This window comes from Tubulanus polymorphus, chromosome 3 (genome assembly GCF_964204645.1).
Source record: "Tubulanus polymorphus chromosome 3, tnTubPoly1.2, whole genome shotgun sequence".
In the NCBI taxonomy this organism is placed as follows: domain Eukaryota; kingdom Metazoa; phylum Nemertea; class Palaeonemertea; order Tubulaniformes; family Tubulanidae; genus Tubulanus; species Tubulanus polymorphus.
In genome coordinates, this window is record NC_134027.1 from 24,250,122 (window position 1) to 24,377,658 (window position 127,537).

At 38.5% G+C, this 127,537-nt stretch overlaps 12 protein-coding genes and 2 long non-coding RNA genes across 18 annotated transcripts; 7 read left to right on the forward strand and 7 right to left on the reverse strand.

The window, feature by feature from the left end:
• The first annotated feature begins 406 nt into the window (after positions 1–406).
• LOC141902223 (kremen protein 1-like) lies at positions 407–1,477 on the forward strand. The gene is made up of 4 exons (XM_074789864.1): positions 407–483; positions 586–638; positions 714–848; positions 1,287–1,477. The coding sequence occupies exons 2-4, from the start codon at positions 587–589 to the stop codon at positions 1,475–1,477; spliced, it is 378 nt and encodes a 125-aa protein (XP_074645965.1). The 5' UTR covers positions 407–483; position 586.
• A 12,838-nt stretch (positions 1,478–14,315) lies between these two features.
• Positions 14,316–17,606, forward strand: LOC141902668 (uncharacterized). The gene is made up of 4 exons (XM_074790497.1): positions 14,316–14,505; positions 15,105–15,312; positions 15,554–16,581; positions 16,893–17,606. The coding sequence occupies exons 1-4, from the start codon at positions 14,461–14,463 to the stop codon at positions 17,172–17,174; spliced, it is 1,563 nt and encodes a 520-aa protein (XP_074646598.1). The 5' UTR covers positions 14,316–14,460; the 3' UTR covers positions 17,175–17,606.
• A 194-nt stretch (positions 17,607–17,800) lies between these two features.
• On the forward strand, positions 17,801–26,067 carry LOC141902669 (uncharacterized). Its single transcript, XM_074790498.1, has 6 exons — positions 17,801–17,865; positions 18,780–18,987; positions 19,155–20,182; positions 24,655–24,716; positions 24,841–24,966; positions 25,963–26,067. Exons 1-4 carry the CDS (start codon positions 17,827–17,829, stop codon positions 24,712–24,714), a joined length of 1,335 nt encoding a protein of 444 aa, XP_074646599.1. The 5' UTR covers positions 17,801–17,826; the 3' UTR covers positions 24,715–24,716; positions 24,841–24,966; positions 25,963–26,067.
• A 4,865-nt stretch (positions 26,068–30,932) lies between these two features.
• On the reverse strand, positions 30,933–34,586 carry LOC141902412 (protein NATD1-like). The gene is made up of 3 exons (XM_074790122.1): positions 34,401–34,586; positions 32,547–32,659; positions 30,933–32,401 (listed from the first exon to the last, which is right to left on the reverse strand). Exons 1-3 carry the CDS (start codon positions 34,573–34,575, stop codon positions 32,273–32,275), a joined length of 417 nt encoding a protein of 138 aa, XP_074646223.1. The 5' UTR covers positions 34,576–34,586; the 3' UTR covers positions 30,933–32,272.
• Positions 34,587–34,663: 77 nt separating this feature from the next.
• LOC141902799 (urocanate hydratase-like) lies at positions 34,664–61,446 on the forward strand. The gene is made up of 18 exons (XM_074790693.1): positions 34,664–34,830; positions 35,844–35,974; positions 36,513–36,666; positions 37,268–37,396; positions 37,714–37,775; positions 38,034–38,100; positions 38,503–38,646; positions 39,218–39,369; positions 39,464–39,572; positions 39,666–39,736; positions 40,140–40,237; positions 40,658–40,763; positions 41,114–41,202; positions 41,324–41,394; positions 57,653–57,851; positions 58,359–58,489; positions 58,577–58,627; positions 59,124–61,446. Exons 1-18 carry the CDS (start codon positions 34,684–34,686, stop codon positions 59,268–59,270), a joined length of 2,058 nt encoding a protein of 685 aa, XP_074646794.1. The 5' UTR covers positions 34,664–34,683; the 3' UTR covers positions 59,271–61,446.
• LOC141902800 (uncharacterized) lies at positions 42,696–53,863 on the reverse strand. Its single transcript, XM_074790694.1, has 6 exons — positions 52,849–53,863; positions 51,769–51,875; positions 49,116–49,818; positions 46,475–46,783; positions 45,957–46,103; positions 42,696–43,962 (listed from the first exon to the last, which is right to left on the reverse strand). The coding sequence occupies exons 1-6, from the start codon at positions 52,858–52,860 to the stop codon at positions 43,603–43,605; spliced, it is 1,638 nt and encodes a 545-aa protein (XP_074646795.1). The 5' UTR covers positions 52,861–53,863; the 3' UTR covers positions 42,696–43,602.
• Positions 61,447–61,549: 103 nt separating the features above from the next.
• Positions 61,550–65,636, reverse strand: LOC141902801 (mediator of RNA polymerase II transcription subunit 20-like). The gene is made up of 4 exons (XM_074790695.1): positions 65,547–65,636; positions 65,232–65,371; positions 63,033–63,292; positions 61,550–62,460 (listed from the first exon to the last, which is right to left on the reverse strand). The coding sequence occupies exons 1-4, from the start codon at positions 65,558–65,560 to the stop codon at positions 62,254–62,256; spliced, it is 621 nt and encodes a 206-aa protein (XP_074646796.1). The 5' UTR covers positions 65,561–65,636; the 3' UTR covers positions 61,550–62,253.
• A 193-nt stretch (positions 65,637–65,829) lies between these two features.
• Positions 65,830–68,580, forward strand: LOC141902802 (small nuclear ribonucleoprotein F). The gene is made up of 4 exons (XM_074790697.1): positions 65,830–65,919; positions 66,524–66,649; positions 67,232–67,296; positions 68,361–68,580. Exons 1-4 carry the CDS (start codon positions 65,899–65,901, stop codon positions 68,425–68,427), a joined length of 279 nt encoding a protein of 92 aa, XP_074646798.1. The 5' UTR covers positions 65,830–65,898; the 3' UTR covers positions 68,428–68,580.
• Positions 68,581–69,365: 785 nt separating this feature from the next.
• Positions 69,366–71,108, reverse strand: LOC141902379 (uncharacterized). The gene is made up of 3 exons (XM_074790078.1): positions 70,971–71,108; positions 70,621–70,759; positions 69,366–70,074 (listed from the first exon to the last, which is right to left on the reverse strand). Exons 1-3 carry the CDS (start codon positions 70,974–70,976, stop codon positions 69,761–69,763), a joined length of 459 nt encoding a protein of 152 aa, XP_074646179.1. The 5' UTR covers positions 70,977–71,108; the 3' UTR covers positions 69,366–69,760.
• Positions 71,109–72,060: 952 nt separating this feature from the next.
• Positions 72,061–74,535, reverse strand: LOC141902672 (uncharacterized). Of its 2 annotated transcripts, none has more exons than XR_012618913.1 (4): positions 74,496–74,535; positions 72,575–72,803; positions 72,262–72,375; positions 72,061–72,192 (listed from the first exon to the last, which is right to left on the reverse strand). It is a non-coding gene; the product is annotated as an uncharacterized LOC141902672 (long non-coding RNA). The 2 variants fall into 2 exon arrangements; XR_012618912.1 differs by having other exon boundaries at positions 74,388–74,525.
• Positions 74,536–76,494: 1,959 nt separating this feature from the next.
• On the reverse strand, positions 76,495–78,908 carry LOC141902787 (uncharacterized). Its single transcript, XM_074790679.1, has 8 exons — positions 78,877–78,908; positions 78,734–78,781; positions 78,510–78,569; positions 78,391–78,438; positions 78,167–78,226; positions 77,698–77,745; positions 76,839–76,970; positions 76,495–76,723 (listed from the first exon to the last, which is right to left on the reverse strand). Coding segments are annotated over exons 1-8 (579 nt in total). The 5' UTR covers positions 78,878–78,908; the 3' UTR covers positions 76,495–76,541.
• Positions 78,909–85,853: 6,945 nt separating this feature from the next.
• Positions 85,854–86,584, reverse strand: LOC141902931 (uncharacterized). The gene is made up of 3 exons (XR_012618981.1): positions 86,568–86,584; positions 86,180–86,250; positions 85,854–85,999 (listed from the first exon to the last, which is right to left on the reverse strand). It is a non-coding gene; the product is annotated as an uncharacterized LOC141902931 (long non-coding RNA).
• A 12,195-nt stretch (positions 86,585–98,779) lies between these two features.
• Positions 98,780–108,394, forward strand: LOC141901447 (glutathione synthetase-like). 3 transcript variants are annotated; one of them, XM_074788674.1, is made up of 13 exons: positions 98,780–98,834; positions 99,772–99,907; positions 100,677–100,863; positions 101,583–101,658; positions 102,153–102,286; positions 102,815–102,857; positions 103,210–103,283; positions 104,251–104,415; positions 105,708–105,777; positions 106,125–106,316; positions 106,749–106,830; positions 107,264–107,453; positions 107,585–108,394. In XM_074788674.1, exons 2-13 carry the CDS (start codon positions 99,814–99,816, stop codon positions 107,709–107,711), a joined length of 1,434 nt encoding a protein of 477 aa, XP_074644775.1. In that variant the 5' UTR covers positions 98,780–98,834; positions 99,772–99,813; the 3' UTR covers positions 107,712–108,394. The 3 variants fall into 3 exon arrangements, with proteins under 3 accessions (XP_074644775.1, XP_074644774.1, XP_074644776.1); XM_074788673.1 differs by having other exon boundaries at positions 98,786–98,878; XM_074788675.1 differs by lacking the exon at positions 98,780–98,834 and adding an exon at positions 99,019–99,081.
• A 1,542-nt stretch (positions 108,395–109,936) lies between these two features.
• On the forward strand, positions 109,937–111,283 carry LOC141902720 (putative N-acetyltransferase camello). 2 transcript variants are annotated; one of them, XM_074790560.1, is made up of 3 exons: positions 109,951–109,981; positions 110,170–110,236; positions 110,522–111,283. In XM_074790560.1, exon 3 carries the CDS (start codon positions 110,527–110,529, stop codon positions 111,259–111,261), a length of 735 nt encoding a protein of 244 aa, XP_074646661.1. In that variant the 5' UTR covers positions 109,951–109,981; positions 110,170–110,236; positions 110,522–110,526; the 3' UTR covers positions 111,262–111,283. The 2 variants fall into 2 exon arrangements, with proteins under 2 accessions (XP_074646660.1, XP_074646661.1); XM_074790559.1 differs by lacking the exon at positions 110,170–110,236 and having other exon boundaries at positions 109,937–109,981.
• The last annotated feature ends 16,254 nt before the right edge of the window (positions 111,284–127,537 follow it).

Genomic DNA, 127,537 nt, shown 5'->3' on the forward strand with positions numbered 1-127,537 from the left:
AATGTTAGGATCTATGTCCAACAATGCGGGACCTGTGGGACCGCCTCAACAACTAGGGGATCGACCAACAGATACTCGTTCATTGTTGAGAAAATGAGATGTTATTTGTGAATATTCCGTGCTATCGATCATGTAAATATCTCTTTAATTCCTAATTTCAATTCAGTGGAACCGGTAAATACGTGATCGTCAATTCAGTCCTTTCACAAATGCAGTCGATTTTTTCAAACGTATTAAATTTCAAATCTTAAATCTCATTGTAGACACTGGTTAATTTAGTGCCTCCGTTTCAGTTAAAGTCAGAGACCGGCACTATTTTTTCTATAGCATTAACTTTGTTTGTCATGTCTAAATCGTATAAATACTGAGCCACATAGAGTGTAAAATCAGTTGCGAAAATATAAATCTTCTAGTTAAAGTCAGTGTTGTCATCTACCACTCCTTCTGTCGACCAGGTATTTCTCTTTACACTCGCGCATCTAGGTAAGGTCAGTTCCTGTCCACCATTCTACCAGGAATTTCTCTTTGCATTCGTTTTCGACTCGATTTAACTCTCATTTATGAACATTTTTAATTCGCTTTCAGGATGTTTACAAAAACTCTGTTCATCGCGTTGGCGTTCGTTATGGTCGTTGGTGGTATGTAAATATCATAAGTATTTGTAAAAGAGTCAAATCAGCCCCCTTTCGAAATTTCTTTTCCTTTTCTGATAGCTGATCGTTTGGTAGCATTTCGGAAGTATGTCGGATGTTATAAGGACAGCCACAAGAGAGATTTGATAGTGAGTGGGGCACGTGATAGGAAAGGCATGACTGTCGACAAATGCATAGCTATTTGTGGGCACAAACGTAAGTACAATTCGATTTTTTGAAACATTTTTGACATCAATTTACCTTCTTCATGGGTTTTCAACCACCGCAGCCTTCTTCCTGGCTTCGGATCCGTTTGTAGTTTGTTCTCGGGAAGGAGCTTAGATAAATTTCTGATCTCAGATTCCCGAGAAGGTACTAATGTTTGAAATGTTGCATACAAAAATCGTGGTCATTCTGTTAAATAGCACCGTACATTCTGATGTGGTGCAAATTTCAAACCCGATGTACACAGATTTAAATCGGCAACAATCAAAAGCAAAATACACGGCGTATAGCTGACGATAGGGAGAGTCCGAAGTGTCTTGTATTTTACTTTTGATTCTTAAAAAAATAAAATTCAGATCAGATTTCTATCTTTTAAATCATATATTTCTATAGCGGGTTTTAAACTAATTACTTCGTACATTTTTTCAGGATATAGATTTGCCGGTCTTCAAAATAGTTGGCAATGTTTCTGTGGTAATCATGTCGGTATGCATGGCCCAGCACATGAATCTGAATGCAATAAGCGTTGCACAGGAAACAGGCGAGAAATATGTGGAGGCAGTTGGAGAAACTCGGTATACTCCACTATACGCTCACGTAAAGACTTCAGAAGGTTGTAAATTCGATGTTCATCGATTGAGAACCTCAATAAAGATCGAAATGACATTTTTTCACCGTTTTAATTTTATTTCAAATGACGTCGGGTGAAATTGTGTAGAAAATCAGTTTCGTTGCACCTAAACGACCTTCAGCCTTTTCGCGCGGTATACCTCATTTAAACAGAATATCATTTTGACACCCACAAGGGCCGATCCAGGTGCCTTAACATGTTTTTCTTTCATTTTATGAAATATGAAAGATAATTCCTCGGCGATAGCCATCGAATAGTCAATCAAAATAGCCTCGGCCCCTGACAGCGTCAACATCTACCCGACTAGAAGCTGAAATAAACTTTCGCACTATTTTACACGTGGAAAACGACCATTAAATTGTCTAGTGCAAAGTGGTACGAATTGAGGAACTAACACGGATGCCCTGGGTTCGAACCTGGTTTATAGTCTCTAGTTCAATGCGGAATGAATTTAGGATTAACAGGGATGTCCTGGATCTGGACCTTGTTTAGTGTATCTTGATTTCAAGCAGTGTGGATTGATATATATTTCAATTATAATAATCACACGTACATCCAATCAAAAATGAATAAACCAAAACCGTGGTCATTCTGTTAAATTTAAGTTGTTTATTGGTAGAATAGCCCCGGACACTCTGATGTGTTATAAATTTTATACCCAATACAAAATTTAATACAGAATTTAACAGTTGGCGTCGTCACGCCTCACGTGACAGCTTAAACAAAGAGACTAGGTCGTGGTCACGCCTCAAGTGACGGTTCCTATTACCCCCGATAGATGGCAAACTAGTCGAGCCTGGCTGCTGACACTGAGTCAGCATGCTCTATAGAGAGCTCACAAGCGATTGTATATACTCTACACACACAGGCAGTATGTACTGGTTGTCGGCGACTTTTTTGGTTGCGTGACCTCAACTTGACCTCAGGTTTTGGGGGTCCTACCTTGCACCCGTAGGTCCAAACTTTTTATAACTAACATTTTCTGGTAGAGATACCTATTAGCTTCATAACAGATATTGGTTTTAGGAGGGTCTCTACACTGGAAATGTATCGACCTTTACATAGAAATCAGAAGACAAAATTAATTCCCCCAGATTGAATGGATAATGAAGAAATATATCCCCAGCGAAAGAGTTTTAAAAGATCTTAAATTCAGATTTTTATTTTTTTAGAATCATAAGCAAAATACACGACGTACAACACACCTGACGATGGTCTGTAGGGTATGGTGGCTGATTCGGGCCATACAAAAAAATTTTACTGTACGGCTAAAACAACGATAAAAAATTTTCACATTGGCCCATTTTTTGGTTTTCTCGCGCGAGAATTCAAAAGGTTTGGTTTCCTCGTTCGGGAAAACTGAACATTTTGGTTTAAAAAATTTTTCTGACTGGCGAGAAGCTAGATAAAATTTTTTTTACAATGACCCATTTCTTTGTTTTCTCGCCCGAGACTTTTTGAATTCTTGTGCGAGAAAACCAAAAGTTTTGAATTCTCGTGCGAGAAAACCAAAAAACGGGCCAATGTGAAAATTGTTTTTGTATGGCCCGAATCAGCCACCATACGAATCAGCCACCATAGATTATCCTGATGCAGCTGAATCGATGATAACAGGTGTCCTAGGTTCGAACCCGATCCAGAACGGATTCCTCGATGAAAGGGAATCATATCAAGCGGTCCTTAAAATGGCAATTGACTCTGGAACAAAGGTCAATTGAAATATTCATATTTCAACACTTTACAATAAGTTTATAATCCTGCAGCATATTGGTCTTAATATCCTGAATAAATTAATCTTAACTCGTGGGTCAGATGGTTTCAACTTATGATAAAATATCCTGAATAGATTAATCTTAACTCTTAACTCATGGACCATATGGGCCCGACAGCAAGAATCAGCATAAAGTTTTGACCACGTGTTCAATTCCAAGTTTTCGGAATCTTTCTTGAGGGAAGTAGAATGCCAAACTGGAATGACCAAGGTTCTAACTCTTCTCTATACGATTACTGAGTATATCATTAATTTAGATTGTATGAAATTAATTACCTTTTATTCTTATTCTAATTATCGATCACTAGTAATTTGATGTTGTTTGTAATTAGCTTCGTTTTATTTCATATAAATACCAGTATGATATGAAAATTTAATCACTTTCGATATGCCTGAAGAGGGGATAATGTAACTCCCGAAAACGTTTGCTATGATCAATATATAACCTCATGAGATTTGTATTGTGAATTTTGGTGTTCATTTCTTAATCAAATATATTTCATAACTCCTATTTTCCGTATATTTTATGAATTCTCATGTTTTTCATGATGAATTTGAGTGGATGTGCCCTACGTCACTGAATGCTGTGGTCTGGCGGAATCGTTTAGCTGATTTGGGCAATAACGTGAGGGACGCGTCGGAACAAAATTCAACTGCCGAACATTCTTTAAAAGATCGATTTTGACGCGTACGTTAAAGAAGAGACGTCACGTCAAAAAATGAGAAACCACACATTCTTACGAATCTAGAACAATAACTGAATGTTTAAAGCAGAAAACCGAATTATTGTTCTCGATGAACTTTACATCAACATTGTTTCATCGTGTAACCATGTAGAATTTGAATAAATATGTGAATCGGGGATTTAAACATACTTGATACATATTCAATTTTAAAAAGCCGCTTACGATATACTGACCAACAGACTGTATATAACTGATAGATTTCTAGGGGTAGATCATTGTTCTGAAGCTGATAACAAACTCATCAGGTAAGTGCGTAAACTACGGGTAACACGGGTAGGAAAAACTCATCGTCGATCAAAATAGAAACACGCTCGTTTTCAACTCGATTTAACTCATTTCTGAAATTTCAGAATGTTTACGAAAATTCTGTTCATCGTGTTGGTGTTGTCTATGGTGGTTGAAGGTATGAAAATGTCATCAAGTATTTTTGAAAAACAGCCAAAATCTAATCTAACCCCCCCCCCTTTCGAAATTTCTTTCTCTTTTATGATACGTAGCGCGTCGTTTCGTAAGACATCGGAAGTATGTCGGATGTTTTAAAGACAGCCGCCATAGAGATATGAGACTGATTAGGACACAGGGACGCATGACTGTCGGGAGATGCATAGGTATTTGTGGGCGCAAAGGTGAGTACAATTCGATTTTTCGAAACATTTTTGACATCAATTTACCTTCTTCACGGGTTTCCTAGTATCACAGCCTTCTTCCAGGCGATGCAGCTGCAGCGGTTCGAATTCGTTTGTAGTTTGTTCTCGGGAAGGGGCTTCGATTAATTTCTGACCTCGGATTCCCGAGAAGGAACTAAATTTTGAATATGTTGCATACGAAAATCGTGGTCATTCTGTTAAATAGCACCGTACATTCTGAATATGTGGAGAAAATTTAAAAAAGTTTCCAATATATACAGAATATAAAAGATTAAGATCGCATCTTAATTTTTCAAGAATCAATAGAAAAATAAACGACGTACAACACACCTGACGATGGTCTCAGGGGATTCCGAAGTGTCGTGCATTTTACATTTACTTCTTGAAAAATAAACATTCTTTTTCTATCTTCTAAATTCTATATATATATATATGGTGGGTTTAAAACTAATTACAACGTACATTTTTCCAGGATATAGATTTGCCGGTCTTCAGAATGGTAAGAAATGTTTCTGTGGTAATCATGTCGGTATGCATGGCCCAGCACATGAATCTCAATGCAATAAGCGTTGCACAGGAGACAGGCGAGATGTATGTGGAGGCAGTTGGAGAAACTCGGTATACTCCACTTTGCACTCACGTAAAGACTTCAAATGGGTGTAAATTCGATGTTCATCGATTGAGAACCTCAATAAAGATTGATATAACATTTCTTTCGCCGTTTTACTTATATTTCAAATAACATCGGGTGACACAAATAGAGCTGAGCCCTAGCCTGGTTTATTGTCTAGTTCAAAGCGGAATGAATTGTCGGGTTAACAGAGATGTCCTGGGTTCGAACCTGGTTTATTGACGCTAGTTTAAAGCGGAATGAATTGAGTATAAACAGGGATGTCATGGGTTCGAACCTGGTTTATTGACTCTAGTTCAAAGCGGAAAGAATTGAGGATCAAGAGGGATGTCCTGGGTTCGAACCAGGTTTATTGTCTCTAGTTCAAAGCGCAATAAATTTAGTGTCAACAGGGATGACCTGGGTTCGAACCTGGTTAATCGTCTCTAGTTCAAAGCGAAATGATATGAATATGAACAGGGATGTCCTGGGTTCGAACCTGGTTTATTGTCCCTAGTTCAAAGCGGAATGAATAGAGGATAAACCGTGATGTACTGGGTGACACAACACATATGCTGATACAACGCGATTGTTCATACTGATTCTAGTATCCTAATGCTGCTGAATTTATGATAACAGGTGTCCTAGGTTCTTTTCGTAAGATTTTTGGTATACGCATATACGTACAAAAACCATAGCGGGAATTGAACAAAAATCCATTTTGTTGCGCCAAAGCGGCCGTTAGCATTTTCCACGCGGTCTAAGTACCTCATTCAAACAGAATTCAATTTTGGCACACACAACGGAACAAGGTCGGATCCAGTGGGACTCGTCCCCCCAAATCTTTTAGAGCCCTTAAATTTTCTTTCTTTCATTTTATAAAGAAATATGAATTGTTCCCGATGACAGCCAACTGTTAGGTTGGAAGATCCTCGGTTGATGGTGATTTCCAATGTGGGGTAACTAGTCAGAGGTATAGAGCCAGGAACGAACGTAAGAGTCGAATATATGCGTGTTATATAGATTCAATCGTCGATGATATAAGGTAAAAATGACAATTTAACATAATCGGGGGGTTAGTTTATATAGATATATGGTTAGTTACAAGAAACATGATATCACATATATAATCTGATTAGTCGTGGTTAATAAGTTGATCTCCCGTGTTTGTAAACAACAAGGGAGTTTCCAAGAGATTAACCACGTCTAGGCAAGAAAAGTTCGATATAAATAATTAATCACGTAAATAGGTCGATTGTAATCCTATCTGCGTAACACAACAAATAGCCTTGGAGAAGACAAACATTTCAAAATTTTCTGACAGAGGGCCCCTGACATTCAACGTAGAGGACTTCTACAGCAACATCTACCCAAGAAGAAACTAAAATAGACTTTTAGGCCTCATAGAAAACGACAAAAATACATATTATAATGGACAAAATGATTTTCAATCTCGTTGTACATTATAGTTCCAAAACCTCGATGCATTGAATAAGGCAGCCAGCAAAGTTAGGCCTATCCTCAATCAGCCGCTTGTCAGTTCAGGCTGGTTGGAAGGTTGTTTGAATGAACTGGAACCGAAATTTCTAATTATGCGGGCTTCGATCTTAACAAAAAATGCTCGAATTAATTCGATCGCCGATCACACAACTATCTGTACTTCGATGTGATATCCCTGCTAATCCTCAATTCATTCCGCTTTGAACTGGAGACAATAAAAATAAATCACACTAGGGCGCAGCTCTATTTGTGTCACCCGAGGTGATTTGAAATATAAGTAAAACGGTGAAAGAAATGTAATATCAATCTTTATTGAGGTTCTCAATCGATGAACCTCGAATTTACACCCCTCTGATGTCTTTAGATGAGTGCAAAGTGGAGTATACTGAGTTTCTCCATCTGCCTCCACATATTTCTCGCCTGTTTCCTGCGCAACGCTTATTGCATTGAGATTCAGGTGCTGGGCCATTCATACCGACACGATTACCGCAGAAACATTGCCAACTAAACTGAAGACCGGCAAATCTATATCCTGAAAAAAATGTGCGTAGTAATGAGTTTAAAACCCGCTATATAAATATATAATTTAAAAGATAGAAATCTAATTTTTATTTTTTTAAGAATCATAAGTAAAATACAAGACACTTCGGACTCGCCCTATCGTCAGCTATACGTCGTGTATTTTGCTTTTGATTCTTGCCGATTTAAATCTGTATATATCGGGTTTAAAATTTGCACCACATCAGAGCGTACGGTGCTATTTAACAGAATGACCACGATTTCTGTATGCAACATTTCAAACTTTAGTACCTTCTCGGGAATCTGAGATCAGAAATTCATCTAAACCCCTTCCCGAGAACAAACTACAAACGAATCCGAAGCATTGCTGCATCGCCTGGAAGAAGGCTGCGGCGGTTGAAAACCCATGAAGAAGGTAAATTGATGTCAAAAATGTTTCAAAATATCGAATAGTCCTTACCTTTTCGCTTACAAACAGCTATGCATTTGTCGATAGTCATGCCTTTCCTATCAACTGCCCGACTCGATTTCATATCTCTCTTCTTGCTGTCTTTATAACATCCGACATACTTCCGAAATTCTGCCGAACTATCAGCTATCAGAAAAGAGAAAGAAATTTCGAAAGGGGGCCGATTAGACTCTTTCACAAATACTTAATGATATTTACCAACGACCAAAATGAACGCCAACGCGATGAACAGAGTTTTTGTAAACATCCTGAAAGCGAATTAAAAATGTTCATAAATTAAGAGTTAAATCGAGTCGAAAACGAATGCAAAGAGAAATTCCTGGTAGAATGGTGGACAGGAACTGACTTTACCTAGATGCGCGAGTGTAAAGAGAAATACCTGGTCGACAGAAGGAGTGGTAGATGACAACACTGACTTTAACTAGAAGATTTATATTTTCGCAACTGATTTGACATTCTATGTGGCTCAGTATTTATACGATTAAGACATGACAAACAAAGTTAATGCTATAGAAAAAATGGTGCCGGTCTCAGACTTTAAACAGAAGGAGTGATAGATGAATGCAAACACTAAGCTGATTTTACATTCTATGTGGCTCGGTATTTATACGATTAAGACATGGCATACAAAGTTAATGCTATAGAAAAAATAGTGCCGGTCTCTGACTTTAAAAAAAACGGAGGCACTAAATTAACCAGTGTCCACAATGAGATTTAAGATTTACAATTTAATACGTTTGACAAATCGACTGAATTTGTGAAAGTACTGAATTGACGATCACGCATTTACCGGTTCCACTGAATTGAAATTAGGAATTGAAGAGATATTTACATGATCGATAGCGCGGAATATTCACAAATAACATCTCATTTTCTCAACAATGAACGAGTATTTGTTGGTCGATCTCCTAGTCGTCGTATGCACTTTCCTGATGAGTTTTTGTATCAGCTCCAGAACAATTAACTACCCCTAGAAATCTGCCCGTCACAAAACGAATATGTTCAATACATCGTTTCTTAACAAAGTTCCAGTCATTTGGCAAACAATCGATAACAAAATTAGAAAATCTCCACCAATTCATTCATTGATCACCCGGCTCTACAAAATACACCTCATCAATAGATATTAGATATTCATCCCCTCCCCTAAAATATTCTATCATGGTATGTTTATGTTATACAATAGTTATTGTAGTATCACCATTGTAATGTTGTATGCTGTTTTGAAAATAGCTTACCATAAGCCGCGATCACACGGAGACGATTTGGCCCGGGCCAAATTTGGTCCGTGCCTAATTAGAGATGGCGTTCACACGCAAACCAATCACTCGATACTCGAGATGTAGTTCGAATTTTTGGCTTGACCGAACACAGCTGTTATGATAGGCAATTTTTGATATTTAAAAAACATGCGCAAATCGATAGCAGTTGTATGTTCATAATACATACAACTCTATTCACTGGGAATTCCTGAACGGCCATGTTTTGACTAATGGTTTTTCGATGTCTATTTGCTTTTGTTCACTAGAAATTCACAAACGGGCAAGTTTTGGCTTAATGATTATATAATATTAATTTGCTTTTGTTACTGGTTATGTCTCGGATTAATAAGAAATATTTTGGATTTAGTTTTCAAGACAAAGTCAAGTGTCAACGTCTACATGTTTGGAAACCGAGATAACCCCGGGCTTGTTTCTTAACCAGGTTGCTAAGAACATTAATTCTTGAGGCCCTGATGGGTGAATCAGGTCCCGAGGTTGGTCGTCGGCCCTCCCCAAATGTGGTGGCGTTGGTCACGAGAATAGTTCATTGGAAACCACATTTTGAAAGTATAAAAATAAGAGACATTGCTGAGCTAGTTGGGAGAGCACCCGGGAGAACAACGGGGAAGAACACATTCAAGAAATTAGGAAACAAAGATTTGTAAAAGGTGTCCATTACGTAGGAAACACGAATATAATAAAATAGTTGTGAGTATCTAGATTTCGGAATATATACACATGAGTTGTTTATTTATTTTGGTCTCGGGTCAAAATTCAAATTATATACACATGAGTTGTTTATCTATTTTGGTCTCGGGTCAAAATTCAAATTATATACACATGAGTTGCTTATTTATTTTGGTCTCGGGTCAAAATTCAATTTGTGTCGTTGTGCGGAGCTGAGGAAGGATACGCTCTCCAACGATATTTTGGTTCCTTCTTCGGGTCGCATAACACAGCAATGAGGATCCGGTCCTCAAAAGTACCTCATTTTTCAACGAAAAATTAAACATTCTAATCCCGGAACAACAAATCGATCGCGCGCACTGGGCAGCGATCCTTTGATCCTCGACGCCCGCGCCCATTAATCGTAAAGTTCGTGCTACTGGACATCTAGACAAAGAGCGCGTCGTAAAACTGAGAAGGAACTCAAAGGAACTAGAACACGTGTCTGTGGTATGTAACCCCATGTTTTCATGAACTACCGAAGACCGGGGTCAGCTAAAATGATATCGAGTTACGGGCAGAGATGCCACGACCACAATTTGGGTTCACCTTTAACTCGTGTTAATTCTGAGAGGAAACTGATGGCTCATTCATGATTGGGAGAATTTAGAAAAAGCTCGGAAACATATACACAGAGCATCTAAAACAGCTCATGGCCGTCCCGCTTACAAAAGTGAACATTTGTTATACAGTCATATTGTAGCTCATCTTCCTCCAAGTCTTCCTCTGTGTACAGTACCTCGTAGCCTAATATATCGATTTTCCATTTGACAAACTCTGATCAAAGCTCTTGTGAAGGGTGTCGTTAATGAAAAATCAATTGTTTTGCCCTATTCTATAAGTTCCGTAACAGCATGGTTAATTCGGATCAGTCAAATTGCTGAACAGATCGCCTCGGTGACGTCACAAAAAGGAAACCGTACGTACAAGTACATCGTGCGAAGCCTCATTACCATAGTCTTTCTTCGTTCTTAAGAAAGTACAGGAGCATTCATTAGATATAGATGTTGCCCTAAAATTATTTGATTCAATGGTCATATCTGTTTTATCATTTGGTTCTGAAGTATGGGTGGCACGAAAATCAAGGGATATTGGAAAAGGTGCATCTCTCTTTTTGTAAATATCTTTTAAAGTTGAGAAGGTCGACCCCCAGTATATTTGTATATGGGGAACTGGGTCGTTTTCCCCTTGAGGTTACTATTAAGATACGTATGCTTAACTTTTGGGCAAAACTAGTGAATGATGAAAATAGTATGTCGTCTATGATGTATCGCTATTTATATAGATCACAAATCAGAATCTGGACAGAATCTGTTAGAAACTATTGGCCTAGGTTATTTTTGGATTGACCAGTCAGTAGTAAATGTAAATTTGTTCAAAACCTTAATAGAACAAAGGATTAGAGATCATTATATCCAAAATTGGCAAGGTATAGTTAGAGAAAGTCCGGGTGCCTCAACATACAAATTTTTTAAAGTAGATTGGGGCTACGAAAATTACCTTAATAGCTTGCCACAAGATTTGAGAATTGCCTTGTGCAGATTTAGATACTCTAATCATAAATTGCCAATAGAGTTAGGTAGATACCAGGGTGTTGCCAGGGGAAATCGGTACTGCGTCAAATGCCAAGCTAATGTTGTTGGTGACGAGAAACATTTTCCATTAAATTGTTCATATTTTTCGGATTTACGTCTAAAATTCATCCACCTTCGTTTTTGGAGATCTCCAGACCAATTCGCACGCCTTTTAAATTCTACATGTGAAGCTTTGAGTAATTTAGCAATATTTATTAAAAAGGGTTTATTATCATATGTTTAAAGCCATGATATTCTAGCTTGTATCTTTTTTTTGTATTAAAGTGTACTATGTTGTTGTTATTATTTTGTAAACTACTCTGTGCTCTGCGCATTAAGTATTAATTGTGGAGCAATAAACTGAAACTGAAACTGAATGGTTAAAACAATAAACCATTTTACAGTTGCTAGCCGCCATTTTGTTAGGGTACTTTTGCCCCGTATTGTTGGGTCATTTTTTTCTCTTTTTTAAAAACCCTCCGTGATGTGTATTGTATTATATTTCATCTACCCATGGATGGATTTTGACAGTTTCAGCAACATTCAAACCGCATAAATCTCTAGTTTTCTGTTATGTAAAAATCATTTCTCAAATTTACAACAATGCGACATGAGAGCGATATAAAAATCGGTGGTCAGTTTTTGCCGTGCGCATAGAAATCAAGGGTACTGAAATTTGAAGTTCGTTATTTTCAGAAATAATTTTCTAAAAAATCCAAACATTTCAAGCACTGTGCGCATAAACACCCCCTTTCAGGTGAACTTTGAAATTTTAAGATATCTTTCCTAGTTTTTTTCCTATGGCACTTTAACTGCAGCGCGTGTATTGTCATTCCGAGATTCGGCGCTGTTTTCTTTGCGTGTATTTTAGTATATGGGTGTTATTTCTTCATTTTCACTACACTTGTCTCTACGGAAAATGGTTTTAATTGTTGGTACGAGTATCAGGTTTAAATATCACGTCGTTTATGCAATATAATAGGTCGAAGACATTAGAGATGTTGGGGTTTAAGGGATTTTTCTGACCAGTTTTAGCAGCGAGACTGAGCGGCATTTTGATCACGCATTCGAAGTTGCGCGCGGGAAGAGAATATATGGGCCTATATTGAGATGGAAGAAGAAAAGAAATATATCACTCAAAATCGAGTATGATGACCATTTAAATCAGTAGTCTATCAATAAATTTACATAAAAATCTACTGAAATTAGATGGATGGAGAAGTGGTCAAAAAGCTGGACAAATGGGGTGGGGCAAATATTCAGCTACTTTCTATGAATACTTTGTATTAAGTACACACAAGATTGATTAGATTGGGAAGAAAATATAGGAAAATGTTTTCTTGTTTTGGTGGTGAAATATCAAGTATCAAGTTCGAATGTCAGACGCACGTGATAAAAAGTAAAAAGTGACATCTACCATCACAAAAACGCAAGAAGTGTGTGGATTGCATTTACAACAAAAGAGTGATATTTTTGGGTTTTCTTGGGTGCATGTACGTAAGCCTCTGCCTGCCGTAAAAGCGGCTACCATTACAGCCATTACGAACTAGCGCCGGAGAACGGAATACAGTATTAATGCCGTAATATTTAAACCTGATACTCGTACCAACAATTAAAACCATTTTCCGTAGAGACAAGTGTAGTGAAAATGAAGAAATAACACCCATATACTGAAATACACGCAAAGAAAACAGCGCCGAATCTCGGAATGACAATACACGCGCTGCAGTTAAAGTGCCATACGAAAAAAACTAGGCAAGATATCTTAAAATATCTTAAAAGTTCACCTGAAAGGGGGCGTTTATGCGCACAGTGCTTGAAATGTTTGGATTTTTTAGAAAATTATTTCTGAAAATAACGAAATTTCAGTACCCTGGATTTCTATGCGCACGGCAAAAACTGACCACCGATTTTTATATCGCTCTCATGTCGCATTGTTGTAAATTTGAGAAATGATTTTTACATAACTGAAAACTAGAGATTTATGCGGTTTGAATGTTGCTGAAGTTGTCAAAATCCATCCATGGGCAGATGAAATATGATACAATACACATCACGGATAGTTTTTAAAAAAACGAAAAAAATGACCCAACAATACGGGACAAAAGTACCCTAACAAAATGGCGGCTAGCAACTGTAAAATGGTTTATCGGGTACTTTTTGTAAATATTCGATCGTGGAACTATTCCGCTAAACGCAGCACTGGGTCCTCACTTGTTTTGATCTTATGTATATTGTTGATTTAGGTAACGTTGAACTGCGATGCCACCGGGTATCCGCTACCAGAAATCCGTTTCTACAAAACACATATAATGAATGGTTTGAGCGACTTCGAACAAAAATCCACCGAGTTAACATCGAAGGGTAACGTTGAGTTGGTCACATCTCGTCAACCAGAGCGGGTTATGGCTCGTTTGGTGATCAGGTCGCCGACGGCAGCTGACCTGACCGGCTGGTATTCGTATACCTGTCGCGCTAAAAACAAATACATGGAAGCATTTCGCGCTATGACGCTGCTGGGAAACTAGATAAGATGTACGGACGGGGCAATTATTTGAGTAATGCAGAATCGAAATGAGTGTTTGTGCTTTCTTTTCCCCGAATCCACGTCGACCAATGTGAGAAACGGTATCGTCAATTTTACTTTCGGCGATACTCATTTGAACTGGCATCGTGTACAATTTAAAATAATGCATCGACGAAAGATCTATGATAAACTCCTACGGTGAGTGGAGACATGCAGGTCCTCGAATTCGTGCAATGTTATACAATTTTGTTTATGTCATTCATTTAGAATAAAATCATCATTGAGAAAACAGTGTACAATTTGAAACAAAAATCATATTTCCATCGTAACTTTTCGTTTCTCTCCAGGTAAGATTTGCCACCATTTTGTAAATGTAAAGCGTTTGATGATATTTGTGATTGCGGAGGAGGGCACGTTGATTCGAATGTGAATTATTTCTAACAAACATATTTAGGACCTACTTTGGAAAACAACTCGTAATCACGATAAACATTACCGGGTAATATGTTAAACGTAGCAATTACCCACTTGTAATCTATGTGGAAAGACCAAATATTCCATCATTTGTGAATAAAGGGCTTGTTTATACAAGTTTGGCAGTTCACACGCAGTGTAAGCACTATGGAGGGAAAGCTAAGTTGGTCCTTTTTCGCAGTAATTTTCACGGTGAGTAAGATGTCTCAGTCTTTGTTCGATTTAGAAACGAATAAATGAATGACCGATTTTTGTAGATATTCTGAAATGTATCAGAGGAAAATTCATGGTGTAGGCCTATAGCAGTTTCACGTTTTAATCTCGATGAAGCACTCTGAATCCGTGTAATTACATAACATAATTGCACAATATAAAAGAATAACGAGTCTCAAATGTTTGTTTGAGCTGTAGTTTATTTTTTGTTTTAACGTTTCGACTATATCCTGATAGTTATCTTATAACCGATTGTAATCTACAAGAAGACATTGGAAAATTCATCACTGAATGCTTTGATAAATCATTCACATATCTATCTCAAATGTATATAACTACTTGTTTAGTTTTTATTTTTATTTGTTTATTATTATACCTGTTGATCTCAAATACTTTTCATATTCTGTATGTCTCAGTACGCAAGGATTTTGAATACAATGAAGGGTCGTCTGCGAATCTGAATCTATGAATCTTCAGAAATGTTAAGATTACAAACAAAATCATGGAAATCCATTAACAGAGATACTTATCCATTAACCAGATATCTGGCCATGTTTTGTTTGTATGAATTGTTACAGGTATGTATCGCGTCGTTTGGTATTGTTTGGGCAGACGATCAGGATAATGAGTGCTCGGATAATCTCGGTTGGATTCGGCGAGTTGAAGTTTCCGAGTACGAACCACGAAAACCGTTCGTCATATCAGTCACCGCTGATACGAGCCTGGAATTAGAAACCCACTGGTATATTCGGTTTTCCGAACGAGAAGTGCTGATCACCAATACGGGTAAATTAGTCCATATACGTATACGTATATACCAGAAATACTTATCTAAATAAGTCGCAATCATAAATAACATCGTCCGGCGTCCTGTAAACCACTGATAATTAATAAAACTGATGAAATTTCTGTAGTATAAAAGGAAAAAAGAAACTTAGTTATTTCGTTTCTTATACTTTCGATTTTCAGCAGATCAGGAGGTGTGAGTCTCAGTATGATGCGAAGGTCTCTGAATTTACATTTCCAGATGCTGGAGATGATGATGGATACGGTAAAATATCTCAACAAACTTCGGGCTCGTCAACAACAGCGCGTTTAGAAGTCGAATCAGCCCCAGAAACACTAGAAAAAATAGCAACGTACCGACTGATGCTAATACTGACTGGCTGCCAAACATACACCATACATGTCATGGTAGATGCCGGTAAAATGGCAATCGTGCGCGATATCCCGTTGGGTAGAGCTACCGGGTCTCCGGAGACAATAGTGCTGGAAGATACAGTCGATGGTACGGTGACGTTACAGCGACGCTTGACGTTCGATGTCACTGAAGCGGCCCCGCAATTCTCACGCAGTAAGGCCAGTGAAGGCATCGTGAGTGCCACGTCTGAAGACTGGTACAAATCATTAGATAACGACGGTAAAGAAGCGGACCATTACAGTCCGAACTTGATCGACAATCACGGAACGTATAACAAATGGATCGACGATCTGACCTACGAGGCGAAGATGGTCGTTAAACTGAACGCAACAGATGAAAATACCGGCGAATACTGCGCATCAGCCCCATACTTGGATTTAGGCGTCGACAAAGTAGTTGAGATTTACACTTCCATGTGTTCACTCATGACCGAGAGAAGCGATTTCGGAAAGATCAAAAATGTAATGGTATATGCACCTCCGTTAGACCAGGATATATGGCACATCAAAATTGACGCTCTGGAGAAGTTTGGTGTAGTACCTATCAGCCATAAAGAGAAGACCATTGTCACTGTATTCACCGTCGCTTATCCGAGTCCTTATATTCTGATGACGAGCAAAAATGGTCAATTCGTAAAACCAGTTTCGACGATTCGCGCGAATAGCTTTCTCGAATCCTATTTTGAAGTGGATGGAAGCCAGTCGGCGATTTTCGAGGATCAGTGGAAGTTGGACGTCGGTTATCGAAATTCGATTCAAACGAAAGCGATCAAATTCGCGAAGTTCGAACCGATTACATTCATTTCAAACAAACAAATGACGAGATTTGTGTTCGATGCGACTAGCAAGAAACAGGTAACATATTCTAAAATAGTTCTTGATCGAGTGTATTTGTTGGTACCTGCGAAATACTAATTCTGGACTCCTTCTTATTGGTGAATTGCACCTTTTTTGGTAAAAGATTGAAAATTACTGTATTTATTTTCTTATTCAACTGTCGTATAACATTATGGATCCTATCATGCTTGGTTCTAGTTAGTTACCTAAATCGTTGGTGTGGTAGGTTTAAAATAATCGGGTGGTTTTTGAAAATATTCGATCGTGGAACTATTAAACACAGCACTGGGTCCTGACTTGTTTTGATCTTATGTTTATTGATGTTATAGGTAACGTTGAACTGCGATGCCACCGGATATCCGCTACCAGAAATCCGTTTCTACAAAACACTCAGAATGAATGGTTTGCAAAACTTCGAAAAGAAATCCACCGAGATTAAATCGACGGGTAACAAGAAGGTGGTCATATCTCGTCAACCGACGCGGGTTATGGCTCGTTTGGTGATCACGTCACCGACAGCAGCTGACGTAGGCGGCAGGTATTCACAGTACACCTGTCGCGCTAAAAACGAATACATGGAAAAATTTGGCTTTATGACGCTGGAAAACTAGATCAGGATGTACGGACGGAAAATTTTTTTAGTAATCCAGAATTGGAATAAATATGTGTGTTTTCTTTTCTACGCATTTCTCAGCGAAACTATACATAACAGTTAACGTAAAATTTACTTTCGATTTTTGACGCTATTTCCAAAGAGTATATACTCTTTGGAAATGGTGTCATGTAAAACTTGAAATAATGCATCGAAAAGCGGTCTATAATAAACTCTTACGGTAACTGGAAACGTTCAGGCCCTTAGATGATATATTCGTTCAATCGTATACTATTTTGGTTCTGTCATTCCTTCGGAATAAAACTAACGTTAAGAAGACTATGTAAAATTTACGAAAAAAAATCTTATTTCCGTCATGAGTTTTCGTTTTCTCACATTTTTTTCTCACGATTTTTTGTAAATGTAAAATATCAGATACGTATACGTGATTGCGGAGGATACGTTAATTCGAATGTGAATTTTGACTGATAACGACAACATATTTAGGGCTATACTTTGGAAAATAACCTCTAATTACGATAAACATTACGGAGTGATATGTTAAATGTTGCAATTACCTATACGCGGAAAGACAAAACATTTCATTATTTATGATTTTGGCTTGTTTATACACGTTTCTGTCTGGCAGTTTCACACGTAGTGTAGTCACCATGGAGGGGAAGCTAAGTTTGACATTTCTTACGTTCATGGTGAGTAAATATATCTTTGTTCGATTTAGAAATGTGAATGACGACGCTTTTGTTGATATTCTGAAATGTATCATCGACACATTTGTTGTGAACATAGGCCTGTTCCATGTTTTAAGCTTATACTTAGACCAGTCTAAATTCGCCCCGGCCCAATTTGGATCGGACCAAGCGCTTACACCTGAAAAGCGTCGGTTCCAAATTGGTCTGGTCCATTTCAGACCGGTTTAATTTGGAACGACCCAAAAGAGCGAATCAGGTCGCGTTCCAAATTTTGGAACTGACTAAATCTCTGTGGTATATATGTATCAAACCCCGTCAATGATTCGTAATCAAGCTGATCGATAGTTTTTTGATTTCATATAATTTCTATGTTGCCTGAAAATTAATGTATCGGCTTATAGATTATCATTTATCGTGTATTGCTCGCGGTGTTTTTTTATTGTTCTGAAAATAACCTAGAATTTATCATAGATTACGAGGTGTCCAGATCGATAGTTTTTTGATTTCATATAATTTCTATGTTGCCTGAAAATTAATGTATCGGTTTATAGATTATCATTTATCGTGTATTGCTCGCGGTGTTTTTTATTGTTCTGAAAATAACCTAGAATTTATCATAGATTACGAGGTGTCCAGATAAACTACAATCATCAAAATTGTTCAAATAGAAAACTGCGACAGGGACTCATAAATCTATCATAGATATAAATTTCGGGGTAAGATACTAATGGCGTCATCTCGCAGGGCAAGAGTCCCAAATTTCTCTTTGTACTCATGATTGTTTCCACGTTTCGACTTTATCTAAATAGTCATCTTCAGTAAGGTTACAAACAAAATCATGGAAATCCATGAACAAAGATACTAATCAAGAAACCACTTTTTTGACCATGTTTTGTTTGTATGAAATGTTACAGGTATGTATCGCGTCGTCTGGTGTTGTTTGGGCAGACGATCAGGATAACGAGTGCTCGGATAATCTCGGTTGGATTCGGCGAGTTGAAGTTTCCGAGTACGAACCACTGAAACCGTTCGTCATATCAGTCACCGCTGATACGAGCCTGGAATTAGAAACCCACTGGTTCGTTACTTTACCTGAACGAGGAGTGCCAGTCATCAATACGGGTAAATTATTCCATCTGTATTTTTCGTATACCTACTAGGTATATTAAAGGAAGGAAGAAATTTTGTTCTTTTGTTGCTCAATCTTTGAATGTTCGGTGTTGAACCATCTCATACCAGAAAGCCTGAGTCTCAGTATGATGCGAAGATCTCTGAATTCACGTTTTCAGATACTGGTGATGATGATGGATACGGTAAAATATCTCAACAAACTTCTGGCTCGTCAACAAAAGCACGTTTAGAAGTCGAATCAGCCCCAGAAACACGAAAAAAACTAGGAACATACCGCCTAACGATAATACTGACCGGCTGCCGAACATACTACATTTATCTTATGATAAAGGCCGGTAAAATGGTAATGATGCGCGATATCCCGTTGGGTAGAGCTACCGCATCTCCGGAGACAATAGTGCTGGAAGATACAGTCGATGGTACGGTGACGTTACAGCGACGCTTGACGTTCGATGTCACTGAAGCGGCCCCGCAATTCTCACGCAGCAAAGCAAGCAGAGGCGTCTTGAGGGCCACATCGGAAGACTGGTACAAATCATTCGATCACGACGGTAAAAAAACGAACGATCACAGCACGAACCCGATCATCAATCACGGAACGTATAATAAATGGATCGACGATCTGACCTACGAGACGAGCACATTCGTTAAAATGAACGCTAAACAGATAACAGATGAAAACACCGGCGAATACTGCGTATCAACTGCTTACTCGGATTTAGGCGTCGACAAAGTAGTTGAGATTCACACTTCCATGTGTTCACTCATCACCAAGAGAAGCGATTTTGGAAAGATCAGAAACGTACTGTTATATGCAGCTCCGTTGTATCAGAATTTATTGCGGGATAAAACGGAAGATGTCGGGGTGGTACCAATAAGCAGTAAAGAGAAGACCATTGTCACTGTGTTCTCCGTGGCTTATCCGAGTCCTTATATTCTAATGACGAGCAAAAGTGGTCAATTCGTAAAACCAGTTTCGATGATTCGCGCGGAAAACCGTCTCATATCCTATTTCAAAGTGGATGGAAGCCAGTCAGCGATTTTCGAGGATCAGTGGAAGTTGGATGTCGGTTATCGACATCCCATTCAAACGAAGGCGATCAAATTCGCGCAGTTCGAACCGATTAGATTCATTTCAAACAACGAATGGCATAAAACAGTGCTCAATGCGACTAGCAAGACAGAGGTAAGATATTCTAAAATTGTTCGTAATCGTTGACGAGAGAAATCCCACAATGATTCAGTCAAAGATGAAAAATTCTTGAATTGAAGAGATCTATTTTGAGCAACGTTCCGGCTATAAAAACTATTAGCCATCAATTCAAGAATTTTTCACACTTCAATTCAAGAATTATTTATCTTTGACTGAATCATTGTTGGGTTTCTCTCGTCATCCATCTCACACGGATAGTGTGTATCTTCTCGACTCATCCTGTTCCCGGTCGTTATGTATTTGTACCTGTGGTTTAGTTTCACGGATCGGATATTTACACAAGCCCATCGATTAGGTAACTATCTAGACCCTTTCGATGTTCGAATTGCACCATTTATGGTAAATGAATCGAATATGAATTTCAACTCTATTTGAGTTAGATCTTATTCGACAACACTGTGGTATAACACTATAGGTCCTATCATGCTTTGTTCTAGTTAGTTACCTAAATCGTTGGTGGTAAGCTCTTACAATAAACCATTTTACAGTTGCTAGCCGCCATTTTGTTAGGGTACTTTTGCCCCGTATTGTTGGGTCATTTTTTTCCCTTTTTAAAAAACCCTCCGTGATGTGTATTGTATCATATTTCATCTGCCCATGGATGGATTTTGACAGTTTCATCAACATTCAAACCGCATAAATCTCTAGTTTTCAGTTATGTAAAAATCATTTCTCAAATTTACAACAATGCGACATGAGAGCGATATAAAAATCGGTGGTCAGTTTTTGCCGTGCGCATAGAAATCAAGGGTACTGAAATTTGAAGTTCGTTATTTTCAGAAATAATTTTCTAAAAAATCCAAACATTTCAAGCACTGTGCGCATAAACACCCCCTTTCAGGTGAACTTTGAAATTTTAAGATATCTTTCCTAGTTTTTTTCCTATGGAACTTTAACTGCAGCGCGTGTATTGTCATTCCGAGATTCGGCGCTGTTTTCTTTGCGTGTATTTCAGTATATGGGTGTTATTTCTTCATTTTCACTACACTTGTCTCTACGGAAAATGGTTTTAATTGTTGGTACGAGTATCAGGTTTAAATATCACGTCGTTTATGCAATATAATAGGTCGAAGACATTAGAGATGTTGGGGTTTAAGGGATTTTTCTGTCCAGTTTTAGCAGCGAGACTGAGCGGCATTTTGATCACGCATTCGAAGTTGCGCGCGGGAAGAGAATATATGGGCCTATATTGAGATGGAAGAAGAAAAGAAATATATCACTCAAAATCGAGTATGATGACCATTTAAATCAGTAGTCTATCAATAAATTTACATAATCTACTGAAATTAGATGGATGGAGAAGTGGTCAAAAAGCTGGACAAATGGGGTGGGGCAAATATTCAGCTACTTTCTATGAATACTTTGTATTAAGTACACTCAAGATTGATTAGATTGGGAAGAAAATATAGGAAAATGTTTTCTTGTTTTGGTGGTGAAATATCAAGTATCAAGTTCGAATGTCAGACGCACGTGATAAAAAGTAAAAAGTGACATCTACCATCACAAAAACGCAAGAAGTGTGTGGATTGCATTTACAACAAAAGAGTGATATTTTTGGGTTTTCTTGGGTGCATGTACGTAAGCCTCTGCCTGCCGTAAAAGCGGCTACCATTACAGCCATTACGAACTAGCGCCGGAGAACGGAATACAGTATTAATGCCGTAATATTTAAACCTGATACTCGTACCAACAATTAAAACCATTTTCCGTAGAGACAAGTGTAGTGAAAATGAAGAAATAACACCCGTATACTGAAATACACGCAAAGAAAACAGCGCCGAATCTCGGAATGACAATACACGCGCTGCAGTTAAAGTGCCATAAGAAAAAAACTAGGCAAGATATCTTAAAATTTCAAAGTTCACCTGAAAGGGGGCGTTTATGCGCACAGTGCTTGAAATGTTTGGATTTTTTAGAAAATTATTTCTGAAAATAACGAAATTTCAGTACCCTGGATTTCTATGCGCACGGCAAAAACTGACCACCGATTTTTATATCGCTCTCATGTCGCATTGTTGTAAATTTGAGAAATGATTTTTACATAACTGAAAACTAGAGATTTATGCGGTTTGAATGTTGCTGAAGTTGTCAAAATCCATCCAAAGGCAGATGAAATATGATACAATACACATCACGGATAGTTAAAAAAAAAACGAAAAAAATGACCCAACAATACGGGACAAAAGTACCCTAACAAAATGGCGGCTAGCAACTGTAAAATGGTTTATTTGATCCGGCATTCATGACCGATATTCATATTTATTCGGGATACTTAGATTAATACTGCAAACCTGTAAAATATGAATATTTCAATTGAGGATTAAAACTGCTAGATAAATATTCACTTTTAAAAGCTGCTTACGATATGCTGACCAACAGGCGGAATTTAACTGACAGATATCTATGATTGCTAAATAACTGCTCTGATGCTGGCAACAAACTTTTCAATATGTGTCAACTACGGGTGATTTGAATTTTTTTTTTTCAAATCCAAGACGATGAAGTTGATGTTGATGATCATATCGCGTTTGCTAGTTTTAACTGCTGGTTTCAGCTGATCGGCGGTCGAGTTTACAGAATTTTTTGTTTTAATCGAAGTACATAATTGGGAAATTCGGTTCCGGTTCATTCAAACAATCTTCCAACCAGTCTGAACCGGCAAGCGAATGATTGGGGTGAATTTTTCTGGCTGCCTAATTTAATACATCGAAATTTTGGAAATAGCTATATTACAAGGTGGAGATCATTTTGTCCATTTTTATATTTTTGGTCGTTTTCTACGTGTAAATGGTCCGATAGTTTATTTTAGTTTTTTTCTCGGGTAGATGTTGATGTCGAAACCAATGTTTAACGTTAATTGGTGAACTTGCGTAGTAGTTTGATCAATAAAACTAAAAATTGAGCTTAACCAGGAACATTGCAACAAAAGGTTTTTTGATTGATGCCATACCTATTAAGTGTGCTGAACAACATACTAAAAGTCTACCAAATTCTGCTCATAGGAAGTCCCATTTTTCAAGATGGCCACCAAAGACCTACCTGTAATCAGAAAATCAGCTGATACTCCACAAATATGGATCATAGAGTTAGTTAAATGGCATGTTACCCCATGTTTTCAGGTATAGCGAATTCATTAATGATGTTTTTTCAACCCACCCATGGTCACATGACCCAGAAATACAGCACCACCATTACCTATGCAAAATACATATTAAAAATTCCTTTATATATTTGTTTCTATTGGTGCTAACGGTGTCGATATTGGTTTCTACCCTATGTTTTCAGGGTCAGACAATTCATTTTTCATACCTAGGTTTTTCTATCTAAAGTAATCATGTTACCCAAAAATCCAAGATGGCCATCATTTTAACCTGGTCATGTGACCAATTAAGCAAAGATATCTAACTACCACTCTTTTTGGTAAATTGCTTAATTTCATGCCGGCATATAATTCAACAACAATTTTTCATCATTCTCTGATATTATGTTAGTTTAAATGTAGATTTTAAATGAGATGGTTTGAGAAGATGCGATGACGTCGGGTAATTGGTAACTACTTTTTCAAATTGACGCCTCATTAACTTTCAAGATCTAGTTGCGAATGAGGGTAGTCTCGGCTGTTCCGATTGGAATTTGTTAATGATAAAATTTAACAATCAGTTCATTCCACCACGTAGCAAGAAGTTGTGAACTCTATTTCCATAGTTAATGTTCCAAATTGCTGATCGGAGACGCCATGATGCCAATGGATTGTAGTACCATCAATCTTCATCTAGAAAAGGTCTCGTGCTGTTTTGGTTATTAAAAGAGTGATTTTACATGAACCACATAGAGAAATAGGCCTACACGACAAACCATACTTTCTGCAAGTGCATCTTTGGGTTCTACAAAAAGTTGTGCAGAAAGGACTTTCATCTTAGATGTGTAGAAAATCAAAATGCGTAGAGCATTGCGAATTGTTTATTTAAACTCCAAACATTTCCATCGTACATAAAGGAAACTTTAAGTATTTACAAATATTTTCAGAAAATTGTAACTTTTAAAACATAACAAACTGCTGGTCCCTAAATCATCATCATTAGTTCATTAATATATTTGTCAAATTTCATATCATTTCTATATTGCCTAAAAGATTAATTCTGCGAACTTGCAAATTATGAATATTCCAATTGAGGATTGACACTGACTTGATAAATATTCAAATCTACTTGATGAGTATTCAAGCTTAAAAGCAGCTCACGATCAACAGATTACTGTACTGCTGGTAATATATAACTGATAGATTTCTAGGGGTTGGTCATCGTTCTGAAGCTGACAACAAACTCATCAGGTAAGCGCGTAAACTACGGGTAACAAGGCAGGAAAACTCATCGTCGATCAAGATAGAAACACGTTCGTTTTCAACTAAATTTAACTCTTAATTTACATTTCTAAAACAATTTCAGTATGTTTACGAAAACTCTGTTTATCGCGTTAGCCTTGTTTATGGTGGTTGGAGCTGCTGAAGGTATGTATATACATCTAGCCGTTTCTGATATCTCATTGATGTTTGAGCCGATCAAAAAGAGATGAAATCTTATTTAGCCCTCTTTCGAAATTTCTTTCTATTTTCTGATCTGTTCGTTCGGCAGCAATACGGAAGTATGTCGGCTGTTATAAAGACGGCACCCATGACAAGAGAGATATGATAGCGAGTGGGGCAGGTGATAGGAAAGGCATGACTGTCGGGAAATGCATAGCTATTTGTAGGGGCAAAGGTAAGGATGATTCGATTTTTTAAACATTTTTGACACCAATTTACCTTCATGGGTTTCCTAGTATAACCATCACAGCCTTCTTCCAGGCGACGCAGCAATGCTTCGAATTTGTCCGAGGTTTCTTCTCGGCTTAGATAAATTCCTGACCTCGGATTCCCGAAAAGGAACTAAAGATTGAAAATGTTGCATACCAGAATTGTAGTCATTCCGTTAAACGTTAGATGTTTATTGGTAGAATAGCCCCGTACACTCGACGTGGTAAAAAGATAATAAGTTAAAAACCCACTATACTTTTCAAGAATCAAAATCAAAATACACGACGCTTCGGACTCTCCCAAGAGACCGATCGTCAGGTGTGTTATAGAATATATATATAGAATCTGGATCCAGTTCATCCAGTTTCCTCTCAATACCAAGATGCCGTCAAAAGACAGTTGGAGGTCGAGGTCTCCGGCATCTTGCACCATCTCTTTGGAACTCGCTAAATTTGGACATTCGAAACATCGCTGAACTTTTAACTTTTAAAATCCGCCTGAAACATCATCTTTTTATGAAAGCATATGCACTCTAATTCAGTATCACTATCATTAAAACCCTTTCAGTGCGTCTACACCGCAGTGCGGTGTGTAAATCAGTGATGGATTTTGCTAGTACACCGCACTGCGGTGTATTGATGTAATTAGTAATTTGTAATTATCTCTATTGAAAAATGGCAGCAAGTGTCAAACATAGTGAAATACTAGTAACTAACGATACACCGCACTGCAGTGTAGACGCACTATAGTGGTATTCCCATTGTTCAACACACTAGGGTGGAATTTTTTAGAATTTTCAAATTTTCTCCAGCACTATAGGGTATTAATTAGTCAGCACTGAAAGGGTTTTAAGCGCTGGTGAACATTGTTTCAATGAAACAGGCGCTATACAAATGTGCTATTAGTATCATAATTATTATCTAGTGTGTTTTAAACTTATTAATACGTACATTTTTTTCAGGATATAGACTTGTCGGTCTCCAGTTCGGTTGGCAATGTTTCTGTAGTAATCGTGTCGGTTTGAATGGTCCGGCAGCAGAATCTGAATGCAAAATGCGTTGCGCAGGAGACAAGCGAGAAATATGTGGAGGCAATTATAGGAATTCAGTGTATGCCACTTCACGTTCGTCTTATGATTTCGTTCTGTACTAAATTCGATGTTCATCGATTGAGATCCTCAATAAAGATCGATAAAAGATATTACATTTCTTTCACCGTCTTACTTATATATCAAATGACATCGGGTGACACAAATAGTACGAGCCCTAGCCTCGTTTATTGCCTATAGTTCAAAGCGGAATGATTTTTAGGATTGACAGCTATGTCCTGGGTTCGACCCCGCTTTATCGTCTCTACTTCAAAGCGCTACGAAATGAGGGTTAACATGGATGCCCTGGGTTCGAACCTGGTTCACTGTGGTCTCTGATTTGAAGCGGAATTAATTGAGGATTAACAGTGTCCTGGATTCGACCCCGATGTATTGTCTCTAGTTCGAAACGGAATGAATCGAGGATCAACAGGGATGTCCTGGGTTCGACCCCGCTTTATTGTCTCTAGTTCAAGCGCTACGAAATGAGGGTAAACATGGATGTCCTGGGTTCGAACCTGGTTTACTGTGACTCTGGTTTGAAGCCGAATGAATTAAGGATTAACAGTGTCCTGGTTCGAGCCTGGTTTATTGTCTCTAGTTCAAATCACATGCGCATACTATCAAATATGAATAAACAAATAACGATCAAACAAATTTATTATCAAAAAATTTTTCAAGTTGAATTTACACAATATTTCTACAGTAAAACTAAGTTAAGTCAGCATCAAATGTCTTCACACTGTCATTAAGCCATTTTTGAGTCGCTATTTGTATTTACTCTTCCATTTGCCAGGTGGGTCATTAATTGGATAAGGCGAAAAAGAATTTGTCCCTTGTTTCTCATTTCTGCTGAGTTTCAAATTTGACCCGGCCAGCCACCTATCTACCCTGTTTTTTTTTCCTTTTTACCCCTCAACCCGCTAAGCGCCACGCAGGGCATTATAAGCGGGTTCGATGTTTCTTTTTCCCAATAGGGGGAGAGACTGGAGAAGAACCTTGACAAGACAAGACCAGTGACCGGCAGCTTAACCCACTCGGCCACTGCGCCTCTCTCAAAACCTCTCTCTCAACCCTGTACAACTCACGATCAAACTTACCACGATTACAGACCCGTCAGCTGTAGATATAACAAATTTTATTGCAGTTAACAAAATGACCCGGCCGATGATAAGGAGAAAACTCATATTACTTTAGTGAGTAATGACTTTTTTCACAATCCCTAGAGGATGACCAGGGCTTCTAGTGGTCCTATTTTCCTATTTTTTAGTGCTTGTCCTATTTTGTCCTATTTTTATATGAAAAAGTCCTATTTGTCCTATTTTCTCTCATTTTCCAGCTCGTCGACGACTTTTTATCGACAAAAATGTTCTTTATATCTTTTCATATGATGTGAAACACCATTTTGAGTGTTTGGTAGAACCTGCAGCATTCATGTTCGATAAGTTCTGGCTATACAACTTCTTTTCTAATCTTTATATCCTAACATGCCCAATGATTTTGTTCCAAATGTCACATGTTGCAGTGCAACTGGGCTTTGGCTATATGAGGGTTACAAACCAGAGGTGGTCGAGAAGTCAATCTCTTTTCATCCAAACATTTCTTGATTATAATGCTAATTCTTTTGGGTCCGCCTCAGGTATACATTGCCAAGTATCACCACAGGGATGCTCTGTTGTGATCTAGCTGTGTGCAGTGACAATACTGAAAGCAATTATGGATTGCTTTGATTGTTGCCACTGCTTTAAATATTGTAACCTTAGACAGGAACAATGCCGAACCGGACCAAGTTCTCGGATTCATGGTTGATTGAAGATGATAAACAAGGACACAAAATAAATGAATGGTGCCAACCAGTGAAAGGCGATATTTATAAGGCATATTGCTTTATATGTGAAAAAAAACTATCTATTGATAACCAGGGTTTAGGCCAACTAATACAACATGCCTCAAAAATGATGCATCAAAATAATAGCAAGATAAAACTGAACAAAAATCATAAAAAACTTTTCCCGGTTGATAACACTTTAGAATGTGAAAGCTTAAGTGATAAGGTACTCAAGGCAGAAATAATATGGGCCATGTATGTGGCTGTAAATGACTACAGCTTCTTGTCATGCAACGATGTGTGTGAAACTTTCAGATGCATCTTCAAAGATCCAGCTGTTATAAATGAAATGACGTTGTCAAATGGGAAAGTGTCTTATACGATAAGCGATGGAATAAGAATACAGTTGACAAATGAGTTGATGAATGATATTCAGGATTGTACTACTGGATATTGTGTTTCATACGATGAAACACCAAACAAGCAGAAACTGAACCAGTTGGATATATATGTGGGGTATTTTTCACCTATATCCAAGAAAATTGAAACTCGAACAGCTGAAATGGTACTCGGGGAGCTTCTCGGTGCCATGAATGACTTCAACATTGACTTATCGAAAATCATAGCTTTGTGTAGTGATGGCCCAAATGTAAATATATCAACTTGGCGTAAGATGTCAGCAAAAGTAATAGAAAAGGGCGGAAAGATGATAGATGTTGGATCATGCAGCCTCCATATGGTTCATAATGCGTTTAGAAAAGGCTTAGCATCTTTTGGCGCTGACATAGAAGAGTTTGCAGGAGATATACACACATTCTTCAAGTATGCCACAAGGCGACAAGATTATGCAGTGTTCCAGCGAAAGGTTGGTGTAAAGGAAAATACATTCCTCAAACATGTTGATTCGCGTTGGTTGACACTAATTCCAGCACTCTGTAGAATCAGCGAACAGTTTCCAGCTTTGAAGGCATATTTTGGTGATCTCAAAAAGAATACTAAGAATGATGATTCTCAATCTGCATGTTGTAAACGAATACAGAAGGTACTACTCGACGTAACTGTTCCTGTGAAGATACAATTTATCCTAGATATCGGTAATATGTTTCAACGGTATGAAACTCTTTTCCAAAAGCGTGAACCGATGATTCACATTTTGTATACAGAAATGTGCGAGTTAATGCATAAAATATTGTTACGCTTTATTAAGCCTGATTCTCTCCCAGAAAAGACTGGAGCAAAGTTGCTGGCTGCTGATATTGAAAAATGTGAGCAGCTCTCTGATGCTTGTTTAGTGGTTTGTAAGCTCACCAAGGATAAACTTGCTGTTCTAGATTCTTCGAAACAAAAACTGATAATAAAAGGCATTCGGGCATTCTATGTTAAAATAGCATCATATCTCCAACAGAAACTTCCCCTTGGAAATAATTTCCTACGAAACGTGAGGTGTTTACAACCGGAACGTCGGTCTGTTCATCGATTTGGGTTGTCAATTAAGGCTCTGGCGGTTGATCTGCCGACTATCATACCTGCATCACAAGTCTCCACAGTTGTAGACGAATGGAAGATATATAGCAATGACTTGCTTGAAGATGATTGGTATAAAGACTCAGATGGAATAAGGTTACGAATTGATAAAGCATGGGAGAAAATATTTGTTCGCCAGACTGCTTCTGGTGATAGCAAATATACTGTCCTGCCCAAATTGGTAATGGCATGCCTTACTATATCTCATGGTAGTGCTGAGGTTGAAAGAGGGTTCTCTGCCAATTCACGCACCATTACTGGTTCAAGGGCAAGTCTTGGAGTTGAAGCAATTACAGGTTTGAGAATGATCAAGGACAAATTAAAGACCACTGGACAGAAGCCATGTGAAATGACATTATCACCTGAGCTACTATCATGCTGTAGACGGTCTTATAAAAACTATACAGAGAGACTTAAGAAAGAGAAAGAGATGGCTGAAAAGGCAAATAAGAAAGCTCTAGAAGATAGAAAAAGAGCCGAGGAGGCAAAGCAGGTAGAGACAGAATATGAAAATACAAGAAAAATCCTTGAAACTAGAAAATTAGAGTTGTTGGAAGTTGATCATTCATCCATGGAATCAATGACGACAAATAAACAACTACTCATGGAAGGCAATGAAAAATTGGCCAAAGCTATCAAGGAAAAGGACCTTACACAAATCAAAGTTGCACAGTGCATGATTGAGGTGGCACACAATAAATTTGATAAACTTGAGAAGGAAATGAAAGACAATCGACAGAGAATAGGTGAAATTGAGAAAAGGAAGAGAAAATTAAATGATGACCATGCTGAAACCATGAAAAAGCTAAAATGTTAAGATATGAACGGTGTGTAGACACATTCATCGTTGTACTGTATAAGCCCTTGGTCATTGTTCTTTTATTAAAGTGTAATTTTGTCTTATAGTTAAGTGAAATTAATCATTTTGTACTATTTACCAGTTTCATGGTGTTTTAAAACAGTTTTGAAAAAACATAATGCACCATCAGTGTTTAGTTTGTTATGATATAGTTTGTAGTGTTGCGAGTTAATAATGTTTATATAATGTTTATAAGTTCATGAAAAGTTTAGCATTATGTTTGTAAGTTTATACAGTGTAACCTCGATATAACGAACTCCATGGGACCTACGAGCAATCATATGATTGCTCGTAGATGGGACTGAAATCTATGTTCGCTATTTAACCGATAGTTCGTTATATCAGGTGATAATTGTAATAAATCCACCAATCGGGACAAAATATATAGTTAACTGATAAATCGTTATATCAGGGTTCGTTATAACGAGGTTCCACTGTAGTTAAGATTTTAAATAGTAATACTCTGATACCTTTTGTATCTACCGGGTACCTCACTGCAATTTATTATGAGTTGCTGCAGTCATTCAGTTTATTGTAAAATGTTTTTTCGAAAAAAAGAAATGAAAAAATGTAATAAATAAACTTTATTTTCTAGTTTCAGATTACTGAAGTTCATTCAAAGACATCTGTGAATATGATGCTGCAGGTTGTATCCTCTCTTCATATATTAAAGTCCTATTTTCTGATGGATATCCAATATATTCTATGAAATTTTCCTATTTCTGGACACTCTTCCTATTTTTTTTATGGACCAGATCACTGGAACCCCTGGATGACTCATCTGAGGTTGACTGCAGCTATAGAAATGAACTGATTACAAATTTTTTTTTAGTTTACAAAATGACCCAGCCGATGAGGGAAAACAAGGTATCATTTTTTTCACAATCCAAGAGGATGACTTATCCGAGGTTGATTGTTCGACTGCTACTACATGTATAGAAATGAACTGATTACAAATTTTATTAGTTTAAAAAATGACCCGGTTGATCAGGAAAAACAAGTTAACATTTTTTAGCCTGGGTAGTGACTTTTTTCACCACCCCTAGAGGATGACTTATCCGAGGTTTGTTATACGAAAGTAGACTCTACGGGCTCCATTGAGAACCTCGGCTTTCTTAATATAGTTCTACACACACTGACGCACGCTTCAAACACCTCAAGTAAATGGATAAATATTCCCTGAGTAAAAGTAAGGAAAAGATTCAACCATGAATAACGAGAAAGGTGACGAATTTGATTTAAAACGTGGTCGTTGCGTTGAGAGCTGGTTGAAAATCCATGACAGCCAAAACAGAAGGAATTCATTTCCTAATGAGTGAATAAACAGTTAAGATAATAGATGGATTTGCTCGTCAGAAAATGAAATGTGTACGGTTTTTGTTGTTATGGATTAGGCTAAACAAAAATGATACCTCGTTTCTCCGCAGCGGTCAGGTCATTTTTGTAAAATATAATAAAATTTGTAAAGGGTGCATTTCTATAGCGGCCGGGTCCGTTACGGTAAAATTTAACACGATTTTTAAAAAAGGAATGTACAGGGTAGATAGGCAGCCGGCCGGGTCAACTAAAAGCTCAGCAGAGCGGAGAAACAAGGTAGCAATTTTCTTTTAGCCTTTTCAAAATGTTTTCAGGCTGGATCTCGCATTTCACATAATTTAAAAACCGAGCAGAATAACTCATCGAAAATTCATCGAAATGTTGATATTCCAAGTGACTGCACGGCCGCCTATTTCTCAACGTACTCTCAGTTCATTGTTCACTGAGGTTTAATCACAGTTAAAAACCATTTCAAATCACATTTCGATGACTAGTTGAGACTCAATGATTAGCACATAGTTAAATCCCAAATATTAATCTCTGTCGAGTAAAATCAGGGGCCATTTCACAGATAATCTTCGAGTAGTATTGCGTTGTTAGGACTAACGACCATCTCAAGTCATTCTGCGAAATGCCCCCCTTAGTCTCGGGTATTTCTATGAGTTCGTTAACGGGACCACTTTGTCGAGGTATTCCGGTTTTGGATTATCGTTGATATATTTCTGCAGGTACGTGCAGCTCAATTTCATTTGATGATTTTCGTTCACTACAAATTCGAACGCTGCCTAAAAATATAAAGAAAAAAAATGCACGAAATGTCTCTGGTGAAGTTCTGAACACGCGTTGAAGCCTGGATGTTCAGTTTTTGAATCAGAAAGAGGGCTGAAAAAATGTCTCGTGTTCGAAGATGTTTCGTTTTACGGGAAATACCTTAGCGAGTAATTTCGCGATTCCGCGCCCTTGAAAGACAGGTGGAACTTCGGTATGATATAGATCAGCGACGTGAGGTTTTATCCACGCGTAATCTAAAAGCGCTGTGTGTCCTGAAATTAAAACGTTCAACGAATAAAAAAGATGAAAACATTACTCTCCAACTGATCTAAGTTCTAATAGCATAACGATACAATAGATTAAGACCGTATAGTCTCCTCAGCTCATTTTGGTTCCAGAGTCAAATAACTAACTTGATAACGGTATAAGCTTATTTTGGTCTTATAACCAACCAATCAACTAACTCAAGACAATTAAATACTTGTAGTATCAAAGGAATGTGAATATACAAGCAAGAGTAGAGTGGAGAGTGGAGCAAGGAGCAGGAAGTGACATCATCTAATGGTCGTAACCATGATTCTTTATCTAATTTTATTGATTTTAATCATGGATGGCTTTTTTTTCGAGTGTTTTCAGTGGTAGTTTTTGTCCTTTTTGCATGGACAATATTTATCTATGTCGTGTTTTAAGTGGGCAATCTTTGTCCTGTTACATTTTTCATCCCGCTATTTTGATGAAGGTCTTATGACCAGGATTTGACCTGACTCGCCCCCTCTCCACTCCACAGGGTTTCGAGGAACACTGTATGTAACCTTGGAGTAATCAGTCTGATTACTCCAAGATGTAACAGAGGCCGACGTTTGAAGGGGTATGTGACACTTGGAATGCTTATCTCAATCTGCAGATTACAGAAAAGGGGAAAGTTTAAATGGGCGATAGATAACACAATAAGTCAGACAAGTATTGGTTAAAGTTCATCAGATATAGACCTAGGTAGTCCTATGATATGCATTTAAGGCAACTACACAGATCGAAAATCTGGATATCGAGGCTTAAATCTCCGATGAGAAAAACCATAGTTCTACTGATCAGACCAAAGTCCAGTAAATACTCTCTACTGCTGACTGAAACGATATCAGTTAACCAAGACCAAAAAGTCAAAATATTACACCAGACCTCTCTGTGATTTAAGATATCAAAGTTAATCCGAAATTTGTATGTAATTTTAAGTATTTCGAAAAATATAGACCACATTTACAACTACAAATAACTGCTAGGTGGGTGGGGTCATCCTTATTACCGAGATGGCGTATTTTACCGAGATGAACCGAGATCAAATGAGATGAAATTAAATATAACATATTTATTTATTCCTTATCGTTTTTAACACTTGTAATCATGTTTTATCAGTAATAAATACCTTCTAGAGTCATATTTTACATATTCTTTTATTTAAAAGAATTTTGACTTCAAATACGTATACGTTAACTCGGTAAGCAATAAAATTTCATTGAATTTGATTGATCGACGATCTCATCTCGGTAAAGTTAAAAGTTATTTTTCTACAAAAATATCTGACGAAATATGTTAAATATGACTCCAGCAGGCATTTATTACTGATATGATATGATTTCAATTGTAAAAATCGATAAGGAATAAATAAATATGTTATATTTAATTTCATCTCGGTTGATCTCGGTTGATCTCGGTAAAATACGCCATCTCGGTAATAAGGATGACCGGGTGGGTGCCATAAATTATAATGTACCAGTTACCACTGACTAACTGAGGCAAGATGGTAAACCCTAATTCATTGTTTCAGACCAAAAATGATTTTAACTACATATAAAAAAGACCTTAAATCTTTACCTACAATTTTATAACATAACCCTTACTTTGATCGAACCCTCTAGAACCTCACTAATTAACCTTTATTTTATTCAGTTCAAAAAGCCGCCATGTTGGGGAAGATTAATAACCAAAACTGTACCAACATTTTATTGATTTACTTGCCTTCCAAATTGATGTAGAATTGATGTTTTTCTCGATCGTGCTGCACCGTGTAAGAGGCGGTTGACGCGGCTTCGCTGGTTTTACTACTCATCTTCGAAATTTGTATTCGTTGACAGCTCGATATTCTTAAATTACCGGCGCATTTTATCAACGCTCGAGACGAGAAGGAATTCATAATCAATTCAATTCAACATGGCTCCACATAAATCCAATTCAATACCTTTATTTTCGATTCAAGGTGGCGCCACATGACAGTCAGATATTAGTCCGTCCCTAAAAAGTTATGTCACCGAATCGCGTCGAAATGTCTCGTTTAAAGCAACTTTCTGTCGGTTTACCGTTGAATCCGATGCCCGATAATAAACCCAGAGATACTTCAATACCACACGCACCTGTTAGAACACCCGGCTTGAACTGTCATCAACGCAAAGTAAGTTTATTTTCCAAAAATGACAGGTCTGCATTAAAACTGATATAAATAGAAAAAAAACTTCTTGCTTTAAATTTTGCTTTAAATTGATGAGTTGATTTAAAATCAGTCTCAATAAGATCAGTCTCTATATTGCATTCGGCTCTTTTACATGTACATTATTAAAACAATGAATATAAATAGTGAGACTTCAGGACAGATATTTTTCAGTGTCTTATTGCGGAAATGAAATATCAAGACCTCGATTCAGCTATCGAAAATATTCTCTTACTTCTACATTAATTAATTCATCTATGCCTGAAACTTATTTTTTTCCCTTTAATACAGAAATAAGTAAATTTTCTTCTTATGAATCAACCTTTCAAATGAATTATTTGTCAGAACATTTTCCTTATCGTTATTGTTGAGAATCATTTTCGATATTTACGACGGATCAGAATATTCATTCAACTCAAAATGTTCTTCCATTAGTCTAGCACATGCCTAGATATTTCGCCGTTTCGTCAAATATTGTTGTGAGTTTGGGTTTTTTCGGGACCTGACATGACAGGTTCTGGAAACTCTGCAGACAGACATCATTCCTTGATGTAGTCTGAATACCAGTCGTTACGGGTTCCTTATGGGTTGTTTGGGGAATGACAGCTAGGTATTAGACCAGGCGTGATGCTGTTGCAGCCACTATCAGTGCTGACAAGTGGGTTCGGGTCCTGCTGGCTGCTTACAGTGTGCGGGCAACACTTCTAAGGCCGTCCCGTCGTGAGGTTAAATGAATAATCCAATATACCCTTGGGAAACCCAAGATCCAAGTGACGTTAAGCCAAAAAAACAAACGAACAATGCTAGTATTTCACTGATAACTTGTTCTGATTGGTTAATTCACACTACCCCCGTGCAGCACAATTACAGATAATTCTGTAAACACTAAACACTCAAGAGTCGAAATGAAATAGAAGATTGGATAGAGCAGTATTCGAAATATAACTAACATCGCTATTTGAATCTTCTACTTTCAGATAGCCTTACAAAATGCCCTTCGTTACTTTCCACCGAGTCTCCACGACGTCCTGGCTGCTGAATTCGCCGCCGAACTTCGCGACTACGGACATATTTACATGTACAGATTCATTCCCGACTTCCCGATGAAGTGAGTTTCTTTGACCCAACTTCGCCAGTTTATAGGCCTATGTGGCAGGGTTTTCCATATCCAATCCTACAAATTCTGTAAACTGCTTACTTTTGGAAAAAAACCCTAATTTGAAATGCTTACCGGTACTTTTCTGGTAAAACCTTTGAGCGCTAAAGATTTCTATTGCCTTCGATCGTTGTCTCATCTTTTCAGTTACAACTAGTCAAAATTGTTTTAAAATAGATTTTTAACTTTGATGCAATTACTCATTTTCATGGCTTTTACCCTTTAGTGCTGATGAATAGATAGTGCTTGGTATAATTAGAAAATTTTGAAATTTCTGTCCCTATTGTGTTTAACAATAGGCATGTGTCTGCATTGTTTTAGTTACTTTTGAACTGTGTCTGCCATTTAGAGATAGATAACCATTTACTTAGTACATCAATACACCGTGGTGTGGTTTACTAACAAAGTTCACGGATTCATAGACACACTGAAAGGATCAATCATTAATTTGGAAAAAGGCATATATTTTCGTATGATAATAATTTTTTAGGGCGCATGCCATTGATGAATACCCGGCTCGATGTCGTCAAGCCGCCGCTGTCATGTTGATGATCATGAATAACTTGGATCACAAAGTCGCGCAGTTTCCCCATGAGCTTGTCACCTATGGCGGGAATGGTCAGGTTTTCTCGAATTGGGCGCAGGTACTCTCTCATCACTTTCTGAACATTGTGACCCCCTTGATGGTACAGTTAGTTCAACCTTTGGCTCAGATAAGTTGTAACTGTCGAGCAGAAAATTTATCTAAAATGGATGTTGACTGATCAAGACCCTAATGTAACGGAGATGATTTTATAGTTTTAGAAAATTCCGCCCCGGTGTTGTACTAAAGGGGTCCACTGCTTTACTGTGTCTACACTGTGGTGCGGTGTATCGTTAGTTAGTAATATTGCACAATGTTTGACAGCTGCTGCCTTCATTCATTAGTGATCATAACTAACCAATAATTGCTTATTAGACTGCACTATACCATTGTACAGAAGATCTTCTTGTTGAAACTTTACCCTATAGATATTGATACTATTGATATCAATGTCCCTTGTCTTCGGAAACCCATCAAAGCTCCTGTACAGACATGTTACAACAGTCCAGTTCCAGCTCTGAGTATTTGTTCATTTTAGATGTTTTGACTCATAAGTCAAATACAGTCTGGATTCCATTGAATTTTCGCGTAATGCAACAACCCTTCTGCGTCGATAGCAATCATCTTCATACGTGCATTTCATTGTTCGTTATTATTTTCAGTTTTGGTTGACGATGAAGTATTTGTCGGAAATGACCGAAGAGCAGACGTTGATTATGTGCTCCGGACATCCGCAAGGTTTATTTCCGAGCCACGTCGGATCTCCGAGAGTCGTCATCACAAACGGCATGGTACGTCTGTCATTAATCCCTTGATCCCGATGACAGGGGGTGTGATAGATGGTTTCCATTGACAAGTCTGAGATCGATCAAGTCATCCTCCCCCAGCTGGCTTTCGAGTCTGATGGCAATTCTACACTCAGCCACAGCACGAACCCCTGCCACACTGAACCAGGTGTGCAGGTTTCAAAGATTGCGGCACCAATCAGATTGCTTGTTGTATAGCCTAATCACTGAGCAACTAAAATACAACAGGATATCTGATTGGCTAATAATGACATCATCTGAGCTAAGCGTGTAGCCAGTTTTTTTTAATTCTCTCGTTTCAGGTAATTCCGAATTATTCGTCGAGGGAAGATTATGATAAAATGTTCGCTATGGGAGTTACAATGTAAGATTTAACTCGATTCTTTATAATGATTCACGGCATTTCAGCCTTCAGGGGTCAGCTGCACAATCATGGCTTCAATTTAAGACCAGTCTTAGAACATTTAATCGTAGCTAATCAAACAATTTAAGGCCAGTTTAATGATCAAAGACTGTTTATGGACTTTAGTCATGAATTTGGAACTGGGCCCTGGTAGCTCATCAGAAGTTGTTTCGTCATTCGAAAAAAATGTTGGCAAAAATTTTGTTTTCATTATTATAGGTATGGTCAGATGACTGCTGGCAGCTATTGCTACATAGGTCCGCAAGGAATTGTACACGGCACAACTGTAAGTCTCAAAATTTTGTTCCTTAGTTCAAGGGAGCTGTGAGACATCCGGAATAAATAATTGGCAATTTTGACTCGGGCAAAAACCGTTAATTAGGCCTAAAAATGGTATCTTCTCAACACATATACCGAATAAAACATTCCCTCAAGGGCCTTATAACCAATTGATTCTCAGGCTTCTGTTACTAGACCCTTATTTTCATATGGTCTGTCTGTATGTCTGTCTTTCAGCTATTTAGCTTTGTTAATAGTGGGTCACTGACGTAGAATTCGTGAGAAGCAGTCAGAGAAAATGAATTGACTTTTGAAAAGCTTGTCGTTTGACTATCTACCTAAGCGTTTTAGATTGATTGGGCTATTTCTACAGCAGAACATTCAGCGCAAGATTTATTTTCTTACACAGTTGACAGTTTTGAATGCTGGTAGAAAGAAGACCGCTGATGGAGAACTCGCTGGTAAAGTGTTCGTTACGGCTGGTTTAGGCGGCATGAGTGGAGCTCAACCGAAGGCAGCCGTCATCTGTCGTTGCGTCGGCGTCATCGCTGAGGTATGATATACGTAATCTATGATAATCATTGAATCCTCCCTCGATAGAGATTTGAACCCATTGGTGTAGATACTGTGTGAAACCATATCCTAGTAGAAGACACACTGATGGCATCATGAGACTCGGCCATATTCTTCCCTGGGATTTCAACCTGACTGTTCCGACCTCACTGGGATTTGAACCTAATGGTATTGTGAGACTGCCACATTCCTCCCATGCAAAGATTTGAACCTGATGGCATCTTGAGACTCTGCCAAATTCCGCTCTGATAGGGATTTGAACCAAATGGCATCGTGAGACTTCTCTGCCACATTCCTCCCTCGCAAGGATTTGAATCTGATGGTATCATTAGACTCTGCCACATTCCTCCCTAGCAGAGATTTAAACTTGATAGCATCAAGACACTGCCACGTTCCTCCCTTGCAAGGATTTGAACCATCTGTGATAGTGAGACCGGTAGTCAGCTATGGCAGGGGTTCATGCTGGGACGGAGTTTCTCCATGCTGCATAAGTAATAAGTAGCAAACTATTAATTGAAATCGAACAATAATGCAAATTGCTATCAATTCAGGTGAGCGAAGACGCATTGAATAAACGTTATGATCAGGGTTGGTTACTGGAGAATACGAACGACCTTGACGATTTGATCAAACGTATCCGAAGATGCCGTCGCGATAAATCGCCGATCAGCATCGGTTACCACGGCAATGTAGTCGATGTTTGGTAAAGTTTTCCGCAGACGAGCGCATATTCTGATATTCACGGATAGATGGCGGCATTTCTAACGGATGCCTGTCTTTTTCTTCTGATTTTCCAGGGAAAAACTCGTCAAAGTTCACGAAGAGACCGGTGAATTGCTGGTTGAACTCGGATCCGATCAGACATCTTGTCACAATCCCTTTCAAGGCGGATATTTTCCTGTTCAGGTGCATGAATTTCTTTGCTTCATCCACAAAGTCAGTTGTGTCGGATCCAGTTCGTTGATTTCAATTTCTTTTCAATTTTTTTTTGCACTGTAGCTCTCCTACAAAGAATCGTTAGAGATGATGCACAAAGATCCGGAAAAATTCAAAAGTCTGGTGCAAGAAAGGTTCGATTTTGTTGATAATTTCCTTATTTCTGTTGTTGTTATGTTGTTGATTATGCTTTGCTTCGTTCTCAAAATACATAACTAACGCAACTAACAGTTCAAAGGGATGGAGTTCCTAGTCTATACATATACATAGTTCATAAGAGCAAGCACCCTAGTCGTTGGTGGGGGGGTCCTGTCCCAAGAAATTAATGAATCATTTCTGATTATCTAGAGAGATTCTGAGAGAAAATCACTTGCAATAATTTGCGAAAATGTTATCTTAGCAAAAAATTCACCCCTGGGTGATTCATTTATAACACAAAGATACATGTATTTCTAATATGTTTTTGCATGCGATTTTGTTGTGCGTTTAGTTGTTTTCAGTTTAGTTTTAACTTGTATATTTACGTATAATATGTAGTTTGCGTCGGCAAGTAAGCGCTATTAACTACCTGGCTGATAAAGGCATGTTTTTCTGGGATTACGGAAACGCGTTTCTGTTGGAAGCGGCGAGAGCAGGTAATTTTCATCTGTAGCGGTAACAGTTCACGACCCGGTTCCACAGTATTGAGTTGATATTTGTTTGCTCAAATGAGCTGATTTTAACCATTAACTCCTTCAGTGCTAACTAATTGTTACCCTAAAGTGCTTTAGGCTAAACAAAAATGATACCTTGTTTCTCTGCAGCGGCCGGGTCATTTTTGTAAAATATGATAAAATTTGTAAACAGTTCATTTCTATAGCGGCCGGGTCTGTTATGGTAAAATTGATCACGATTTTAAAAATGTAATGTATACGGAAGATAGGCGGCTGGCCGGGTCAACATTTAAGCTCAGCAGAGCGGAGAAACAAGGTATCAATTTTTTTTAGCCTTAGATGTATATTTTTCACATGAGATAGAAATTTGCTAATTATTTGTCTGCGTTTATAAATTTCTAGGAGCTGATGTACGAAACGAAGGCCAAACTGAGAAAGATTTTCGATATCCGTCCTACATGCAAGCGTTCATGGGTGACATTTTCTCCATGGGATTCGGCCCGTTCAGGTAATATCTATTGTAATAAGTTTAGAAAAATGTTGGGTGCCATAACGCGGTAGTTTATACCTGATATAGGTCTTTTAAGTGACCAGCACAGAACTAACTGGCAGCTGAACTAAGACATTGATTTATAATCTGTTTACACTGTATCGAAGAATTGGCAAAAAGTTTCTTTTACTAAATTCAGAAAAGAGGGTTAATTCTTTTAAGATAAATTAAGTTAACCAATTATGTTGCTTACAATCTGAAGTTATTCATAAATCATCGAAATCTTAATTTTGGAAACAAGATTATAGATTTTTTGGAATGGCTCGTTTTCAAATAAAGATATGGCACGATTTTCATTGATTTTCTAGATGGGTTTGCGCATCGGGTGACCCGCACGACCTTGAAACTACCGACACAATAGCGTGCGAGGTTCTGGAGAAAATCGTGATGGATGGAGGTGAGAGAAATCTAACAAATCACGAGTTAGACGAGTTCTAGGACAAAATCAACGTTGACCCCTGTCCTAATTCTTTTAGGTACTTGATTCATTTTAAAAGATTGCGTTTCTTAATTTCTAGTTCCTGATTGCGTCAGACATCAGTACGAGGATAACATACGTTGGATCAAGGAAGCCGGTCGCCACGAAATGGTGAGTACTTGCTGGGTGTTGACAATCAGAGGATAGCTTTAGAACGGGTTGTCGAGTGCATGCCCCATTTTCAGGATCGGAAGTCGACCATGTTGCGTATGAACCATGCTTTTTTCGTTGATTTGCAAATCGATTTCATGAATGAGAGAATGATCGCGACAGCTGTAAACTGAAATCAATCGCGATCACTCGTACGTAATTTTAATTATACCCGGCATTGCGATTGTGCATCGTTTTAATGAAAGCTCGTTAATGGATTAATTAGACAATCACTGCACGACTGCAGTCTAGTGGTTTATGTATGTTATTCAAGGGGCATCTGTAACTCAAACATCGATAAATGAACAATAGGCCTGTTTGGAGGAATACACATATACCGAATAAAACATTCCCTCAAGGGCCTTATAACCAATTGATTCTCAGGCTTCTGTTACTAGACCCTTATTTTCATATGGTCTGTCTGTATGTATGTCTGTCTTTCAGCTATTTAGCTTTGTTAATGGTGGGTCGATGTTGATGAAACTTGGGTACAATGTTAGCATGGGGGTCTAGGTTTGTGGTGCAAAAATTGGCCCAGTGCGCCACCTAGCGGCAGAACTAACACTCTTTTCAGCGTAATGACCTTGGATATTACCTCATAACTGAGAAACAAGAGTTGAAGTTGTCTTGACTAAATTTAGCTATTGGTCCTAGACACAACATATCAAAAATGCAATGGCGACTACCGCATGTGAATTTCGGAGTTGCCTCACATGCATACCACGTCAGTGATGACGGTTAATTTCTGTTGTAACGTTAGTATTCCTGAAGATGGCTATTAGGATATAATCGAAACGTAGAAATAAACTGCTAGCTCATCAAGAAACCTTTTCGGACTACTTGTATTGTGCGATTTTAGCATACCATAGTCATTTCATTTCCACGCAAGTCATTTCTAAGTCTTTGAGTTTTATAGATGAATCTATAACCGTCAGATGAAGAATCTATTCGTGAAAACAAAAATAAAAATCGTCAATAGAATTTCATTACAATCTGTCACTGGGTTCTATATACATATAAATAAATATACATGGATAACATTTTCACATTGGATATATACAAGAGAGCTGCGTGTTGACTGCAGACGCACGAACTACGGCAGACGGACGCCACATGGAAATTCAATTTATCACAAAAAAATGGCAAAAATACCGCAAAAATTACGATGTCGTGCTTTATTTTAGAAAATACTAAACATCGATCTAAACGATGGTATAACAATACCGGTAAATGATGATTTTATCGTTAATTTTGGAGCAGTTTGGATTTTATTTTATTTTTTGATAAAAAAGAAACAATGATTCTGATGATGCTAACATGATGTAATAGGCAATCGGTAATAGATGCCTCGGTATTGAAAAGAAATCAGTTTATATGTATTTTGACTAGATACTTTTTACGGACACTAAGAGGAAAAAGTACATATTGATTACAACCAAAGACCCAGCTGGCTTACTGGAATCAGCGTGTCTTAGCATCTGCCTATTCCACAATTCTTGGTTCAACATTTTAAGTCGTGAAAAATGTTATAAATCTTCCTGTTACCAAGCTGATGAAGATAGACTTGTCTAGATTTAATAGAACTCTGTCCAGTGCATAGTCGTTAAAACTATTGTGCCTTAGATCTTAAGACTGGCCTTAAGTTGTCGGATTGGTTGATGAACCAAATAAGGCTATATTGGTTTCAAATTGTAAGATTAACTATAGAAGCACAATGAGCTTACACTGGTCATTGTAAGATTGATAATATAACCAAAATAAACTTGGACTTGTCTTAAATTGTTAGATTGACTATTGATCCAAAATGAGCTTAGACTGAACTAAAGTTGTTGACTAATTAACTGACATAGACTTTGAGCCATGACTATACAAAATGACTGAGCTTTCATAGTCATGATAACACACGAAACTGATGAAAACCTTGGAATGCTGAATCGTAAACCTGGACCCAGTACCTTGAACACAGTTAGAATTGTCGTAAGATGCACTTCGTGATGACTGGCAACAATTGGCTAGAGTTTGGATATCTAGTTTATCATAACCAATTGGGTTCAAATCCCACTGTTATCATTTTTACATAGCAATGTAAATGAGTCAGGGCAAATTCGAGCGGCTTGAGAAGTAATAGGCAGGGTGGATGTGGTCGGCTTGAGTGCTAACAGGTTTAAACTACGCACCGCGTGTATTTGAACCGGGTTGAATTTTATAAATCCGCGTCAGTTCTCGTAACGCCATCGTGACCGCGTCGTCGCCGCGGCTGTCGTCGTAGAGACCGTACTGTAAATATCGAGCGACTCGCTGCGCGTTCGTTTGCAGACGGCGTACACGCGATTCGGGGATGTTCTTCAGCGTGGCGACGACGTCCTCACGTCGACGCGTGATCGACGATCCGTCGACGAACACGGTGAAACCGGCGTAGTTCAGAACGTCGTCGAACGGATATTTTACTCCGGATTCGAAGACGACCGGAATGCAGCCGGACAGCAACGAATCGTAGAACGATTTACGCGTCGGAGAGTCCCCTGGTGGCTGAAATGAGAAAACGGTTACCAATAATTTGTTTTCGATGTAACTTTAAACAATGAATTAACCTTTTCGGTGTCTACACTGCAGTGCGATGAACAAATAAATTACAGACTTTGCTAGTACACCGCACAATGATGTAATGATGTTATTAGTTAAGTCATTAGTTTTTATCTGTATTGAACGATGACAACACCAGTCAAACACAGTAAGATATTCGTAACTAATGATACATCGCACCGTGGTGCGGATGCACTGGAAAAGTATGCCCATTATTAATGCGATGGAGAATTTTTTCAGAATTTCAGAATTATCTCCAGCACTCTGCGGTATTTATTCGTCAGCACTGATAGGGTTTTAATTCAACGACACGGAAATTGAATTAACCCTTTCATGACTCAAAAATCGAGTTAGTGTTTCACCCACTAGAGGTCAGCATGTTATAGTTGTACTATTACGTAATAAGCATCACGAAGTATCATAAAACCCTCATTAATAGACACAGCTTGTTCTATTTCTATTGTAATTTATTGCTTAATTATGACATGTATTTATGTTAATAACTGCTGTCGACGACATCAAGTAAATGACCTCCACCTGTTACTCAGTATTGTATATATACAATAGGAATAAGTACTGGAGTCGACTGCACTGTTCAGTACTCAACTAACTAAACATCTCTGCCACAATTTCTCCCAGTTGCTCTATACAAATGTAGTGGCAGCAAGTATGAGATTTCATGGCGTCAATGGTATTAGTCCCAGAACTGTGAGATATCTCATGGTGGCAATGGTATTAGTCCCAGAACTGTGAGATATCTCATGGTGGCAATGGTATGAGACCCAGAACTGTGAGATATCTCATGGTGGCAATGGTATGAATCCCAGAACTATGAGATATCTCATGGTGGCAATGGTATAAGACCCAGAACTGTGAGATATCTCCTGGTGGCAATGGTATGAGACCAAGAACTATGAGATATCTCATGGCGTCAATGGTATGAGAGCCAGAACAGTGAGATATCTCATGGCGTCAATGGTATGAGACCCAGAACTGTGAGATATCTCATGGCGTCAATGGTATGAGACCCAGAACTGTGAGATATCTCATGGTGGCAATGGTATGAATCCCAGAACTATGAGATATCTCATGGTGGCAATGGTATGAGACCCAGAACTGTGAGATATCTCATGGTGGCAATGGTATGAATCCCAGAACTATGAGATATCTCATGGCGGCAATGGTATGAATCCCAGAACTGTGAGATATCTCATGGTGGCAATGGTATGAGACCCAGAACTGTGAGATATCTCATGGCGTCAATGGTATGAGACCCAGAACTATGAGATATCTCATGGCGTCAATGGTATGGGTGCCAGAACTGTGAGATATCTCATGGTGGCAATGGTATTAGTCCCAGAACTGTGAGATATCTCATGGTGGCAATGGTATTAGTCCCAGAACTGTGAGATATCTCATGACGTCAATGGTATGAGACCCAGAACTGTGAGATATCTCATGGTGGCAATGGTATGAGACCCAGAACTGTGAGATATCTCATGGCTTCAATGGTATGAGTCCCAGAACTGTGAGATATCTCATGGTGGCAATGGTATTAGTCCCAGAACTGTGAGATATCTCATGGTGGCAATGGTATGAGTCCCAGAACTGTGAGATATCATGGTGGCAATGGTATGAGTCCCAGAACTATGAGATATCTCATGGTGGCAATGGTATGAGACCCAGAACTGTGAGATATCTCATGGCGTCAATGGTATGAGACCCAGAACTGTGAGATATCTCATGGTGGCAATGGTATGAGACCCAGAACTGTGAGATATCTCATGGCGTCAATGGTATGAGTCCCAGATGAGATATCCTGTAGGGTTACAACTATGGCCTACGGCAGTTTTCAATCTATTATCGAAAAACCAGCCATCATAATTCTAGCGTATTTAGTTAAGTATATTCATATATGTATATATATATATCGTTCTAACCTGCAGACAAAACTTTGATCTTCTCATCAGACCAGTGACGACCGAAGCGCTGTTTTCAGCCTGTACCTGACACTCGAATTGTGGCATCGGATGATACACGCTGGCGTAATCAGATCCATGATTCTGTTTGGCTGATTGTAACTGACTCTGAAGAAAAAAAACCCGAAATTGAAACAGTTCATGAAATATCTGTAAATATCTAGGCTGCAAGAAAGGGGGTTTCAACTCATATGAAAAGGGCACTTTTTAGTCGTGGCTGGTGTGTCTTGGCCTGCACTGCAGACGCGAACTGCTTGGAGGGGGTCTTGCGGTCCTCCCCCAGAAGAACTTTGAAAATGTTAATACATTTTTATGCAAATTTAGTGCATATTACATCAAGACCAGTACCGGAAATAAGAAGCATATATGAAGTGGATTTTCAAAAAGGACTTGGTCAGAAAAGGGGCGGGTTCAGGCTGCTGAACCCCCTCTGGATCCGCCATTGTTTTTCGCGTACATTTCACGTAATATTTTCTCACCCCTAATATTTTGCGTAGATTGTTTTTCTCAGACCCGGCGAATAAAGCGAATATATCCCTCCTGCTCCCGCTGCTCCTACTCGTGCTGCTCCCGCTCTGCTGTTGCGTGGTCGTGTTAAAGATGGTCGAGTTCGGACGGTGTAGATGAATAAACGACGGATACGGGACGACGATCGTCTCGTTTTGTTTTCCCGTGCGATTGAATGATTGTCGAGCCGTTTGCGAATGCGTTCTCTCGATTACGAGATATTTCATGCGATGCGTGTCGTCGCGCATTAGGAAACTACACGTTTTGCTTTGTGACATTTCCTGTAAATAGACAAACAGATAGAAATAGAGTGGCCTTACAGGGGAGATGACAGAAATACAGACATCTTCTTGCAGTAACTGGAATAGAGAAAGCGATTCTTACAGGTGTGATGATCGAGATTGAGATATATTATAGGAGTCATGATAGAGATAGAGAAGTCTTGTAGGAGTCATGATAGAGATAGATAGAGAAGTCTTGTAGGAGTCATGATAGAGATAGATAGAGAAGTCTTGTAGGAGTCATGATAGAGATAGAGAAGTCTTGTGGGAGTCATGATAGAGATAGAGAAGTCTTGTTGGAGTCATGATAGAGATAGAGAAGTCTTGTTGGAGTCATGATAGAGATAGAGAAGTCTTGTAGGAGTCATGATAGAGATAGATAGAGAAGTCTTGTAGCAGTCATGATAGAGATAGATAGAGAAGTCTTGTAGCAGTCATGATAGAGATAGATAGAGAAGTCTTGTAGGAGTCATGATAGAGATAGATAGAGAAGTCTTGTAGGAGTCATGATAGAGATAGAGAAGTTTTGTAGGAGTCATGATAGAGATAGGGACAGCGAGGCCTTGTGGGAGTCATGATAGAGATAGAGCAATCTTGTGGGAGTCATGATAGAGATAGACAAATCTTGTAGGAGTCATGATAGAGATAGAGAAGTCTTGTAGGAGTCATGATAGAGATAGAGAAGTCTTGAAGGAGTCATGATAGAGATAGAGACAGTGAGGTCTTGTGGGAGTCATGATAGAGATAGACAAATCTTGTAGGAGTAATGATTGAGATAGAGCAGTCTTGTAGGAGTCATGATAGAGATAGAGACAGTGAGGTCTTGTGGGAGTCATGATAGAGGGAGGTCTTACATGTGTGGTGATAGAGATTGAGAGGTTTTGTAGGAGACATGATAGAGATAGTAAGCTCCTACTGGAGTCATGATAAAATGAGTTCTTAATCATAAAGAAAATTCCAATAATTATTTTTCTTTATTGTGGATTTTTATGTAAACGTTGCATGCATTCCTCATAATGCTATGTGCAGTTTATACACAAAGTTATCCTTTTTTTACAAATGATATATATTATCATGTACCGCACATATTTAATTATTTGAAGCCAGACACATTTAGAATTTTAAAAAAAGAAGACAAATTCAATAAACGCATCGCTGTTATTTGCATTTGAAAAATGTAATTATTGTATCACCTGGGTAGGGTAACGTCGCTCGCGAAAAACGCAGCCTAGGGACCGTCACCACCTGGGGGGTTTAATAAACGATTAACCCGCCGAAAATATTCGATAACTGCGCTGTAATTATTTTCATTCGAAAAAATCCGAATGTTTATCGTATCATCGGGGTAGGGTAGCTCATGAAAAACTTCAACCCTGCGGGTGACGTTTATCAGGGCTTTGACGGATGCATAAACAATAAAGGCTTATGTAATTTGTACGGTTCTCTTCGTATGACACTTAAAACCCTCGAGTCAAAACATTTCGCTATTTCAATTTATTTCCATCAATTTTCGCATCATTCGTTGTGTCGTCGCCCGCGAGCTTCGCTCTTTGAAATCGAATACAAATATGTAAACGTTTTTTTTTTTAATTCTCTCTCTCGCGTGAGTTGTCGAGAAACCGAGGAATAGGCGATCGTTTCGTCGCGCTTTGGGGGTTTAGTTTTTGACGACGGCGTTTTGATGGAATTCGGAAAAAAACGAAATCGATCGCTCGCGGAGAAGCTCACCGACGTGATAGAAGCGATTATAAAACGTAGTATTATACAAGTTTTTTTTTCTAACGGAGGAATCTCATTTGACTTGATGGTTTTTAGTCGGAGACTCAGGGCTGGAAGCATTAAGAATTCATCTCTTAGTCAAATTTTGCGAAGAAATTTGAGTTTTGCTTTGACGTGTTTTTTTGACGAACCCGTTTTTATTTCAGAAAATTTTGAGTAGAAGGAGTCCATGGTGCAAAAATACACTCAGTTATTGGCATAAATTTTGTGTCACACCATGTGATACTGTGATGCGTCCTGATTGGTTATTCAGCCGTGGATGTTTTGGGAAACACAAAACATCCAACACACTCAGGACAGACGAAAAACGTTTTCTCAACGAGACACAAAATGTTTTCAAAACATCAATCATCTGTTCGGTGTTTTCTGTTTCGACTTCAATGCCAACGGCAAAACAAAACAAAACACATTGAAAACATTTTTGACGAGGAAAAACAAGTTTTATCTTGCCGTAAGATCTGTTAGTCAACAGCAAACATTGTGGTTTTGAATTGAATAAAATTTGAAACGGTCAGACTTCTTCGTTCAAACCTCTGCTGTATTCTATACTTACTTGTTCGATTTTTCCGAGCGCCATAAAATGCGGTTTTCCCGCGTTTAAAAACGGCGATTTCACGAGCGATTTCCAGAACCGATCGTCGAGCGACGCGTCCGTCGGGTACGAACAAAAACAGTTCAACGACGCGTAGTACGGCACGTAGAATAAATCGGCGTCGCGCGGGTCGTTCGTCGCGTATCGACTACGCAGCAGTTTCCGATGAAAGACGATCTCGGCGGAGAACTGGTGCGTTCGGTGTACGGCCGCCGCCGCGTCGGCGCCGTCGACCGCGCGTCCGAAGCCGTCGTTCGCGAAATCGAAGCACATGTCGTTGTTCGTTGGTCGCGCGGCGCACGACGCTAAGTCGACGTTGAACTCGCGCGTTAACGGGTAAACGTAGACGCGCAGTTTCGATATGTCGGTCGATTCGGGGTCGACGCGGAACGCCGACTCATCGGGATCGTCGTTTCGCGGATGGTATTCGTCGGTTTGGCGTTTGATGCGTCGGTGTCTCGTTCGTCGTCCGTCTGCCTCGGCAGCGGCGACGCCGGCATCTGCTCGTTGTTTATATGACGAGCGTATCGCGTGGTGTAAATGCTCGTGGAGTCCGCGTTGCCACTTCGGAGTCGTCAGATCGGAGAAGTCCATTTTGCGCACAATCTCCTCATTGTGGAGTTCTTCCTCGCTTTTTCCCGACTGAACTTTCTGATTTGCGAGTCTGAAATCGGAAAAAATACATCAATATGAAAAACCGGTTTTCCCGAGCGCCATCAGTGATCGGAAAATCAAATCCTTTATTGTTTTGAAAGCTCTTAACTCATTTCATTGTTGATTTCGAAATTATCGTCAGTCGGAATAATATCAATATGGCTGCAGGGCAGCGAAAAGGGGTTTTCGGAAATGCGATCAGAAAATTTTCGATCTCGATCGAATTGTTTTTATCGAGTTTTACAGTCTCAATCAAATCAATATGGCTGCAAGGCAGCGATGGTGAGTTTTTTTCTCAGTTTTCTTAGTTTTGCTGATGAATCAGAAATTAGAATCTTTTGTTGTTTTCAAATTCATTACACTCTTGTAGGGCTGTTTCACAGTTGAATGCTCGGCATGATACAAACATGGTTGCACCGCAAGAGAATGAGTTTTTTAAGTTAGGTTTGCTGAAATACGAAAATAAGAATCATTCGTTGTTTTGATTTCATTACACACATAGAGCTGTTTTCAAAGCTGATTCGTGAATCATCACTTCTTATAACATAAGGCAGCATAGATGAGTATTTTTATTAGGTTCGTTCAATGATCAGAAATTAAAAGAGATAAAATAGATTAAGTTCCATTTCGCTGTTCATTAATGCTGATGATTATATCAATATGGCCACAAGGCAGCGAAAATGCAATGTAGTGCAATTAGTGTTCAAAATTTGAAATCTTTGAAAGAGCTTATTGTTTTGGCTGTTGATTCTGTCATCAGTAGTAAGAATAACATCAATATGGCTGCAAGGCAGCGATCGTGGGTTTTCTTTCGAGATACCGATCCGTGCGGGCCAATCCTAGTAGTTTAGACCATTATTAGGCTTATCTTCGATCATGCCCTTATATACGCAATTGGAATGACAGAAATATATTCATTTGAATCCGCACACAATTGAAAATTATGTTTTCGCATTTTTAACATATGTTAGTTCAAGCACAGATGTATTTTCAATTTATTCAGCATCGACAATAGAATGCATTATACGCACGCCGCATAATGATAAACATTTACATTTGTAGTAAAGACATCTGTTATATTATACCGTACCGATTCATGATTAGAATACAAAAAACGCCAATTCATGCCTCGTTACCCTCGGCTCCCCGCCCCTCGTATTGACGTTTTTCGATTATCGGCAGGCGTTTTGATTCAGTTGCTCAGGTTAGAGAAATTTCGATTCACGCTTATTAAAAAGTTTGCGGGGAATGTTTGCTCGGTGTTGATTGTATTTGTAGAAGTGCTTCAGATTCGTAGTAGCTGTATCAGACGCACATCGGCATACGGGCGAGCTTACGAGTAAGGAACAGTCTTGGCTAATCTTGGTTCTACAGCTTCGGTCCTAACAACCTAAAATCCGTCTTATCTCATTTTAGTTCTTTAACTAGTCTGACTACTTCGGACCAGTCTAAGCTCATTTTAGTTACATAGCCTATCTAACAACTTAAGACCAGTCTAAGCTCATTATGGTTACATAGCCTATCTAACAACTGAATACCAGTCGAAACTCATTTTGGTTTCATAGCTAATCCAAAAATTTAGATCGGTATAAGCTCATTTTGCTTCTATAGCAAATCTTATAACTTAAGACCAGTCTAAGCTCTTTTGGGTTCTATAGCAAATCTAACAACTTAAACCCAGTCTAAGCTCATTATCGTTCTATAACCTATCTAACAACTTAAGACCAGTCGAAACTCAATTTGGTTTCATAGCTAATCCAAAAATTTAGACTGGTCGCAGCTGATTTTGGTTCTATAACCAATCTTACAACTTAAATTCTCAATCTAACAACTATGGTCGGTACCAGTGAAAGGAAATTTTGGTTTTATAGCCATCAAACAACTTAGGACTTCTATAAACACAGTTCAAATTAATCTTACGATGCCTGTTGTCTTTTTTTTCATCGCTCGGATAAATTACCTGCTTTTATTGAATTTAGTGAGAGGAGGTTTCAAATGCGATCTGTATCCGGTGTACATGACGATCATCAGAGCCACGATACATACGAACAACACTGTCTTATTAGGCTGAAAAATACAAGCGAAAAATCTGGCATCTTCAGTCGCTGAATTGTGAAGTGTTGGCGTTGCAGGTGTTGTCGGATTGTTCTTGTTTGTGGACAGGGCGTTCCAATCTGACAGCAGATAGTAAAAAACCTCATTCGCCACAGTTGGTTGTTACACGGCGATTACCGATTAGGTAAATCATGTTTTGTATCATAAGGTGATCCATGAAATTTTCATCAAGTGGAATAACGAAGTTTTAATGAATTTTCACTTCAAATTGCTGGTTTCCAGGTTCTCTGTCGATAGTTTCACCTACATTGTAACCGGTACCAAATTAGTTTTGCTGTATTGAGACTACCCGGTATCTAATAGTCAGTTTATGATTAGACTATCATAGTCATCTAAAGTTCCGATAAGATAATATTATCATCGGGTAGATTAATCCTTAATATGAATTCTGTGTTATCTGATTTACATTTGTGAATAGCCGTGATCAGCCTCATCCCGATTCCAGGCTTGCAAAAACTGGTCGGATCAGAGGTTTGCTATAGGTTCGAGGGTTGCACCCCCAAAATAGGGCATATCATATGATCAAAAGGGCACCCCGAAAAAAGCTCACCGGGAAACTAAACATTTACTCATTTTTGGAAAAACTGGTACAGAACAAGAGTTCAAATCTTTTTAGGTATCAGTTTGATATTTTTCATTTTCCTGTGAAATTTCAGGGTAACTTAACATTTGTAGGGGGTGCGCACCCCCTGCACCCTCGAGCCTTGAGTTCATTGTCCTCGAACTAGCTTTTTCATAAAAGCGGGGCCATATTTAGTTTCACAAAACGTTTTAAACTTTAAAGTAGTCAAGTTGGTTAAGCTTTAATGGACATGCTTTGACGAATAAAGTTCGAATTTTAGATTATCTTGTTAACCACGAAGATGGTAAAACTGTATGATCGTCGCGGTAGTCTTTCTATTATAACTATGTAAGAAACAATTACCTTAATCATCATGTTCTGAATAGTGTTTGTCTTTGACAGTAAGTATCTTCGTACAACTCTGCTGTTCGCATCCCTAATGGCATTCTACATGTTGTTCTGTCATTGCATAATGTGAACCTCTCAGTTTGCCGGCTAGCTATATCACTGGCTGGCTAGCTCTTTCTAGCTCTCTACTGGCTGGTTAACTGTATGTGCGATCTGATTAGCTCTCCTACTCCTCAGTGCTAATTACCCATCCCGTCGAGCTCATCAGCTAACAAACTGTCTGGTAGTTGACTTTCCGGCTACACCTCGTGGCTAGCTTTCCCGCTGTTGGCTCAAAACCCAATTTCTAGCTGAAAACCTGTCTCTGATTAGCTAGCTCTGTTTAAGCTATCAACCTGTCTGTAAGCTGTTAACCAGTCTAATGACTAGTTCTCTAACTGCTAGCTACAACCGGTCCACTGACTAGTTCTTCAACTGCTAGCTACAACTGATCCACTGACTAGTTCTCCAACTCTTAGCTGCAGTTGATACTGACTAGTTCTCCAATAGCTAGCTACAACTGGTCTACTGACTAGTTCTCCAACTTCTAGCTACAGTTGATCCGCTGACTAGTTCTGCAAAAGCTTCCAAAAGCTAGGTACAGCCGGTCCACTGACTAGTTCTCCAACTGTTAGCTACCAACTCGTCTCCTAACTAGCTGCTGCTGCTGCTAGCCTGTTAACCGCTCTAACTGACTACAGTTCGCCGACTGCTAGCTACCAACCGGTCGGCTAAACATCCAGCATCTGTTGCCGAGAGTGTTTACCGTTCGATCAAACTTGGTGCGGTTCTGTTTGATAAAGAGTCTCGTGTGAAGTTATCGAATAAATATATGCGTGTCTCGACGACGTGGTGCGGATCGATGCCTGATCTCGACGTCGCGTCAACGACCGACGGAACGAAACGAGCGGAAATTTTCTCGTCGACTACGGGTCGTTTTTACGTTTAAACCGACGGCGTCGTCCTGCGTTGTTTCGGTCGGTCGTCACTCTCGCCGGTGTTTTGTACTGTGAATAGGCACGCGCGTGCGTCGCGTGTATAGTATTATTATATATTGTATAACGGTAAAATGATAATCCATTCAATTGACAGATGGTCGTCGTCTGCCTCTAGCGAATACTGCGGGCCATTTGTGAAATGAAGGATGCGTAGATCGCGATTTCGTGATTCGAAATTGCGATTGTATCTTCGATTTGCAATTTGTGAAACGGCATTCGCCCCGAATATACGCCTATGTAATTCATGTGCTCACGTTATACATGCCGCGTTGGAAAAAAAAACGAAATTTTTTTTCAGGGCAGTTTTATTTGTTGAAATTTCTCTTTCGAAATGTCGCTCAAGTACGACTGAAATAATTCAGCCAATAAGTTCTTAAGTAAAAGATTTATATAGTATATTTGAGAAATGTTTCGGTTAAAGACTATCAGCCATTATCAACTGATCGTACCGACGTTGAGACCTATCGGAAGCACCAACCCCCGGAAGATGACTATTAGGATACGGTCGAAATGTCGGATGAATAAATTTACAGCTGAAAGGAAACTTTTTCGGACTTTATTTTCCGTTTTATCAGTGTGGGGTTCACTATATATCGTCTAAACACGGAATAGCGTTTCATCAATTGGTTACCGAGCCCTATCTAGAATAGAATAGAATATGTTGTATTGCATCTTAAATACAATTGCTTAGAGCACAAAAACAAAGTCAAAATCTATAACAATTGTAATAATTAATGCAATTCACAACAGATATGGATGTTCGTTCATATCAATTTGTTAATCATAGTAACTGAACACAGGTCTCGATTAATTAGATTAGATAATTAACTTGTTTAATTTTCTAATTATATGAATAGTTCCACAGTCGGCCCATGCTGGGTTTAATTTCCCGCAGCATCGAATTACAAACACTACTCCTTCCTGACTCGACTCCTTCCTGTGGATGCAATTAGATCATGGATCCAGTTCCACAGTTGCTTGGGTTTAATTTGACTCTGGATTCAGTTCCACAGTTTTGTTGGTTTAATTTGACTCAGGATCCAGTTCAACAGTTGTGTTGGTTTAATTTGACTCAGGATCCAGTTCAACAGTTGTGTGGGTTTAATTTGACTCTGAGCCCAGTTCCATAGTTGTGTGGGTTTAATTTGACTCATGATCCAGTTCCACAGTTGTGAGGGTTTAATATGACTCTGAGCTCAGTTCCACAGTTATGTGGGTTTAATTTGACTCCTGATCCAGTTCCACAGTTGTGTGTGAGTTTAATTTTACAGTTGACTCATTCATATTTCACTTTCAGTTGTCCAATATAAACCGACAATGTCGTCAATCCAATGAATACATGTATTTAATTACAATCTGTTACTAATTTATAGTCCACCGTTTTGCACTTGGTGCATCTGTCACTTCAATCGGTGTTATCATAATCTACGATTAGGACAAACAAAACACGGCCGATCATTTCCATCTATGTGAATCACAGGCCGTACGAAATTAGAAAAAAGTTTCTTAATTAGCATTCATTCGCTATCTGACTCTGAGTCTCGGAGGGTGTGCGCTTTTTCTGGTCAAATCGCGCCGTCTCGATTTGGCTGTATGTTGGAAATTTCGCCTTTGAGAAATGAAGAGAATTTAACTTTTTTAATTACTCGGGTACAGATTTTTTCGGGAAAAAAAATGGAAGGGCGAAGGGAAGAATATTTTGAAAATGTTTTTATTACTATTCGAACGGAAGGAAATGAAAACAATTGAATTTATATTTTTTTTATCATGGAGTATTTTCCATATAAAATCTCGGAGGGACTGCAGATTGTAAACACTTTTAACAAAGGTAATAGTTAAGTTGAAATGAACGCAAATTACTATAATATGGTACATTTTTTGACGAGATCGAAATTAAGGCGCAAATATCAAGAGAAAATTTTTTTTAAATGTTAACTGTCCAGTGTGGGTAGCTCGGTTGGTTGAGTGGTGTACTGCGAACCAAGAGGTCTTTGGTTCGAAACCACCTCTGGTGTTGGCTGTCAAGACTGACACATGCATGAACTAAGTTCTACTATCTGAGTCAGGTTGTGAGCCATAGCTATCTATAGAAAGGCCCTGGCCGTCTCTTTAAGACCCATTGGGGTTACACCGTTACTTGTAGTTGGGACGTCAAACTCTACTAACTACCAGGGGCGGATTTAGACGGTGTCGACCGTTTTTATTGTTTCTCCGTATCAAAATTTGCTGCTATAACCACCTGAGATACACAATTGATATTTTTCCTAATATATTAACCTATGTTTCTTGACTAAATGCCTCTCAGAGATGCTCAGAAAGCTCTAAAATTTCAAAAATTTTGCTGATACTCCTTTCCGCCCTAAATTAAGAATATATGCCCTTTTTATTGGTCGACATGGTCACAACATGCCCCTGAATCTCCCCTAACTACTATTGATTAAGATGATGTTTATGGCAGGCTTGTGGCCGGGTGATTAAGATGATGTTTGTGGCAGGCTTGTGGCCGGGTGGCAGATCTGTATATAACAGTACTCTCATAAACGCGAGAGATCCCACAATAAATTCAGCCAAAACGAGAAACTTGAATAGAAGAGTATATATATTTGTGCAACAGACTATCAGCCATCATCTGGCGTACTGAGAACAGGAGAATATAACAAGATTTTTGTACAAGGCCAAAACAAAAGAACTGAGTGAGTGATTAAAAAGTTGAAAGGGTTCTAATAGTCTTAAGCCGAAACATTGCGCAAATATATACTATTCTATTCATGTTTCTCATTTTGGCTGAATTTATCGCGGGATTTCTCTCGTTATTATCTTACACGGATATTGTGTTTTCTTCTCGAGTACTCTCATGAAATTAAAAAGGCCTTAAGTTCTGACTAAGTCTGCCTCATGGACACATTTTCAACTGAGCTTTTCCTTGAGCGTAGTTACTCTTGTTTCGAGTTGGGAGGAGTCAACACTACATTGATTACTACCACGGGAGGTTAGGATATCGCACAGCGAAAGGCAGTAGGGGGAACTATTGAACGAAGTCTGTCAATCTGTTGCTGCGATGTCTCGATTAAAAAACAAAAGCCTGTTTCTATATCATACATGTATATGTATGTACTAAGTAACCCTATACTCTTATGAGACCTATAGGAGACTGGCGGTCTAGACTGGCTGTCTGAATCTTTTTATATCGGTCCTATGTTCATTTCGAACTACTAGTATCCTCGCCTAGAAACATCAACCGAAAATGATCGATTCCTAGATATTTGAGACAAGTAATTTGATAGAAGATAGAACTAAAATGAGCTTACGTCGGTCTGAAGTTGTTACATCGGTTAGGCCTACAGAATAAAATGAGCTTAAGACTGGTCTGAAGTTGTTACATTGGCTATATAAGCAAAATTAGCTTAGATTGGTCTTAAGATGTTATATTGCCTTTGAACCAACATCAGCTTAGACTGGTATTAAGTTGCTAGATTGGTTATAGAACCAAAACGAGCATAGTCTTTGGTTGTTAGATTCGCTAGTATAACCAAATGAGTTAAAACTGGTCTGAAGATAGATGTTATATTGGTAATAGAACCAAAATGAGCTTAGACTGGTCTTAAGTTGTTAGATTGGCTAAGGAACCAGATTCAGCTTAGACTGGTCTCAAGTTGTAAGATGAGCTGTTGGTCATAGACTGGTCATAAATCAATAGCCATGCCTGGAAAACTGTCCCCTGGTTTTTCCAGATTGTGAACTTCTGAAATTGATCACTACTTTTTGTTTTGTTGTAATCTCAGGTGGTCGGATCGCAGGCTCGTATTCTATACTCGGATCAGGTCGGACGAGTGGCGTTGTCCGTCGCGTTCAACGACGCTATATCTACGGGACGGATCAAAGGACCGGTGATATTGAGTCGGGACCACCACGACGTCAGCGGTACGGACAGTCCGTTTAGAGAGACGTCTGATATCACCGACGGGTCGGCGTTCTGCGCAGGTAAACAGCTAACAGTAAATCTACACAGCTCACGTGAATATATTGATGCTCTATTGCACAAATGTTTGTTGATAATTTGATAAAAAAAATGTCCCAAGTTTGAAAAATAAAAATTGCTATTATTCAAAAATTTTAAATTTTAAATGATAGACTCCTGTAAAGTGTGGACGATCAGTTTTTGAAAGCGTGCTGATAAAATGTCTGATGTTCAATGTTAGAAGTTCATTTTCAATAAAAAATGTCGCGGGTGAAATCCTTGAAGACGATCGCTTTTCCAAGGTCTTATCGTTTTTTGGTAGTGCGCAGATAAAATGCCCAATGTCTGGTGATTGTAGTTTGTTTTACCAACTAAAATGACTCAAGTGAAATCCTTAACACATGTAAAGTGTGGAGGAATGACAATTGGACAACAGATTAACATTGATCCCCATTTTGGATTAACTTGATCACGAAAAGGCCACAAATAGAATTTTGTCTATGTGTATTAATGAAGTCTTTTTGAAACAGATATGGCTGTACAGAATTGTATCGGCGATAGTTTCCGAGGAGCGACGTGGGTAGCATTACACAACGGCGGCGGATGCGGATGGGGTGAAGTGATAAACGGCGGATTCGGACTCGTGCTCGACGGATCGCAGGTAACCGATACGTTTTAGACCCAGTTCAGTTGCACGCGCGGTTCACCTCAAATAGCAAATAGATGTATGATTTTCGAAAAATTTCAGGCTGCTGGAAAGAGAGCTGAAATGATGCTGAATTGGGATGTTGCTAATGGGGTAAGTTTCTGGCAGAGTCATCAAAATTTGGCGGAATCTTCCTGAATTCTGAATTCCCCCAACCAGTGTTTGAGACTTGCAACCATACATAACAACAAAAGATGATTTGAACAGGTTTCTTACAGATCAGGAAATCTGAAATTCCCTGATATTTCCCCGATCCTTGACCGAAAATTCATAACATTATGAGATATCCTCAGTGGGGGCTGTTTTTCTTCTCAAGAAGTTCCTTGTGCAACTCCAGCAACAACAAGCAGACAACAAAAATTCCCTGATTTTTTAGAAAATTTTGGGATTCCATACGGGGAAAATAAGTTCGAAATTTTCTCTGGCTGCTAGATATATTCCAACCTGTTACTATTGTAGCATTTGAAATTTCTATTTTTGACAAAAAATACAGATCAGGGATTCTTCTAATTTGCGTTTCAGGCGGCTCGACGAAATTTTCCTGCCAGGAAAAATAAATGTCGAAAATGTCTTGATTCTCCCGTTTTAGGTGGCTCGACGTTCGTGGAGCGGAAACAGATTCGCGCAGGACGCGATACGCAGAACGATGAAAGCAGACGACCGATTGAAAGTGACCGTTCCGTACGAGGTCGAAGACTCGGCGATACTCGACAGCGCTCTCCTCGACGCGCAGTAAAACGATGGCTTATACCGCGGAGATCTTAATATTCACGCTTCGATTGGAAATAATCAAGCGTCGGTTGGGATTAATTATGTTAAGTGCAACCTCATAATAGATAGCTCTGGCAATAAGAGACCAAAAATGTATTGATTTCGTACTGTATATTGTAGTAAAAAGCACTGAGATAAGTTCATCACCATTTAAATGATTGACAACCTTTCAATTCGCAGAGAGTTAACCATTCAATTCACCAGACTTTACAATGACTATTTGCTCAAGTACAGTCAACTTCTGGCTATCCAACGCTAATCTGCTAACGTTATGTAATATAAGTGTAACCTCCTGATAGATAGCTCTGGCAATGATAGACCAAAAATCTTTTGATTTCATATCGTATATTGTAGTAAAAAGCACTGAGATAAGTTCATCAAGAAGATCGCCATTTAAATGATTGACAATCTTTCTTCAATTCACCCAGAGATTTAAGCATTTAATTCATCAAACCTTTCAACGACTAGTTGGTAGAGTACAGTCAACTCCTGGTTATCTGCCACTAATGTCTTGAATCTTGGTCCCCGTTTCGACGGAAAATGATCTCCAGCTCGAGATTTTCATTCCAAGTACGACTAGACCATTTATAATAACGTTTAAAAGAACTTGATATGAAAACTTTCGTAAATTTGTCAATTTTAACTTTGTTCTACATGTAAAGGATGCAAAGCGCGCAGCATAGTTTTTGGCTCGTGTGATTTTTCCAGCACTTTTCCACTGGCCAATTATCTAACACGTTTGATATTTTCTATCGATGCGGCGCTAAGTACACTCTCTCATGTGCGGGGGGGGGGGGGGAACTCGGCATACTTTTTGCTACATTTGTCCTGAATGCGCATGCGTCATCAATCAAAAACTGATGATAGCGGCGATAATCGATTTCTCAACAGAATATCGTCGATTTATTGCATGATTATCACTTTCTGTACTATAAAATTATAGTTTTCACCTCCAAGACCCTCAATCTTGACCTCGATGTGATAGGAACAGAAGAATTAGATTGATTTGACAAGAATTGTGCAAATATGTAGTAAATATGGTTGTAAGATGCATACACAGATGTAAGATGCTTGCCACAGCTCCCTTAACTGAGTGCATTTTTCATAAGCCAACTGTACTCACTATAAACGTTATAAAGATACTGTAGCTAGTGGGACGACGGCCTATCTGAAGTGTTTGGAACCTGTGTACACTTCTACGCACCCGGTTTACTAGAATCCACATACTCTTCAGCCTTTAAGAGTACAACATCTGGAGGTGATCTTCGAACAATATTATCACTAGGATTACGTGACCGATTGTTGCTAACAAGTAAATTTGTACTTCATTTTAATACACGTGTTTACATTTTAATCGAACGAACTATTATCGTTACATTTGCTCAGAAAATAAGAGTGGCGGATGGTGAATATGGAACTAGGCAGAAAATCAGACATCGAAATTGAATGATTCGAGACTAAGCTTTTACTTGGCAGTAGCCGGGAGTGGTGGATAAACAGGAGTTGATTAGTTTCTAGAGCTCAGCTAATCCCAAAAATATCGAAGTACGGTACTGCCGAAATCAGAACAATTTCTACTTCATTTTCAACTAAATGACTATGATACCAGGACAGGTAGTCAGGTCTCCTTACTGATTACCATTATTCTACTGATAATTGCTTTCACTCACGTTTTCAATCCAAAAAGATCAGGAGGGGTCAGTGCAATAGCGTACTGTAATGCTTAATGTATATGAAAGAACGGCCGATTTTGCGTACAGAGGGGGAGGGGGGGTTGAAAAATTCAAATTTTATGCGTACGTAATAAATGAATCATCCCTTGAGCAGAGTCTACTACAGTCGTATGTTTCTCCAACATGTGAATATAACACAGATTTTCTGGTCTCTGTTCGAGACATCCGTTGAAAAGAGTTGATCACTTAATTTTGAATTCACTTATTTGCTTTGAATTTAATTTATCATAACCATTATATCTAGTCCTATCTCTAGTCGGCATATGCAAGATATAAATATTGTGATTTTTTTATTTAGACGGCTAATTTAGTCAAAATGTTTCACTTTTTCAAAAATATACAGTATTATTTTTCTAATAATGTTAAATTCCATTGATTTTTGATATGCATATAATCTAAATATTTTCTAAGTACAGAAAAGATAATAAACAGAAAGTTTCAATTATAAATTCTCAGGTACTTATGATCCTAGGTGCTTTTACATCATTTTCATCCGAGACTCCAGTATTGTGTAAGAACCAAGCAGAAATATCTAACAAAATAACGATTATTATTCTCATAATCTAAATTCATTTATTTTCGCGGAGTAACATCGTTTTATTTTTTGGCCCATTCATGAACAACCTACGCTAGATTTTTTAACCCTCTCCGTGTACATTATGTACATAGGGAGAAGCCCCATGACCCCCTGGTTGCATACATACATACTTGAATTATGAATGGACCCTTTACAAATTGTGGTCCATTTATTACATTCACAGGAGATTGAATACTGAATCTCAGTAACTTATGTACGAAATGCAAGACCTTTCCTTTCGTTCTCAGAATTGTGGTCATATTTCAGTTATAACCAAGATTTATACCACTATTCCAGCTGAAACAGATCGTCATGTCATATTCTGAGACATACCGGTATCTGTGTCAAGAGATGACAGAATTGAAATTCCAAAGAAATTGATATAACAGTGAACTATCAGTTATAACGAACAGATTTTCTGTTCTCCTGAAGTTCGTTGTAACGAGGTTCCACTGTAATTTCATACTGGATATAACAGTGAACTATCGGTTAAAATGACCAGATGTCCTGGTCTCCTGAAGTTTGTTGTAACGAGGTTCCTCTGTAATTTCATACTGCATATAACAGTGAACTATCAGTTATGACAAACAGATTCTCTGGTCTCCTGAAATTCATTGGTCTCCTGAATTCGTGAGCGTTCATCTTTGAATCATGACGGCCGCTTTACGGAAATTGTTAAAGTGTTCCAGATATTGCATGATCGTATCGGTCTGCATGTATAGACTGTCCAGTTTACTGCGTAGGTGATTCGTACAGTTGTCAGCGCAGCCGCCCATGAATCCAGCCGTCATTTCCTTCATTAGATGCCAACAATCAGCGGCCACGAAACAAGGCGTATATTCAACCTGGAAAATAGTTGTGACATCAATAAAGAGAAATTGCAGAAAAATCCTAACTCGAATCAATTGAGGCTAGTGTTTTTTGTTGCGAGTTAGGTAATAAGTAGAGTTAGGAAACGGATTTTTGTTCACATTTTCTTGCGATGATTTGTGTTCGAGTGTATTTTCAATTAAAAATGTTTATTTTCAATTAAAAGTGAAGTCCGCAAAACTGAATCTGAAGTGTGGACAATGAGAGTTTAAAAGAATGTTGATAAGGTGCTGAATGTCTGAGGGATTGTAGGGGGCAGACAGCAGATTGACATTCAATAATTCCACCAAGACACGACAGCCACCTTAACCAATTCAACCTCCATTTTAATTTACCAGAAAAAGGACAAAGCCAGGGTACAGTTGCTCAAAAATTCGTTAACGTCTCTGAAGATAACTGATATAGGGAAGATTAAAACTGGATTGATCAGGGGCCAAAAGTTGGTTAGAGTTACCCAGTGGGTAGTAACTGGCCCCTGTTAAACTTCAACCAACATTTGAGCAGCTGCCCCCCCCCTGAGTCATTCGACCAACTCAATTAATCTTACCTCGACCATGATTCCTTTGTTCGTTTGATTCTGACCGAGCAGAACCGAGCCGATTTTGACGATGAAGTCGTCCATTTCGTAACGTTGGCCTTTGCATTCGACTTTCGCGCTTTTCCTCGGCGCGTAGAAACCTTTCAGTTTCAACATGAGCACGTCGAGTAGCGTGTCTGCAACGAGACAGGTTCCCGTATCGAGCACGCAGAAACACGAAGCCGGCTGCTCGGAATTGTGCATCACGTGAGACAACCTTTGAGGAGTAACTGCAGAGAAAACATTTTAACCCTTTCAGTGTTGACTAATCAATACCCTATAGTGCTGAAGATAATTTGAACATTTTGAAGATTCCACCCTAGTGTGTTGAATAACGGGAATAGCACTATAATGAGTCTACACCGCGGCGCGGTGTATCGTACTAATATTTCATTGTTTGACAGGTGCTGCTATCTTTCAAGAGAGATAATTAGTAATTACTAATTAAATCAATACACCGCAGTGCGGTGTACTAGCAAAATCCATCACTGATTTGTACACCACACTGCGGTGTAGACGCACTGAAAGGGTTAAAGAATTTTTGAACATTATATTCGACTCTTTTTTTACGGTAAATGTTAGATCCTATAACCGAGTCGTACACAAAATGGCGGCTTTTTCAACCGATGAAACTAGGTCTGAAGGTAAATGCAGAAATCCCACACTTCGAATTTAAAATTATACGATCAAATTTATTATTATGAAACCACAACGTTGTGGTTTCATGATAATAAATTTGATCTATAATTTTATGAAATTATTATTATGAAACCACAACGTTGTGGTTTCATCATAATAAATTTGATCGTATAATTTTAAATTCGAAGTCTGGGATTTCTTCATTTATCCACAGTACACACGGATTATAGTGTTTATTCGGGTCTAGGTCTGAAGGGTAAGTATCAAGAGGGGTAGGGTAGGGTTTAGCGTTAGGCATGGCTTTAGGGTTCATTACTACGGTAGCTTAGGGTAAGGCTACATGTAGTTATAAAATCGGTAGTTCCGGAAGCCAGCGCTGTGGGAAAACAGTATGCTTACACTCTCGCGTATTCTTATTCGAATCCCGAATTTTTTTGTGATTTTTCATGAGTTTTCTAAGTCCAGACAGTCAATGCGCAAGTGCGACAAGTCTGTTACAGGATCTAACATCTACCCTCCTTCAACCAAACCATAAATTGAATCTCTCAGTATCTACCGATCACACTTATATAGCACTAGTTAGTTACCTAATCGTTGGTGGTAAGCTTTTTATAATCGGATGGGCTTATACCAACGTTAGGGATGACAAGGACCAAAACACGGTTGAAAAAAGTAACACTTCAAAAATATACTTTCTATTCACTTCAGTCCACAATTAATGGCTTAATTCACAAACTAACACAGGTACCTTTCGAAATAATCCAATTTTATGTATGTTTCGAGTGATTAATCAACATTATTTTGAGAAATTAATTAATTTCTCCACAAATTTCGCCATTGGCCGCCATTTCTCTGTATTGCACATGTGGCATGATAAGACAAGGGGACCTACAAGGATTTATATAAAACTTCCAAGACGAAACGACAATTTTTATTTTTGATGGTTTTCCAACTTTTATTTCAAGTCTTCGTGTTTTCCATAATAAATAATGAAATAATAAGTTTCTGGTAAAAGAAAAATGTGAATAAGTGTTGATTTTTTAATTTTTTTAAATTTCGTCGTTTCGTTTTGTTAGTTTGTGCTGTTGTCCTGGCCTCAGTCCACAGGTGCCAGCACCTCCAGTAATTTTCAAAATGGCAGCTGTTGACTGGACGGAAATTTACTCTCACTTTACGGCCGATTTGCACATGGATTAAGATCGTCAGGTGAGGTGTTATAGGTATCAGACAAACTACGAATCTGTTGTGCGTCGATTACAACAAAAATGAGACAGATATCTTAAGAGACAATGAAATGCCAGGCAAATTACTCGTCAGTCAAATTGGCTGACGAAGATTTCATACAAAAATGACCTTCCCATTCCTGACTGTGGTTTGTGAAAATATCCGATCGTGAAACTAAACCACAGTCAGGTTACTGACTAATATAGCACCAAATTGATTTTTCTTAGTGAAACATATAAATTTCAATGTTTATTAACTTATGCAGGGAAAATTCCTTTCAATTTTAACGGTAAAATCAATTCTTACTCGTTTGCACGGATTGATACGTCTCGCAGTCGACGGAAAATAATCCGCTTTTTTTCGCTCCCAGGCCTTCGACTCGTTTTTGCAGTTCGTCGACGATTTGTTGAGCGCTTTTACCCTCGGTCAACGGATAATTGAGAACCCTGAACGCGGAGAGAAGGAGCAATACGTGTTTAAAGACGGTTCCTTTCGGTAATTAGCACGCGAAAAAAGGAGGAAAACGACTTAAAAACGATATTTCCTGAAATTCTCAGAAGTTTTCTGAAATATTCAAGATCATTTCTAAAGTAAGTAAAGGCTTCATTTTGGAATACTCACCACACAACACCCATCGTTATTGGAGAGCTGATTAATCGCCTTAATCGTGAAAAATTCAAATTAAATTTTTTCAATGGGCGCCGACATTTTGTCGGAATAGCTAAAAACGGAATCTGAAACGAAACGTCGTCAGACGAATATTGTTGAATTTCTTTAGAAAAAGTGATAACGCTAGGTTTATTTCTTTAATACTATCGTTGCATCAGCACTGAAAAATAATTTTATTTCGATTGGTGTTCGATTTAGTTCAAAATCTAATCGTGGTTCCGGCGTTTGATTTCAGTTTTACGTACAGCCCGCCGGTGTTCGCATTTCGCACGTTCTCAGAAGAAAGAAATAAACCGAAATCATCATGGCTTCTACTGCTGCCCCGGTAAATATCAAATACAACCGGTTCAATCCGTACTTATTGATCAATATCATCTGCTTCAAAGAATCATGAAATCGCCGAAAAATTACACGTTTTGGGGTAGAAAAACTCATTTTTATCAGTCGGTCGAACTAAGTACCGAACAAAACCGGTGTTCTACTGTACTAAACCATCAAATTTGGCCAAAAGTTACTGATTTCGAATCCTTAGACCTCTCTGATAATAAATATGCAGAAATGCAAATTTTTTGGGAGGGGGTAGGGCAGTAGGGAAGAGCAATAGCACCAAACTTAGAAATGAAAGCTGCGAACTTGTGACCAGATCAGGGAAAGGGGATTTTTAAAAAAAGGTGCATCGATTCGAAAAGGGGATCATCCAGTGTTGCACAAACTTATTGGATCTGATATCTTCTTTCTCCTTTGTCCAGGTCGATGTGGAATTGGCTGTTTTGATCGGTTTTCACCCTTTGTTTGATTTAATTCGGTCATTAAATTCAGTTAATTCTTCATTCGATGTAGGACTTAATCCTTTTTGTGAACCTGTGCCCTCACTCTTCTTTATCCTGTCCTAAAACGTTTTTCTTGAATCATCTTCCTCATTTTTGTAGACTTTGCCTATGAACCCTAAGCCATTTTTGAATGGTCTTACCGGTAAACCGTGTATGGTGAAATTGAAGTGGGGTATGGAATACAAAGGCTATCTTGTATCAGTTGACACTTATATGAATTTACAGGTATAGTTTCTTCGACTTTCTACTTACTTATTTTTGTTAGAAATTTCGATTTTTTTTTTGATAGGTTCATGTATATGTCTGTTTTTTTTATCCGATTTTGAACATTTAAGTCTAGGCCTACATGAGATGTATTAGGTGTCGGCCTATTATGTTTTATTTCAAGCTGAACCAATTCCTTCACTTGAAATTGTGGAGAAAAAAAAACGGAATTCATAGTTGGAATGGGAAATATAGTCAAATCAAGACATGAAGCGGTTTAATCCGGATTTGGGTCTAATCTGAACAATATTTGAAGTCCTTTCATTATCAATTTACAAGGTAATGACTTTTAATCAGGATTTCCACGGAAACTGGATGAATTTGGTTCCAAATGATCTGAATTAAACAGATTGTAAATTGTAAATTTGGAATCACTCGAAAACTCCTACTCCTTAAATTCAGGAAATGTATCAAATTTAGAAAATTTCGAATGTCCATGTAGTCGGTAGGTGGATGGTTCCACCGAGACACCCATTATCTCTAATGTTATCTTTTTTGATTGTAATGTTTTTAAAATGTTTGTTTTCGCACAATTTCTTGCAGCTGGCAAATACGGAAGAGTTTATAGATGGCGCTTTAACCGGAAACCTGGGCGAGGTTCTTATCAGGTAAACGACAAATTCTGACAAATTAAACAGGGTTACTACATAATTCCTCGGTTCCTTGCTGCTTCTAAGTGGAAGATGCTTGAATCTCCTTTCATTTGAGCAATTTGTCGGAAACTCCTTCATTTTTGCATCCTCGCTTGCCAGGGGTCCGGTATCACTCCCAATCTCGCTTCCACCAGCCCCCCTGGCCTCACGAAGCGTGATTTCATTACTGGCGCTGTTGCGCATGACGTCATATATCGATTTGCGAAATACTTCCTTGTTCGGTAAAACGTTCACTAATTGGTCAATTTAACGGGAAAACCAACAGACGTCTACTGTCGGTTTGTTACAAGCGCTGTGATTGGTACGCCCGGATTCTGGTCGGCTAGTAACGACTCCAACGATTCGTGAGGTCAAGGGGTTCGGGGAACAGCTTTAGCGTAGTGGGTTCGAATCCCGTGACTGGTGAAGATGTCATTTTCGAGAAATCGGTGCTAGAATACTTTGAAAGTAGTACATTAGACTTGACAACCTCTGAAATGGTAAAGTTGGGACCGGGATAACAAATAAAAACCCGCAGTTAGACCTGTAAAACAGTTTAGTTTATTTGACAGTTTCGAGGCTTTAACTAAGCCAAGTCATCAGAGTAACAAAAACGTTTTTGTTCATCTGATGATGGGGCTTAGTTAAAGCCCCGAAGCTGTCAAGAAAATAAACTGTTTTACAGGTCTAACGGTGGGTTTTTATTTGTCAACTCTACAATGAGATAGATATCAGTTAATTGTAGTCTTGGGACCGGGATCTTTATATACCCAATAAAGCGGTGGCCAAATTAGAAACGGAGTTTTGAGTGTCAAGGATATTTACTTATGAAACCACCTACGGTAGTAACGGTTTACCATGACGAACAATACCAATTTAGGAGGAGTCAACTGTTATTTGGATATGAAAGTGATGCAGACATTTCCTTGAAATATGGAATTTTCTCCTCTAATTAAATGATTTTGCCCTATTGAATAAAACAAGAAAAATTTTATGTAGTCAGATGCCAAAATTGAAATTTGATTTGTTTCGTTTTGCAGATGTAATAACGTGCTGTATATCCGAGGTGTCGAGGATGAAGATGAAGAGGGAGAAATGAGAGAATGATGAAAAACGATGATGATAATCATGTTTAATCGACTGTGTATATAGTGTATGATATTTCGATCTGGCTAAATTCAAAATGTCTCTGGAAAATAATTTGTAGAAAAAAAATGATTGGGGTGTGAATCGTTTTTTAAAGAAAAAAATAAAACCTAAAACTTTTAGATGATGCTTTTTTGTTATGATTTTGGTCAGGTGTAGATTCAGTGCAGTGCAGATTTTAATTTAACAAGTTGAAAGTTAAACAAATTCATTTTGTGGTAGTTCTTGTAGCCTTCTTTGATCTACGAATGTGGCTAGTTGCAAGGTCATTCATATCGTAATATGTTCACCAGTGGCGTTGAGTATTAAGATTAGCTGATGGTTGAGCATTTCAAACTTCCCATGTGGGCTGCAGCGCCATGCAGTGCTGCCCCTAGATATTACATAAGCGGTGAACTAACTCGATAGCGCAATGTTCCTGCTGCGGCGTGCAGGGACCAGTATCACATTCCCCCTAAAAGGTGCGATATCAAATTGATTTTCCACAACCATGGGGTGCCCGCTTCTCTGGATTCAAGCGGCCACCTAACACCTCGCCAGACAGTCCAGGTATCGAGCCCAATACGCTACTAAGCGAGACCGGACGCCTGAAGCGAAGAGGCAGCCGACGACGATCAACTCACTTTTGGTTTTCTTTTTTTCTGGACCCAAGATCCTACCAAGCAGTATTCGAATGGTCATAATCGTTGATTTATTTGAACGATTGTTTTTCGGAAGACCACTGGAGCAATTCCTCCTATTAGAGAAAACCGTATATTTTGATCTAACCCCGCCGTATTCCATGGAGAAAAAGGGTTTGAGAAATTGCGGTCAGTGAGTTTTTGAAGTTTCTTCAAATCCAGTGGGAGTCTTGCCCGCCAGCCGACTATCTCACGAATATTGATGACACTCCAACCATTTCCATGGTGGAGGAAACAAACACCACACTGTACGCAAACATGTATACGATGCTTGCAAATGCTCGGCTCCACCGAAGCGTGTACATAAACGAACTTATTTGTCACTAAATCAATCTATTTTTTACGCAATAATTAGAACAAAATTTGAAAATTTGTATTCAAACACATAAGTGACCCTGAAAGTGTCGGAATCTTCAAATATACCTATCCCTGTGGTGTATCGCACTACGAGGGGCCAAACAAATATCCGAAAGTCTCTCAGAATCTCATAAATTGGTTTTATGACGACGGGTATCACTAGGCCACTGCCCGATGACACCCGGCCTTCGCCTGTCCAAAAACTACGACCAGCGTTGTTAGTGAATATTTAGAATACATAGATCATTGTGGCAATGTTAGTAGCACGTTTTAGCATCGAAACCTCCGCAATTTTTAGAGATGAATTTCCTTCCCGCGGGCTTTGAACAGCTTACATCGGATCGACCCACTTCTTCTAGATATCGTCTGCAATTCGTCGCGGCTTTCGATCGGTTGCAGGCGTCAATTTGAACGTTGATACAACTAGGTTCGGGAAGATTGTTCAGGTTGTCGGAGGCTTGCGGATCTAAGCATATCTTCGACGACCAAGTACCGATCATACTGAATTGACATGATTTTCCCGGGCAACATTGCTTGGACGACCTGCAGCTCCGACCCTCTGATTTGCAGCCTGTCAGTAGATAAATGAGAACATTGTAAGATGCGATTCTTTTAATTCATTTTTGCGAGAGTACTGAATTTGCAGATTCGAGCGATGTCTTGCCAAAAGAGTGACCCAAATGGGAAGGTTAACCCGTCGAAAATACCAATTACCCTTCTCAATTGCCTAGGCTTAATTAAAATGGTTTGGTTTTCCAACCTTTTTTAGCCCTTTTTATTTTCCAATACAAATCCAAGTTCGTAATAAGAACATAAGGCATCATGAAATCACGATACGGTTAGTGACTTCAAGATGGGTAGGACGGGTCACCCAAAATACTACCTGGGATTAAAAAGAAGTCCCACGTTGCCATAGTTCTACAAAGGTGACGAATTATAATGTATATATGACATCCGTATTGCACTCCACATTTTCAACCGCCCCTCCCCTACCCCCCGAAAATGTAATTAATCAGACATTATAAACTGGGTAACGACCAATCTTAGAAACACAACGTTAGCTTAATCGGATGATTTAGATTTGAAGGTTATCAGAAAGTTATTAGATAATAATTACGCTTTCTTCTTTTCTCCATTTCGATTTTTTCCATGACCCTTTTGAAGAAAGCAGCCAAAAGCGATTCCTCATTCGACTCGGCCGCGATCGCCCCCGCTACCGTCACCATAAGCAACGCCAAACACAGAAGTATTGTCACCTGAAATTCATTAAGATGAACTATTTCATAATCATGCAATTGGTTCGTTTAGACGCCTTTCCCGTGGATGGGGCTCCGGTTTTGATAAGTTCGCGATTTAGGTGAACATCAAAGTCAGAGCATTATTGCCTCATTGTCTAACTAGCTAGACAGCCATGGGGAGTCTAGACTGAATCAATATCTGAAAATAACAAACATGACAGAATCTTACTTTCATGTTTTCGCTGATCGACTATTCCGTAAATACTGCTGCTTTACCCGCGATAGAACCGTATTTTCATGTGGTTATAAACTTTGAAATATGAATGGAGAAACTCTATAATTAAATCACGTCGCTCTATATATACTCATATTCTCACGTGTCACAAAAAAACAAGTTCATACCAGAATGGAAACTATACAAAATGTATGACAATTGTTTATGTTGACTGCGGCAGGCGTAGATGAATCATCGAAAATGCGGTATTCAATAAATTAGAAGGCGAATACCTCGCGTCTTTTCGTTCAATGAAAGGGATCGACAACTTGGGTTATTGAATGGGGCGGCTCAGTATGTTCGGGTAGAATTTCAGTAAAAACCACGCACAAACACTGCCATTTTATATTGAGACGGCAGAGAATGACATATTTTTTCCAATATTGAGATTAAAGAGGCCTTATCGAATACTTGGTGCCGAGATCATCCTCACCTCTCCTCTGGCGTGAGGATGTACCGAGTTGGGAGCCGTAGACATCACAATTTTTACAATTCATTTCCGCAGCCCCTTTGAAGTTTTATGCACAAAATACTCGAATGGGCAAGAAAATTTTAATTTTTTCCTGTTTAATTTCTATTTTAAAACGCCTATGAATTTTTTCTTTATTTTTTCCCTTCGCCCTCCCATTTTTTCTTGAAAAATCCGTACTCAAAGCTATTGAAGAATGCCAAGATCCAGAGGCGGATCCGATGGGACTCGGGAGTACACTTCTCCGTCGTAATCGGTCCGCGTTCGTTCGAGAACAACGGCAATTTTCTTCTTGCACATATTTCTATTTAGTGTCAAAAATGCACTGGAATTTCTTAATTGTTCAGACGATTTGCGTGGACACGTATTATTTTCAATGCTATGCGCTTTTGATTTCGATGTGCTCCCGTCACTGTCCCATGGGACCTGTGCTTTCGGATGATGTTGGGAGTGTCATGGGCTATATCAGTCATATGGGGTTGTAACACTTGTAACACACATGGATCTCGTTCACCTCATCTACCGTATAATAGAAAATGTTTTAAAACGAAAGATGATTTGTTCATTTGTTCAAAAACTCTATTTTATTTACACAGAATACTGTTTATGTACTTCTAACAAAAGAATAGAAATCATGTCGATGTTTTTTTTTCATTTTGTTACGTTATTTGATCCTGTCCATTTCGATGCGTGCCTCCGTGTTGAAAACTGAAAAATAAAAAAAAGTTTAAATAGGTAGCTTTTTCAATACATGTAAGACAACGTTGTCAAATTTACCTATTTCTTCACTCTACCTCACAGTCGTGATGTTTTGTCTAAGATTCAATGGCCGCTATCTCGCGGACTACATAAATACCGCCGAAGAAAAGTACCACACTCTTCACCGCTTGCCTAGAAAAAAAAAATACAATGGTTGGAGACTTAAGATACCGACCATCGGCATCAACTATGACGGCGGCCAGAAACTTTGAAGCACTGGTAGGTGCTGCCACCACTGCACCGTACCATACTACCATCGATAGATCTATTTGTCAAAATTACTTATTTTATTCGGTCGTTATAGGACAAATTAACTTCACAATGCTCTTACCATCGGAATGCGTCAGTCCAAAGACTCTTGATGAATTTACCCGGTTGAAAACCTTCATTATCGCCTTTTTTATCGAGAACTGGCATCGTGAATATTCTAAAAGCAAATACGTTACGCTGTAGCTGTACACTGATTGACGAAGGGCTGGTTCGAATCCCGCTCATATGGTTGACACTTGATTATGAGCTGTGCGCTGCCGCATTTGTTGTTGCCTACGTGCTTTTTTGTACTGAAACAATCGCCGAATCGGAATAAATAACATAACCACAGGGACTTGACACAAAAGGATTTTGACCCCAGTATCCTAGGTACTATATATATATATATATATATATATATATATATATATATATATATATATATATATATATATATATATATATATATACATACATATATATATATATATATATATATATATATATATATATATATATATATATATATATATATATATATATATATATATATATATATATATATATATATATATATATATATATATATATATATATATATATAAAATAGTGCCTAGGATACTGGGGTCAAAATCCTTTTGTGTCAAGTCTCTGTGAACATAACATAGGTTTTAGTCAAAACAATGTCAAAATCTGTCTAATGTCTATTTCAACCTGATTCGAGAGCATACCGGGTAGCCTAGCTCAGTCATTTTTGGTACTGGTAGTACATACCTGATAAAAGTCTTATTAGGACCAGAGGACTGGCAGTCGACCTAAATCATCGTTTTATAATCCATTTGAAACTGTATTGAAGGATATCCAAAAAGTCTGCTTTGAGAGGGGTTCATGAGAGAAAAGAGACTCCATGATTTGAAAGTATAACAATATGTCACCATGCCTACCAACTGAAGTTTGGTACGTAGGCATGGAAACATATTGTTAAACTTTTAAATCATGGAGTCACTTCTCTTCATTTAACCCCTTTCAATGAACACTTTTTGGATGGGCTTCAATACAGTTTCTAATGGATTAAAAAATGATGATTTAGGTCGACTGCCCATCCTTTCTGGTCCCATTAAGACCTTTATATGGTATGTACTACCATAACTGACTGAGCTAGGCTACCCGGAATGCTCTCAAGTCATGTTGAAATAGACATTAACAATGTGGAACCTATGGGACCACCTCAAAATGTCGCCTGGTAACCGGAAACTTCCCGGGCCTACATGAGATTAACTAAACACGCATTAAAATAGCTGTTCTTAATATATATTTTCCTATTAGCCGTCTGCGCAGTATGATTACAAAATGTATTAACTTTTCGTGATAATAACTACTAGGTGAGTTTTTAGCCGACTGGAATCTTTTTTTCACATGATTTAATTACGCTTTTGGATGAATCGTTAACATCGGTTTGTCAAAAGTTCGATAAAGACACCCGTCAAAACATCAAAAGCGTGTCGTCGCGTCCTCGTGTTGACATAATTTCAGAAATAACTTACGAATCATTTCTTAATCCATTTAATCGCGACCGACGTCATCAGTTTGGTATTGAACGTTAAACGACAACCTGCCGTCAATCGTCGCCACGATTATCGTAAACGGAGATACCCTAGTATCGAAGTTATTGTAGAATAAATGAATTCTAGCATCGCGAATAGGTCGTTCAAGATTCGCTTTTTTCAACACGTCGAAAAGCCCCAATACGGGATATCGACAAATTCAAGTTCTTGAATTACTCGTTTGATGGCGCTAGTCAGAACCGGAAATTAGAACCTAAATACGCCATGCTCTAGTTCATTTGCAATGAAAATCTCTCGCTTCAAGTTTTCAATGAGCGATATTTTACTTACTATATATCGTCACGCATAATTCTTTAAATATGATATCCTACCGCTACGTTAGATATGATAAAACCTCACTGCAAAGGCTAGAAATCACTATAAATGTCCTAAAATTACCAAAAAACATTTTGCAACTGTTGACGATGCAAAGACTGGTTGCCAGGTGTCACATGGTGGCAGCACTTGACGGCCCAATTTTGATTGTTGGTTCGAGTCCTGGTACCTGATGAATCTACGAGTTTAGTCTTTGTAAAATCAATTTTATTTCATAATATTATTTATCACTATAGCCTGCAATAAATTTACCTTAAGAGTCTTGAACTCACCAACAAAGTGATGACACCCGGCACCAGTCATTACTTCCGTTAGCTGCTTCGAGTGTCCTTGCTAAATTTATTTTTGGTAGTTTTTTTTTTACATTTCTTGTAATCTTTAGCGTTCGAATTCAACACATTGTCAGGATATCATACTCAAAAGATTATGCGTGCCGTTGTATAGTAAGTAAAATATCGCTAACTAAAAACTTGAAGCGAGAGATTTTTATTGCTAATGAACATAGCGGATTTAGGTTTCAATTTCCGGTTCTGACTAGCGCCTTCAAACGAGTAATTCAAGAACTTGAATTTGTCGATATCCCGTATTCGTGACGATCAGATCAGCGATATAAGGCGGACTTCTTGGAATCGGATTGCGATATATCAGCTTAGCCGTTTTGCAAGTTTTGAACGATTCAAATCATTTACTTGATGTTCGACCTCTAGTTGGGTGTTCCGCGCCCTTCCCAGAATGTTGACCGATCTGATTCGACCGGGATCGGGATATCTATACCGTAGGTATCTACCGTTAGTGTAGTCTCCTTAAGGCGTCTTCCGGTACAAATCCTCGGATATCTGAGATTGGCGATCACTTGAACGATAACGTCTTAAATCGCTGGTATCTGTTTTTCTTCCAGCATCTTTGTCAACGCCGTCGCCGCTATATTGCTATGATCGGAGCGTTCACGCCTAGACCTTTCGCTTTGGCGGCCGTCACCATTTGCGCCGTCTCGGCCTCATCAAAATCAATCTCGATGTTTTCGATGGTTCTTTTCAATTCTCCGTGTCCGCAGTTCTCCTCGGGAACCAGGTTTAATTTGCTGGCAAGATCTACCGCCGGTTTGGGCCGGATATAACGACAAAGCCCGTTCATATACAACCGCACTCTATCCCACATACTCAGTTTAATATCAGACTCCATGTAATAATCTCGGCTAGGTTTTAAAGGAGGGCTTTCTACGCCAGCAACTGATTTTTCATTACTAAAATGATAATCGAGTATTTTGATGAAATCTTTTACGCTTGCCATCAAAATTCAAATGTAAGCCAACCGCCACGAATGTATACGTGTTACTTTCGTCGTCGTTTTCTGCTTTGACCGTTTTGAGCATCGTTATTTTCCATAAAGGTCCATTCTCGTCGAATACCGTCAACAAATCCTCGTCTGCCAACGTTCGATAATCAGTCGCGGCCGATTGTCGAAAAACGATCGTTTTTTCTTCCATTTCTTCGTTGGATTTCATGACGGATTTTTGCTGGTGACGATTTTTGAAGTTTTTGCTCGTAAAAGACGTTTGCACCGTTGTAACTGGCAATTCGACCTCGCTAACGAAGGAAAATATCGCCCAAGAATGACCGGTGGCTGCGTCATTTTCGTTCACGATTCCGATTTCGTGACAAGCCAGTTTTCGAGCGAATCTACCTAAAGATGTAGAATTTGGCAACGCCGTGTGTGAACTCTGTCAGGCCTACCGGCATTAATTGAAATAGAAATAAACCCTATCCTCCTGTACCCGGCGTCATTTGCGGAATAGAAATAAACTGTTCCATCCTCTTAATTTCAATCGATGCCGGGCTCAAGTCTTGAAATAAACTTGTCTGTCCTCTTGTACCCGGCCGGAGTCATTTGGAATAGAAATAAACTTCTGATCTGTGCTCTTGTTTGAGAGAGAAATAAACTCCTCTTACCTCTATTACTCGGCGTCAATTAACATAAGCAAGGAAAAACGAAAATACATATGTTTTATTGTTATTCAATATTTATTGAGGCTCTACAGTGGCGGATGCAGGAGGGTCTCGGGATTCCAACCTCTTTCTGACCAAGTGCCATATAAATTGAATATTTCAATCACTGATTATGTGGAACAAAGTTTTGAACCAGGTATATAGAGAAAAAGTTTTCTCCGCCGCACATTTCTTCTGCATTTCCTCTGCACGGCTCGTTACAATTACTATCGGCTACTAGTAATTCCCAGACTCCGGCACCGCAAACACATTTTGTACCATTGCGAAGTCCAGCAAATCTCATTTCTGAATAATAATAATAAAGAAAATAAGCAATATTATCGCTTATAGGGTTTAAGAGCGTATATCAAATATACACTCTTAAAACCAGGGAAGGGATTTTATTTATTTATGTATTTACCTCCCTTTTGTGACTTCATTTCCTGACAAGCTCTTTTGCAATTTTCGATATTCAGGTTTTCTATGAACGGCGGCCAACTCTTATTACGTAATCCTGGTTTTCCAAAACACCCAACGTAGTTCCGACATTGATCTGATGAATGAGAGTTAACAATATGAGTTGATTACTTCCTTTCTACATATATAAATATACATGATATACAATTCATTTTGTCATCATTGTTGAACTCAGTTTGTTTCACAAAAATCTACGGTTGCTTCTGATTCATTGAATAATCGAAGAAATAAAAGGTAGATGTTAGATCCTATAACCGACTCGTCGCGCATGCGCATTGACTTCCTGGACTTAGCTAGAAAACTCATGAAAAGTAACTAAAAATTCTCTACGTGTGCGTAAACATAACGATGTTCCACGGCGCTAGTGATGATAGCTTGCCACCCGCTGGTTTTATAACTACATATAGTCTTACCCTAAGCTACCTTACGGTAATAAGCTATAAAGCCTCACCTAACCCTAACCCTAAAGCCTCACCTTACTCTAAACCTAAACCCTACCCTACCCTAACCCTAAACCTTCTTGATACTAACCCTTCCGATCTTACCGATTGAAAAAGCCGTCATTTTGTGTACGGCTCGGTTATAGGATCTAACATTTACCGAAATGAAATCACATTGCCAGTAGTGGAGGCGTCCACGGGACAATCGTCTTAACGGCTAAATATCATCATTTGGAAAGCGCCGATAGAAACTTGACGACCGTTATTTACAGTTTTGTGAGCTAAACTTTGACCCCTTGATTGTAATGAACGAAAGAAAAAGGTTCAACTCACAACTGTGTGACTGATGTCGGTGATACTCACCTGTCCCTTGTGAAGTATTTGTCGAGGTTTCTTCTGCCACAGTATTCGCTTGTAAAAAGAAAAAAAATCATAGAATTTGACTCCAGCTTTTGTGACAAAATTATTTACAGTCTAAATCGATACAAGATTTACTGAACTGATTAGGAAATTACGTGTACTTTCTTTCTCTGATATACACTATACACGAATGAGCGACCGCAAGGGCTGCTATATTTGCTTGGAAAAAAAACATTGTTGAATCCAAAAATTATCACATCAACACCGCCTGGTAAATCCTCGCTTGCCATTAGCGGGGGAGTCCTTGACACAATCGTCTATCCGACTAAGTGTCATCATTCAGAAGGCGATAAACAGGAAGACATTGCTTATGTACAGTTTTGAGCATAATTTTCACTCCTCGAAAGAAATCGAATAAACGAAAAGTTAAACTCACAACTGCGTGACTGATGTCAATGATAAGCCTACTCACCTGTCCCTGCGGATGAAGGAGTTGTCGAAGTTTCAGTCGCCACACCAGTCGTAGCGGTCACTAATAAAAAAATAAATCATAGATTTTTACCCAGCATAATTAACGACAGAATTGACTGAAATCGACGTAAGACAAAGTGTGATGAGTACGAAATCAAATCGACATAGAAGTTAATCTTTCTTCGTTGTTGGCCCGAAGCGAACTAACTAGTCCTGTGTACTCACTTGTTGTTGCTGAGGTATCGTCAGTCGTCTCACTGGTCGTAGCATCCGCTTGTAAAAAAAGAATTGAATCCAGTTCATATCACGAGATTCATTACCTTCTAACTCACCAGCCTACTCACCTGTCCCTGCGGATGAAGGAGTTGTCGAAGTTTCAGTCGCCACACCAGTCGTAGCGGTCACTAATAAAAAAATAAATCATAGATTTTTACCCAGCATAATTAACGACAGAATTGACTGAAATCGACGTAAGACAAAGTGTGATGAGTACGAAATCAAATCGACATAGAAGTTAATCTTTCTTCGTTGTTGGCCCGAAGCGAACTAACTAGTCCTGTGTACTCACTTGTAGTTGCCGAGGTATCGTCAGTCGTCTCACTGGTCGTAGCATCCACTTGTAAAAAAAGAATTGAATCCAGTTCATATCACGAGATTCATTACCTTCTCATTAACTCAATTTACGATGAACTGAATCGATTGACAACTCACTTGTTGCTGCCGGTGAAGCACCGGCCGAGGTATCAGTTTTCAAAGGGGTCTTAGTATCCGCTTGTTAAAGAAAGAAAAACAGAAATCACAGAGTTGAATCCATGTCACAAAAGGATCGACTTTTTAATCGGCGTAACAGGAAAATCAATACAACATTTTATGGTCGCTAGCCGCCATTTTGTGAGGTAACGTTGTCACTGCATTGAACGGCGTGAGAGAGACAACTTTAAACTCGTTCTTCTCACTATATACACATCTCGTTTCTAGTTTTTCTCTCACATCTGACGACGATCTCTAGTGAGAGTCCAAAACGTCGTGTATTTTGATTCCATTCGCTTTAACTTTGTTGGGACCAGTTGTTCAAAATTCAAATTGGAAATCAAGTACATCGAAATTTACTTATCTCATTCTGCGTGCACGACGTCACGTATGACGTCATCAACAGCAGCATGGTTCCCAGAGTTATGAAATAATTCATCTGAAACGATAGACACATGTATATTTAATCGCTGTAATATATTTGCATTCTTATATGCACCACTTGATGACATGTATATATCTCGTATTTTGTTTCACTCAGATTTCCTGAAGATGACTATTAGATTATTGCCGAAACGTCGGATGGTAAATGCATGGCTGAAAGGAAACTTTTCGGACTTGATCTTCCAACGGATCTACATCAATCTCACGAATGATAAAAATGGACTCCAACCGCAGGAATCCGCGTTTTCGCGGAAGATATTCATCCATGTGTGGGATTATCGTTACAACACTCAACCATTTCAATGTGTCTCGGGTGCACTCAGACATTGAATAAACGTATTGAAAATGAGTTCATTTTTGAGCAAATGAAATAGTAAGTTTTCTACCGAACGCGCATACGACCCTAATTATCAATTGATTACCTTTTACATTTAATTGATTACCTTCTATCAATGAATTAATTACCTTATTTTCTGATAGTTGCAGAATTTTACTGGATTATTTGCGTCGTTGTGTGAGTTGTCTTCACCAAATGCAATCACTCGAAAAGTAATCACAAATAATGCAAAGAATCACCGAGTATATATAGTGCTGACAAACAGGTGACAGGAGGTAGTCATTGTGTTCGTGAAAAATGCTGAGAGAAACTGTATTTCTGTGAGTTGCAGATTCCAAAGATTATTTTCATCATTTTCTAAGGTGTGTGCACCGAATGCACTCGCATTTCAAGCAGTCACACAGAACGTGTTGAATTGCTGAATAAAAATAGCGCTGATAAACAGGTGGTAGGAGCTAGTCATTGTGTTCATTGTGAAAAAAACTGTATTTGTGAGAGTTGCAGATCCTACAGATGATTGTAGCGTCATTCTCTAAGGTGTGTGCACCGAATGCACTCAAGCAGTAACAAAAAATGCGATGAATTGAGATGAATACCGATACTGATAAACAGGTGACGGTAGCTAGTCATTGTGCTTGTGAAGAATGAGAATAGAACCTGTACAGTTACAGATTTTGCAGATTATGAGCGTCATTTTCTAAGGTGTGTGCACCGAATGCACTCAAGCAGTCACACAACATGTGAAGAATTGTTTGAATACAGATAGCACCAATAAACAGGTGACGGTAGCTAGTCATTGTGTTTACGAAGAATGAGAATGAACCTGTATACTTTCAGATTTTGCAGATCATTCCCATCGTAATCTCAAGTGTGTGCACCGAATGCACTCAAGGCGTCACGCGAAACGCAAAGGATCGTTGAATACAGATATTGCCAATGAACAGGTGACGGTAGCTAGCCATCGTGGTCATGAAGAGTGAAAATAGAAAATGTATAGTTTCAAGTTTGCCGGTCATTCCCATCGTAATCTCAAGTATGTGCACCGAATGCACTCCAAGCAGTCATACAGAACGCGAAGAATATTTGAATACAGATATTGCCGATAAACAGGTGACGGTAGCTAGTCATTGTGTTCATGGAGAATGAGAAAAGAACCTGTATAGTTACAGATTTTGCAGATCATTTCCATCGTTATCTCAAGTGTGTGCACCGAATGCACTCTTCAGTCACACGAAACGTGGAGTTGATACAGATATTGCCGATGGTAGCTAGTCATTGTATTCGTGGAGAATGAAAATAGAACCTGTATGGTCACAGATTTTGCGGATTATTTCAATCGTGTGAGCACCGAATATCACACAAAACTTGTAACTTGGAGAATTGAAAAATACAAATATCGCTGATAAACAGGTTACGGGTGTTTATCATCGTATTTGTGAAGAATGGTGATATCAGTTGGGCAATGATCAGAACTCGTCCCACGGCAACAATTTAAAAAACATCTCAGGACTCCACTGGTACATCCTCCCCCGGCAGGGATTCGAACCTGATGGCATCGAGATTGCCACGGCACGAAACCCTGCCACAATCGACCATGTGCGCAGATACATGCGCAGTTCAGATGATGTGATTTTTAGCCAGAAATCAGAAATCCCGTTTTATTTTAGCCCGGGTTTTCCCATTTATAGTTCCTCCTCGAAATTTGCCTCAACGATTATACAACGAGCAATCTGATTCGTGCCGCCAGTTTTCGTTCGGATAGTGCGCATGTAACTGCGCACATGGTCGTCTATGGCAGGGTTTCGTGCCGTGGCTTAGTGTAGCGATGCCATCAGGTTCGAGTCCCTGCAGTGGGAGGATGCCACTGGTATAGTATAGTATAGTATAGTATAGTAGTTTATTTGTCACCATCAATATGTACAAGATTAATAATAACAATAGTAAATTACAAACAATGAGGTGACAGGAGCCTGAACGGAGCCATAAAGGCTGTATATCCAAAAGGATGTTCAGACACCTTGAACACAAAGAACAAATTAAAGAAAAGAACAAATGAAGAGGGATGAGTTGATGAAAAATTAAGATGAATTTAAATCATGCAGACGTGTATGAATTAGGATATTATTTTGTATAAGTATCTATTTTGTATCAATATTGGTTAAAAATATCTCTTTTGAACCTACTAACGAGGGTGTTTATAGTTGGAGCGGATTTAATGAGTAAAGGTTGACTTTGCCAAATTGAAGGAACTTTACAGAGGAATGACTTATTGAAAATGCTGGTTTTGTGGGCTTGGATTCTAGGGTGGTTTCGAGCTCTAGTATTATATCTATGATTAAAGGAATTTCTATTAAATAAATTTACAATTGGTTGCGGAAGTTGGTTATAAACAAATCCATATGCAAGTTTGATAAGTTCTAAGTTTATCATATCTTCAAACTTCGGAATCTTGAACTTTTTAAAAAGAGGTGAGGTAGAGGCGTTGTTTTTAGCACAACCAATAACACGGATTGCTTTCTTTTGTAATTTGGTTAAAACATTGACTTGCTTCTTTGAGATTAATGGACCCCAGAGAGATAAACAGTATGCTAGATGAGAGTTTATGTAACTGAAGTAAAGCAATCGCTTTGACCAGCTTGGTAAAAGATTTTTCACACATTTCAATAGGTAAATATTCTTATTCAGCTTAGAACAAAGAGATTTCACGTGACTTTCAAATGTAAGTTTATCATCAATCAGCAGTCCTAAAAATCTATGCACATGAACAAACTCGATTTGGCTATTTTCAAATTTTAAAGTGGGATTGTCAATTCTTAGATGATGTGGTTTAATACAAAGTCCAGCAGATTTTGTTATATTGAGCGTGAGTTTATTTGCCCTGAACCAATTGATAGCAATTTTGAAGTCGTCACTTAGATGTTTAGTTATTTTTTCAAAGTCTTTCCCTACAATTAGAAGTGTGGTGTCGTCGGCAAATAAAATAGCTTTGCAGTTGTCTAGATTATGACTAAGATCGTTTATATACAACAAAAATAGGAGTGGCCCCAAAACCAATCCCTGCGAAACTCCGTAATCAACAGTGTTGATTTCCGATTCAAAGCTATTATATTTGACATTAATTTGACTCAAAAACTGGTGAAATCCACAAGTAAAAGAAAGACCCAGGGGTGGATCTAGGAAAATTGGAAGGCTTCTAAATATCTTTAGTATTAACTCTGAAGAAACCGAGAAATTTGAACTGTTTAAGATTTTTCTTAGTTAATGAGTTAATCACTTTCTCGCGGAATTGGCCTGCAGCAGGTTGATTTGCGGATATAACGAAAATATTTCTTTAAGTTAAACTAACAAATATTTTCGATATTAAATTTCTCTACGTACATTTTGTCGCATTTTCTGAAGTCTGTTATACGAATCTAAGATGTGAACATACGACATGAATAAACATTGGACTGGGACAAAGCGAAGAAATGTATTTCTTATAGCAAGAGGCGATTTCAAGCCATATGTTTAAGGCCTATACAACTGGAAAAGCTTTTCTAAAAGAACTGGGACGATGTGTGCGAGCAATCATTGGACAACCAGTTGCTATGGTATCGCAGCAATGGTTACTAGGTAACCCTGTGTTTTTGGTTGCTGGTCACCGGATGCGACCAGATCATTTACCGCGTGAAATTCAGCACTAGTTGCTACCTCTCAGCGTAGAGATGGACACAATTCCTAGATTCCCCGATTGGGCGACGATTGATGAATCGAAAGTATTTATGGACGGTAAATATTTTAGTTCGATGAAGCAACTATCATTCATAACAGGATTTTTGTGATAAGATTTTTGATGCTCAAGGCGTGTTTGAAAACGATTGAATGTTACCTTTTTAGATCCCGAATTTCACCTCGATGGTAAAATTTACACAGTTTATAACATTCATACCATACCCGGTAATTAGAACATTCGGTTTTCAACCATTCAACGACTGATTTTAAAAGCTGCAGTTTGATTTATATTTTTCATGTATAAATTGTAGGCATTCCCGAAGACTTGTGGGTATCGGCGCCTCGTAACACGGTCCTCTTTACCAATTACCCCACATATCCGTCCGAACAAATTAAAGTTATTGGAAGGTCGATCGGATGGGATACCGGGCGTGCCATGACCAGGATCTTCGACAAATCAAACTGGTGGAAAATAGAACTGAACGAAAATGAGCTCCCGACACCTTTGAAATTATCAGTATTTGACAAGGAAGACATCGAAATCAAGTCGGAGCCTAAAGCAGTTCGCTTTATCGATTCACGACCCGGTATTCATTTTCTGCAGTGGGGATACGGGTCGGTACAGGTTCTACCTTATCATCAGGAAGGTAAATATCGCTCGTTATGGTAAACACTTATTATGTTTTACTCGTCCATTGCGTAATCGTTTTTCTATTTTAGAAAAAACGGATGAGTTGAATTGGAAAGTTGGCGAATACGAAAAAGAAAAGGATGATTGCAACGTTAAGGAATCGGAACCAGAAATAACCGTTGCAGTTCCCGAAAAAGTTGCGAATGTCGAAATGAATAAGAAAGGCTCTACTGGATTCAAAGGTAAGCATCTAGTCATCACGAACCTGATAAGTCCTTGGAGTTTAATCAGATTGAACTTCTCCAATATTTATAGTGGCACGCTCTTCGATGTGTAAATTTTACTCACAACCGAAAGAAAGTGGATTTTGATAAAGCGTCTTTGAATTCTGATCATATTGTTTTTTAACCTAAAATTGTCTATTTTTTGTAGCAAAATTCAGAAAAATTGCCAAATTCCTCAGAAGAAGTTTCCTGAGAGTGTTCGTGTGCGGCGGTGGCCGATGAAGTGCTTTTCGTTGAATCTTGTGATATTTGGAGGCGTTTCAGTTGTTGCGAGGAGGTCTGGTAACATGTTGGAGGGATTGATAGAACTCGGGGACGACTCACATCGGAGAATACAGCATCTTTAGAACCGAGCAAACCACGAGTTACAGTGTGAGCTGACATTTTCTAAGGAGGGAATTCGTGAAATGAGGATAAAGCGTTAGAGCACAGCTAAAGATTTCATGGTCAGAGTTGCCAATATCATCTACTTCTATATAACAAATTATTATTGGTAAAATTTCAATAATTATTGCTTGGGTACTTGAAGAATTTTAGTACAGAAAGATAGATGAAACGGCATCAGAGTTTACGTGTAACCTCCTGACTAGTGTCAGGTGCATCACTTTGTAATATCGAAGGTGTATCTTTGCTCTGTTCCTATTATGATATTCCCAAACTTGTATAACTCGTAAACCCCCGAGCGAGGTTTCTAATCGATAACGGTTTTCTAACTGTGGGAGGTAATCGGGTTCTATCAGTTCAATCAACCTCTGTTTCCAGTCCTCTGCAGCGGCGACTAAACGTCTCTCGTTCCAATGAACTGTGATTCGGGCCTATACCGCCAATATATATTTGATTTCTATAAAACATTTCTATATCGTATTTTCATGTTCGGCTCATTCTTTTTGCCATTGTCCGCGACGAATATTTTACGTTCGGCTGATTTATTGTACAAGAATCTTTCCCCTTTCTTTAGAATATTCAAAATTCAAATTAATTCCACATCATACGTTTTAAAACGTATTACATATATCCACGTATTCTGGAGTCTGTCTGACAGGGATATAAACTCTTAAAAATGAACTTGAATATCAAGGAGGGTTAGATTGTTTTCCACCGGAAGACGGCTGGCAGACGGAAAAGTTACCGAAGTCGTGTCTTTGTGCAGATTGTCTTCCAACTGTGGAACTAAGGGTCTTTTACGTTGAAAATAGACCTTGCACCGGCGCAAATCAAAGTTACGATAATATTCGAAGACAATTGCATATGATATTACTAACAACTAACTAATACAAAATATTACATCGATGGAAAAATTAAATAAGGATTTGGACTGATAATGTTTGCGCAGCGTCAGAGACCCTAACGTTCCTCTCTCGCAAGCGTTTGACCGCGATGGTATGGTGAGACTCTACCTCGTTCCTCCCTCGCGAGATTTGGCATCATGAGACTATACTATGCAGGTCATTCTCAATTTCAATTGAGTGGAGCCTTCTTAGATTTAACACAGTTCTATAAACCTGAACCACGGGTGTCTCGTATAGACGTAGTTTCGAAGCATTACATCGTCGGCAGATCAAAGCAAATCGTGGTTATGTGTTGAAATCATAAAGCGCTTTTCAGCAAAATGTTCCGAATCATTTGATAACTATTTGTTCACATCTTCATAAACGTTTGGCTCGATATCAGACTCGGCTTTAAAAAAAAGAAAGAAACGCAATGAATAAAACAGGTTCCAGGCCAGGAGAATGATGGCTGGTCGGGAAAGAACGAGTTTTCGGAGTTTTAAAAGAAGATATTGACTCAAGACACGATGAGGTTTAGAGGTTTTTGTTGATATTTCCAAAATTACCATGATCTATCGCGAATACTCACCGCTAAAAGCCACGTTTACATATGTTGCTGCGGCGTATTCACAAATATCAAAGGTCATTGTGAGAGAAATACTGAAAAAGGGTAATCATTATTCACTGCTTTGATGATAAACATACGTGAATCTGTGTCTTTGATTTCATTGCTGTTACAATAAACTGCGATTAAAAAAGAGTCTATAGATAACCATTAAAATTCATACACATTGTCATTATATAAGTCAAACCGTCAACTGGGACTCCTCAATTCAAGCAGCTTGCGCGATGAATATCTATGAATGCTGTGACGTCACCACAGGCGCTTGAATATCGGCCTTGACCTTGTTGGTGTGTTTGGAAGTGATAGCATATTACCGTAATCTACGACATAACGTTCACCGAGTTATAATTACCTGCCGATGATTCTTTAGCTCTTCTGAAATGAACCAGCAATTTAAACGATAAATGCTTCGATTGTTAGTTCAGCAGGTTTTTTCTAAATGGAAAAAGGAATTGAAATGGTTTTAATATTTCCCTCCCGTCTGTCCAAAACGGCTGTCGAGTTAACTGATTTTTGTGTAAATCGAAGTACGAAGTTCGGTTCCGGTTCATTCAAACAATCTTCCAACCAGTTTGAACCGGCAAGCGACTGATTTTGATAAAGGCATTCAAGATGGTATTGGGTGCCGGTTAGAATAAAACAAAGGAGCAGTAAAAAACTCACGTTCCACTTGATTTGTAGTTGAAGACGCGGCCTCCGTTTCTGAGAAGAATGATTAAAAGTACAACTAATACGACAACTACCAGAATAAACGATATGCTAGCAAGAACAACCGCAGCAATCACCAGCGGATCACGAGAGAACTGCTCTTGTGATTGGTTCACTGAAAACAACACTATTGCTAAACAACATTTACATAATGATGGGGATGTAGAAACTACTGGCGAAACTGTCGTAACATTTACATAATGATGGGGATGTAGAAACTACCGGGGAAACTGTCGTAACATTTACATGATAATGGAGATGTAGAACACAGAACATCATGAAAATGATTTTTCGAAATTACTGCAACAAAGAGGTGTTTTACCTCCTTCCGAATGAAGCTCTCTGCGTGCAATGACGTCACTACTTTCAGTAACAATCAGTTTGTAACTGTTTGCCTGGCCGGGATTGGTTTTAATCTTTATACTTATCGAGCCATCAGTACCAGTACTTTCTATCGGTTTAGTAGATTCACAGTGGTTCGTATCCTTAGTACAGTATTTCACGTACACTCCGTATCCCGGCAGAAATGACGGCAATTTCACCACAACTAAATCGTCTTTTGTTGTTATTGTAGCCGCACTCAAAGCTAAAACGACTTCACCTGGAATGTCTAAAAATGTATAATAAATAGAATCACTTCCGAGCACGGCGCTGAAGACATAAAGGCTTGAAATCGAGATGAAACTAAAGTACATTGCTGTTTAGAAACAGTCACTGATTATGAAACTATTTATGCATGAAATGCTTAATCTGAAAAGGAAATTACGTTGACATTTCTTACTATTTGTTTTAGTTGTAACTATATCAGTGAATGGACTTGTATTATCACCGGGATTTGAGTTGACACTTCTCACTTTGAACTCATAATCAGTTGCTTGTTTTAATCCGGTTATTTTTGTTTGCACCAGTTTTCTATAACCGGGGTCAGGTATTTCAGCTTTGTCGATGAACAGTGTGGAGTCTGACGCCCTGTGATTGACGGTGACGGTGAACGTTTGTTCGGAACCACCCTCATATTCAGACACCCAGCTCAGCGTCGCAGATACGGCCGTTTTTGTGACGACTTTCAGATTTGTGGGGGTCTGCGGAGGCCCTGAAATAGGAAAGTTTATAATTCATAGAAACTTTATAAGTTTGAGAATATAGTGTACAAGCTGCATTGAATGTCAGCTTTCAGTTGACGGTAGGATGTATCGTACATGGAACTCTTAAAATAGAACGTATGTATGCATGAAAATCAAAGAAAATCTAAAAATTTCACCTAATGTCTACTTTTCGAAAAGTCCTATACTTTACCAGTCTCTGTTAGTCTAAGTTCAAATACTGCACTGCTGCCAATTAAATTACCGAGTCTACAATTAAAGGTTCCATAATCAGACGCCTGAACAGATTTTACAATTAAATCGCATTGAGTTTTGCTAATCGTGGAAAAATGCGTTTTCCGTTTGATTGCGACTGCAGCTCAAAGTTGTCGCTTTTGGATACGCGTCGTAGTTTATCGTGAATTTAGCCGTTCCTCCTGATTTTGCTGCTACGCGTTTGACTCGTCTGAGGAGCCTTGTTGCATCTATAGAAAATAGGGGAAAAAAATCATATTTACAATTCACCTAATACAAAAAATATGTGAGACTGCTAGATGGGCCTGGTTTTACTATAAAATAGAGAACGACAAGAATCTGACATTTGATTTAAAAGTTATTTGCTTTAATGGATTTTAATCGAGATTCAGTTTCGTGATTAATTTCACTAATTTTGCATCCATACTTCGATTCGATGGGTTTGTGGTGTATCGAATGTTTGTTACTTACATTGGACGTTGACAGTAGCGATATTACTGAAAGTTAAACCCCCTCTATTTGTCACTTGACATCTGTATCGCCCTGAATCGTTTCTTGATACAGGATGAAAATAAAACCGATTATCACCAGCACCCGTGGAACTGATTGATTTCCAGACACCCGGTTCAGTTGACAATTGCCAAGCGAAATTGTAGCTAACAGGGTTTCCACCATTCGCTGTGCATTTCAATGCGCTAATAGTGCCTTCTGTGAATACCGACTCCGGGTCCAGCAACGCAGAATCTGCCGGATCTGAAAACGAATCAAGAGAAATAAAGTTGATTGATCATGCATTACACAATATACGTAAAAACCATGCCGTTGAACTGATATAACCGTTAACAGGTTAATGTCAGGTTAATATGTTCCGGTGAGAATATCCATATATTTCATCGGATTTTAATCATCTTAACTATTCTTAATTACTTACAGTGGAATCTCGTTAGTACGAGATGGCCTATTACGAAAGTCTGGGTATAACGATGCTTTTAGTATGTTCCGGCCAAATGTAGCACAAATTACTAGTAAAAAAACTGTTTAATACGAACACAATGATAAGAAAAATTCGTCAAAACGATGAAAGTTCTCGGTCCCTACGTCTGCTTGGTAAATCAATGAGGTTTAAGCGATTGCTGATCGCCTGTATCAGACTTACCGGGTAATACATGTGTAGCAATGACATTTGACATAATGCCGAGGATGAAAATCGACCAACAAGGGAACAAAAGGGCGTGCAAGGAATCGATAGGCAACTATTTGCTGGAAATTCAAATGCCTCTGTTACAAATGTTCGTTAACACGAATGATTTTCTATTGCCCCAATTACTCGTACTAACGAGATTCTCCTCTGTATAAGAGAATAACGAGTCAATGTATAAAACTATCTGCAGTACTTACAGTTGACCGTTAATTTAACTTTATTAGAAATCATTTGTGCTCGTATGCCAGTCGCAGTAGCTGTACATTGATATTCTGCCTGATTATCAGTTTTAGTGACGTATGCTGAATATATTAGAGGACTAACTCCCTGTTTCATAGTGCTGCCTCCTGGTGTTCTGGTAATGGCGAGGTTCGGTACCGGATTACCCCCTGTAGCTGTACACGTTAAGTTAACAGATACGGATTCCTGAACGGGTGACGTCGGTCCTTGTAATGTAACATTACTGGGCGGGTCTGAAATGAAAGAAAATAAAGATGGGCCCATATTTATGTTATGATGTATTTCTGCGGTGATGTATATACTTACGTAGAACATTTATTATAATACTACCAGTAACTGATCCAAATGTATTCGATACGTTACATATATAAACACCCGATTCAATTTTACTGATTCCTAAGAAATGCACTTCATTACGAATCAGAAAAATAGGCCCATATCGTCCTGGTAGGTCGACACCACTCCATTTATACGTCAGTCCTGTAGCTCCAGACTGTGAACCGTCACATCTGATTATTAAAAATGAATTCTCACGTACTGTGACGATTTTATTGATGGCAGTGGCTGGTCGAGATGTTATAACTGGTCCACTCGGGGCTTGGCCTACTGTGAAAAAGAAAAAGTAGATACCTTGAAAAACCGAATGAAAATTTTTCACATTTAACTTGATTTTTGCTAATTGATTATGATTTCTAAACAAATCACAACAGGAACGACTGCGAGTTTCACTGCATTAAACTCGACTTAAACGACTCAAAAGAAAATAAAATTTCACGATTGGCCATTCTTATTCAACAATACACTTTGTCATTCTCACCTACAACAGTACTTGCCGCTTCAAAATGTCGCCAAGGGTTAATGTAGTCACATGACCACGTTCCATTATCAGTCATCTGTACATTAGTGATACGTAAACCATAACGTCCAGCCGTGACGTCACATTGTCCAGTGTATCTGCGGTCAGTGAAAGCTCCACGAGGGCAGTTTGTCTTGTCAAACTCAAACTGTCCTGAAGGGCCATAAATAGTCATTGGTGGACCGCATAAATCTTTATCGGGTGGGGAAACCTGACATTGAACGTCAGTGGTGCCACCTAGTTTTACAACTTCATGCGTTATAACTATTGTGATATTCGTATCCGCTGCGCCTGTACATTTCAGCTGTTCTCCTTAACGAGATAGAATAAACAACTTTATAGGTACATCTGTACTTTTGTGTTTAAAGTTTGCGAAATTAATTCAAAATTCATCGTGTTAATTTGATCAGGACGAAGCAAAAATCTCATAATCTTGGTAATCAAATCTCGACGAACAGCCGTTAAAGTCGAACGATAAGCGATAGAAATGACAAGTAACGCTCTTCTAGGATATCAGGACCCACTTTCATGGTTGTTAGTTGAAATAAAAGTCTTGGAATAGTTGGAATAGTTCATTTTCACGTTAATTTCGTCACCAGAGGCGCCATTGTACCACCATCTAGGCTTCCTGCGGTCCTATTTTGTCAGTGATAATCCTATCACCTGATTTATTCTCAAATATTGTGTATAATGATATTCGACAAATGGGAATAAAATGTATTCATCTACTGTTTAAACCCATTCGTGGTCCATAGAATGCAGGCTCCTGATATATAATTGTATCCACTGGGTTTAGTTACTAACTAATTGATATATAAATAAATCATCGTTTTGAAATGTAGATGAAATAAATTTATTTCTTAAATCGTCTCATTTCATTGTCAGTCATTTGTGGGTAAGAGTTTAGTCGTCCAAATTCCACGGACGACTAATATCTACCATTTGTGTTGAATTATAGATTTACATTGACTATTTTCCTTTAATTCCACATTCCTAAGCGGGAGGTAAGGGGATCAGTCCCCCCTGAAATGTAAGTAACAGTGCAATTTTTCGTCATCCAATAGAAATTTAATGCATAATCCTTCACTTGGGAACGACATGGGCATTTTGTTATAGGCATAATAGGTTTTGTTATGACATACAAGAAGAATCACTTTCGGTTTTTGACTCTAAGGAACTTCCCTGCCTTTTCAGAGTTTCTCTGCTCCCCTGATATTCAAATGTTTGGGGTGTGGCCCAGTTCTACTCATTTCTACTTACCGTTTGTTTCTGTACACATCATTAGATACATAAACAGGGTGATGACTAAACACTCCTGTAATTAAAGACTTTTGAGATGAGGAAATACCTTAAACTCTCAAAAAGGTTTGAATGAAACATTTACGTTTGCACATGAAGGATGCTATTAAGTACGAGAGCGTGACACGAAGGAGGAGAGGGAGCTGATTAAGCATCAAAATTTGTTTCATTGACCACATTTAATCGACATAAATATCATCACATTTCATTTTTTAGATTCGCTCTTTATATGTTTGATCCGTTGTCTTATTATACAATATATTAGATTATTGTTCAAAATGTTATCAGGGTGGTTGTGTAGACCAAGTTACGGGCCTTTATATCACCTCAATTCGGTCAGGATTCATTTGGCCAGTTGTGAGTCTTGAGACAATAATGAAACCAGAGATTCTGCCAATGCATTTAGGAGTCTGGTATTACTTGTACCATATATTTTTACCGGATTTTTATCTGGGGGATTTTTACCTCGTGGGATTTTCACGGGGGAGGAAATATTTCCTACATTCGTAAGTGTAATCCAATGTCGATTGAATAATACGATGGACTTACCTTTATAAACATTATTGCACCGCTCTTTTTGTGAACCACAGCACCACTGAAAACGAAAGTGTGTTTTATGACCATACTATAAACACCTTCAAGCGAAATTATTCTTCACCTTCAATTCTTCACCAACACATAGATATTATAACGTGTTGTAAAAAGATTAACTTACCAGAAGTATACAAATTTCTTATCAGTTAAGTTACAAAGTGACAGAGAGATCTGCGTCGTATTAATATATTGATATTATGATCCAACCAGACGATATTACATACGGGACACTAAAGCGAGCATGATATTCAAAGCTATAGAAATCGTTAAAACTGGACGTATCGGCCCCACTCCACGCGGTTGCGCCACCGCGCGGGATTTATGCGAAGCAGCACAACACAAACACGGCCACTCTCTCAATTTTCAATGATAGCAATCGTGTGTGCATTTCAATTATTTCGGCTGTTAGGGTTTTAAGGCACAATATAAGTTGATGATGTGATATGGCGATGTTAATTAATGATAATTCCACAGTGAAGCTAGTCACGAACGGTGCCGATTGAGTGTACAGCTGCCAAAAAACACTGAAATGTGCGTAGTTGCGTAACTATTTGCAGTGAATTGCAGACGAAACATGAAGCCTTAACAGCCGTTTAAAAAAATTATACCAATCGCAATTGTAAAATAAAAATGAGATAGAACCTAAGTTAAAATTCTGGCCATTTCTAAAATGTTATTAATTATTATTACTAATTTTTAGTCAGTGCGGAACGTTTAGTTTTCCAACAATAATGAGGGGTGGTAGGTAGTCATGCAATTCAAGTCATCATTTATTACACGTTACTTCCGTGTTGTTGATAATCTCGCGAGTCCTGGACCAAACCTTATTGAAAAATGTGATATGTGTGCTGGCCACAAATGCACACAGATCACACTACACTACCCATTACACACTCCAGTACCCACAGCTTTCATATATCCATCCAAATATTTAGAGTGTCTTTCTTCCTGGATTTCAGGTATGTAATGGGCAGAAAGTGTTGATCCGTGTCGAAAAAAATGACGAACTAGAAAAAATTGAAGGTTCTACCTGATATGAATGATTATACATTTGCGCAATTTATTCGTGTATGAAGATACTGTTTGGCCGACTGAGAACCACAGAAGGTGAACTGGACGCGAAACATCTATCCAACAGGACAGATGCTCTGCACGATTTCATCGTTATCTTAACATAAGACTCATAAATTCCTCAGGGCCACATGTGGATGCGTACCGAACGTTTTTTGAATATCACCTGTCGCCAGACCTTACACAGATGCAGTCAGATCTAAAGAACAGATGATTTAATTCCTCATGTTTAACCTGAATATTTTGTTGTGTGCGTATGTTAGGACATATTCGCCAAATTGTCTCTTTCTTATTAAGGTTCTGGATGTTCGAGGATTTTGTGTTTTGTAGTTTATCGATATTTTATACCTAACACATCACTGAAGGTAAGGCTCCATGCGCCATCTAAATTTGCAGTGACTGGAAAATCTGATTTTTTGGTTCATGTATGATTCTGCTCTGAAACTTGTCCTGTGCGCATGCAACTAAACTGAAATAGAGGTTATATTTTGACAAGCAATCATTTAATGAACATGTAAAGCTACCGCAATCACTGGAAACGTCTTTCAATTTTCGTCCCATTGCTCATTAGCGCACGTGGCGGAATCTCCCTTCGAACGGATGCATTTCGCAGGATTTCGGCTCACTTATGTACTTCCCTTGGGTAATTTGGGTCATACGGACACGCTGTTGGTTGGGCGAAAAAGCGCCATAGCTCTAACTGTGGTAGATTCGTGTATGAACTTTTCAATCTATTGTTTGTCCAATAGCAAATTCAAATTCCGACTCTCCGTTGTTGAGTTGATGACGCACAGATGTAAACGCCGCCGCGTTCAAGAATGAAACAAAACTCAACCAAATAGAAAAACTATTTCGATTCATATATAGGGAAATTTGTGATATAATTTTTCGAAGAAATAGAATACGCGCTGGTAATACGTATCTTTAAAGGAAGGATTCAAAGCTTCGAGGGGGGCTGCCGGCATACATAGCACGATGCAACAGCGAGAAAATGTATCCTAGATTTTTTTAGTTCTTCTTAGTAGAAATGTAGTCATCAGCATCGAAGATAATTCCGGCGTTTCCCCGGGATAAGAATAAAGAAATTCTGTTTTTTGTAATCAGTTTGTTTTTATATGTTTTCTAAGAAATGATGCACAACAGTTTAACACACAATGAAAACACCTAAAACATATAGAATAGAATACAATAAGTAGCTTTTTTCATTCATTCATATTTTATTGCTCACAAAAGATAATTTGCATATAGCGGAAAAAAGTATATGTACAATAATTGACTCAAACGCAACAAACAACAACATTTGAAAATTTTGAAATTTGGTGTCACTTAGTGTGGTAAAATGAAACAATAACAGCGTAAATTTGAGAACATTTAACAATTGAGATATCTCAGAAGACGCTTAAAAACAATTAAAAACTCTAAATATCACAGACGATGCTTAGAAACAATTAAACAATTAAAAATATCACAGAGAGTAGGTATCACAGAAGACGCTTAAAAAAGTTAAACAGTTTTGAAATATCAAAGATAATAGGTGTCCCAGAGGAAAAACAATTTAACAGCTCTAAATATCACAGACGATGTTTAGAAACAAATTAAGAAATTTAAAATATCACAGATAGTAGGTATCACAGAAGACGCTTAAACACTATTAAACAACTCTAAATATCACAGAGGATGTTTAGAAACAATTAAACAATTTGAAATATCACAGAGAATAGATATCAGAGAGAACGCTTAAAATAACTAAACAGTTTTAAATATCACAGATAATAGGTATCACAGAAGATGCTTAAAACCAATTAACAACCTTAAATATCACAGAGGATGTTTAGAAACAATAAAACAATTAAAAATATCACAGATAATAGATATCACAGAGGACGCATAAAAACAATTTAACAACTTAAAATATCACAGATGGTTATCACCGGGGATGCTTTGAAAAAAAATGTAACAATTTAAAAGAAAACAGAAAATATGTATCACATGTCATAAAAACAAGTGTCACAGAAGGCTCTTAAAACACAAACTAAAAATCATCAGAAATACATTAACTATCAATGAAAAAAAATCAACTGATTGAAAATTATAATAAATTAACAAACATGCAGAAATATAAATAAAGAATTACTTAAGATAAGGATAACTTAAAGATTTGGATTTAGGTAAATAATGTAACAAAAACAGAAGAATAAATAATAGGAAAAAATGAAAAAATATTGCTACCGTATATAATCAGTATTGAAATAACAATAACGAAAACTTAAACGTGTGAAAGAACTAGGAAAATTTAAACGTAACAAAAATGGATCAGCAACGGAGAAAACTTAATCAGAAAAAAAAGAAAATAACAAAAAAATATTAAAAAACAAGTAAAGATATCACAGTATACGATATAAGCCCAAAAAGGATTGGATATACCTGATATACATAAGCAGTATGAGTAAAAAAGAAAGAAAACTTAACAAAAGCAAAGATTTTCAACGAAAAATATTTAGAAAGAATTAAAAGAAGCTATAAGTAAACAAATTTGAAAAAAAGTTATTGCACGGATCCGGCCTTTCGTAGTTAGATACGTAGAAACTTAAAGAAATAGGACCCATTTCCACAGTTGTGTGTCGACTATAGAACCAGATGATTGGATATTAACTAATTTTTCACCCGGGAGCTGTGGAACTTGATTCTAGGATCTAGTTCCACAGTAATGGGCTAAAAACCCAAACTTTATATAATTAAGCGATTGAAAATGAACCGGTTTCAATTCTAGAGTCACGATAAGCCGACAATTGTGGATATTGCATATTATTTGCACGTGATACGATTTATATTATGTTTCTACGTCAAATGAATATAATACATGAAACAATTATATCTATATCTACACAAATTATATACATGTATATGTACATAGCACCGTCATCTGCAACATAGATAACTCAGGCACCAGCAACCAGGACAACTCGTCGTAAGTACGCGAAACCCGACATTACTTTTTAACGAGAATTATGTACACACATGACTATGTACAAAGAAATGAATATATTTACAGAATTATGGCACGAATGTTTAATATAATGGAACTATCATACAGGACATTCTTAATCGATCTTAACGAAATGTTTTGTTTAAGGCTTTATCCTTAAATTTCGATCACGAAGATTTTCTCGGCAAGCGAGTTTCAACGTTGTTAATACCTTACGCCATTACGTGGCAGTTGATATTTCTATCGGAGCCGACCTTCTTTTCCACTTCGCCCGGTTACCGTTACTTCCATATTTCTGGCAATTGCATCTGGATGTAAGATGATTCATCCATTTTGTTTTTAACGATCACATGATAACCATGGGTTAATTAGCTCTGATTATGCAGTGGTTCCCCTGTTTTTCTCGGACTTTCGGGAGTCGACTATTTTCTTGGCGTTGAGTAGATATCTATAAAAACCACCACCAATATGTCTTCTAGCTTGCAGTAAAAGTCTTCGGATAATCATATTTATCAATCCGGTGGTCTAAGTTGGTGATAAAAACCTGAAATCACATTTTTGGAAAAATATTACAAACTGTCGCTAGAAGCCATTTGCTTACTTACACAGAGAAGTGACAGAACATCTTAACTCTCAATCAACTATTTTTAAGTTCCAGAAATACTAGAGAACGCTCGAAAGTAGGCAGTTTGTAAACTTTGTACAATAGTCTAGAGCTTAACGAAGTTGAAACTGAAGGTTTTTCCAAGAGGAGCTGTAGGTGTGTAAACCTGGTGTCCTAGAATTAATCAGGAAACGTGTTTGTTACCTTGAAATTATAAAAAATTGTGAATTTTTATTTTCTAGTGCGAGCTAAAAAGCTCGTATTTTTCATACAATCAACTTTGAACTATTAGTCCTCTCATTTACCAATTCGTATTCAGTTTAAAAGATGTAAAATACCTTTGGTAATTCCACGCCGCTGCATCTCGGATGAATATCGATCCAAGGTTGATCTCGCAGAGAGACCGTCTGCCTAACACCTGACGTGTCGTTAAAGTTGATCTCAGATCGTCTGCTGTTAAACGCGGTTTGTTTATATCACACTGAACGGCGTCGATCGCCGATATTTATACACCTGCCCAAAAAACAACAGCTTCGGGCACGTAAAATCCGCCCGACCGCGACAAACACGTAGCTTTCGTAGCAACTAATCGTGAGCCGTCGACGTAAACAAACTCTGTTAATGTTTAATTAGGCGTGTGGCGAGTAATTAGTTACGTACTCACCGAGAATAACTGTAACCGATTGTTTAGATGAAAGCACGCGGAGCAATTACTACTAACTACCGTACAGTAAGTTGTGACACGTCTTTTGGGACTTTTACAAGTACGGTAACTCGCGTTGAAATTTGTGCCATGAAGGAAAATATTTGACATTCTTCTTCTCCCATAGTTGCCTTTATGTAATGTATTTTGATATTCTAGTTTGAACGTATATCTTGAATTCTGTTCTGTTTCGATTCATTTGACTAATAATTCTGAAAGAAAAGAAAAACTTCTGGGCAAAAGATTCCACCTCGAGACTAATAACGTAAGACATCAAAATACATCATTCATCATCCATGTAGCTTAAGAATAATATTGCCAAAACGATACGATATGGGACAAAACTGAGTCGACAATCGAAAGGCGGGAATACTGTGAAATGTCATTAAGCGTTTTTATCTAAGAAAATCGCTTTGGATTTACAAATCAACCTGTCTCGCTGATTTGATAAATCGATTTGCAGTTAGATAAACGCGCGGATTTGTTACCAGTGCTGGGAGACTCGTGCTGATTCTTTTCCGCCATCTTTATTCTCCATGTAAATCTATTCAAATCAGTTTGACAAATCAAGCAAATCGCTCCAATAGCAATTTGCTTGATTTATCAAATCGATTTGAGTAATCATTTAAATAAATGCATTGATTAGCCGAATCGATTTGATAAATCAAGTAGATAAAAGTGCAGAATTTACTTTGGTAAATTGATTTGACAAGAATCAACATCTACTAGTAGATAAAAACGCCAAATGATTCCCCGCTCGCACTTGTTGTTCTCGAGATCATGCACCTCGAAACTGGTTTGAATTGCGAGGGTCACAGTTAGTTATCAAAATCGTATCAAAAGATTCCGAATTTTGGGCCTCTGTCAGGGTTAGTTGGCGACCGACTAGGTCCGAGTCCGGGTCCATATCCATCGAACGGCGGTATGAATATTCGGTGAAGAAGTGCTAATAATCCCAAGGTCGTGGAAAAATTGACAGCAGCCCCGCACAATGATTGACCCACTTTAATTGACATTTATGTACTTATTATCAAGTTTTTAGTAAGGTGGTGGTGCTGTTTGAGGTAATTGTGATGATATATTGATTGAAAAATTAGTTTATAGTATCGTTGATGATATGAATGGTCTGTCAGGGGTCACGACAGCGATCAACCAGTATTCGTACTGTCAGTTCACTGTCATCATCGTCAGTACTCAGTAGTCAGTGTCTGTCTGTCCACTTCACTCCACCACAGAAAGTTTCAGCATAACGCGAGCGTATTCTCTGGTAAACAATAATTAGCTGAAAAATAAGAAAAGCAAGTTCTAGCCAAATCATAGTTTATTTTCTGAATTCCTTGCTCAACAAATAGATGCATGATATAGGCCTAAGTCTTAGTCTTAGCCTAAGTAGAGAAACCGATTATTATTCATAGATAATGGATCAAATCGTTGCAAAGAGAGCAGATGTGACAGACAATAAGGCTCTTTGTATGAAGTAGGCTAATGAGCTTAGAAACAGTCTGACTAGGCTGAATTGTGACAATTCTGAGCCAAATTCTGACTCTTTAACCCGCTTAGTGCTGGCTAATTAATACCCTATAGTGCTGGAGATAATTTGAAAATTCTGAAAAATTCCACCCTAGTGTATTGAATAACGGGAATAACACTGTAGTGCGTCTACACCCTGGCGTGGTATATCGTTAGTTACTGATATTTCACTATGTTAGACAGGTGCTACCATCTTTCAAGAGAGATAATTAGTAATTACTAATTAAATCAATACATTGCACAAAATCCATCACTGATTCGTACACCGCACTGCGGTGTAGACGCACTGAAAGGGTTAAACTGTAGAACTGTGTCCAAAAAAGGGATAATTAACCAGTCCTTTATCTTATCACAAGACTGAGAAACCATTGGAGTTTACTTTAAGGCCCAAGGTTATTAATAAAATGTATTTTTTCTCCTTATTCAGGTTTATTTGGAACTCATTGTTGTTGTATGGTTGTTATAAAAGATGGCCATGAAGCCGACGTGTATCCCCGTTCCGCTCACCGAGCGTGTAATCGACGATATTATTCCGTTCGCTAAAGAATGCGCTTTTACTCAAGGTAAGAAAATCGATAGTGGATATATGGTACTGGCCTGATAGATGTACATAGGCTCGTGAGTAGTCTGAATACTAGTCGTTGTTACCGGTTCCCTGGAACGACGGCTAGGTACTAGACTAGCTCGTGAGCCCCTTGAGAGGTGATAAATGTAGCTCAGGTGCCACTTTGGGGTACCTGCGGTTTGATAGATGACTCTGAGCACTGTAGCTCTGTTGATGTCACTTCTCTCCTAGCACTCAGGGGTGGAGGGGGCTATTTGGCACTTCTTCCTTCACTACCCAGGAGCAAATAGGCTTCCTAACCCTGTCTGTGGTTTAGTTTCACGATCGGATATTTTCACAAACCGCAATCGGATTGCTGTTGCTACAATCCGATTGTAAAAGCTTGCCACCGAGGATTACGTAGATAACTAACCTTACCTATCACTCCTGACTCATAAGTCCCTGAGTGCTGAGAGCTGTAGCTCAGATGCCACTTCCCCCTGTCTCCTACCAGGAGCAGGAGCGTTACTTTGGTCAAAACGTGAAATACTGTAGTTCTCCCCAGGGAGAGATGAATGCAGTAGGCTCCTGACTTTTTGACCGCTTGTTTATTTCGTTTTTCTTTAGTGATTCAAGTATTGCAATTCAATTGAATCTTTATTCAGTAAAAACGTGTACAAAGCTTGTGCCCGAAATTTGATATATACAAATGGTAAAAAAACAAAACAAAAAACAGGAAAGCCACTTAATTCCACGATTTCCACAATAAAGAAATGTTATTATTGCAGGTATTATGATGAAAACTGCAGCCGAGCCGACGTCGTGCGAAGTTCTCAGTTATAGTCCGTTCTCTCTGATACCGACGCCGATTCCTCGTAAAGCGTTCAACGCCGCGTACGACGTTCAGACCGCTTACAATCTGCTGTACCATCGTGTCGCGCATGACCACGAGTTTCTGAAGAATTCGCTATCCGGGTAGGTTTTTAATGAAGATCAGTATAGTATACTACGCTCGAGCAGACATCAATCAAAATCTGCCTGGACCCTGCACACTTAAATGTCTAATAGTTTATCTCTACTCGTCCAATCATTCACACTTCACTTCATGTTTTAGTTGAAAATGAACTATAAACACCAGATATTAGACATTTTATCAGCACACTTTCAAAAACTGTTCAATCATGCATGTTCTTGTGTTCAGAGCATCACCGGAGACATTTTCAAATAGAAATTACAAACACCAGAAATTAGATGCTTTATCGGAGAGGAGCAGTGGCCGAGTGGTTTAAGCCGCTGGTCACTGGTTTGGTCAGTCCAGGGTTTATGGGTTCAAACCCTGGTGGCGACATGAGTTTCTTGGTCGAAGGTTCTTCTCTGGTCTCTCCCCCCATTGGGGAAAAAGAAACATCGAACCCGCTTATAATGCCATGCGTGGCGCTTAGCGGGTTGAGGGTATCAAAAAAAAAAAATCAGCGCACTTTAGATAACTGATCGTCCACACTTCACATGTGTTCAGATCTTCGTTTTGGACATTTTTTATTAGAAATGAACTACAAACACTAGACATTAGACATTTTATCAGCGCACTTTCAACAAGTGATCATAAACACAATACAGTGTGAAGGGCTGGTTTAAGGCTGCAGATTGTTTGCACATTCAATGACAGTCTATGACTAAATCCATTCTTTTTTTAGAGCCGTTGAAGTCGATGATTTTACGAGGAATTTGTGGAATATCTACGAAACCGTGCGACGAGAAGGCATTAATCAGGTCGGTTTCCCTTTATTTGCTAGAATTATCTTCAATCTTTTATGATTATAATAAAATATTTTGCATTGAGATTTTAAGGAAATACAAGATATAATAGTGATAATAGTGAATATCAGTTAAATGAAGGAAGCAGTGGAAGCCTATAGGCTGTACAGGTCCTGAAAAAAGTTATAATAATCATAGTAATAATTATGTATTTATTTTCAAAGCCCTTCTTAGAACCTGTTGTGATATTGAGTTGTCATCAAACTATGCATTTGAATATGTAAATCTATTATTTCTCGATAAATGATATCGTTTTTCTAAAAAAAATTATATTTCATTATTTTCTTCAAAAATCTACGCTAAAAATTTCCCGATTTTACGGGCTGCCATTCAAAGCTTTTGGCTACGTTTACTGATTAGATCATTTCCTCCGTTTCTGGAATATATTCGTTTTATCGAAGTTTGAATCAAATTCTAATGTTTTTGAAAAAAAAAACGATGTTTTGCAGAATGTGTCGCTGTGTTTGCATCGCTCGGACTACATGGTCGACACGTCCTCGAACAATAACATCAAACAAATCGAATTCAACACGATCGCGTCGTCATTCGCGGGGCTTTCGTCGCGAATCGGACAGATGCACCGGTAAGTCGTCAGCCGTCCCGAGGCAACTTTTGCCTATACGTTATTTCAATACAAGTTGTTTTAGGCACCTATAGGTGGAGCTGTCAGCGATTTCAATCTTGATATTCTATAAGATCCTACAATCCACTTTGTGAAATTAATTAACTCTTTCAGTGCTGACTAATTAATACCCTATAGTGCTGGAGATAATTTTAAAATTCTAAAAGATTCCACCCTAGTGTGTTGAACAACGGGAATACCACTGTAGTGCGTCTACACTGCGATGCGGTGTATCATTAGTTACTAGTATTTCACTATGTTTGACACGTGCTGCCATTTTTCAAGAGAGATAATTACTAATTACATCAATACACCGCAGTGCGCGGTGTACTAGCAAAATCTATCACTGATTTATACACCGCACTGCGGTGGAGACGCACTGAAAGGGTTAAAAAGGCTTAGATGTGTCTATATTATATCGCCACTCTGATGTGGGCTGAATAATTGTGGGTGCGTAGAAAATGCTGAAGATTTAACATCACTTTTCAGGTTTATTCTGCAACGTCTCGGACATTCGGATTTAACTGATAAAGTAAGCCATAATTCATTAAATGTATCGGTTTTACGGTGTTTAACATGTAAACCCAGTTCCATAGTTGGCTTATAAATCTGTTTTTGAATGAATGATTGAATTTAGTCAAATTAAACCCGCACATTAACTGGCTGAACTGAATCCAAAGTTGAATTAAACGCACACAACTGTAGAACTGGATCCAGAGTCAAATTACGTAAACTCACACAACTGTGGAACTGGATCCTAATCAAATTAGACCCACACAACTGTGGAACTGGATTCAGATTCGAATGAAACCGGTGCTACCGCAACTGCCCTAGACGATTTGTTAACGTTAATGATTAATTCATTTGAATTTTGAATCTTTCAGATTCCTGCCAACTGTCCTATGAAGGGTTTAGCTGAAGGTCTAGTAGCGGCGTGGGACGTTTATAATAACAAAGAGTACGTAGGTTGTGTGTTATTCAACTACGAGTTGATTATTTCAACCCTGACCTGTGGAACCAGATTGAGTGTGCCATTTTACAATCCACCAGAGTTCCCTAGCCACTAATCACGATACATTGGACTAGACATTCTAGAATAGATCGCTTAATAATTCTAATTGCACATGTAATGATTGATTAATTATGGTAATTAAACGTAATTTGAATGAAAAAGCTTTTCAGCTCCATTTTCAATGAAACCATATATCATAGAAACCATTATAAATGTCATTATCTCATAAATTCCTGAACAGGAAATAGTTCGATATCTAATCCAATTGCTAAGAGCGTTTAAAGACCCTGTGATAGTAAGTATAGCAAAACTATACTAATGCATGATTGTATAGTAAAGCTATCATATCCTCTTTAACATTGTATCCCTGCAGTTGAATCTCGGGACTGAATTCCGCGGTTGTGAGCTTCAGTTAACTCGTGAGTTTGAATTTCGTTCATTTTCAGACACTTTGTTTAGCTCTTTACTGTCTAGTTTTAAGTGTGGATCTGAGAACTTTTAAATGTGCCTAGATTTAGACCTAAGGCTGCTATTGAATTATTGATCAGGCTACAGGACATTGTAATTCCAGTCTAACCTGCCGCACAAGGCTAAAGCCAAGCACACACAAGAAAACAAGGAATTAATTTTTGATTGAATGTGTTTTTGATGTGTAGTAGTTCACCTAATGTTGTACATTTCGAAACACCAAAACATACCTACAGCGCCACCTAGGGATGAGAAATATAAAGTAGGGACCAGTCATGTGACTCGACTTCATGTCATTTATATTTTCATGCTGTGTGCCTTGGCTTAAGATTCAAGACCACTTCGATACCGGTATCAATTCACGAATGTTTTCAGCGATTGCTTTCCAGTCTTGCCTATAAAACTAGCACCGGATTTACTGAATTATTTCGTTGTTTTATTGCAGCGCGGCGATACTGTTCGTCGTCGAGCGATTTACTAGAAACTCGATCGATAAAAGATGGCACCACTTGTCGATCTACGAACACAATCCCGACATCAAAGTTATCTGGAAAAATTTCAAGGAAATCAATGCCACGATGACTTTACGAGAGGATAAGACACTAGTCGTGTAGGTTGAGTATACTGTGAATTAACCCTCAACCTGCTATACCCTATTATGTCTGTCATCAAAAATACATACCCGGTATTGTATTTTTGCTATCATGTAGGTTTAGTATAGTGAATTAACCCTCAACCTGCTATACCCTATTATGTCTGTCATATAGGTTTAGTATACTGAATTAACCCTCGACCTGCTATACACTATTATGTCTGTCATATAGGTTTAGTATACTGAATTAACCCTCGACCTGCTATACACTATTATGTCTGTCATATAGGTTTAGTATACTGAATTAACCCTCGACCTGCTATACACTATTCTGTCTGTCATGTAGGTTTAGTATAGTGAATTAACCCTCAACCTGCTATACCCTATTATGTCTGTCATATAGGTTTAGTATACTGAATTAACCCTCAACCTGCTATACCCTATTATGTCTGTCATATAGGTTTAGTATACTGAATTAACCCTCGACCTGCTATACCCTATTATGTCTGTCATATAGGTTTAGTATACTGAATTAACCCTCGACCTGCTATACACTATTATGTCTGTCATGTAGGTTTAGTATACTGAATTAACCCTCAACCTGCTATACCCTATTATGTCTGTCATGTAGGTTTAGTATAGTGAATTAACCCTCAACCTGCTATACCCTATTATGTCTGTCATATAGGTTTAGTATAGTGAATTAACCCTCAACCTGCTATACCCTATTATGTCTGTCATATAGGTTTAGTATAGTGAATTAACCCTCAACCTGCTATACCCTATTATGTCTGTCATGTAGGTTTAGTATAGTGAATTAACCCTCGACCTGCTATACACTATTATGTCTGTCATGTAGGTTTAGTATAGTGAATTAACCCTCAACCTGCTATACCCTATTATGTCTGTCATGTAGGTTTAGTATACTGAATTAACCCTCGACCTGCTATACCCTATTATGTCTGTCATATAGGTTTAGTATACTGAATTAACCCTCGACCTGCTATACACTATTATGTCTGTCATGTAGGTTTAGTATACTGAATTAACCCTCAACCTGCTATACCCTATTATGTCTGTCATGTAGGTTTAGTATAGTGAATTAACCCTCAACCTGCTATACCCTATTATGTCTGTCATATAGGTTTAGTATAGTGAATTAACCCTCAACCTGCTATACCCTATTATGTCTGTCATGTAGGTTTAGTATAGTGAATTAACCCTCAACCTGCTATACCCTATTATGTCTGTCATGTAGGTTTAGTATAGCGAATGAACCCTCAACCTGATAATTATGGATATTTTTTCAGGGATGGTGTTGAAATAGCCGTCGCTTACTTTAGAACTGGATACACGGAAAGTGACTACTATTCGGAAGAGGTAAATATCGTATTGACAAAAAGAGATTTAACTCCCATATTAAGATATATTCAAAAATTTGACTAGAAATATTTTAGATTTGACTGAAACCTGTTGAACAGGTCATCAAGACTCATATGCAGGTTTAATTTATCCATATTCACACAAAATCGGCATTATTTCCCAATTCACGGATAAAGAAAAATTTACAATTCTCTACAGTTCTGATATGATAGGTGTAGCCCGGCAGTTGAACCTTAAGCGATATTTATGAATTTTTTTCCACAAAAGAAAAACCTTAAAAATTGATTACGATACTTCCCTGCATTCAGATCGGTGTTAGATCAGATGTAATGTTTTGATTCAAGGAGTGGTCGGTGCGTCTAACGTTGGAACGATCAAAAGCTATAAAATGTCCGACGATCCAGTATCAGCTGTCCGGTTGTAAGAAGGTCCAGCAGGAACTGTGTCGCGACGGCGTCATCGAGAAATATATACCGGACGAGAACGTGGCTAAACAACTGAGGTTAACATTCGCTCGACAATATTCACTAGATCAGGTAATTACCGTTACACCATTTACTGGTTTTGAGCAAAATGACCCAGTTCCAGTTGCAGTGTTGTGTGGATTGGTTTGATTTGACACTGGATCCAGTTCCACTGTTGTGTAGGCTTAATTTGACTATGGATCCAGTTCCACTGTTGTGTAGGCTTAATTTGACTATGGATCCAGTTCCACTGTTGTGTAGGCTTAATTTGACTATGGATCCAGTTCCACTGTTGTGTAGGTTTAATTTGACTATGGATCCAGTTCCACTGTTGTGTAGGCTTAATTTGACTATGGATCCAGTTGTTGTGAAGCTTAATTTGACTATGGATCCAGTTCTACAATTGTGGCTGGGTTAATTTGACTCTGGATTCAGGTCCGCAGTCTTAAAGGTTAAATTCAACCTCTGGTGTCAGTGTTTTTCGATGAATTCATTTTTTTTCAGGGTCCTGAAGGTGATCATGCAATAAGTATGGCATTAAAAGAACCAATGATGTATGTTATGAAACCACAGAGAGAAGGAGGAGGTATGTCTAAATCATGATGCCATCATGATCAAATCCCTGCCAGGGAGAGTGTGGTAGAGTCTTCCATGTCATCAGGTTCAAATCCTTGTGAGGAAGGAATGTGGCTGAGCCTCACTTCGCCATCAGCTTCAAACCCATGCCTCGGAGGAATGGAGTATAGTCTCACGATGTCATCGGGTTCAATTCCCTGCCGAGAGGAATTTGGTATTCTCACAATTTCATCTAGTATGAATCCCTGTGGGGGGGGGGGGCGTGCTATGTGGTCTCTCGATGTTATCAAGTCAAAATCCTTGTAAGGGATGCTATCAGATTCAAATCCTTGAACGACGGGGTGTGACAGAGGCTAATGCTGATTAAAGAAAAGCCCACAATATGAAGAGTCTTACTTGTCTATCTCAGCTAATACTAATGTGTTTCATATTAATTCTTGCAGGTAACAACACCTACGGATCTGACATTCCACCGTTGTTAGAACAGATAAAAGACAGCGACGAACGCAAGGCGTATATTCTAATGCAGCGGATATTTCCGTGCGAAGGACAGAACTACCTCATTTATCAAGGTGCGCCTGTATCATTGCGCAATACAATATCCGAGCTAGGAATCTATGGAATTTTACTCGGGTGAGAAACATGTCTTCCTTCATATTCCGTCTTAAATTGGTCCTGGATGATAAGATAAAAAGTTGTTAGATCGATTATCCATTTAACATTAACTTTTAAACTGATGATGTTATATGTTTCTGTATTTTCAGTTCACCCGAAGAGGTCATGTTGAATAAATCAGTGGGTCATATGTTACGCACGAAGACCGCCGGTGCTGATGAAGGTGGTGTTATGGCCGGTGCATCGGTTATAGACAGTCCATTTCTCATAGATTAACAACAATTATCTATAAATTTGTTTACATAAGCTACCATGTACTGTCATTTGCTAACATGTCCTAGCATGTACTGACATGTGCTAACACGAGCTAGTATGTGCTAACATGAGCTACCATGTACTGGCATGTGCTAGCATGCGCTAAGATGTTATGACATGTGCTAACATGAGCTAGCATGTACTAACATGTGCTAACATGTACTGCCATGCGTTAACATAAGCTAGCATGTGCTATATATTCAAACTTTAAGTTTTAAGTTTAAATTTTTTCATGAAACTAGACTAAGCCTGGTGTCTTTTCGAATTATTGTTTCTTTGTCGCTCATAAATTGTTAGTAGGATCACAATTCAACATATGGTTTAAGTCGAGTCTGGATCCAGTTGCGCAGTTGTGTGGGGTTGAAGTTATGCTAGACCAGTCTCAAACTAAACCCACACCGCTGTCGAACTGGATGGAGACCCAATCTGTATGATATTATAGATTGTTAAATTATTTCTTTTTATTACAATCAATGTTATCATCATGAACAAAATTTAAGTTAAAATCATGAAATCATGATCCTCCCAAATATTGGGGGAACAGTATTGAGGATTAATTCTACCAGTCTTTCTATAAAAGGTACTTTTTACTTAACATTTAGCATAAATCTTTGTATTTTCAATGGAATAATGTGGTTGATGGTTTGCATGTTTATGAATTGAAATAATGAAACTATTGTTTTATATACTATTTTATTTTGAATAAAGAGTTGTTTATAGTTTCTATCGTTAGTTCGAAGTTTGTAGCCTCTGATATCGTGCAGTTTTTGATACGTTGTTTGGTTAGTTTGAGAAATAGATTTTTTGAGAACAATTTAGCGAGCAGCCCTGACCCCCATATCGCCCTGTTAACTAGTCACCCGGAATACTCTAATAATTTGAAATGCGTTTGAGTAAGGTAAGTAACGACTTGACATACAATGGCCACACAATGGGATAAATAGTCCCAGGTTTCAGTTTTTTTGGACACGGACTAAAGAGTAAAACAGGGATGTCCCAGGTTCAATCCTGATCTATTGATACCGATTCCAACTTGTTCGGAAGCCGACAAGAGGATTAATAGAGTGCCTGGCGTGTGATGGAGCCAGTTGACGTGATTCCGGATCCGTATGGTCTGGATGATGCATAGAAGATAAATATATAGCTCAGGGCCGTCCTTCAAGGGGGCATATGTTGCCCTATTGCACCTGCTTCTGCCCTTGAACATCTTACGATTATTGTAATATCCAATATAGATTTAATGTAGAATCCTTCACTTGGGACTGATAAGCATTTTGATATAGACCTAACAGAGTTTTTGTTAGGGCTTATAAAGAAGGATCGTTATATCGGTGCTTAACTCTAACTGTCCGGGTTTCTCTGCCCCCTACAACAACATTTGAATCCTAGGCGCAGCCGTGGTCTATTAGTGCTGATTCTGTTGCTCGGATGCTGAGTATAGGATGGGTTGATCAGCTTGGTTCTCACTAATATTGGGGTCTCCGATTACAGGTAATTGTATCAGCAGTTTGACAACGACTGTCAGACAATTTGATCGAAAATGGAACTACACCCACAGTCGTTTTCAAATAAGTTCAATAATGAACGAGAAATGGTTACGTTGCCTAATAAACAATCTTACGAGTTATATGAACAGGTTTTGAATTCACTAGTATTTTCCAATCATTGTCTAGTTTCATTTCGGGGGATTTTTATCAACGTATCCGGGGTCTAAAGGGTCGTTCGATGCTCTGCCCCCTCTAGCGGATTTTCAGCGAACTCATATCACAATAGACCCTTTGTGCGCACGCGATAGACGTTTTATGTAGAAATATGAAGTGAATGAGTGTGCGGGGAATCTGGAAGCATTGGTCAACAAATCAGCGATAACTGGTTTCCTGACTAGGTGCGCTCTCCTAGTTCGAAATGAAGGGAATTGTCCGCCAACGCACTGGATACGTCATATTTGGCAAAACCAAGATTTTGGACGTTTACTCCGAGCTAGCAACTCGGAATGAAATAGTTTACTCAATCGAAAGTTTAAATTTAAAATTCACAAAGTATTTTTCTAGGTTTGTTCCGGGTCAGCTCAATCGGAATGTTGGTCAACAGCCAAAACGCGTACTTTCATTTTGATAAATCTACGAAGTTGTATCTCGCATGGCACATTTTATTTATCTACCGTTAACAGGGATTTAAATGCCACAGTGATTGTGACATTTGTCTGATTAAGAGGTTCTGGTGTAGCGTTGGTAAGCGTAGATTTTATCGTGAAAATAATCGGTCAGATTTTTCTATTATAGTTTGATTCGCAAACGTGAAAAAATGCTAAATGTTAAAATTTATGTGATAAAAATTGTTTAAAAAAGTGAAAATTCGCAAAAATGTGTGAAATTTTACGAAATTTGTTTGTAAGAAATTATGATGTGCTTTTCTACAGAATGCACTTTCTGATCTACATTAGGATCTAGCACATGCATGCATCTTTTGTGCTCCCCTTCATTCAGGTATATTGTTTTGAAATTTATTCCGTCAAATTTACAAACCACGACGCCTTCTTGACATCACACGGCGACGGAAGTTTTCTGCTGTTTCTCGCAATGGGGCCTATGAAAGTAGGCCTACTTTGAACATTTTGATGTGAAAAAATCTAGATTTTTACGGCGAATATGAATATGCAAGGATTATGTAAAAGAATGTGAAAATTTTCACTACAAGATACCAATCTCACCACTTCATAATCATTAGTCTACTCGCTATCTACTTGTATCATTGGTCTGTCATATTTTCAGCGTAGATGTCGACCTCTGATTTCGAAGTTGTAATACGTCCTTATCGGCACGGTTTCGACGACACGGAACGAATAGTTCGAATATTTGACGTGAACTTCCGAATCGGCTACACCGATGGACTGCCACACGCGTTGAAACAGACTTATATCCAAGTGACTTTGCTCTGCCTCGCGCTGGTCACTTACGCGCTGACCTCATCACTTATACTGGGGTTAGCTGCACCACTGCTATTCCTCTTCATAAGAACCTCATACAACTGCTTTCATTTCGGTATCTTTCACAAATATTGTTGCAACGATTTGAAAGATATAGCGTATGTTTACCAAACCGAATCGGATTCGAACTTTTTCGTAGCCGAAGTGAACGGTAGAATCGTCGGTTACGTGGCTATCGTTAACGAGGATTGTTTGTACGAAAGATTCGACGAATATTCGAAATACAGAATCGTTTCCGATGGAAAATCCGATTCCGACGTCGATGTTGTAAAAGTAGCGGAACTGAAGCGAATGGCGGTCGATGTATCGTTTAGAGGTTTATCGATAGGTCGTAAAATGCTGGATCACTGCGTCAATTTCTGTAAACGAAATAACTATGATCGCATTCACTTGTCCACAGCCACCGAACAGATAGCGGCTCTAAGGTTGTATTCGAGGTACGGATTTAGACGTGGTTTAGTTGAATATGAGATATTTTATTCTGTTTTTATAGTATGTGTCCAACACATGTGGCTCGACTTATAGAACTTTGAACTTTGTCATTCAATGGGTGAACACAAATTTCAGGACTTTGCTCATTTTTAATCGATCAAAATAAAAAGTACTTTTGAGTTATTCAACCTCGTTATGTTATCAAGCGAATGATTTAAAGTAGAGTCTATTCGTTGGTCGGCCAGTTTTTCGATTCAAATATGCCAAAATATCAATCGAATTTGTTTGACAGTTGTTTCTATATACTGATTCGGCGGGGACATGACAATATTTCGTTTTCATCCTTCACGAACGCACAAAAACAAATCTTACCGCACAAAAAGAATCTTACCGCGCAAAAGCAATATTTTAACGTGTAAATTATTTCGTTTTATTCGTGAACAGAAATATTTCTAATAATGGCAAAATACAAAGAGGAAATAAGTATCAGAAAGTTCGTGTTTGTTTTGGTAAAATGAGGAAATTCTGCATGTCCAGTGAAGACCAATTGAAGTTAAGTGTGAGATTGGATTCGCGGACGATCATCACCAAATAAAGATCGGTTTTCCGTCGTCATTCGCCAACAAAACTAAACAATCCAACATAATTTTCAAGTCGTTCAATTCGTTTTCTTTCGCGAGTTCTTGCACCATGGCGTGAAGAGCCGCCGGGTCTTGCAACATCAAATTCGTGGCTTTGTGCCCGAGAGGATAGTTCAACAAGCCGTATTTGTTGACCATGTTCGTAGCGAAATGTGGATGGAATTCCATGCGGTAACCGCAATGCTTCAGGATATGGAATATGTACTGGTATCGATAAGACATGGCTAGTTTCGATTTGACGTCCACGGTGCCCGTCGTTTCGTCCGTAGCTTCCGAGTGAATCATCGACGCGATGTTGTTCAACGTGAAACCGTAAAATCGCCGGCGTCGGCGCTCGTCCGTCTGTTCGCGACCGTTGAATACGTAATTCAAAATTCGCCGATCCAGCTGGAAGCAAATTTCCCCCAAAAGACGAGCGGATTTCTTGTTGGCGGTGTCTTGGTCATCGTCGCCGCTGGTCGAGCGTTTGGTGTCGGTGATTTTGTCGTCGCAAACGCATTCAGCTAGAAATCGGTGAGAAAATGAATATTTTGGTGGATCTAATCACAGATTTCGAATTTTGAAATACCCGAGATGTACCAAATAGATACAAGGGAAAAATGCAATAAATATGTGTCTGGACCTAGTTCCACGCTCGATAGAGGTTCTGAAAGTGTTTAAATTTGAAGACTGGTCTCGAGTCTTTTTATTGACTACATTGAACTTAGATTGTCCTGACACTTTAATGTTGGCAATGAGCGTTTCAATTGATGATTTTTGGGCGTTTCGAAAATTCAGGGCACTAAGTAATGGGTTACGTAGATTTTAGTTAAAAATGTTCAACTCCAAAAATAGTGATAAAACATTCGTGTGATATAACACTGGGTCTAGTTCAACTCGGAATTGCGCGTATTTTACCTGATAATGTCGAGTCGCATTTACATCTTTCGATATATTCAGCCAAAGATTTCTCGTTTTCGATCGATTGGTTCAGCAATTCCATACTGGTCATTCTTTTCGAGCTACGATCATTTCTTGACGCTGAAGAGATCGTAATTTTCAAGTAAAACCCGTTATACACTCAGACGTGGAGAATCGATAATCAGATTTAAGCCTATTCGGTGGTCTCCACTGGAAGTCCGAAGTTTCGTGTCTCTTAAGCCTAACGCACATGACCCAGGGAAACAGAGAAACATGGAATCAAACACGTTTGATCTCGGAAACGTTGTTTGCTGAAACCTGTTTCTTGTTTCGGACACGGTACAGGGAAACGCTCGGGTTTATGTCTCCTGTCTCCGCGTTTCCCTGCGTCATGTGTTTTATTTTAACCATGGATAGGTAAATTGATAGGTAAATTTCGATGTTAATCTTTTGAATTTGTAAATAGTTTTATCAAAGATATTTAAAATTCACAATACACTGTTAAATCTCCGACATGACCCTTATATTGATTACGGGATTTTGATAATGATTCGCTTCAAGTTTAAGAACTATTCGGCTCTACCTACCTGGTTCATGTTGGGAGGAGTTGTCGACATATGTCGGGGGCTCGCTGATTTCTGATCGGTTCACCGGTGGTACCGTGGCAGGGGGCGCTGGGGTCGATGAAGTTATCGGCTGAAGGTCCGACTCGGACGGGATCTGAGCGCGCGTTGACGGTAGCCAATAATCCCCGTGTCTGGGACGATTCGCGTCGCGGATAAAACTTCCCGAATCACAACTCATCAAATATTCATCGTCTGCGTCGCCTTCGATGGCCGTACTTTTCTGAATACAAACGAAAAAGTATTAACCATATGAATTGCCTGCCTTCAAATCTACACCAAATCCGCTACAGCTATGGCGAACTTCGGTCATCGGACTATCTGCTAATAACTAAGCCCGGAAATTAGGCAGCCAGAGAAAAATTCATCCCAATCAGTCGCTTGCCGGTTCAGACTGACTGGAAGATTGTTTGGATGAACCGGAACCGAATTTACAATTATGTGCTCCGATTTAAAAAAAACATTCTGTTAACTCGACCGCCGATCACACAACTAGGCTGTACTTCGATTTCCGATTTCAAAATCAAACCCCCTGTTTCGCTCCCGGCAGGTGTGGTGGGTCTGTAAGGGACACTCAATCAAAAAATCAAACGAAATTTACCAACCAAATTAATAAATAACGGGGACAATCCCTATTTTAAGATCAAAAAATCTAAGCCCGGAAATAACGGACCACGCAACTGAGCACGGTCTCTGTAGTTCGAACAGTTCTATATGACCGACGCTGTGAAATGCGTTAATACCGAACTATATGTTTTGCTACGTCGACACCACTAGTCGACTAACCACGAAATCCAAAGTTCGCCAAAATGGTAGAAATAACCATGAATTACCCATCGATGAAACACCGTGTTCGGGTTGGAAGATAGTACATGTACGGTATAAAATCCATAATTTATGAAATTGTTTAGTTAAAATAGTTCGATGATTTCAAATACTTGACTGACTGTACTTTTCAGAGTTAAAAGACAAATCTCACAGTTAACTTCGAAACAGTGTCAAATATGAATTGTGGGTTTGTTCATTAACTTCAAAATATATATTGATTCCCGTACAACCCCTGCATTACACCGATATGAAACTAGGATTCTTCACGATCTATGCCGGTAGAGCAATTTGCAATAATTTTTCTTCATCAGTTAAAAGGAATATTGAAAATCTAATCCCCACGAACTCCATGAATCAATTATAAACGTGTATGTTTCACTGTGAACCCGATCGGGACAAGATGAAACAAACCTCTTTGACTGTAGCCGGATACCACGCGGCTATTGACCCTCGCCTGCCGTCTGCCGAACGAGTAACGATCGGAATCTCTTCATCGTCTGCCTCAGATGCGCCTAAATACGCGTTACTGTCGTCAAACTTGACGTGCTTCGATGAATCGACGCCGTTACGATATTTCTGCGGGCTTTTCGACCGCTCCGCCTCTGACCACCGGTCGCGGCTAGCCGATCTATCGCGCCGTGACCGGTCGTAGCTCGTATCACGTGATCGGTCGTAACTGGAGGCCGATCTGTCACGTGTCCGGTCGAAGCTCGTCGATCTGTCACGCGACCGGTCGAAGCTCGTCGATCTATCACGTGACCGGTCGTAGCTGGCTGATCTGCCACTCGATTCGCCATCGATGTTGTCGTAGCTCGTGGAACGGGTATCGTAACCGGGGCTCAGCGAACGGGATCTGCTGGATTTCCCCGTCTCCGGGATGACCGTTTGGTGGAATTTATTCAACGCTTTTTCGCCGAGATAATCATCAGAATCTGCGAAAATAAAAACCGGGGACTCGGGATCAGTTGCACAATGGCCTAGATTACAGACCTTTGTTCTAAAATCTAAACAACACAACACTATATTCAATAGAATATTCAATAGAAAAATAAAACTCATTCAGCGGGACCCTCCTAGTATCATCTTTCATATTTTCCATATCAAGCAAATAGAATCACCTAATGTATCGATGATATCACACTGATGATATTTTCTGAACTGTGTCTGAATATTTTACGTGAAAAAACTTTGAACTTTGAACATCATGCGGGGATTCGTCGTCGTCCCCTCCAAGACTTTGTAAAAAAAAAAACGTTTCCTGCTGTATTTACTTGAAAAATATAGATATTGAATCAAGGAGCAATAAATATCATATTAATCAAATCTGTCTTCATCGCGGAGTCCGAGATAAAAACAAATTCCTGCTCCGTATTTTTACCTTCGGTTCGCCGTCCATTTTCCAACCAGGTCAGAATTTCCGAAATGATAGCGGCCGATTTCAGTTCGGAATTCTCGTTGGATAGCCTCAGTTGTTTTCTGATCAGGTAATTCTGCGCTCTCAGCCATTCGATCTCGTGTTTAATGCGATCGAGCTCGTGGTCCAGGGCGTCCCGCGGGTGGGCCTGAACTCCCGTCGATCTCAGGTCATCGGTAAGCAACGTATCGACGCTTTCGATAGAGTTCGGTTCCATTTTTCAAAAAAAGCGGAATCGATAGCCTTAGGCAGGAAAAACGAATCAAACTGTCCTAATTTGGCCTTGAATATCTGCTGGCTTTTGTTTTTCCGCAGCTTACATATCCTTAATTTGTCCCAACGAGAAAAGAAACCAGAAAATGGTTACGTATGAAGTCGTTTCTATGGGTGATCTTTCAATAGCAACTTGTTGTCAAGGTTCCATTCGATCAATACGCTCGTCAATGGTTACCATAGATATTCTAAATAGAGTCCACCTCGGCGGTAACTTTTCATTTGCAATTCATTCTATCAGAACTTTGCTCTAAATACAGCATCATATACAGATTACATCGTACTCGTAATCCATGATAAACTGAACACATTCACCCAGTCCTGTTTGATAGAGCGCCAGGATTACCAACGATCTGTTTGACTTATTGACACCCTAGAGAAGGCAAAGACGACAGATCATTTTCAGGGAGTATCCCCTGATAGCATTTCAGGTCAAGTATCCCTAAAAATACGTATCGGAATCTCGCATGTTACCAAAATGTTAACCAATATTGAGAGATTTGACCGTCCTTAATTTCGTCATTTTCTTTCCGCTATGAGGTATTTCAAAACAAACAGGCTTAGTTATAGGATATGAACTGAGCTTCTTGAAATGTTTTAGAAATTCGCAAATGTATAACACTATCATATCGAATCGGGTTTTTGACGAATGAATTGCGTTCATTGGCAATAATGTCTTTACTTCTCTGATTGCCATCGCGAACTTTTGTGTTTTACAGTTCATCGCAGATTGGTCAAAATATCATCCATAACTCAATGAAACATGAAGCCTTCAAGTTATGAACACAGGGGCACTGATAACACTGCCGCGTTTCCGTTAATGAGTTATTGTGCCCTCAGAAATTACTCGACTATATTTAATTGATTTTATGAATAATCGAATACAGGCATCGCTCCTATTTTCAAGCGAGCCTTGATTGATGAGAAGAGGCTCTTGCCAATCCAAGTTCGAATCCCATGTATTTTCGTACCAACGTACTGGTTCTTACAACTTTCAAACCTAAAGGTACCTTTTGTCAAAACCGTTTCTACGTACATGCATCGAATTCCTACGTGAAATCTATTTATCTGAACGCATCCGTGCGGTACCCAAACCTTCACAACGTTCATACCACATTATGCGCTGTTGAATTTATTCATTTCTTCGACAGTTATCAAAACAACAAAACCGTCAGCCATTTATGGTGAATTTTTCATACGCAATAAATGTGTGCGATTATTTACTCTCGTGGGATTTATTTGAATCAAATAAATTACATAAAACTACTGATGACGGTATAAAAATGCATTGTATTTCTACTCATTCCGGACCCGATCCGCCAAATTTGTTTTGTGGTGCAGGACTACAGTTTGCTGTTTGTAGTTCCACGAATCACATTGGTTACAATATCAGCAGCTACTTTTCTGAATTTTTCATTTGTTACACAATACACGATAAAATTTACAGATGAATCGATGATAGAAAATCCTAACGCTATCAGGCTCATTGTGTTTACCCTTGGGATGTAACTTAATCTCATTAAACGGTCGATAAAACCAAAACCTTCGCAAATGATGAACAACAAAACTACTGATAAAACCATCCTTAAAACCCCCATTTCCCTTCTAGACGATTCATCGGTTATACCGAGCTCTGTACGTCGAGTAACCCGACGGTAAAATATCGCAGAAATAAGAATTACATTGATGAAAACTAATAAGCTAATTGGGACCATGACAGTAAGATACATGAATAGATATAGGTCGGCAATACCAAAACGCCATATTTTCAGATTCAGCCTCCAGAAATACCGGAACTTCCTAACACGCAGAGTTATATACGGCCAACTGATGGGACAATTCATGAATTCAAGATGGTGATCAGGCAAGAATTGACCACAATGTCCGCAAAAACTAACTAGTGAAATGAACAACATTGCCCTCAATGAAATCAACTTCATTGGTAATGTGCGAGATTTTATTGGAAACAATACGACGATTAACCGCTCTAGACTGAGCAGTACAGTGCACCAGTTACGTGTCATCTGAAACATGTAGAAAAACGGCATGGCGACTGAGATGAAAATCCAACCAAAATTCCAGTCATTCATGCGAAACACAATATCCCCCAAAACCGCATAAATGTACGCAGTTCTCAGCGGATAAAGAATGAATGTAACGATCATAAACAAAAGATCGTTTACGGCAAGAATTCTAATGAGAAAGTAAATATCAGATTTAAACTGTTTTAGAACTAACAACGTGAATGCGTTGAATATCATACCCAGCACAGACGCCGGTAGATACCAGCCTAGATACATAAAAACATTGAATTTGTTAATCCATTGAACAGGAATAGTTTGGAATCTCTGACACAGGTTGAGTTGAGATTTTGTCAATGCGGTTGTTGTGCTAGTAACGTTTTGATCAGACATCTCATGAGCTGGAACCGCAATCTCTACAAAATTACCTTTAATGCGTTTCTATTTCTTAAAACGTTCACGCGTTGTGAATAAAGGATTGAATGGATTTATGAAATAAAGAACAGTAACTGAATGCAATTCACGTCGGTCTACTGTAATTAGTGCATCGCGCATACATTGTGTCGTCTTCAACTTCTAAACCGCGTAAAATTCATTCATCACAAATTTGACAGAATTTGTGCTCGTGAATGCAGTATATTATGTATATGTATGCGCGAAACACGATAATTTTCGTTTTACCAGATATGAATATGACGATTGTTAATATAGACGAAACAACCTGACCATCTGATGACGGCTATTAGAATGTAGCCTTGCGTGTCTGTCCACACGATTCATGGCTCCTCCAGGTTCAAGGCTATAGGATGATGCCAAATGGTTTATGGCTGGTCCGTAGCTAACCCTGTAGATTCGGATTCAAGGGGTCTATACTCCCAAAAAATGTTGACAAAATGTTGAATATTTCATTGAATTTACCGGTATCCTGATTCCGTCTTACGATTCGTGATGAAGATTCATTTTATAATGCCTCGAAAGAGCCTAAGAAAACACTGAAACCTCAGAATTCAAGATTTTCCACTCTTGTGATGGTTTGATCTATGAGGAATCCAATTTTTCAAGGGTTAAACAAGATTTTTGGTCATGCTTCACAGCGGAGCCAGCCAGGGGTCCAGACGAGGTTGTGGATCAAGCACTGAGACAGTACTCTGTGGCGGATCCAGGGGTGGTTTAAAGGTCCGACCCCCCTCCTTTATCAGAAGAGTTCTTTTGTAAGAAGTTGGACCATTTATCGATTTCTGCCCTCATTACGTCAGTCTCACCTTAGGCCGACTTTCTGAATCAGGGCCGATAATAAGACTCTTAATGAAGTAATGAATACACACATTTCAATACGAACAGGTCTAGTTCAGATGTTAACTGACCTTCTCAGAATACAAAAATGAATCACAAATAAATCACAAATCGCAAATATATTACGCTGACATATTAGAATGGTTTTTCTGACGAATGAATTGCTTTTATCGGCAGTGATGTCTTCTGGAACTTGGTTCTAGAGTTCATCACAGATTTACCAAAACATCATTCATAATTCAATAGCGCTTGTAAACCGTCCAAGTTATTACCACGGGATATTGATAACACTGGTGCGTTCTCTTTAATGAGTTCTTGTTCCTTAAGAAATTAATTTTATTATTCTAACTTGATTTTATGAATTATCTAATACAGGCATCGCTCTTTCAAGCGATCGTTGATTGATGAGAAGAGGCTCTCGCCAATCCAAGTTCGAATTCATGTATCTTCGCACCAAAACGGTTCTTACAACTTTCAAACCCAAAGGTACCTTTTGACAAGACCTTACCTAAACGGGCATGCATCGAATTCATGCGAAATCTTGCCTCTATTCATCTTAATACAACGGTGCGGTACCCAAACCTTCACAACGGTACCACATTGTGCGCTGTTGAGTATATTTATTTATTTCCTGGACAGTTATTAAAGCAATGAAACCGTCAGCTATCTATGGTGAATTTTTCATGCGCAATAAATGTGTGTGATTTTTTACTCTCTTGGGATTAATTTGAATCAAATACATTACATAAAACTGATGACGGTAGAAAACATGTATTGTATTTCTACAAATTCAGGACCCGATCCGCCATATTTGTTTTGTGGTGCAGGACTACAGTTTGCTGTCTGTAGTTCCGCGATTCCCATTGGTTACAATATCAGCAGCTACTTTTCTGAATTTTTCATTTGTTACACAATACACGATAAAATTTACTGACGAATCGACGATAGAAAATCCCAACGCTATAAGTGTCATGCCTTCAATCTTGCGGATATAGTTCAAACCCATTAAACGATCAATAAAACCAAAACCTTCGCAAATAATAAACAGCGAAACTACTGATAAAACCATCCTTAAAACCCTCATTTCCCTTCTAGACGATTCATCAGTTACACCGAGCTCTGTACGTCGAGTAACCCGACGGTAAAATGTCACCGAAATAAGAATAACATTGATTACAACTAAAAAGGAAATTGGGATCATGACAGTAAGATACATGAATAGATATTTTTCGGAAATAACGAAACGCCATTCGTGCAGTTTCAACTTCCAGAAATACCGGAACTTCCTAACACGCAGAGTTATATACGGCCAACTGATGGGACAATTCATGAATTCAAGATGGTGATCAGGCAAGAATTGACCACAATGTCCGCAAAAACTAACTAGTGAAATGAACAACATTGCCGTCAATGAAATCAACTTCATTGGTAATGTGCGAGATTTTATTGGAAACAATACGACGATTAACCGCTCTAGACTGAGCAGTACAGTGCACCAGTTACGTGTCATCTGAAACATGTAGAAAAACGGCATGGCGACTGAGATGAAAATCCAACCAAAATTCCAGTCATTCATGCGAAACACAATATCCCCCAAAACCGCATAAATGTACGCAGTTCTAAGCGGATAAAGAATGAATGTAACGATCATAAACAAAAGATCGTTTACGGCAAGAATTCTAATGAGAAAGTAAATATCAGATTTAAACTGTTTTAGAACTAACAACGTGAATGCGTTGAATATTATACCCAGCACAGACGCCGGTAGATACCAGCCTAGATACATAAAAACATTGAATTTGTTAATCCATTGAACAGGAAAAGTTTGGAATCTCTGACACAGGTTGAGTTGAGATTTTGTCAATGCGGTTGTTGTGCTAGTAACGTTTTGATCAGACATCTCATGAGCTGGAACCGCAATCTCTACAAAATTACCTTTAATGCGTTTCTATTTCTTAAAACGTTCACGCGTTGTGAATATAGGATTGAATGGATTTATGAAATAAAGAACAGTAACTGAATGCAATTCACGTCGGTCTACTGTAATTAGTGCATCGCGCATACATTGTGTCGTCTTCAACGAATCAAATAAACCGCGTAAAATTCATTCATCACAAATTTGACAGAATTTGTGCACGTGAATGCAGTATATTATGTATATGTATGCGCGAAACACGATAATTTTCGTTTTACCAGATATGAATATGACGATTGTTAATATAGACGAAACAACCTGACCATCTGATGACGGCTATTAGAATGTAGCCTTGCGTGTCTGTCCACACGATTCATGGCTCCTCCAGGTTCAAGGCTATAGGATGATGCCAAATGGTTTATGGCTGGTCCGTAGCTAACCCTGTAGATTCGGATTCAAGGGGTCTATACTCCCAAAAAATGTTGACAAAATGTTGAATATTTCATTGAATTTACCGGTATCCTGATTCCGTCTTACGATTCGTGATGAAGATTCATTTTATAATGCCTCGAAAGAGCCTAAGAAAACACTTAAACCTCAGAATTCAAGATTTTCCACTCTTGTGATGGTTTGATCTATGAGGAATCCAATTTTTCAAGGGTTAAACAAGATTTTTGGTCATGCTTCACAGCGGAGCCAGCCAGGGGTCCAGACGAGGTTGTGGATCAAGCACTGAGACAGTACTCTGTGGCGGATCCAGGGGTGGTTTAAAGGTCCGACCCCCCTCCTTTATCAGAAGAGTTCTTTTGTAAGAAGTTGGACCATTTATCGATTTCTGCCCTCATTACGTCAGTCTCAACTTAGGCCGACTTTCTGAAGGGCCGATAATAAGACTCTTAGCGACTCTGAACTGAACCCGTTCACCCAGTCTTGATGAATAGCGCTCCATCCAGGAATACCGACTATCTGTTTAACGATGACACCCATACGGAGGGCAAAGACGACGAACCATTTTCAGGTAATATCTCCTGATATCATTTCTGGTCTAACAATTATCCCCTCAAAATACTTATTCCTCTTATAGCAGTAATAAATCTCGTATGATACCAAAATGTTTACCGATGTTGAAAGGTTTGACCGTCGTTAATTTCGTTAAACATAATTTCATTTTCTTTCGGCTGAAGTAATGAATACACACATTTCAATACTAACAGGTCTAGTTCAGATGTTAACTGACCTTCTCAGAATACAAAAATGAATCACAAATAAATCACAAATCGCAAATATATTACGCTGACATATTAGAATGGTTTTTCTGACGAATGAATTGCTTTTATCGGCAGTGATGTCTTCTGGAACTTGGTTCTAGAGTTCATCACAGATTTACCAAAACATCATTCATAATTCAATAGCGCTTGTAAACCGTCCAAGTTATTACCACGGGATATTGATAACACTGGCGCGTTCTCTTTAATGAGTTCTTGTTCCTTAAGAAATTAATTTTATTATTCTAACTTGATTTTATGAATTATCTAATACAGGCATCGCTCTTTCAAGCGATCGTTGATTGATGAGAAGAGGCTCTCGCCAATCCAAGTTCGAATTCATGTATCTTCGCACCAAAACGGTTCTTACAACTTTCAAACCCAAAGGTACCTTTTGACAAGACCTTACCTAAACGGGCATGCATCGAATTCATGCGAAATCTTGCCTCTATTCATCTTAATACAACGGTGCGGTACCCAAACCTTCACAACGGTACCACATTGTGCGCTGTTGAGTATATTTATTTATTTCCTGGACAGTTATTAAAGCAATGAAACCGTCAGCTATCTATGGTGAATTTTTCATGCGCAATAAATGTGTGTGATTTTTTACTCTCTTGGGATTAATTTGAATCAAATACATTACATAAAACTGATGACGGTAGAAAACATGTATTGTATTTCTACAAATTCAGGACCCGATCCGCCATATTTGTTTTGTGGTGCAGGACTACAGTTTGCTGTCTGTAGTTCCGCGATTCCCATTGGTTACAATATCAGCAGCTACTTTTCTGAATTTTTCATTTGTTACACAATACACGATAAAATTTACTGACGAATCGACGATAGAAAATCCCAACGCTATAAGTGTCATGCCTTCAATCTTGCGGATATAGTTCAAACCCATTAAACGATCAATAAAACCAAAACCTTCGCAAATAATAAACAGCGAAACTACTGATAAAACCATCCTTAAAACCCTCATTTCCCTTCTAGACGATTCATCAGTTACACCGAGCTCTGTACGTCGAGTAACCCGACGGTAAAATGTCACCGAAATAAGAATAACATTGATTACAACTAAAAAGGAAATTGGGATCATGACAGTAAGATACATGAATAGATATTTTTCGGAAATAACGAAACGCCATTCGTGCAGTTTCAACTTCCAGAAATACCGGAACTTCCTAACACGCAGAGTTATATACGGCCAACTGACGGGACAATTCATGAATTCAAGATGGTGATCAGGCAAGAATTGACCACAATGTCCGCAAAAACTAACTAGTGAAATGAACAACATTGCCGTCAATGAAATCAACTTCATTGGTAATGTGCGAGATTTTATTGGAAACAATACGACGATTAACCGCTCTAGACTGAGCAGTACAGTGCACCAGTTACGTGTCATCTGAAACATGTAGAAAAACGGCATGGCGACTGAGATGAAAATCCAACCAAAATTCCAGTCATTCATGCGAAACACAATATCCCCCAAAACCGCATAAATGTACGCAGTTCTAAGCGGATAAAGAATGAATGTAACGATCATAAACAAAAGATCGTTTACGGCAAGAATTCTAATGAGAAAGTAAATATCAGATTTAAACTGTTTTAGAACTAACAACGTGAATGCGTTGAATATTATACCCAGCACAGACGCCGGTAGATACCAGCCTAGATACATAAAAACATTGAATTTGTTAATCCATTGAACAGGAAAAGTTTGGAATCTCTGACACAGGTTGAGTTGAGATTTTGTCAATGCGGTTGTTGTGCTAGTAACGTTTTGATCAGACATCTCATGAGCTGGAACCGCAATCTCTACAAAATTACCTTTAATGCGTTTCTATTTCTTAAAACGTTCACGCGTTGTGAATATAGGATTGAATGGATTTATGAAATAAAGAACAGTAACTGAATGCAATTCACGTCGGTCTACTGTAATTAGTGCATCGCGCATACATTGTGTCGTCTTCAACGAATCAAATAAACCGCGTAAAATTCATTCATCACAAATTTGACAGAATTTGTGCACGTGAATGCAGTATATTATGTATATGTATGCGCGAAACACGATAATTTTCGTTTTACCAGATATGAATATGACGATTGTTAATATAGACGAAACAACCTGACCATCTGATGACGGCTATTAGAATGTAGCCTTGCGTGTCTGTCCACACGATTCATGGCTCCTCCAGGTTCAAGGCTATAGGATGATGCCAAATGGTTTATGGCTGGTCCGTAGCTAACCCTGTAGATTCGGATTCAAGGGGTCTATACTCCCAAAAAATGTTGACAAAATGTTGAATATTTCATTGAATTTACCGGTATCCTGATTCCGTCTTACGATTCGTGATGAAGATTCATTTTATAATGCCTCGAAAGAGCCTAAGAAAACACTTAAACCTCAGAATTCAAGATTTTCCACTCTTGTGATGGTTTGATCTATGAGGAATCCAATTTTTCAAGGGTTAAACAAGATTTTTGGTCATGCTTCACAGCGGAGCCAGCCAGGGGTCCAGACGAGGTTGTGGATCAAGCACTGAGACAGTACTCTGTGGCGGATCCAGGGGTGGTTTAAAGGTCCGACCCCCCTCCTTTATCAGAAGAGTTCTTTTGTAAGAAGTTGGACCATTTATCGATTTCTGTCCTCATTACGTCAGTCTCACCTTAGGCCGACTTTCTGAATGAGGGCCGATAATAAGACTCTTAGCGACTCTGAACTGAACCCGTTCACCCAGTCTTGATGAATAGCGCTCCATCCAGGAATACCGACTATCTGTTTAACGATGACACCCATACGGAGGGCAAAGACGACGAACCATTTTCAGGTAATATCTCCTGATATCATTTCTGGTCTAACAATTATCCCCTCAAAATACTTATTCCTCTTATAGCAGTAATAAATCTCGCATGTTACCAAAATGTTTACCGATGTTGAAAGGTTTGACCGTCGTTAATTTCGTTAAACATAATTTCATTTTCTTTCGGCTGAAGTAATGAATACACACATTTCAATACTAACAGGTCTAGTTCAGATGTTAACTGACCTTCTCAGAATACAAAAATGAATCACAAATAAATCATAAATCGCAAATATATTACGCTGACATATTAGAATGGTTTTTCTGACGAATGAATTGCTTTTATCGGCAGTGATGTCTTCTGGAACTTGGTTCTAGAGTTCATCACAGATTTACCAAAACATCATTCATAATTCAACAGCGCTTGTAAACCGTCCAAGTTATTACCACGGGATATTGATAACACTGGCGCGTTTCGTTAATGAGTTCTTGTTCCTTAAGAAATTGATTTTATCATTCTAACTTGATTTTATGAATTATCTAATACAATACAGGCATCGCTCTTTCAAGCGATCCTTGATTGATGAGAAGAGGCTCTCGCCAATCCAAGTTCGAATTCATGTATCTTCGTACCAAAACGGTTCTTACAACTTTCAAACCCAAAGGTACCTTTTGACAAGACCTTACCTAAACGGGCATGCATCGAATTCATGCGAAATCTTGCCTCTATTTATCTTAATACAACGGTGCGGTACCGTCCCAAACCTTCACAACGGTACCACATTGTGCGCTGTTGAGTATACTTATTTATTTCCTGGACAGTTATTAAAGCAATGAAACCGTCAGCTATCTATGGTGAATTTTTCATGCGCAATAAGTGTGTGATTTTTTACTCTCTTGGGATTAATTTGAATCAAATATATTACATAAAACTACTGATGACGGTACAAAACATGTATTGTATTTCTACAAATTCAGGACCCGATCCGCCATATTTGTTTTGTGGTGCAGGACTACAGTTTGCTGTCTGTAGTTCCGCGATTCCCATTGGTTACAATATCAGCAGCTACTTTTCTGAATTTTTCATTTGTTACACAATACACGATGAAATTTACTGACGAATCGATGATAGAAAATCCCAACGCTATAAGTGTCATGCCTTCAAACTTGTGGATATATTTCAAACCCATTAAACGATCAATAAAACCAAAACCTTCGCAAATAATAAACAGCGAAACTACTGATAAAACCCACAGGGGTTTGGCGATGGGCTTGGATTTTATTTCCGGGTCGTTGATAATCTCGCGAGAATGGCGCTAAATATGAACTGCGAATAAATTCAAAATATCACGGAAATACCTTGTGTTTATATTGTTTATTTATCCGCTATAAAGTTCTGATAAACAATTGGTCGTTAAGAATCATTATCAGACGGTCGTCATGCTTTACTATATAAAATCACAAGGGATGAAACGCCAGGCCTCCGCTGTACTTAAATTTTCAGCCAGAAAGTTGGGACAGTCACGTGACATTCTGATGACGTCATCGCATTTAAAACTTCAACACGAAAAGTTAACATATTCACAGACCGATATCAATTGTCAGATTATGATTCATATGAAATAAATAACTTATAAGGAATAAATTATGACGAAATATATAATTCATAGTAAAAAAATGCATTTGAATGTAAGTTATTCTCAAATATTTTTCGTATCATAGTTTCCATCTTATATGCTTCAGGTTCGCGTTCATTCAAATAAGAAGCGTTAAGTCACGTGACTGTCCCAACTTTCTGGCTGGCACAACTATGAAGGCGTTTCATCCCTTGTTCTTTTATATAGTAGCGTGACGACCGTCTGATAATGATTCTTAACGACCAATTGTTTATCGAAACTTTATAGCGGATAAATAAACAATATAAACACAAGGTATTTCCGTGATATTTTGAATTTATTCGCAATTCATATTTAGCGCTATTCTCACGAGATTATCAACAACCCGGAAATAAAATCCAAGCCCATCGCCAAACCCCTGTGATAAAACCATTCTTAAAACCCTCATTTCCATTCTAGACGATTCTTCAGTTACACCAAGCTCTGAACGTCGAGTAACCCGACGGTAAAATGTCACCGAAATAAGAATAACATTGATTACAACTAAAAAGGCAATTGGGATCATGACAGTAAGATACATGAATAGATATTTTTCGGAAATAACGAAACGCCATTCGTGCAGTTTCAACTTCCAGAAATACCGGAACTTCCTAACACGCAGAGTTATATACGGCCAACTGACGGGACAATTCATGAATTCAAGATGGTGATCAGGCAAGAATTGACCACTATGTCCGCAAAAACTAACCAGTGAAATGAACAACATTGCC

Coding starts and splice junctions, on each gene's coding strand:
- LOC141902669 (XM_074790498.1), top strand. CDS start 17,827: ATGGAGGGGAAGCTAAGTTTGACATTTCTTACGTTCATG. Junction 17,866..18,779: donor TGACATTTCTTACGTTCATG/GTGAGTAAATAT, acceptor GAAATGTTACAG/GTATGTATCGCGTCGTCTGG. Junction 18,988..19,154: donor AGTGCCAGTCATCAATACGG/GTAAATTATTCC, acceptor TCACGTTTTCAG/ATACTGGTGATGATGATGGA.
- LOC141902799 (XM_074790693.1), top strand. CDS start 34,684: ATGTCACCGAATCGCGTCGAAATGTCTCGTTTAAAGCAACTTTCTGTC. Junction 40,764..41,113: donor ATGGGATTCGGCCCGTTCAG/GTAATATCTATT, acceptor TTGATTTTCTAG/ATGGGTTTGCGCATCGGGTG. Junction 41,395..57,652: donor AAGCCGGTCGCCACGAAATG/GTGAGTACTTGC, acceptor TTGTAATCTCAG/GTGGTCGGATCGCAGGCTCG.
- LOC141902802 (XM_074790697.1), top strand. CDS start 65,899: ATGGCTTCTACTGCTGCCCCG. Junction 66,650..67,231: donor ACACTTATATGAATTTACAG/GTATAGTTTCTT, acceptor AATTTCTTGCAG/CTGGCAAATACGGAAGAGTT. Junction 67,297..68,360: donor CTGGGCGAGGTTCTTATCAG/GTAAACGACAAA, acceptor TTCGTTTTGCAG/ATGTAATAACGTGCTGTATA.
- LOC141902412 (XM_074790122.1), bottom strand. CDS start 34,575: ATGAATTCCTTCTCGTCTCGAGCGTTGATAAAATGCGCCGGTAATTTA. Junction 32,660..34,400: donor ATTCTACATCAATTTGGAAG/GCAAGTAAATCA, acceptor TTTTAATTTCAG/GACACACAGCGCTTTTAGAT. Junction 32,402..32,546: donor TCGCGAAATTACTCGCTAAG/GTATTTCCCGTA, acceptor TTATATTTTTAG/GCAGCGTTCGAATTTGTAGT.
- LOC141902787 (XM_074790679.1), bottom strand. Junction 78,570..78,733: donor CGATACCTCGGCAACTACAA/GTGAGTACACAG, acceptor TTTTTTTATTAG/TGACCGCTACGACTGGTGTG. Junction 78,227..78,390: donor CGATACCTCAGCAACAACAA/GTGAGTACACAG, acceptor TTTTTTTATTAG/TGACCGCTACGACTGGTGTG.
- LOC141902223 (XM_074789864.1), top strand. CDS start 587: ATGTTTACAAAAACTCTGTTCATCGCGTTGGCGTTCGTTATGGTCGTT. Junction 639..713: donor GTTCGTTATGGTCGTTGGTG/GTATGTAAATAT, acceptor CTTTTCTGATAG/CTGATCGTTTGGTAGCATTT. Junction 849..1,286: donor AGCTATTTGTGGGCACAAAC/GTAAGTACAATT, acceptor ACATTTTTTCAG/GATATAGATTTGCCGGTCTT.
- LOC141901447 (XM_074788674.1), top strand. CDS start 99,814: ATGGCCATGAAGCCGACGTGTATCCCCGTTCCGCTCACCGAGCGTGTA. Junction 99,908..100,676: donor AGAATGCGCTTTTACTCAAG/GTAAGAAAATCG, acceptor TTATTATTGCAG/GTATTATGATGAAAACTGCA. Junction 102,858..103,209: donor ATTCGGATTTAACTGATAAA/GTAAGCCATAAT, acceptor TGAATCTTTCAG/ATTCCTGCCAACTGTCCTAT.
- LOC141902801 (XM_074790695.1), bottom strand. Junction 63,293..65,231: donor GTATCAATCCGTGCAAACGA/GTAAGAATTGAT, acceptor TTTTCTCTGCAG/TTACTCCTCAAAGGTTGTCT. Junction 62,461..63,032: donor ACAAAGGAATCATGGTCGAG/GTAAGATTAATT, acceptor ACTATTTTCCAG/GTTGAATATACGCCTTGTTT.
- LOC141902668 (XM_074790497.1), top strand. CDS start 14,461: ATGGAGGGAAAGCTAAGTTGGTCCTTTTTCGCAGTAATTTTCACG. Junction 15,313..15,553: donor AGTGCTGATCACCAATACGG/GTAAATTAGTCC, acceptor TTACATTTCCAG/ATGCTGGAGATGATGATGGA. Junction 16,582..16,892: donor ATGCGACTAGCAAGAAACAG/GTAACATATTCT, acceptor TTGATGTTATAG/GTAACGTTGAACTGCGATGC.
- LOC141902379 (XM_074790078.1), bottom strand. Junction 70,075..70,620: donor AATGGAGAAAAGAAGAAAGC/GTAATTATTATC, acceptor ATCTACTGACAG/GCTGCAAATCAGAGGGTCGG.
- LOC141902800 (XM_074790694.1), bottom strand. Junction 49,819..51,768: donor ACTAAATTCAATAAAAGCAG/GTAATTTATCCG, acceptor TTCCGATTTCAG/ACTCGCAAATCAGAAAGTTC. Junction 46,104..46,474: donor ATCTACGCAAAATATTAGGG/GTGAGAAAATAT, acceptor TTTTTTCTTCAG/AGTCAGTTACAATCAGCCAA.
- LOC141902720 (XM_074790559.1), top strand. CDS start 110,527: ATGTCGACCTCTGATTTCGAAGTTGTAATACGTCCTTATCGGCACGGT.